The sequence below is a fragment of the Ictalurus furcatus genome, chromosome 22, assembly GCF_023375685.1.
Source record: "Ictalurus furcatus strain D&B chromosome 22, Billie_1.0, whole genome shotgun sequence".
NCBI lineage: Eukaryota > Metazoa > Chordata > Actinopteri > Siluriformes > Ictaluridae > Ictalurus > Ictalurus furcatus.
This window is the reverse complement of record NC_071276.1, coordinates 4,184,135-4,317,735: the sequence shown is the minus strand read 5'-3', so window position 1 is coordinate 4,317,735 and position 133,601 is coordinate 4,184,135. Positions and strand designations below refer to the sequence as shown.

The window sequence follows — 133,601 nt, the reverse complement described above, 5'->3', positions numbered from 1 at the left end:
GGACTGATAGATTTTCTAATAACTACATTACAGAAGACAAGAAGAAGATCAAACAAACAATGGTGCTGGTTAGGTTTCATGGAATGCGGTTGGACTTGAAGCTGTCATGGAAACATCACGTTGACAAAAAAAAAAAAAAAGGTTGACAAATGCTTCCTTGACTGTTTAACTGAATTTCATTGCAAGGCAAATGAATCGTTTCTTTTAACCATATATTGTACAGTGGCAAGAAAAAGTATGTGAACCTTTTGGAATTTCATGGTTTTCTGCATAAATTTGTCATAAAATGTGATCTGATCTTCATCTAAGTCAAGGGTATTGACAAATATAATGTGTCTAAAATAATAACACAAAAAAAATTCTGATCTCTCCTGTCTTTATTGAACACACTCATTCAACATTCAAAATGGCAGTGGAAAAATTGAGTGAACCCTGAGAATTAATAACTGGTTGACCCCCACAGGCAGCAATAACCTTAACCAGGCGCTTCCTGTAGCTTGTGGATCAGACCTGCACATCATTCAGGAGGAATTTTAGCCCATTCTTCCTGGCAGAATTGCTTTAGCTCTGTCGTATTCTTTGGACGTGTCATGTGTATGGCTCTCTTTAAGTCATTCCATAGCATCTCTATTGGGTTGAGGTCTGGGCTCTGACTTGGCCACTCCAAAAGGCGAATTTTGTTTTTCTGAAGCCATCCTGTTGTGGACTTGCGCCAGTGTTTTGGGTCGTTGTCCTGTTGCATCACCCAACTTCTACACAGTTTCAGCTGATGTACAGATATTCTCACATTATCATTCAGAAACAGGTTTGTCACAGACAAATACAACTTACGTTTCAGGACTTTAATAGTAGTATGCACTCAGAACAGACTGTACAGCAAAATTCTTCTTCACATAACTGTACAAGCATTACATAAATACTAGAAATATTTTAAAATATACTTACTTTATGAAATAAGTATCATTTAAAGAAAATTATTAAGGTAGATTGCAGAGTGTTCAGTTCAATAACTCAATAATTCAATAACATGGTATTAGCTGCCTCTGCCACTGGCTAATGGCAAAACAATTATACGGACAGAATTTAAGAAACGTTGTGGAATTATTTATGAGGTGCAATATGTCACTATGCAATAGACAATATTCCTACTACAACTTCTGCACTTCAGTATTGGTGCTTGTAACATTATAGATTACCTTCTATGTTGCACAAGGAAAACACTTGGGGGTGGGGGGGTGTGCCATTATAAGAAAAGTATCAATGATTGAGTGATGTGACCTGTTCAGATTTAAGACTTCAACAGCACTATGATATAAATGTTTGTAATAGTGTGTGTGTGTGTGTGTGTGTTGGGTCATATACCCATGTAGTATGAAAGGAGTTCCTGAGGTGTATTTCTCAGTACCTTGTATGCTGTACTTGCCAAATATTTTAGCCACAATGTTACCTTATTGCCTAACTCAGTCTTTCTTCAGCTGTTCCATTACTCCACACACAAAGGGACTGAACAGACTTGATCAGTAGGGTCAGACAGGAGGGGGCGGGGGGGTGGGACAAACAAAAAAAACAAACAAAAAGAGAGCTTTGTTTCCAAGGCCACATCTCTGTTCACAATCTTTCATGGCGTGCCAAGAACAGTCGAACATCAGGGTGGTGCCTGCATTCTGATGTTCACACTAAGTGTAGCCAAGCATCAAAAGCACCACACCCATTCACACCACATACCACTACGCCCACTGTTTTCCCATTTAAATAGCTATTTGTGGGTTACTGAAGCCATTTCCCCCCAAATCATAGGATCGGCAGTTTGATTCCTGGCCCACATGACTCCACATGCCGAAGTGTCCTTGGGCAAGACACTAAACCCCCGAGTTTCCCCCCAATGGCAAGCTAGCACCTTGCATGGCAGCTCTGCTACCATTGTGTGCGTGTGTGAGAATGGGTGAATGAAAGCCAGTGAAACAGCGGTTTGGAACCACCAAGGTTAAAAAAGCACTATGTAAGTAGAGAACATTTACCATTACCAAGCAAACTCACCAGACACACAGCAATGGCACTTAAAGAAATTTCGTTCTTTAATCACAAATGCACTTCATGACATCACAATTCATCCCATTTTACTTGGCAGTATAAAAAAAAAAAATATATATATCTTCATGATGAACAGAAATGCACTGCAGATTACTGATCACTTCCACACAACCCCAGCAGGATCTTCTCGTAGTCGCCCTTGGTGTCGTCCTAAAAAAAGGACAGAACGCATAATCAGAACAACGAAAAAATCTCAGCATAGTGTACAACTTGGATGCAACTGCTTCTAATGTTAAGTGAATTTTACCCAAAAAATGATGAAAATGGAAAATTACTGTATTATGAAGAGGTTAAGATAGTTATTGGCCTTGTCCTCATACCACAATATTAAATACACCATATTAGAGGTGTGCATCAAGAATGGGATTCCATAGGGTCAAACCAAAAAGTTGTGGGTGGTTTTTTACTATTATGCTGGGTGGGAGTAGGTGGCCAGATATGAAAGCCACAGGACAAAGAAAAACCACATTCTTTAACATGGTTGTGTATGTATTGCTACTAGTAGTAGTAGCACTTATTCATGGTCCATTTTAACTGGTACCCTCCCCACTTTCTTGCACAATATCCAATTGCCTTGTTTACAAGTTTGTTCACAAATTTATTGTACAGAGCCTTTTGGAGAAACAGCTGTGCTCTATTTTTCTGGCATACTATAACCATGTTCCATTCCAAAGCTACCCGTCTTTCTAGTCGCAGCCTCCAGAGGTACCAGTCTCATTAAGCTGCATTTTAACATAAAGGGACCCTTGGCAGGCATCACAGGCACATTCCAGGCACTTTTCAGTTATAACGTTTGGCACTGCTCACCAAATAACAGCCAAAACACAACTACAGCACTGTTTGCTAGTTCCTTTTAACTTCTGGGAAATTGAGGAACACAAATATGACTTAACCAAAACACTAGAGTACTGCTGCTAGCTAAAAGATAAGCAACAGTAAAGTTGGTCAGATTTATTTGTTTCAAAATGGATGTTCGTGGTTGGACTGGAGAACAAAAGTTCATAAAAAGCTGGCCAAGATTTGTTGTGGAGCATGCAAATACAAAAGCATCAGACCTGGCTTTTATTTTAAACACAGGGACTATTTAGTATGCAGGCTTCTTTAAACAGTAATGACAAACCTATTATTTATCAGCACTTCTATTTATTTGCCTTATAGCAATTCGAGTGATTTAGACAGACATTACTTTATCAGAACCTACCAGAATGTCCTTGTAGAGAGTCTTGCCGTATTTCTTCTTGTATTCATTCTTGATCTGCACCAGGTCGATCTCCGAGCGGCTCACCATGATGCGGGTCAGGATCTTCCCTCTGTAGCCGGAGCCCTATAAGCAAGTCATACAAGATACATTTAGCTCTGCAATTGTTCATTAGCGTATAGACTACACACCCCATGCTCAGGGGAGTGGAGTAGATATAAAAACCCAAAACGTATTTACCTTCATTGCCAGGTTGAGTTTTTCAGCGAAGTAAGCAGGTTTGCTTCCAGCACATTTGACTAGCAGAGACAAAAAAGGAAAAATGATTCCCTCATAAAGGTGGGGTGCTATTTACAAAGCATCGGCATGTTGATCTGGGAACAGATTTTCCTCAATAAATACGAGCTTAGGACATTATAATCAATGGCCAACAAAGTAATCAACAATTCGTATCTACACGAATATTCTAGACTCTATAAATCAATATCCAATTTGCAGAATATTTCTTTATTTCTTCTTCATTATTGATATATGGAAAAAAAAACCTGTTGATCTTGAATCTTCATTGGTGTGAAATTGACAAGATCTGTTTTGGGGATTTTTTTTTTTTGTCCTGATGCACAACAAACACTTTATGGCCGGTTGTACGTTCCAACACATCATTCTTGCCATATTTTTGCAACTGAGAGCTAACAGGCGTGTCAGGGAGTGGCAATCAAGGGACGGAAATGGGAAACAAAACCTCAAATAAACTTTAAAACACAGCAGAAAGGTGTAATTGTGTTCCATTAATGCTTTTGAACAAAGTTTTATCCAAACTTGTGACTAACTTGCTCAGCCAGCTGAGACGGAACCTCATCCTTCAGAGTTGTTGTATTATTTTTCCACAATCCAACCCTAAATATTTCCCAGAAATCAGTACAGAATGAAAGCACAAGTGTGAATATCTTACCAACAGCAACCAAAAGGTTTTCAACGTCTCCATTCAGCTCCAGGTCGATTGCTTTGGCCAAATCCACTTTGCTGTACTTGGAATAGCATTCAAACACTGGAAGGCAAAGCAATGAGACACAAACTGAGACAAGCTTTTATGTAAAAATAAATAAAAACATTTAAACAAAAAAAAAAAAAGAGGAAAAGACAAAGCTTAGTCCTGGACTGCAGGACTCCAATCTGGAGGACCGGTGTAGCTCAGCAGTTCCAAGCCTACGAGCTACTGTTGTATAAATTAAGCAGTCACATTGCAATCAAGTTTCAAGATGCCACTGAAACACCACAATCACTAGATTCATTCGAATAAGAAATAGGTACGACATGGTAAAGAAACAAACCCAAACAACAATTATTCCTCAGACCAATACCATGGCTTGGATGGTCCGACATTTCTTCAGTTCCTCACATCACAACTTTAGCTCCTACCTGCAATTAGTCCCCATTTCCTGTTTGACTCATCTTATCCTGTCATATACAGTATCTCACAAAAGTGAGTACACCCCTCACATTTTTGTAATTATTTGATTATATCTTTTCATGTGACAACACTGAAGAAATGACACTTTGCTACAATGTAAAGTAGTGAGTGTACAGCTTGTGTAACAGTGTAAATTTGCTGTCCCCTCAAAATAACTCACACAGCCATTAATGTCTAAACCACTGGCAACAAAAGTGAGTACACCCCTAAGTGAAAATGTCCAAATTGGGCCCAATTAGCCATTTTCCCTCCCCAGTGTCATGTGACTTGTTAGTGTTACAAGGTCTCAGGTGTGAATGGGGAGCAGGTGTGTTAAATTTGGTGTCATCGCTCTCACACTCCCTCATACTGGTCACTGGAAGTTCAACATGGCACCTCATGGCAAAGAACTCTCTGAGGATCTGGAAAAAAGAATTGTTGCTCTACATAAAGATGGCCTAGGCTATAAGAAGATTGCCAAGACCCTGACACTGAGCTGCAGGATGGTGGCCAAGACCATACAGCGGTTTAACAGGACAGGTTCCACTCAGAACAGGCCTCGCCATGGTCGACCAAAGAAGTTGAGTGCACGCGCTCAGCATCATATCCAGAGGTTGTCTTTGGGAAATAGACGCATGAGTGCTGCCAGCATTGCTACAGAGGTTGAAGGGGGGGGGGGGTCAGCCTGTCAGTGCTCAGACCATATGCCGCACACTGCATCAAATTGGTCTGCATGGCTGTCGTCCCAGAAGGAAGCCTCTTCTGATGATGCACAAGAAAGCCCGCAAACAGTTTGCTGAAGACAAGCAGACTAAGGACATGGATTACTGGAACCATGTCCTGTGGTCTGATGAGACCAAGATAAACTTATTTGGTTCAGATGGTGTCAAGCGTGTGTGATGGCAACCAGGTGAGGAGTACAAAGACAAGTGTGTCTTGCCTACAGTCAAGCATGGTGGTGGGAGTGTCATGGTCTGGGGCTGCATGAGTGCTGCCAGCACTGGGGAGCTACAGTTCATTGAGGGAACCATGAATGCCAACATGTACTGTGACATACTGAAGCACAGCATGATCCCCTCCCTTCGGAGACTGGGCCGCAGGGCAGTATTCCAGCATGATAACGACCCCAAACACACCTCCAAGACGACCACTGCCTTGCTAAAGTAGCTGAGGGTGAAGGAGATGGACTAAACCCTATTGAGCATCTGTGGGGCATCCTCAAACGGAAGGTGGAGGAGCACAAGGTCTCTAACATCCACCAGCTCCGTGATGTCATGGAGGAGTGGAAGAGGACTCCAGTGGCAACCTGTGAAGCTCTGGTGAACTCCATGCCCAAGAGGGTTAAGGCAGTGCAGGAAAATTAATGGTGTCCACACAAAATAGACCCTTTGGGCCCAATTTGGACATTTTCACTTAGGGGTGTACTCACTTTTGTTGCCAGCGGTTTAGACATCGATGGCTGTGTGTTGAGTTATTTTGACGGGACAGCAAATTTACACTGTTACACAAGCTGTACACTCACTACTTTACATTGTAGCAAGGTGTCATTTCTTCAGTGTTGTCACATGAAAAGATATAATCAAATATTTACAAAAATGTGAGTGGTGTACTCACTTTTGTGAGATACTGTACATGTACATAGACATTACAAAGAAAAACTAAGCATGGAATGAAGTAGCAGAGATCCTTGGTGCCTTTGGTGAATTTCACTCTGGTTTTGCAATTCTGCCATGGAGGCTAGCATGTTACATGTACATTATTTAAATTATGTTTACCTAGTTGGCTTAAAAAGCTACATACAGCTACAGCCATTTTTCATCAGAATGCTGGCAGACAATATTCATGTACATGTACAATTACATGCGTTTAGTGTTCACAGCATTTTCCCCATGACATCAGTTATTCCACCAAGGATGGTACCTTTTCTGAGTTGAGGAGCGCTCCTGCTGGTCAGGATGTTGATGAACACAGAGCAGTCGGTGCCTTTCCTCTTCTCTCCGGCCTCATAGAGATCCTAGAGAATTGCACACATTGTACATAAGCAAGCCAATATAAAAGCATAAACACAAAGTGCCTGCACACACATCTCCTTACCCTGGCATCTTTGTCTGCCAGATCTGCTTGCACAGTACCGTCCTCACTTCTGGTAGCCTGTAGGATGAGCAAAATGATGTAGAGGTTCAGATGTTTACACAAATCCCCCCACTATTCCCTTCACCCAAACATTGTGTTTAGTTATAAACCTACCTTGCAGAGAGCCAGAAGGCAATCCCTGAAGTGTCCGCTCGTGTCAGACTTAATGTCGGCCTCCAGCTCCTTCTTGAATTCTATAGAAGAGAACATTTTGCTCATAGGTTGCTCATTCATATTATAAGTCAGATAGTCCATGCCCGAGTAAGCCACTGTAGAAAGCACTGTTAGCTAGCTAGCTAACATTTAGCAAATAAATAAATTAAATTTGAAAAAAAAATATCAGACACAGTGGTGGAATGCAGAGTCAGATGACTTTGGGTCAGTCCTTTCCAGGTTATTAACTGACGCAATAAACTAGATTCAGCAGCTTTGCTTAACATCAACATGTTTACTAGTGCATTATGGTAGACACTTTAACCATCAGGAATAGGTCGATGTGGTGCTCGCACTGTAACCCATCAAAACCACATGAAATCCTATCATTTAAGAACCTCAACACAGAGGAGAAGCTTAAACTACCATACAACAATGTTATATCAATGTTCCATAAATAAAAAGTCAAGCTTACCCTCCTTGTAGGCATGTTTGATGTCTCTGATCTCCTTATTGGTTCTGGAGGCCAAAATCTCAATCAAGGTGTCCTCCTCTGTACCCAAGCCCTAGAATGTGAGCAAGCACTAGAGATCAAGACATCCTCATAACTGCATCAGGTGTACTGGAGTAGAGAACTGGGAAACTACAGAACAGAGTAAAAACACCTCAAAACACTCACACCAAGGATTCAGTGTATTACCTTCATGGCCAGTTTGAGCTGCTGGGCATCATACTGAGCAGGAGTCCTGAGCAAAGCCAGAACGACATCCTCCAGCTCACCTTTCAGTGCTGCCTTCAGAGCAACATCGAGGGGCTGCGCACAAAAGGGGCAACGTTTTTCACCAGTTTTAGTCAATTCCAAAAAAATAGGCATATACATATACGTTATCTCGATCAGTATACAAACATTCACTCTTTAGTGATATTTATGCCTCGTGGTTGGGTCAATGCATACGTTTTTTTGTTATAATATATATATATATATATATATATATATATATTTTGTTATAGTGGTGGGAATCACAACCCACATTATGATTATAATATTGAGGGGTCAAAGCACCAAAATCAACTCAAACCTAATGTGGTCGATCAGTGGAAAGTTCAGTAGTAAAGCTTTATAGCTCCACAAAATACTATTTGAAAAATCAAAATAATGTTCATTAAAATAAATCCGTACTGAGGTGGTCAGTGGAATTTATTTTACAGTTAAATGGGTCTCTGGCAACAGAAAGCTTTAGATCCGTTTAGGTGTGGTTTGACGGTGAATAAAAGTTAGCCTGGGCGTGGGTGTGGGAGAGCTTACTGCCTTTATTAAGTCAACATTTATTAAGCGCTTTGGATGAAATAATAAGCAAGTGAATGTTATTTCTTTTCTTGTGCGAGTTAGACTCTCACTTTATCAGCTCTCAGGGAAGAGAGTTGTACAGCTCTAGTGAGAAGTGTCAGCCTGGCAAAACCCTTCAAAATGTCGATAGTTTCTATTATGTAGTACTGAGAACTACAGGATTTGCCCCCCATGCCCAATGTAGCTTAACCACAAGTGAAGTTCTAGCATTTTTAAAGTCTGTTTATCCTTAAATGTTTCGAAGATTTCATTCCAGTTCAACTGAAACATACCAACATCTTAATATAAAACTACCATCTGATTTTTTTTTTTTTTTTGTACCTGCTTTGGTGATTGAGTGCACAAGTGTTTTCCTGAAAAGTTTTAGAGATTTCACCTTGCCAGTGGCCTTCTGATACGCAGCTTTGATCTGCTGCCTCTGATCGTTGGTCCTCTTCACAAGAACATTGATGATGGTGTCCTCGTCTACACCTGAGAGCAACAAACTACAGGTCAGAACACTTACAGTATAATTCAACAACCCACACAGAAAAATAATAGCATCAACAGTGTAGCCTGCATGATTAATACAATACCTACATCCTACAGCATGGGTTGTGCAGTCTATAAACTATCTACAGTTTATTTATTTATTTCATGAGTCAGAGTATTTGGGTCATGATTCAGTGCAGATGAAAGTGTTTGTTGTTACACATGTCAATTTGATCTGTTTGATCATGAGTTTGTGTGAAAAGGGTGTGTTACCCTTCGTCTTGATGGCTTGGTCCAGAAAGGCTGCATCTCCGGCTGGGTTAAACTGAGGGAAAGGGGTTACAGTCCCCTGACAACCCTATACACAAACACAACAATTTGTTAAAATTTCTACACACAATAACCTACCTTACAAAACATCCATAATCTTAAAGTGATAGTGACAAGCGTTTAATTTAAAGTTTGACACTAGGCTTGCTGCGATAGCCGGTGTTACAGTGTTCGGGCTGCACACCGATTACGTCACTTACCCACCGTGGCACCGCCCCCAGTGTTTTGCTTTTTTATAGTAATAAAAATAATTTTGTTCATTTCGAGAACGGACACTACAATTAAAAACTGAATGCATCTCCTCAATTCAGCATGAGCCGAGTCGCAGCACAGACCAGCAGGAGTCAGATATCCTTCATCACGTGAGGAAAGTGAGGAGAGCTGACTGACGAGACGATGGCGGAAGATTTGGTTTCAAAAGTTCTATGTTTAATATAAGCGAGTTTGTCATTGTAGCCTACTGTTTTGTAGTTGTGCATTTACATTAAGAATAATAATGAACGCACCATTCAAGCAATTGCCACACCCGAATTGCCACTAATTTGAAAGCTAAAGTGAAATGTGCACACAGGGGCATTCATAAGCTAAAATAAAGTAAATCTACAGCTTCAGATTAGCAGTTAAACAGTTAAAACCATTTCCTTTTCTTCCAAAAGAGGTGATTTAATCCAGAGGGCAGAGAAGACATGGCCACATCTGACTCATACACTCCTTCCTTCCCCTCCCTCCCTCCCTTTTCCTTCCCTTTTTCCCCTCCCCTTCTCTCTCTTGATCATTTTGACTCATATACTCCTCCCCCCTCCCCTCCATCCCTTTCTCTCTCACTTGTTCATTTTGACTCATATACTCCTCCCCCCTCCCCTCCATCCCTTTCTCTCTCACTTGTTCATTTTGACTCATACACTCCTTCCTCCTCCCCCCCCCCTTTGTTGTTCATTTTCTCTCTCTCTCTCTCTCTCTCTCTTCCCCTCCTTTCTCTGATGAAGAAAAAAAGGAGTTGGTTTTTCACTCATTCCTTCAGAAACTCTTATGGAAACTTACAACATCATCAGTCACACCCACATACACAGTCTGCTTAAGAAACTCGCTGAGGAAAGCCATGTTGGATGGATCTGCAAGAAATAAAATTCTGATTAAGTGCCAAGTCTTTAAATCACAGAATAATAATAATAATAATAATAATAATAATAATAATACTTTTTTTTTAAATCAGCTGTTAAACAGCATTATTAACTTTTTAAAAAAGTTCACTTGGACAAAAGTGATTGAAACCACGGTCATGCAGTTAAGCACGATACAGATGACTCACTTCTCATGCATGTGCACACAAAGTTTAAAAAAAAAGAAAAGAAAAACAAAACTTTATTTTTACTAACTATGATAGATATATATATCATACATATGTAACCTAGTTTTGAATATATTATGCCGCAAGGTATAAGCTATATTACAGTAGTATATATGTAGACCTTTTAAAAAATTTTATTTATTTATTTTAATCATTGAGCAGCATGCACTGGGGGAAATTTTGCAGTTAGTTTTCCAACATCACTCCATAGATTAAGAAGTACAAAAAAGTACAGTCTTTAAAAATAAAGAAATAAAATAAAACCACTGGAACCGTTTCAACTCTACACTTACCGAGACCCTCGCTCTAACAGACGGTGAAGACGCGGAAAGCGCTCTGAACACGCCCAAGGTTTATTATATCCAGAGTCTGACGTAACAGGTGTGGCGAGTTTTTAGGTTGCTTGGATTTCTGTGTCCTTGTGGGCGTGGCTATCTATCAGCAAGCCAGAGCCGTTGAGAGAGAGAGAGTTGCGACACTCCCATAGACATAGGAATTGGAGAAAGCGGAAGTGACGCGTGTCATGGGGCAACCGATTGTATTCAAATACTGAATACAAGCGGAATTAGCATATAAAACTTTGGATTGACTATCCATAGTGATATTTTAGATGGCAGTTGTATTTTGACGTGTCATAATTATAATTTGACTAGTCAGAATGATAATTAGAGATATCTTTAATTATAATTTGACTAGTAAGAAATCTGATTGGAGATATCTATAAATACATTTTGACTAGTCAAAATTCCATTTGATATATTTAATGACATCATAAATGTCAGTCACACATGCACAAAGGTAATTAGAGATATCTCTAATGAGAGATGACTTCTTTTCCTGGGTTCAGTTGAGCAGTTGCTTGCATTCACTGATATTCAGTTGTTGTGCATGCTTATGTGGATGTCTTAACATTAGGATGTGAGTAATTATGACCATAGAAGCATGAAAAAAAAAATATGAATGCATACATACTGTAAATGTATTCTGCGTTATGGGAGCAATCCCCTTTTCCTCCAATGGCCAAGGTGCCAAACTTCTGCCAACGGTGCCCCCAGTGCCAGTGTACGTAAGTGCAGCCTGGTAAACACTTCAGATCCTTCCACATTTCTACTGGATTAAGGTCAGCACTTTGGCTTGGCCATTCCAAAACATTAACTTCATTCTTCTTTAACCATTCTTTGGCTTGTGTGCTTAGGGTCCTTGTCTTCCTGCTTTACCCACTTTCTCTTCAAATTCAGATCATGGACAGATGTCCTGACATTTTCCTTTAGAATTTAGTTGGTATAATTCTGAATTCATTGTTCCATCAATGATGGCAAGTTGTCCTGGCCCAGATACAGCAAAACAGGCCCAAGGCATGATACTACCACCAGCATATTTTACAGATGGTATAAGGTTCTTATACTGCAATGCAGTGTTTTCCTTTTTCCAAACATAACATCCGGGTTATGCATGTAACCCTGTTCCTTGAAAAGGGAACGAGATATTGCGTGAGCTTAACACTGTTGGAGCATCTTTGCGCGCACCCGGTATCTGAAGTCACGCCAAGGTATAGGCTTGCGTCAGTCAGCTGATGTGGCATTTCGTGCATTGTGTGACTATAAACTGCACCTGTAAACCACGTCATCAGCTTCTCCTTGTCTGAAGCGAAGACACAATTTACAAACATACCCCAGTATGACAAAGCTATGCAATGTCTCATTCCCTTCTCAGGGAACAGGGTTATATGCATAACCCAGACGTTCCCTTTCAAAGGGAACTCAACGTTGCGTGAGCTTAACGCTATGGGAACGAGTATACCCACGCTGTCATACTAAGGATATGGTCTGTCCAAAAAGGTCTGTGCCTGAGGGTCACTGAAGGACCATCAAGCCTGGGGTGGAATCCATGTCCAAACTGTAATACCTAATGAATGTGTGCAGCATAGACCATCCTGCCAAAGCACACACATCGTGTAAGGGTACCTCTTTGGATAAAGCCTTCGAGGAGGCGGCCCCCCAAGTGAAATGAGCCCTTATGCCCATAGGCGTAGTGAGACCACGTGCCTCATAAGCTATAGAGATTGCTTCCACTATCCAATTAGAGATGCGTTGCTTTGACACATCACCTCTACTGTCACTGCCAAAGCAGACCAGCAACTGCTCCAACTTATGCCACTGGCCAGAGCAATGGATGTACGTACAAAGAGCCCTTGCTGAACACAGTAGGTGCAATGTTTCTTGTTCTGGTGTAAGGAACAGAGGAGGGCAGAAAGCCTGCAACACTACCGGCTGGGCAGCAGACATAGGCACTTTAAGAATATAATCTGGCCTTGGATTTAGGAAGGCCTTGGCTAAACCAGGGGCAAAGTCGAGGCAGGAAGGGGCAACAGAGAGAGCTTGCAGATCTCCTACTTGCTTGAGAGATGTCAGGTCCAGCAAAAGAGCTCCCTTTAGAGTCATAAGCTTCTCAGGGGCTAACTCTAAGGGCTCAAATGGGGTGCCTGACAGACCTTCCAGAACCACAGAAAGTTCCCAGGAAGGTATGTGTGGTCTGCAGATAGGCCTCAGCCATCAGACACTATGCATAAACCTCAATGTTAGAGGATGTTGTCCCACAGAGGCTCCATCAATGGGGTGTGGCTGGCCAAAATGGCAGCCATGTAGACCCTATTTGTAGAAGGAGCCAACCCTGCTGAGAAAAGTTCCTGTAAGAACTCCAGCACTGTAGCTACTGTGCAGTTTACTGGGTCTAACTGATGTTCCTCCCACCATGACACAAAAAGTTGCCACTTGAGTGCATACAATTTTCTCGTGGATGGTGCTCTAGCATTTAACATGGTCTCCACAACCTCACTTGAGAGACCGGAATCTATGAACTGGTGCTCCTCAGGGTCCAGACCCACAGTTCCATAGTTCCACCCGAGGATGCTAACTCAACACTCTGGCTTGAGACAATATATCCTTGCAAACAGGAATTTCCCAGGGAGTGCCGTCCAGCAGAGATATTATCTCCGAGAACCATATTCCAGCTGGCCAATAAGGTACTACTAGCAGCCGATGTAGATGGACTTGGTGAACATGTGGGAGCAGGGCGATCAGAGGAAAGGCATACAGCCATGACCTTGGCCACGTGTGTACCATGGCGTCCAGTACTAATTCTACAGGAGGAGTGAGGGTGAACCACAGCAGGCAGCGTATTGTCTCCTTGGAGGCGAACACATCCACTTCTGCTCAGCCAAACCTTCACCATACGGCTCCACCACTTGTGGATGGATCCCCCAATCCCCGGTTGATCAGAATGTACATTGCACTCACTGACAAAAACTTTCCCTCTACCCAGAGAAGACTTAGTTAAGCCTGCCTGAATAGGGGGCATGAACATAACTCTCCCTGGTGGTTGCTATATGAGACCACCGCTGTATTGTCTGTCATAAATAACACTTGGTGACCTCTCACTGAGGAAGAAAGAATTTCAGTGCTAGGAATATGGCCCACATTTCTAGTTTATTTATTTGCCTCTCTAGATGAGTGCCGCTCCAGAGACCGTGAGCTGGACGGCCGTCTAAGACCGTGCCCTAGTTCGTGAGGGAGGCCTCTGTCATTACTGTCTTGTGATAAGGAGATGCCCCACGAAGCTAGAAACCGGGGACACCTCCAAGTTTTCAGAGCACATAGGCATCGCTGTGAGACGCTGATTACTCTCATGGGTTTCATCCTTGGATGAAACCCCTGACTTTTCAGCCACCACTGAAACGGTCTCATGTGCAATAGGCCCAATGGTATGGGCTTTGGCTGCTGCTGTCCAGGGTTAGGTTTAGGGTAAGCCACAACAGTCTCTCGTAGAGACTAAAGGGGATGCTTTTATCTTGCTCAACGTTGATAGGATTGATCCTACGCGTGTTGGAGATAGACATGCCCTCATTGTATTTGGATCCCATATAACCCTTAGAAAAGTCATCATCTGAAATGGAGAAAGCATACTTTTCTTGAGATTCAACCTGAGCCCCAAGCTCCTTACAACATCTCCATGTTGAATCACCAACTCCTTGGAACATACAAGAATTAACCAGTTGTCCAGATAGTTTAGTGCACGGATGCCCTGGAGTCGCAATGGAGCCAGGGCAGTATCCATGCACTTCCTGAAGGTGCAAGGGGATAAAGCTAGACCAAAGGGAAGAACTCGATATTGATATGCGTCACCTCCAATCGAGGCCCTCAGTTAATTCTTTATTTCTATGTGGAAATATGCGTCTTTTATCAATCGTCACAAACCAATCCTCAAACTGAATCTGTGGAACAATAAGTTTGAGTGGCAACATCTTGAACCTGTATGTCCGAAGAGTACAGTTCGCTTACTCCCTTCTTTTTTGCAGACCAGGAAATAACGGCTGTGCTGACTACTGTGGCGAGTACGCCTCTGAACAGGCTCTGAATTGGGACAACATTGACCGGGAGGGGGGTTGCGGGGTACACAGTAACACTGGGGGCTAACTGCCCTAACAACCTCTTGACCCCAATACCTCCCTCCGCAGCACATTAGGAACACTTCTTCTTTGGCAGGCCGCCACACTCGCCTTCTGTACCTTCCTCACATTTGTACTGGCCTGGGTTCTGACATGACGAGGAAGGAACTGTCTGAACGCCGCCGTTTGCTGTTTTGCCTACAAAACCTGTCGACGATGGCATTTACCACGCTGCCGACTAGGCCAGAAGGTGTAACAGGCATGTTATGGCCCAGTCTAGGTTAGGCCCCACAGAGTAACCAGCTCGGGATTCAATGGAATTGACCTTTAAAAATGAGGGAGCCAGGAATAACACAACCAGGTTTGTGTTAAAAAGTTGTGGTATATTGTAACACACAGTTATAGATATAAAACTATAGAAAGAGCCAACCACCAGACATACCTTCAGTGTGGGCCAAGGCCAAAATAATAAACAAAAGGATTCTCTTGTTAGGTAGCTAGCTTACTGTTAGAGACAAGGAATCTCAGATTATGTCCTTCAGTCCTCCATCAGCCTTACAGCCTTTTTATTTCTCTTAACTCTTAGTTCTTTGCTATGAGCGAGAAAGTGTGATTGACCACAGAGTGTTCAGGCAGCTGGAGAGTCTAAATGAACACACACACGTTCACAGAGACTTCATTTATTTTGTCTAGAACAGGAGTATTTATACACATAGTTAAGCATAAGCAGCAATGTGTGGGCGGGTTCCTACTTGTGCAGGTGCTAGGCAGATTCATACAAAGCACACAAAAATAAGTCTTTTCATGGTATAGAAAATACATGTGTCAGCTACAATAAAGGATGGCAGTTGATCAGCTTATCAGAAGAGGTAATTAAGTGAATACATTCATTATAGGTATTTGATAGCAGTTCATAATATGAGAGTACATGATATAAGAGAATTCCCTTCACTTACCTAAAAGGAAAGTAACAAAGAAAATACAAATACTTCCCTAACTACCTAAGCCAAAAACAGAGACAAAAGGACCCTCTCCTAAAAGAAATGGCAGCTACACCCCTACTGCCAGTGAACCAAGTGAACATATATACAGTGGTGAATAGAATGCACATAAACAGGTACAGGGACAACCAAACTCAAAGTCAAAAACCAGGCAAAAGTCAAAAACCAGAAGAGCAGTCAGAATATACCATGAAGCAGCACAGACAAACACACTCTCTAAACCACCTCCAACATCCCACCCCATTCTCACTCCTCTTCCTCTTTATATATGGTCCTCAATCAGCGACGTCATCCTGGGAGACCGGAGCAAGGTAGGCTAGGGCATGCTGGAAACTCTGGGAGGGAGTTCGGACCTGCACACAAAATATGGCACAGCACACACACACACACAAAAACTTCCCATCACAAAGATAGCGGGTTGCAAAAGGGTCATCCAGAAGGGAGACTTTATTTTTATCCCCCATTCCAAAGAGGTTGAGCCACAGGTGCCTCTCTGTCATGAAGAGACAAATCCGTGGCCTGGTGAAGCTCTGCCACTGCCTTGGGCCCAATTCCCTCCATACTGTTGAGCTCATTCAGCAGGTCTGCTGGTAGGCCTGCAATACTGCCATTGTATGCTGCATAGGCTTTGCCATCCAAGCCGTGTAAGACCACCTCAGCGTTGGATGGCAAACTGACCCCCCTAATTACACTGCCGTCGATGGAGAGAGCTAGCTCGCAAGCGCCTCCTCCACATTTGGCATAACAAAATAACCATACTGTTTATTCCCCCACGATAGCTGAATAATCTGAGGCCACAGGTTATAAACACAGTGGTGTACGGCTTTCCCCAGAAGTGTGATATTTCATGGTGCACATCTGGAAAAAAGGGGAGTTTTCTGTGGTGTGAGGGAGTTTTTGTTTCACTGTGAAGGAAGCACTCGTCCAGTCTGCCTCTTCCTCTTCCCTGAGCCAGACTAGTTTTAATTTCTCAACTGGCCTAGTGATCACTTTGAGCAGCTCTTTATAGGACTGAGAGCTGCTCTCTGATGACACACTGGCTTCCCCCTCTGGCTGACTCTCCATACTGTAAAGAGAAGTCAACTTGGTACCAGAGAGTGGGATCCGGAGGAAAGAGCAAGAAATAGAGCAGCACTCGTGTCCGGTTTCTCCTCCAGGTCCATACTGGACCCCCAAGACCTGAGCCGGCTAGCTGCCTCATCAGCAGCTGCCCCAGAGCCTTGAATCTCCCTTCGGCCGAGAAGAGAGAGCCAAGATGCTTCATTGTGAAGCATTCACAATGAATGCAGTCAGCCCCCTTAAGGGCTGCTGCAACATGCTCTACTCCCAGATACTTCACACAAAAATCTGTCCATCCCCCTCTGTAATATAACAAGAGCAGGGAGTAACACACTTTCTGAATTCTCTCTGGCTGATATATTTTTTTTTATATACATGTAGCAAAATGCCACATCAGCAGAACATGGCAAGCCTATAAATTGGTGTAATTTTACACAAACTTCAGACACCAGTTGCACGCAAAGGCACTCTCACAGCGTTAAGCTCACGACACATTGAGTTCCCTTTGAAAGAGAACTCTTCTCATTTGAACCAAAAATTCTATTTTGGTCTCATCAATCCACAAAATATACCAATAGTCTTCTGGCTTGTCCATTTTTAGCAAACTTCAGAGGGGCGGCAATGTTCTTTTTGGAGAGCAGTGGATTTTTCCTTCCTGCCATGCACACAATTGTTGTTCAGTGTTCTCCTGATGGTGGGCTCATGCACATTAACCAGTGTGAGAAAGGCATTTAGTTGCTTAGGTGATACCCTCAGACTATTACACAGCTTGCTCTTGGAGTGAGCCTTGTTGGTTGACTACCCCTGGGAAGGGTAACAAGAGTCTTGAATTTGGAAAACAACCAAATCTAATTTCACCTTCAAATTAAACTGCTAATCCTAGAGGTTCATACACTTTTGCCACTCACAGATATGTAATTTTGGATCATTTTCCTCAATAAGTGACCAAATATAATATGTCACATTTGTTAAATATGGTTCTCTGTTTACTTTTAGGACTTGTGTGAAAACCTGATGTTTTAAATAATTTATTTAGATATATAGACATTTCTATTTCAGTTAATTCAAACAACTTTTCCAGCACCACTGTATTTCTCAGTACCTTGTATACTTGCCAATTATTCAGCTAGAGTGTTACTTTGTCAAATTCTGTCGGTCCTCTGCTGTTCAATTACTCCAGACACACAGGAACAGTGAATGCAGTGGTACCTGCATTCTGATGTTCATTGTAAGTCTATCCAAGCATCACACCCGCTCAAACCACATAGTGATACCCCCACTGAAATATACTGTAGTTGTGTTACTGAAGCCATTTCCCCAAAGCAAACTCGGACACACAACAATGGCACTCAAAGAAATTTAATTCTTTAATCACAAATGTGCTTGATGATCACTTAATTCATTATGAGTTTTTCTTTTTATGTGGAAAATAAGTATCTTCACAATGAACAGAAACAGGTGCTGCAGTTTACTGATCACTTCCACACAATGCCAGCAGGATCTTCTCATAGTCACCCTGGGTGTCGTCCTGAAAATGACAGAAAGCATGATCAGGCCACTGAAAGAAAATCTCACAGTGTACAACTAACTACATTGCTTCTAATGTTAAGTGAATTTTTAAGTTATGCAAAATGGAAAATTACTTATTTGAGTATTATGAAGAGGTTAAGATATAGTTATGGTCTTGTATTAAACCACAGAACACTGTATTTTATATATACACACACCATACTAGAGGTGTGTATTGAGACTGGGATCCCGTAGGGTCAAACCAAAAAGTTGTAGGTGATTTTACTCTTAGCTGGCAGGAGCATGTGAGCAGATACAAAGCCCACGGGACAAAAGAAAGAGCACTTTCATTAACATCTGTGTTTATTGCTGCTGTCTTTATTATTAGTGGTAGTTGTAGTAGCAGTAGTAGAACTACCTTACTGGAAACATAATTTTCTTGCACAATATCCAAGTGTCTTGTTTTACAAGTTTGTTTACATCGAGTCAATTTGAGAAACAGAATCAGAAGTTGTGCTCTCTTTCTGGCATATTATAACTGTTCCATTCCAAAGCTAGCTGTTTTTGTAGCTACACCCTCCAGAGGTACCAGGCTCATGAAGCTGCGTTTTAACGTAAAAGGAAGGCATCACAGTCACATTCCAGGCACTTTTCAGCTATAAAGTTTGGCATTACTCACTAAACACAACTAGAGTACCATCCACTGAATGACAAAGCTAGCTAACTAGGAAGTCATAGCTATGCAGCTATGACTTCCTAGTTAACTAGCTTGGTCATTCATGCTAGCTAGCTACATCAGTGGTTGCTAGTTCCTTTTAACGTCTGCCAATCTACGAACACAAGTCTGCCTTAACTAAAACACTAAAAAGTACTGCTGGTAGCTTCAACTACAATGAAATACAAGTGTAAACTTGGTCAGGTTTATTCAGCTATGTTTGTGAAAATGGAAGTTCATGGTTGACCTGGAGAATTGAATTGGAGAATAGCCCACACAAATAAATATGCCTTCAAATTAGGCAAAGTAATGTACCCAAGAGGGCATCTGCCTTCCAAATGTAGCTCAAAGATTCACAAAAATCTGTCCAAGATCTGTTGTGGAGCATGCAAAAAGAAAAGCATCAGACCTAATTAGTTGAAGAACGGGGACTACTTAGTATGCCAGTGGCAGTCTTTTTTGTATAATAATAATAATAATAATAATAATAATAATAATAATAATAATAATGTTTGGCATTGTCATTTGTTAGCTATTATTTGCCTTATAGCAATTTGAGAGATTTGGAAGTAACCATTAGCAGCACCCTGAATTTTCTACAATTACTTTATCAGAACCTACCAGAATTTCCTTGTAGAGAGTCTTGCCATATTTCTTCTTGTATTCATTCTTGATCTGCACCAGGTCGATCTCCGAGCGGCTCACCATGATGCGGGTCAGGATCTTCCCTCTGTAGCCAGAGCCCTATATGCAAGTAATACAAAATACATTTAGCTCTGCAATTGTTCATTAGCGTATAGACTACACAGCCCATGCTCAGGGGAGTGGAGTAGATATAAAAACCCAAAACGCATTTACCTTCATTGCCAGGTTGAGTTTTTCAGCGAAGTAAGCAGGTTTGCTTCCAGCACATTTGACTAGCAGAGACACAAAAGCAGAAATGATTCTCTCATAAACATGGGCTGCTAAATATGAACTTAAATACAATATAACACTAAAATAAATTATATATATATATATATATATATATATACACACATACACACACACACACACACACACATACATACATATACACACACACACATACACACTTATTTTAGTTTATATTGTATATAAGTATTTCTGCATTATTTTTTATTGATACACAAAAAGCACCGACTTAAACTACAGTCCTAAATTAATAATAAAAACTCCCTTTCACTGCACCTTGTGGTTTGTTGCTCACTGCCTTTAGACATTATTTTACTTGTTTAATTTTGATCATAATGTTTTAGACATTACAGATCGTACTCGCACTACACTCTGCATCACTGCATCTACACTGCGTGTGATCAGCAACGTGTCCTCATCACCAAAACTTCATTTACGTTATAATAAACTACAAAATTTACACTGCAAGCGCGCAAATCCAACATATGACAAACTTAAATCAAACTAAACCTTTTAAGCAGCTTGCACCAGTTTCCCTTGCCCCTTACACACAGTGGAGCATTTTGAATATAAACGCAACTGTGCTCATGCATCACTGCTTGAGCTCTGAGGTATTTAATATAAAATGCTCCCTTGCTTTAGAGGACTTTCTTCCTCAGTCACGTGATGATTTCGCCTCCATCTGATGGTAACTGAGGTCATGTTGGGAATAAAAGGTAACGCTGACAAAGTAAACTGAAGGTGGTCAGTGTCGGTGAATCTGGGTGTTTGCTAATGCTAGCGTGCCTATGACGTCATGCGCTGTCACCTAGGAAGCGGCTTATAGTTCTGGTTAGTAAAAACCAAAAAAACAAAACAAAAAACACCGCTAGTGATATAATTGAGATATTACCCTTCTAAAATCCACACACTAGACAGTAAAGTAGTGTGTAGTGTACAGTACTTCATTTGGGACACAACTTTAGTATTTACTCTCCGAAGCGTGTTTTCAGAACCGAAGTAATGTAATGAGTAAATCTCCCCCGTACCGCGCGCAGGCCAATTTAATCTGTAATGAGATTCATTTACAACGATTTTCAAAATCAATTATCGATTAGTTGTTGCAGCTCAACCTCATTGGTGTGTAATTGACAAGATCTTTTTTTTTGTCCTGATACACAACAAACACTTTGGCTGGTTGTACATTCCAACATATCATTCTTGCCATATTTTTGCTACTGAGATCTAAAAGGCGTGTCAGGGAGTCACAATCAAGGGGCAGAAATGGGAAACAAAACCTCAATGTTTAAAACACAAGAGAAAGGTGCAATTGTGTTCCATTAATGCTTTTGTCCAAACTTGCTCATCCCAGCGGGTTTGAGCCCTTGGATTCATCCCTGAGAGTTGCCATCTATTCATCCATCCATCCATTTATTTTATCCCCCATAATCCAACCTCAAATATTACTCAGAAATCAATACAGAATCAGAGAACAAGCATGAATATCTTACCAACAGCAACCAAAAGGCTCTCAATGTCTCCCTTCAGCTCCAGGTCAACTGCTTTGGCCAAATCCACTTTGCTGAACTTGGAATAACATTCGAACACTGGAAGACAAAAATGAGACAAACTGAAACAAGCTTTTATAGAATAATGCTTAGTTGTGGACTGCAGGACTCAGATCTGGAGGGCCAGTGTAGCTCAGCAGTTCAGGTGAACACTGTATTTTTGAAGTGGAGTTCAAATGCCAAGCCTGTTGTATAAATTAAGCACTTGCATGGCAAACAAATTTCAACATTCCTAATGCTACCATGCTTTTAGATTCCACTGAAATGCTACGAGCACTCAATACATTTGAATTAGGATTAGGTATGAAGGAGTTCCTCACTCACAACTTCAGCTCAAAACGGTTTGATAAAAATGGAAGAAAAACTCAACCATGGTTTCATCTTATCCTGTCATATGCATATCAGAGACATTACAAAGAGCAATTTAGCATGGAATAAAGTAGCAGAGACCCTTGTTGCCTCTGGGGAGTGTACATAGCTAGTACAGTTAGCTGGTTTTGTTAATCTGCCAATGAGGCTAGTCCAGAATGTAACGTTCAAACAAATTATTTTATTATTATTATTATTATTATTATTATTATTATTATTACACTGATTGGTGCATTATTTTATTTATGTTTAACTATTGGCAGATCGCACTATCTATTCATCCATCTATATATGGCTGCTTCCTTTTCTCATCAGAATGCTGGGCAGCGCCCACAAGAGACAAAATGTCAGTGACTTTTACAATTGTTCGTGTGAATGTAGGGTTAAAATCAGTGATATTTAAAATATTCTACATGTACCATTAAATATGTTTAGTGTTCACAGCTTTTTTCCATGACATCGGTTATTCCACCAAGGATGGTACCTTTTCTGAGTTGAGGAGCGCTCCTGCTGGTCAGGATGTTGATGAACACAGAGCAGTCTGTGCCTTTCCTCTTCTCTCCGGCCTCATAAAGCTCCTAGAGAATTGCACACATTGTACATAAGCAAGCAAAGATAAAAGCACAAACACAAAGTGCCTGCACAGACAGCTCCTTACCCTGGCGTCTTTTTCTGCCAGATCCGCTTGCACTGTCTTGTCCTCACTTCTGGTAGCCTGTAGGATGAGCAAAACAATGTTGAGATTCAGTTGTTTACACACAAACCCTCACACTATTCCCCCTTCACCCAAACATCGTGTTTACTTACGAACCTACCTTGCAGAGAGCCAGAAGGCAATCCCTGAAGTGTCCGCTCGTGTCAGACTTAATGTCGGCCTCCAGCTCCTTCTTGAATTCTATAGAAGAGAACATTTTGCTCATAGGTTGCTCATTCATATTATAAGTCAGATAGTCCATGCCTGGAGTAAGCCACTGTAGAAAGCACTGTTAGCTAGCTAACTTTTAGCAAATAAATGAATTAAATTTGAAAAAAAAAAAAAAAAAAAAAAAAAAACAAAACACAAAACAAAACAAAAAAAAAACACACAGCAACACCATGGTGGAATGCAGAGTCATCGATGACTTTGGGTCAGTCCTTTCTAAGTTATTAACTGACTCAATAAATTAGATTCCTCAGCTTTGCTTAAGATTTCATGTTTTCCTAGTGCATTATGGTAGAAACTTCATCCATTATGAAAGGGTCCATATGGTGCTCGCACTGTAGCCTATCAAACCCACATGAATTCCTCTCTTGATTTTGAATTTGAGCCTGGTTAATATCTATACATCATATACGAGCCTCAACACCATCAGAGGAGAAGCTTCAACTACCATACACCAATATTTTATTATAAATTTTCCCATAAATAAGAAGTCAAGCTTACCCTCCTTGTAGGCATTTTTGAGGTCTCTGATCTCCTTATTGCTTCTGGAGGCCAAAATCTCAATCAAGGTGTCCTCCTCTGTACCCAAGCCCTAGAACGTGAGCAAGCGCTAGAGATCAAGACATCCTCATAACTGCATCAGGTGTACTGGAGTGGAGAACTGGGAAACTACAAAATAGAGTAAAAACACCTCTCAAATATTCATGGTAAGGATTCAGTGTATTACCTTCATGGCCAGTTTGAGCTGGTGGGCATCATATTGAGCAGGAGTCCTGAGCAAAGCCAGAACGACATCCTCCAGCTCACCTTTCAGTGCTGCCTTCAGGGCAACATCAAGGGGCTGCGCACAAAAGGGGCAACGTTTTTCACCAGTTTTAGTCATTTTCAAAAAGTAGGCATAAACAATGGTGTACCAAAAGATGTATATTTAAAAAACCTGCTTCCATGACCATTTATCATGTTATCTCTATCAGTATACTAACTTTACTCTTTAGTCATATTTATGCCACATGGGGTTTTTATATAGGCTTCCTACACCCACGCTATACTATATGATCCTCTAGGACACTAGATCTCAAAGTGGGGTCTAGGGACCCACAGGGGTCCATGAAGGAAAGTCCATGATTTTTTTTGTTTAAATTGTTATAGTGGTAGGAATCACAACCCACATCAACATTATTATATTGAGGGGTCAAAACACCAAAATCAACTCAAACCTAATGTGGTCTATCAGTGGAAAGTTCAGAAACAAAGCTTTATAGCTCCACAAAATACTATTTCAAAAAATCAAAATAATGTTCATTAAAATAAATCCGTACTGAGGTGGTCAGTGAGATTTTACAGTTAAATGGGTCTCTGGCTACAGAAAGCTTTAGATCCGATTAGGTGTGGTTTGACAGTGAGTAAAAGTAAGCCACAGCTTGGGTGTGGAAGAGCTTACTGGCTTTACTGAATCAACAAATGAGCACCCTGGATTAAATAATAAGCAAGTGAGTCTTCTGTATTTACTTGTGCAAATGCGAGGGCCTAGCAAAACCCTGCAGAATAATTTATATTATGTAGTATTGAGAACTACAGGATTGTACCCGATTTGGTGATTGAGTGCACAAGTGTTTTCCTGAAAAGTTTTAGAGATTTCACCTTGCCAGTGGCCTTCTGATACGCAGCTTTGATCTGCTGCCTCTGATCGTTGGTCCGCTTCACAAGAACGTTGATGATGGTGTCCTCGTCTACACCTGAGAGCAACGAAATACAGGTCAGAACACTTACAGTGCAATTCAACAACCCACACAGAAAAATAATAGCATTAACAGTGTAGCCTGCATGATTAATACAATACCTACAGTATCTACAGCCTACAGCATGGGTCATGCAGTCCATAAACTGTCTACAAGTTATTTAAGTTATTTCATGAGTCATAATGAGTATTTGGGTCATGATTCAGTGCAGATGAAAGTGTTTGTTGTTACACATGTCAGTTTGATCTGTTTGATCATGAGTTTGTGTGAAAAGGGTGTTACCCTTCGTCTTGATGGCTTGGTCCAGAAAGGCCGCATCTCCAGCTGGGTTAAACTGAGGGAAAGGGGTTACAGTCCCCTGACAACCCTACACACACACACACACACACACACACACACACACACACAGTTAAAACTTCTACACACAATATCTACCTCACAAAACAGCCATACTCAGTGTTTGACAAGCATTTAATTTAAAAGTTTGACACCCTTTAATCTGCCAAGATATGATTTGCAACAGACCTACATGTTTAATGTAGACCTTTCACACTGTGCAGGCTTCATGACTAAATCACACACTCGCATGAACACAACATGTATAAAGTCAGAGATATTGGTACATGAACATTTCATCATAAAAGTGAAATGTCTGAAAATTATTATCTGGATCACTAGTAATATCCAAGTGATTCAACTTCAAGGTGCCACTTTTGCCACCTTATAGATAAAGGTGTCATACAAGGTCAGAAACCACAACAAGCATGCGATGCTTTAGTCATGCTAGACTGGTAGCCATAAGCGTCCCTCACTTGTTAACAACATTAGCTTTGGAACACCAGTGCTAAAGTAAGGATGCAAACCAAACATGTCTTGGCTGTTCAGTTACGTTTTAAGTAAGGAGGAAATTGAATAGAGGTCACTTTTGGTCAAACTATACCTTTAACAAATCTGCAAACACCAAAGTTATTGAAGTAACTGCTTCAGAAACATGAAAAGACACTCGGGTAAACCAACACGCCTGTTGCTAAAATAAATCTAAAATAAAATAAATCTACAGCTTCAGATTAGGATTCATGCTCCAGAAAGTGTGACCAAAGCACAGAAACAGTTTAACTCTTTTCCTTTTCTTGCAAAAGAGGTGATTTCATCCAGTGGGCAGAGAAGACATGCCCACATCTGACTCATATACTCCTCTCTCTCACTCGCTCGCTCACACACATTCATTCTTGCTCTCTCTGCAAGTTTTTCTATCTGATGAGTGAAAAACCAACTCCTTTTTTTCTTCATTCCTTCAAAAACTGTAATGGGAACTTACAATATCATCAGGCACACCCAGATATGTAGTCTGCTTAAGAAACTCGCCGAGGAAAGCCATGTTGGATGGATCTGAAAGAAATAACATTCTGATTAAGTGCCAAGGCTTTAAATCTCATAATAACAACAACAACAACAACAACAACAACAATAATAATAATAATAATAATAATAATAATAATAATTTTAACAATAATTTTTAATCAGCTTTTAAACAGGCAGACTACTGAAACATTAAAAGTTCACTGGGACAAAAGTGACTGTGATTTTCAATCATGCAGTGAAGTGTGAGACAGATGACTCACTTCTCATGCATGTGCATGCAAATGCTTTAGGTTTTTTTTTTGTTTGTTTTTTTTTTTAACTAATTGGGAATTGTATACAAAACATATCTGCACATAAATATCATACATATGTAACCTAGTTTTGAATATATTATACCTCAAGGTATAAGCTATATTGCAGTGTGAGATATATATATATATATATATATATATATATTAAAAGGTGTGTGTGTATATATGCACACACACACACATACACCTTTTAATATTTCTTTAACTTTATTTTTTAATCATTGAGCAGCATGCACTCTGGGACGTTTTCCAAACAGTTCTGCAGCATCACTCCATAGGTTAAGAAGTACACAAAATAAATAAATAAATTAAGACCACTAAGAAATTCTCAACTGTTCACTTACCGAGATCTTCGCTCTAACAGACGGTGAAGACGCGGAAAGCGCTGCGCAAACGCCCAAGATTTATTATATTCACACGCTGACGTAACAGGTGTGGCAAGTTTTTAGGATGCCTGGATTTATGAGTCCTTGTGGGCGTGGCTATCTGCCGCGTGCTACAGGAAACCAGGAAGTGAAAGAAATAAAATAAAAAATGTACCGCCACACCCTTTACTGCATTCATTCAAAGCCGATATGAGCACTTTTCAAGATTTTGAAGCATATAAACACCCCAGCAAACATTTAAAACCCGGATTTATTTCCTATTAGACATTTTTAGCCAGTTTAACACATTTGCTAACCACTAACATTGAACCCAGAGGAACACAAGCTGAGTTTATATGTAATGCTCAGTGCGTCAGGTTTAAAAGCAAAAAACTCATTCACATGGCAGAGATGTAGCTGGTATTGACAGATAATTTTTGGCAAGGTGGAAGAGATGAGGGAAGAAAGTTTGATGTTTTGCCCAAAACTCCAGTGGATCTCTTGTTCTGTTAACGAAAGTTGCATTTTAGTATCGCTGGACTTCAACTGTTGCATCCTCAGTGACACTGTGGACCTTTTTGTGTCTCACTTAACTTATTGTCCAAGAGGTCCCATAAGCTCTCCTCTCCATCTCCCTGTCCTCCTGCTGAAGTTGATGGATGGGGTGACTCAGGTGGTAGAAGCAGTTTTGATGTTTCACGTATCACTGCACTGCATTCAGCAATCAGCAGTCCTTGATTGCAGCATCAGCATTGACCGCACTGCCAAAAGCAACGGTCTTAAATTTGGGATCCAAAAGGGTGGCCTCGGCTAACATCCTTAAGGATTCTAGATCTCCAAAGTGTTGTTTTAGGTTTGTGATCAAGTTGTTTGTGAGATCAATCACTGTTGTTGTAGTCAGTTTGTGTGCCTTTTCATTGAATTTATGAAACAACATACTGACATGTATGATTTTTGAAGCTGTGACCACCTTCTCTGCAGAGAGTTCAACTCTGACATGATTGAAAGGTGAAATTGCTTGAAGACACTGTGAGATGGCTTCAAACTGTCCACTGTTCAAGGGTGTTAAAGCAGCACCAACTGCTTCACGTTCTTCATATACGAAGCATGAAAAATGTGCTGTTCCACCTCCTGAATCAGCTTCTTTTTCACCTGAATCAGTCCTGCCCATCTGCAGCTGGATAGCGGACCCGCAACACTATGGAGAAACTGAGGAACTCCCAGTCCGGGAAACCACCTCCTGGAACATCACCAGAGTACTCATGCTCCTCTTCATTCGAGTGTGGGTCCTGAAAGATCTTCTGACGGACCAAGGTATTCCTTTTATGTCTCGACTAATGGTTGATCTCTGTCAGCTGTTGCAGATGAAGCTCTTTGGCCTTGAACATCTGTGTACCACCCCCAAACCGATAGCCTGGTCGAGCACTTTAATCAGATGTTCAAAAAGAGGGAAGAAATTGGGACCTACTCCTCCCCAATGTCCTGTTTGTCGTCTGGGAAACACCCCAGGCTTCCACGGGCTTCACCCCATTCAAGCTCCTGTTCAGCCAGAGACCTTGAGGACTGCTGGACGTGGTTCACGAAGCATGGGAGGAGAAACTGTTGCCATTTCATGCAGTCATTGAATATGTCCAGGAGATGCAGGAATGGATCGACGCCAAGCCCAAGAGCACCTTCAGTGTGTGTAGTGGCCACTGGCACCCTCCCTCACCTGAATCTCCTCACCTCCTAACATCTCCCTTGCAACCAAATAAAAAGCATGCGTGTATGTTACACCAAACTTCCCTGTTTTATGTCTGTTTCTTGCCTGCCACAGCAGGGAGTCACTACAGTGTTAGATGTGCAATCTGGATTTATTTTTTAAATGCTGTGCAGCACTATGCAATAGGCAATATTCCTTCTACCACTTCTGCACTTCAGTATTGGTGCTTGTAACAACATGGATTATTTTGTATGTTATGCAAGGAATACAACACTTTTCTTATAAAGTATCAATTATGGGGTGGAGTGACGTCTTCATATTGAAAAAGTCAACAGTATTGTGATTTAAATATTTATAATATGATGTGAGTGTTGTGTCGTGTACCCATGTTGTAACATCAAAGATTTTCCAAGGTGTACAGTGGTGCTTAAAAGTTTGTGATATAATGTTCTATATTTCTGCATAAATATGACCTAAAACATCATCCAATTTTAAAACAAGTCCTAAAAGTAGATAAGGAGAACCAAGTTAAACAAATGAGACAAAAATATTATACTTGGTCATTTATTTATTGAAGAAAATGGTCCAATATTGAATATCTGTGAGTGGCAAAAGTATATGAACCTTTGCTTTCAGTATCTGGTGTGATCCCCTTGTGCAGAAACAACTGCAGCTAAACATTTCCGGTAATCGTTGATCAGTCCTGCACATAGGCTTGTAGGAATTTCAGTCCATTCCTCAGTACAGAACAGCTTCAACTCTGGCATGTTGGTGGGTTTCCTCACATGAACTACTTGCTTCAGGTTCTTCCACAACATTTGTATTGGATTAAGGTCAGGGCCATTCCAAAACATTAACTTTATTCTTCTTTAACCATTCTCTGGCTTGTGTTCTTAGGGTCGTTGTGTTGCTGCATGACCCACTTTCTCTTGAGATTCAGTTCATGGACAGATGTCCTGACATTTTCCTTTAGATTTCGCTGGTATAATTCAGAATTCATAGTTCCATCAATGATGGCGAGTCGTCCTGCCCAGATGCAGCAAAACAGGCCCAAACAATGACACTACCACCACCATGTTTCACAGATGGGATAACTTTTCTCATTTAAACCAAAAATTCTATTTTGGTCTCATCTATTTACAAAATATTCCAATAGCCTGTTGGCTTGTCCATCTTTAGCAAACTGCAGAGGGGCAGCAATGTTCTTTTGGAGAGCAGTGGCTTTCTCCTTGCAACCTGCCATGCACACCATTGTTGTTCAGTGTTCTCCTGATGGTGGACTCATGAACATTAACATTAGCCAATGTAAGAAAGGTATTTAGTTGCTTAAGTTTTACCCTGGGCTCCTTTGTGAACTCACAGACTATTACACGTCTTGCACTTGGAGTGATCTTTATTGGTTGACCACTCCTGGGAAGGATAATAATGGTCTTGAATTTGGAAAACAACTGACTCTAATTTCACCTTCAAATTAAACTGCTAATCTTAGAGGTTCACATACTTTTGCCACTCATAGATATGTAATATTGGATAATTTTCCTCAGTAAATATATGACCAAGAATAATATTTTGTCACATTTGTTCAATATGAATCTCTCTTTTTTTTAATTACTTGTGTGAAAATCTGATGTTTTAGGTCATATTTATGCAGCTATATAGAACATTCTATTTCAATTAATTCTTACAAACTTTCAGGCACTACGGTATTTCTCAGTACCTTGTATTACTTGCCAAATATTGTATACTTGCCACAGTGTTATTTTATTGTCTGATTCTGTCTGTCCTCTGCTGTTCCATTACTCCAGACACAGGAACAGTGAATGCATTGGTGCCTGCATTCTGATGTTCACAGTAAGTCTAGCCAAGCATCACAATCATCACACCCACACCACGTGTCACTACCCCCACTGCTTTCCCACGGAAATATACTGCAGTTGTGTGTTACTGAAGCCATTTCCCCCAAGCAAACTCAGATACACAGCAATGGCACTCAAAGAAATTTCATTCTTTAATCACAAATGTGCTTGATGATCACTTAATTCATTATGAGTTTTTCTTTTTATGTGGAAAATAAGTATCTTCACAATGAACAGAAACAGGTGCTGCAGTTTACTGATCACTTCCACACAATGCCAGCAGGATCTTTTCATAGTCACCCTGGGTGTCGTCCTGAAAATGACAGAAAGCATGATCAGACCACTGAAAGAAAATCTCAGCACAGTGTACAACTTGATGCAATGGTGCAGTGTTGCAACTACACTGCTCCTAATGTTAAGTGAATTGATATTTTTTTTAATTATGCAAAATGGAAAATGACTATTTGTGTATTATGAAGAGGTTAAGATATAGTTATTGATCTTGTCCTAAACCACAGACCACGATATTAAATACACTGTACTAGAGGTGTATTGAGACTGGGATGCTATAGGGTCAAACCAAAAAGTTGTAGGTGGTTTTACTCTTAGCTAGCAGGAGCAGGTGGGCAGATACAAAGCCCACGGGACAAAGAAAGACCACACTGGTGTTTATTGCTGCTGCCATTATTATTGATATTATTATTATTATTATTATTAGTAGTAGTAGTAGTAGTAGTAGTATAACTACAGAATGGCACATTTTAATTGGCATCTCCCCATTTGGTTGCATAATATCTAAGTTCCTTGTTTACACTTTCGTTTACATAGAGCCAATTTGAGAAACAGAATCAACACGAAAAACACTGCTGGTAGCTACAACTACAACGACATACAACTATAAACTTGGTCAGGTTTATTCAGCTATGTTTGTCAAAATGGATGTTCATGGTTGACCTGGAGAATGGAATCGTAGGACAGCCCACACTGAGAAGGAAACATGCCTTCAAATTAGGCAAAATAATGTACCCAAGAGGGGATCTGCCTTCCAAGATTTGTTGTGGAGCATGCAAATACAAACGCAATTTAAAAAATAGGTTTGCCATTATCATTTGTTAGCTCTTTTATTCATTTGCCTTATAGCAATTTGAGAGATTAGGCAGACAAGCAGATGGAAACACCAATTAGCAGCACTTTTTAATTTTCATCTATTACTTTATCAGAACCTACCAGAATGTCCTTGTAGAGAGTCTTGCCGTATTTCTTCTTGTATTCATTCTTGATCTGCACCAGGTCAATCTCCGAGCGGCTCACCATGATGCGGGTCAGGATCTTCCCTCTGTAGCCAGAGCCCTATATGCAAGTAATACAAAATACATTTAGCGCTGCAATTGTTCATTAGCGTATAGACTGCAGACCCCATGCTCAGGGGAGTGGAGTAGATATAAAAACCTAAAACGAATTTACCTTCATTGCCAGGTTGAGTTTTTCAGCGAAGTAAGCAGGTTTGCTTCCAGCACATTTGACTAGCAGAGACAAAAAAGGAGAAATGATTCCCTCATAAAGGTGGGGTGCTATTTACAAAGCATCGGCATGTTGATCTGGGAACAGATTTTCCTCAATAAATACGAACTTAGGACATTATAATCAATGGCCAACAAAGTAATCAACAATTCATATCTACAAGAATATTCTAGACTCTATAAATCAATATCCAATTTGCAGAATATTTCTTATTTCTTCTTCATTATTGATATATGAAAAAAAAAAAAAACCTGTTGATCTTGAATCTTCATTGGTGTGAAACTGACAAGATCTGTTTTGGGGATTTTTTTTTTTTTGTCCTGATGCACAACAAACACTTTATGGCCGGTTGTACGTTCTAACTCATCATTCTTGCCATATTTTTGCAACTGAGAGCTAACAGGCGTGTCAGGGAGTGGCAATCAAGGGACGGAAAAGGGAAACAAAACCTCAAATAAACTTTAAAACACAGGAGAAAGGTGTAATTGGGTTCCATTAATGCTTTTGTCCAAACTTGCAGCTAACTTGCTCAACCAGCTGGGATTGAACCCTTGATCTCATCCCTGAGAGTTGCTATATTATTTTTCCTCAAACCAACCCTAAATATTACCCATCAGTATAGAATGACAGAACAAGCATGAATATCTTACCAATGGCAACCAAAAGGTTCTCAATGTCTCCCTTTAGCTCCAGGTCAACTGCTTTGGCCATATCCACTTTGCTGAACTTGGAATAGCATTCAAAAACTGGAAGACAAAGAAATAAGACAAACTGAGACAAGCTTTTATATAATAACAATGCTTAGTCTGAGCTGGAGGACTGGTGTAGCTCAGCAGTTCAAGTTAACATTGTTTTTGTAAGTGGAGTTCAAATTCCAAGCCTGTTGTGTAGATTAAACACTCACATTGCAAACAAGTTTGAAAATTCCTAATGCTACCATGCTTTTAGATTCCACTGAAATGCCACAAGCACTCAATACTTTTGAATTAGGATTAGGTATGACACAGTAAAGATACAAACCCAAACAATTAGAATCATTCCTTGGACCAACACTGTGGCGCATATGGTCCAACGTTTCTTCAGTTCCTCACTCAACTTCAACTCAGAACTTTAGTTCAAAACGGTTTGACTTGCAAAAATGCTAGAAAAACTCATAACCATGGTTTTATATTATCATGCCATATGCATATCAGAGACATTACAAAGAACAGTTAAGCATGGAATAAAGTAGCAGAGACCCTTATTGCCTCTGGGGAATGTACGTACCAAGTACAGTTAGCTGGTTTTGCTAATCTGCCAATGAGGCTAGTACAAAGTCCAGAACGTAACGTTCAAACAACTGATTTTTTACGCTGATTAGTGCATTATTTAATTTATGTTTAACTAGTTGGCAGATCGCGCTATCTATCCATCCATCCATCTATATATACAGTATCTCACAAAAGTGAGAACACCCCTCACATTTTTGTAAATATTTGATTATATCTTTTCATGTGACAACACTGAAGAAATGACACTGTGCTACAATGTAAAGTAGTGAGTGTACAGCTTGTGTAACAGTGTAAATTTGCTGTCCCCTCAAAATAACTCAACACACAGCCATTAATGTCTAAACCGCTGGCAACAAAAGTGAGTACACCCCTAAGTGAAAATGTCCAAATTGGGCCCAATTAGCCATTTTCCCTCCCCGGTGTCATGTGACTTGTTAGTGTTACAAGGTCTCAGGTGTGAATGCGGAGCAGGTGTGTTAAATTTGATGTCATCGCTCTCACACTCCCTCATACTGGTCACTGGAAGTTCAACATGGCACCTCATGGCAAAGAACTCTCTGAGGATCTGAAAAAAAGAATTGGTGCTCTACATAAAGATGGCCTAGGCTATAAGAAGATTGCCAAGACCCTGACACTGAGCTGCAGCACGGTGGCCAAGACCATACAGCGGTTTAACAGGACAGGTTCCACTCAGAGCAGGCCTTGCCATGGTCGACCAAAGAAGTTGAGTGCACGTGCTCAGCGTCATATCCAGAGGTTGTCTTTGGGAAATAGACGTATGAGTGCTGCCAGCATTGCTGCAGAGGTTGAAGGGGTGAGGGGTCAGCCTGTCAGTGCTCAGACCATATGCCACACACTGCATCAAATTGGTCTGCATGGCTGTCGTCCCAGAAGGAAGCCTCTTCTAAAGATGATGCACAAGAAAGCCCGCAAACAGTTTACTGAAGACAAGCAGACTAAGGACATGGATTACTGGAACCATGTCCTGTGGTCTGATGAGACCAAGGTAAACTTATTTGGTTCAGATGGTGTCAAGCGTGTGTGGCGACAACCAGGTGAGGAGTACAAAGACAAGTGTGTCTTGCCTACAGTCAAGCATGGTGGTGGGAGTGTCATGGTCTGGGGCTGCATGAGTGCTGCCGGCACTGGGCAGCTACAGTTCATTGAGGGAACCATGAATGTCAACATGTACTGTGACATACTGAAGCAGAGCATGATCCCCTCCCTTCGGAGACTGGGCCGCAGGGCAGTATTCCAGCATGATAACGACCCCAAACACACCTCCAAGACGGCCACTACCTTGCTAAAGTAGCTGAGGGTGAAGGTGATGGACTGGCCAAGCATGTCTCCAGACCTAAACCCTATTGAGCATCTGTCAGGCATCCTCAAACGGAAGGTGGAGGAGCACAAGGTCTCTAACATCCACCAGCTCCGTGATGTCGTCATGGAGGAGTAGAAGAGGACTCCAGTGGCAACCTGTGAAGCTCTGGTGAACTCCATGCCCAAGGGGGTTAAGGCAGTGCTGGAAAATAATGTTGGCCACACAAAATATTGACACTTTGGGCCCAATTTGGACATTTCCACTTAGGGGTGTATTCACTTTTGTTGCCAGCGGTTGAGACATTAATGGCTGTGTGTTGAGTTATTTTGAGGGGACAGCAAATTTACACTGTTACACAAGCTGTACACTCACTACTTTACATTGTAGCAAAGTGTCATTTCTTCAGTGTTGTCACATGAAAAGATATAATCAAATATACATTATATCATTTACAAAAATGTGAGGGGTGGACTCACTTTTGTGAGACACTGTAGCTGCTTCCATTTCTCATCAGAATGCTGGGCAGTGCACATAAGAGACAAAATATCAGCAACTTTTCACTTGTTCGTGTGAATGCAGGGTTAAAATCAGTGATATTTAAAATATTCTACACAACTCTGTACAATTAAATATGGTTAAATATGTACCTTTTCTGAGTTGAGGAGCGCTCCTGCTGGTCAGGATGTTGATGAACACAGAGCAGTCGGTGCCTTTCCTCTTCTCTCCGGCCTCATAGAGATCCTAGAGAATTGCACACATCGTTTATAAGCAAGTTAAGATAAAAGCATAAATACAAAGTGCCTGCACACACACACACACACACACACACACACACACACACATCTCCTTACCTTGGCGTCTTTTTCTGCCAGATCCACATGCACAGTCTTGTCCTCACTTCTGGTAGCCTGTAGGACAAGCAAAATGTAGAAATTCAGTTGTTTACACACAAACCCTCACTATTCCCTTCATCCAAACATTGTGTTCAGTTATGAACCTACCTTGCAGAGAGCCAGAAGGCAATCCCTGAAGTATCCGCTCGTGTCAGACTTAATGTCGGCCTCCAGCTCCTTCTTGAATTCTATAGAAAATAATATTAATTTTGGTTGCTTATTCCTATTATAAGTCAGATACTCCATGCATTGAGTTAGTCACTGTTAGCTAGTTAGCTTAACATTTACAGAATAAATAAATAAAATTGTAAAAAATAATCAGTGACACCATGGTGGGATGCGGAGTCATAGATGACTTTGGGTCAGTCCTTTCCAGGTTATTAACTGACTCAATAAATTAGCTTTCTCAGCTATGCATTATGGTAGAAACTGTATTCATCAGGAATGGGTCCATGTGGTGCTCGCACTGTAACCCATCAAACCCACATGAAATCCTCTTCTGATTATGAATTTGAGCCTGGTTAATATCTATACATCATTTACAAGCCTCAACACCATCAGAGGAGAAGCTACAACTACCATACACCAATATTTTCATCCATTTTCCCATAAATAAAAAGTCAAGCTTACCCTCCTTGTAGGCATGTTTGATGTCTCTGATCTCCTTATTGGATCTGGAGGCCAAAATCTCAATCAAGGTGTCCTCCTCTGTACCCAAGCCCTAGAACGTGAGCAAGCGCTAGAGATTAAGACATCCTCATAATTGCATCATAGATTCAGAAAATGGATGAATACAGGTTCGTTATATTTAATGCAATTCAGGTGAAACAAATCCAGTTCTGCTGTACCCTGACACAACACAATTTACACTATGTTCTTATAGAATTTTCAACACATCCTTCCCCCTCATGACTTGATAAAATTGATCACTTGCATCAAATGAATGGTCACTTGCTCCACAAGCGTATATGTACTCAGGGAGTGGGCATCCCTGTTTTCATGCAGTCAGTGATTTATCAGTTCACATTGCTCAAATCACTTCACACTGGTTGCTAGATGGTGTTCCTGTCCTGATTTACTATTGGTTGCCATGCATCTGGCTAGAGCAGCATCTGGCTAGAGCAATATGGCCATACAAAGTACATAATCAGCTACAGAATGTAGGTAAAACCACCATTTGGCCCTCAATCAGATGTCAGAGGTCCTCCTCTTTAAAAAGAAATGAGATGTTTGACCATTGTGGCTACAAATTAAATGTATTCTACATCACATGTCTTCATTTCTATGCAATCCTGCACAATTTTATTAAATATAATCTGCAAACATCTGCACAGCAAACATCACTGTCAAGAAAACACTGTCCTGAGTGAAATGCCCAAGGAACGCAATCAAGGATGAATTGACTAGGCTAGAACAACACACATCAAATGTCTTCCTGCTTTACACGAGATGTAACGGAGTGGAGAACTGGGAAGCTACAGAGCTGTGACTTAGAAGATGACCTCCAAAACATTCATGGTAAGGATTCAGTGTATTACCTTAATGGCCAGTTTGAGCTGCTGGGCATCATACTGAGCAGGAGTCTTGAGCAAAGCCAGAACCACATCCTCCAGCTCACCTTTCAGTGCTGCCTGCAGAGCGACATCGAGGGGCTGCGCACAAAAGGGGCAACGTTTTTCACCAGTTTTAGTCATTTCCAAAAAGTGGGCATACACACCCTTAGTACATATCATTGTTTATTTGAAAAATCTGCTTCTATAACCATTTATCATGTTATCTCTATCAGTATACTAACATTTACTCTTTAGTGATATTTATGCCTCATGGTTGAGTCAATGTGTGTCTTCTTTATAGACTTCCTACACTTGAGCTATACCTGATCCTCTAAGACACTGGATCTCAAATTGGAGTCCATGATTTTATTTTTTATTTTATGTTGTTACAGTGTTGGGAATCACAGCCCTCATTATCAACATGATTATATTCAGGGGTCCAAGCACAAAAGTCAGCTCAGACCTAATGCTTTATGGTGCCAAAAAAAAAAAAAATACTCTTTGAAAAATCTAGATAATGTTCATGAAATAACTCTGTACTGAGGTGGTCAGTGGAATTTATTTTATAGTCAAATGGGTCTTTGACTACAGAAATCTTTATTAGGTGAGGTTTGGTGATGAGTAAAAGTGAGCCACAGCATGGGTGTGGGAGAGCTTACTGGCTTTATTGAGTCAACAACTGAGTATCTTGGATTAAACAATAAGCAATCGAGTCTTGTGGATTTACTAGTGCAATTTAGTAGACTTACTTTATCAGCTCTCAGGTATGCGTTCAAGTGTTGGCCAGGCAAAACCCTTCAAATGTTGATATTTTCTATTATGTAGTAATAAAGACTAGAGAATTTTTTCTCTTTTTTTTTTTTCCATGTAGCTCAACCACAAGTAAAGTTCAACCATTTTAAAGTCTGTTTATCCTTACTCTGTTTATACTTCTATCCTTTATACTTAAAAGTGAAAAAGGATTTCATTCCAATTTAACTGAAACACACCAAAACATTAATTGTTCAAAATAAACTACTATCCTGTACATTGATTTAATGACTATTCAAAGTTTTTAAATTTTTTGCCAGAATCCAGCTTCAGCGACATCTGATACGTGTTTTCCTGAAAAGTTTTAGAGACTTCACCTTGCCAGTGGCCTTCTGATACGCAGCTTTGATCTGCTGCCTCTGATTGTTGGTCCGCTTCACGAGAATGTTGATGATGGTGTCCTCATCTACACCTGAGAGCAACGAACTACAGGTCAGAACACTTACACACAGTGCAATTCAACAATACAAAGAAAAATAATAGCATCAGCAGTGTAGCCTGTATGATTAATACAGGTCACATTATCCATCTAGATCATTCTAACAGAGACATATGCAAAAGGAAAACATATTTCAGAGCTAGAAGCAAACGTTAGAATTGCACCATATGAAGGGTTTTCCCAGGCTACCACACACACACACACACACACACACACACACACACACACACACAAACATACATACATGTAGAGTATCTACAGTTCATTTATTTCATGAGTCAGAGTATTTGGCTCATGATTTAGTGCAGATGAAACCGTGTTTGTTGTTACACAGGTCAGTTTGATCTGTTTGATCATGTTACCTTTTGTCTTGATGGCTTGGTCCAGAAAGGCCGCATCTCCGGCTGCGTTAAACTGAGGGAATAGTATCACAGTCCCCTGACAACCCTACAAACACACACACACACACATACACACACACACACAGTTAAAACACACACACAAAATCTACCTCGCAAAACATCCATACTCTTAAAGGGATAGTTTGACAAGAGTTTAAATTGACACATTTTTATCTGCCATTTTATCTGCCCAGATATTCTTTGCAGTGGATCTATATGTTTCCTTTTCACACACACTGTGCAGGCTTCATGTCTAAATAATCACACACTCACAACATGTATAGATGAAAACAACATGTATAAGCTCAGAGATATTTGTACATGAACAGTTCATCAAAAGAGAAACGTCTCCGTTAAAATCATCATCTGGATCACTTCTAATATCCAAACTAGCCTTTATAAATTCAGCTATGTGCTAAGGAAAATTGTGCATAAGAAAGTGATACAAAAGCAGAAATAGTTCAGATGATTGAAAAAGCGATTCATAAGCTGAAGTGATTCATCTTCAGGGTGGAGCTTTTGTCCATTTTTATAGACAACAGTGTCAGAAACCACAACAAGCATGCCATGTTTTAGTCATGCTAAACCAGTAACCATAAGCTTCGCCCACTTGATAACAAGATTAGCTTTGGAACGTCCGTGCAAAAGTAAGCATGAGAACCAAACGTGTCTTGGCTGATCAATTACATTTTTAGTAAGGAGGAAATTTTGGCCAAACGATACCTTTAATAAATCTGCAAACACCAAAGTTATTGCCTACAACTGCTTCAGAAACATGAAACACACTCAGGTAAACTAATACACACTTGTTGCTATTCTTGAAAAAAAGCTGATTTAATCCAGAGAGGACATGCTTACATCAGACTCATACACTCCCCTCGCTCCCTCTCTCTCTCTCTCTCTCTCTCTCTCTCTCATGGTAAATTTTTCTGTCTGATGAAGAGAAAAAGGAGTTGGTTTTTCACTCATTCCTTCAAAATCTGTTATGGAAACTTACAACATCATCAGGAACACCCAGATATATAATCTGCTTAAGAAACTCGCCACGAAAAGCCATGTTGGATGAATCTGCAAGAAATAATATTCTGATTAAGTGCCAAGGCTTTAAATCTCATAATAAAACATTCAATTGGACAAAAGTGACTGAAATCACAGTCATGCAGTGAAGTGTGATACAGATGATTCACTTCTCATGCATGTGCATGCAAAGCTTTTTTTTTTTTTAAAAAACTTCATAATTAGGAAATATAAAAAATATCTGCACTTAAATATCATACATATGTAACCTAGGTTGAATATATTATGCCTCAAGACATAAGCTATATTGCATTATTATATATGTAGACCTTTTAAAATCATTGTAATTAGTTTGGAAGTTTTCCAAACAGTTTTCCAGCATCACTATAGTACTCCATATATTAAGAAGTCCAAAAAGGAATCATCTTTAAAAATTAATTAATTAATAAACACATAAATGAATGAAAGAAATCAAATCACTGAGGACATCTCAACTCTTCACTTACCAAGATCTTCGCTCTGACAGACGGTGGAGATGCTGCACAAACACCGCAGGTTTATTATATCCACACTCTGACGTAACAAGTGTGGCAAAATTTTAGGTTGGCTTGATTTCTGTGTCCTTGTGGGTGTGGCTAATTGCTGCACATTACAGGAACCCAGGGAGTGAAAGAAATATATCAAAAATGTACCACCACACCCTTTACTGAAGGGACATCAGCCCCTGCCCTTTTTCTAAATTATTTAAAAGTGTCCCTCTCAACATTAATTAATAAACAATTATATTATGTAAAAATCATTTGAATTCAAATTAACATGAGAGCATGCACACAACAGTAGCAAATTAATCAGAAAAAGTCTCAGAAGTTTTATTATTAGTCTCAGAAGTAACATTTTTGTTATGTCTTTCTACTTACACATTGTTTTATGATTTAAATGATGTTTATAGATGTTGTGGACATCTGCGAGACATCCCTTCCTGTTATCACTTACATTATAGCAGCTGTAAACTGTAGTCCCCTCATCAGCCTGTGTTTTCTCTCTCTCTCTCTCTCTCTCTCTCTCTCTCTCTCTCTCGCTTAATGGTAATAAGACAACAAAAAAAAAGCATGTCATGTTGTCATATTATTGAGAAAAGCACAAACTCATCTGTCCTGAAAATTTACTGACTGTTACAAAGCGTTGACACTGGAGACTCCTTCCATAAATGTTAAACAATCGTCTCCTTACAGGAAACTTCACCATGTCAACAATTTTTCAGTAAAGGACAACACATTAAATATGTTTATTATTAGGCTGAGATTATGTCGATTGTCTGCTGTACAAACACGTTAATATAAAGACAGCTGACACTGTCATCAGAGCTGCTATTATGGAAAATTAACTGACACTTTCAGAGTATTCGTATTCGAGGCCTGACCAAGTGCATTTATATACAAGTTAGGTGTAGCTGATAACCTGAAAACTACATATTTGGCCAAGATCTAAAACATTTTTAAACCTTTTAAAAGACCAGCTAATATTATGCATATGTTGTTTTATCTTCAGTACAGAACAATGTAGATCATTTAATACTTTGTAACTATTAAAGCACACATTCATGAAATCTACGAACATGCCCAGCTCTTCACATATGTACACAGGTTACTACAGCATCCTGTTTTTCTCTTTGAATATCTGTGTACATTATTTTTTTAAACAGTTTTCTCTGCAACACATACAGATGAGGCTTTGAATTCCGGTCACCAGTACATGTACATGCACGTCAAAGTCTGCTAAAGAAAATAGAAGGTGGCAACATGGAATTATTATCAATTATTACAACATTATGTTATCAAATAATCACTCTATATAATCACTCCTGTCTTGATGATCTTAAACATGTCCGTGCAAAACTTTTAACAGGTTTTAACCATGTTTAGGTGTGTTTCTGTGTGAGAATCAACAGTTACCGTACCTGTTTCAGAAAGGTACTAGGCCCTTAGTTGCACATATACATTAGTCATAGATCACACTCTCATTTACTTAAGAAGGCTCTGATCAGATTTCTCCTAATCGCTCAGACTTAATAATTAGTTTATGAGTTACTCTCCCCTCTGAAACTATTGGAACGGCAAGGCCAATTAATTTGTTTGTGCTATACACTAAATACATTTGGGTTTGAGATCAAAGGATGGATATGAGATGAGAGTTTAGGATTTCAGTTTTTATTTCCTGGTATTTACATGTAGACATGTTAAACAACATAAAACACAGAACCTTTTGTATCAGACCACCCAATTTTCAGCTGAGCAAAAGTATAGGAACAGATACGTCTTGAAATAAATTAAACACTACCTGATATTTGTTTGCATATCCCTTGCTTGCAATTATTGCATCAAGCCTGTGACTCACTGACATAACCAAATAGTTTTTTGCTTTTGTGATGCTTTTCCTGGCTTTTACCGTAGTCTCTTTCACATGGTGATTGTTTTGGGGGATTTCTCTCTCCAGTCTCCTCTTCAGGAGGTGAAATGCTGCTCAACTGAGTTTAGGTCTGGTGATTGACTTTGCCAGTCTAAAACCTTCCACTTTTTGCCCTGATAAAGTCCTTGGCAGTGTGTTTGGATAATTGTCTTGATGCATAATAAAGTTTCTCCCGATTAATTTGGATGCATTTCTCTGTAAATTGACCAATAAAATGCTCCTGTAAACTTCTGAATTCATTCTACTGCTACCATCACGATTTACATTATCAATAAAGATTAGTGAGCTTGGTCCAGAAGCAGTCATTCAAGCCCAAGCCATGACACTACCTCCACCATGCTTGACTGATGAGATTCTATATTGTGGATTATGAGCAGATCATTTCTTTCTCCACACTTTGGCCTTTCCATCATTTTGGTAGAGGTTAATCTATGTTCCAGAACTTTTGTGGATCATCTTTGTATTTCTTTGCAAATTTCACTGGCTTTCTGATTCTTACTGCTAATGAGGGGTTTTCATCTTGTGGTATGGTTTTTCTCGAAGGGTGAATTGTGATACTGTCACCCCTGCCCTGTGAAGGTTGTTGGTGATGTCACAGACTGTGGTTTTGGGGATTTACACATTTTTTTTTTTAATGTTTTCTTTCTTTTTCAGTACATTCCAACTTTTTGTATTGGCTATGCCCAATGTTTGTGTAATGACTGATAGATTCTCCCTCTTTTCTCCCATAGACAGCTCTCTCGTCTTCATGTTGGTTTATGCAGTCTACACAGGCAAAACTTAGGGCTCAAACCATGCATAGACATTCATAGATATTAATTATTTAAAGAATCACTTTAACAGAGCACACCTGGGCAGCAAGAAACATTTATCAGCCACAGGCACCATCTATGTCTGTGATTGCTTTGATGGTTAATATCTATGGTGTTGTTGTGTTTGTTTTCTACACACCCATGGTGGAAAAAAATTCCCTCTTTGAGGACAAATAAATCATCTATGTATGTATGTATGTATGTTTGTTTGTTTGTTTGTTTGTTCCAGTATTTTTTATCACTTGAAAAAATGGGTGAGCCCAGATAAAAGGTGCCATGTTTTATGTTGTTTAACACATCTAGATGTAAATATGAGGAAATTAATTCTGTTGTCTCATTCATCTTTTGATCTCAAACCCTTTTGATCAAAATCTTTTGATCTCAGATCTCAATTTTTTCAATGTATAGTGAAAAAAATAGAGATGGCCTTGCTGTTCCAGTACTTTTAGAGGGGACTGTATGCAAAATGTCAGATATTAATAGTGTAGAAATGTCAGTTTGTCAATAGTTTGTATATCAATATTCTCAAATAATGTCCACCCCATAATTTTGCCTTATGTTGACTTCATGTTATAGGAGAGTCCCATGATTTTTTAAAATCTTCTTGGAATTCAGATTTTTCCTGGGCTCAGAGAAACTCTGTGTGTCATTTCTCATGTTGTCTATGTGTCTGCATGGGTTTTATCCAGGTTCTCTGATTTTCTCCCACCACCCAAAAACTTGCAGCTTGGTGAACTGGCTACACTAAATTACCCCTAGATGTGAATGAGTGTGTGAAAGTGTGTGCTCATGGTGCCCTTCGACAGACTGGAGTCTGTCCAATGTGTGTATGTGCCTCACGCCCAGTGTTCCTGGGCCTGGCTCTGGTTTCACATAAATAACGAATGGTACAGGAATACTGTTCTGGTTCCAAGCTACTTTTCACATCAGCACTGTCAGGTACACTGTCCGACTCGCGGTGGTGGTCTGTGGGTTCGCATAAATAACGAATAGTGCTGGAATACCGTTGTGGTTCCAAGCTACTTTCCGGTGCTAGTGGAGTTTGTTACTGTGAAATGCCAGCCATACTACCTCCCCAGAAAGTTTATCACCATGATCATTGTTGCGGTGTACATTCCCCTTGGCACTAACACAAGGGAAGTGTTAAGTGAACTCTATGGGGTTTCATTGTCGCTGGAGACTTTAACCACTCGAATATGAAATCAGTGCTGCCAGAATCCCCCCAGCATGTTGATTTGGTTGCTCGGAACACATGTCTGTTGTGCTAATCCCAGCATACAGACCACTCTTGAAGAGTGCCAAACTGGTCCTGAAACAGGTGAGAACCACCCAAAAACATGCAGATTGGTGAATTGGCTACACTACCCCTAGGTTTGAATCCGTGTTTGAAAATGTGTGTTCATGGTGACCTGCGACAGACTGGAGTCTCATCCAAGGTGTGTATGTGCCTCACGCCCAGTGTTCCTGGGCCTGGCTACACCCCTGCCCAGGATAATGCAGCTACTTAAACGGAGTGATTGAGCTAAATTTTCATTTTGTGAAAAAGTTTAACAGTTGAAGGATAAGTGCCTTCCTCATGCCCCAACAAGCTCAGGTAGCAGAAGATTTATGGACAAATATGTTTGTGTTTATTTATTCTTCTACATTAGGAATAAGATTTGGCGATGACAAAGTCAGGGGTTAAAGTGAGTGAGGATGAACAAAAATGATGATCCGCACCCTCAGTAAATTGAAGAACATCACAGACTTGGAGGAATACACAGCATGAGTGACTGGCTACATCAGCAAATGCATAGATGATGTGACTTTCTTCAAGTCCATCACTACATGCACAAACTAGAAGCCGTGGATGACTGCAAAAGTTATCTCACTGCTGAAAACCTGAGACACTGCCTTCAGGTCTGACAACAAGGCAGCCCTATGAAGCAAAGCGCAACTATGCAGAAAGGCATATGTGGCAAGGCATTCAGGCCATCACAGACCACAAAGTTACACCACTTGTCTGTGATGATGATGCCTCGCTCCCAGTTGCACTGAGCGATTTATACACACGGTTCAAAGCACAGAACAATATGCCAGCGTGGAAGACCACCCCAATTCCCACTGACCAAGTAAATTGTCTGTCTGCAGTAGATGTCAAAAAAACTCTGTACAGAGTTAACCCACGGAACGCTACAGGTCCTGACAGCATACCTGGCTGGGTGCTCAGGGAATGAGCTGATCAGCTGCAGATGCCCTCATAGACATCTTTAACATTTCCCTGCACTAATCAGTCATCCCTCTGTGCTTCAAGGTGACCACCGTCATCCCTGTGCCGAAGAAATCGTCTGTGTCTTGCCTGAGTGACTACACGTCCGTTGCACTCACATCTATCATCATGAAGTGCTTCGAGCAGCTAGTCATGAAACACATAAACAGCAGTATTCCTATCACACTGAACCCATTTCTGTATGCCTACCGTCCCAACCGTTCAACAGAAGAAGCCATATGTACTACCATCCATCTTTCTCTGACCCATCTAGACAAAAGGACAACTATGTAAGTATGCTCTTCATAGACTTCAGTTCAGCATTCAACAAAATCAACCCACAACAACTGATAACAAAGCTGAGCCTGCTGGGTCTGACCACCTCCCTTTGCAACTGGATCCTGGACTTTTTGACTGGGAGACCCCAGTCTGTCAGGATCGGCATCTCCACCTCCAGTACCACCACACTGAACACCGGTGCCCCCCAGGACTATGTGCTCAGTCCACTGCTGTTTACCTTGCTGATTTAGGACTGTGCTGCAAATTTCAGTTCTAATCACATCATCAAGTTTGCTGATGACATTGCAGCCGTGGGCCTTATCAGCAACAATGATGAGTCAGCGTACAGGGGTGAGTTGAACCAGCTCGCAGAATGGTGTAGAGAGATCTATCTCTTAATGTTGATAAGACTAAATAGATGATTGTTGACTTCAGGAGAACCTGAGCGGACCACGCACCACTGCACGTCAATGGAACAATTGTGGAGAGAGTCAAAAGCTCAAAATTTCTTGCACATGACAGAGGACCTCTCTTGGACTCTCAACACCACCTGCCTAGCCAAGAAGGCCCAGCAGCACCTATACTTCCTGAAGAGAACCAAACTTCCCCTTCCCATCCTCACAGCCTTCTACAGAGGGATGATAGAAAGTGTCCTGACAAGCTGTCTCACCATGTGGCACGGGAACTGCACAGCTTCTGACTGCAAGACCCTTCAGCAAATTGTGAGAACAGATGAAAAGATCATCAGAGTCTCTCTATCCACCATGGACACCTCATTCTACAACCACTGCATCTACAAACCCATCAGTATTGCAGATGACCCCTCTCACCCTTCATGGACTCTTCACCCTTCTTCCATCTGGCAGAAGGTGTAGGAGTATCCGTGCTACTGCCAGCAGACACCGCAACGGTTTCTTCCCTGAGGCAGTCAGATTACTCAACACCCTGCTGTCTCCCAATGCTCAACTTGGGTAGTCAAACAACTAACCCACTATGACTCAATACCACTGCACACGACACTTTCTTGTATGTTAAGTCATGACAACTTAAAATGCAAGACGATACAGTAAAATAAGTCATATATACTGAGAGATTTAATTATTTCATGAGTAGGCCTCTGTTTATCCAAAGAGACTTACAGTTGAGAGTTGAGGTCACAGCAGACTACACATAAGAAGCACAAACACATTTTGCACGATAAATATATTAGAATACATCATATAACCAAGTATTGACATAGAAACAGTGATATTGCCTTGTATAATTATCACAACATGAATTCATTACCTCATTCCTGTGGATGTAAAGTGACGTTGCTTTTGTTGCACAACATGTGCTGCAATCTCTTCATAGCTGTGTCACAAACTGAATACTAAATACTGTACTAAATTATGTGCCACACCTGTGACAAACCTCCGTTGTTAAGCAGAGTTAGGGTTTAGCAGCGTGGTTAGTATGACTGGTCGTATGAACTAAGGGATAAGACAAAGAAGATAAATTAACACTGCAAGTGAAAAATGCCACAGAAAAATGGTCTGGATCCATATCATCATCTCTGGGGGCTTGAGCCCCTGCCCTTTTTCTAAATTATTTAAAAGTGTCCCTCTCAACATTAATTAATAAACAATTATATTATGTAAAAATCATTTGAATTCAAATTAACATGAGAGCATGCACACAACAGTGGCAAATTAATCAGAAAAAAGTCTCAGAAGTTTTATTATTAGTCTCAGAAGTAACATTTTTGTTATGTCTTTCTACTTACACATTGTTTTATGATTTAAATGATGTTTATAGCTACATTTAATGTTGTGGACATCTGCGAGACATTACTTCCTGTTATCACTTACATTATAGCAGCTGTAAACTGTAGTCCCCTCATCAGCCTGTGTTTTCTCACTCTCTCTCTCTCTCGCTTAATGGTAATAAGACAACAAAAAAAAAAGCATGTCATGTTGTCATATTATTGAGAAAAGCACAAACTCATCTGTCCTGAAAATTTACTGAATGTTACAAAGCGTCGACACTGGAGACTCCTTCCATAAATGTTAAACAATCGTCTCCTTACAGGAAACTTCACCATGTCAACAATTTTTCAGTAAATGACAACACATTAAATATGTTTATTATTAGGCTGAGATTATGTCGATTGTCTGCCGTACAAACACGTTAATATAAAGACAGCTGACACTGTCATCAGAGCTGCTATTATGGAAAATTAATTGACACTTTCAGAGTAGTCGTATTCGAGGCCTGACCAAGTGCATTTATATACAAGTTAGGTGTAGCTGATAACCTGAAAACTACATATTTGGCCAAGATCTAAAACATTTTTAAACCTTTTAAAAGACTAGCTAATATTATGCATATGTTGTTTTATCTTCAGTACAGAACAATGCAGATCATTTAATACTTTGTAACTATTAAAGCACACATTCATGAAATCTATGAACATGCACAGCTCTTCACATATGTACACAGGTTACTTCAGCATCCTGTTTTTCTCTTTGAATATCTGTGTACATTATTTTTTTAAACAGTTTTCTCTGCAACACATACAGATGAGGCTTTGAATTCCGGTCACCAGTACATGTACATGCACGTCAAAGTCTGCTAAAGAAAATAGAAGGCAGCAACATGGAATTATTATCAATTATTACAACATTATGCTATCAAATAATCACTCTATATAATCACTCCTGTCTTGATGATCTTAAACATGTCCGTGCAAAACTTGGTTTTAACCATGTTTAGGTGTGTTTCTGTGTGAGAATCAACAGTTACCATACCTGTTTCAGAAAGGTACTAGGCCCTTAGTTGCACATATACATTAGTCATAGATCACACTCTCATTTACTTAAGAAGGCTCTGATCAGATTTCTCCTAATCGCTCAGACTTAATAATTAGTTTATGAGTTACTCTCCCCTCTGAAACTATTAGGAACGGCAAGGCCAATTAATTTGTTTGTGCTATACACTAAATACATTTGGGTTTGAGATCAAAGGATGGATATGAGATGAGAGTTTAGGATTTCAGTTTTTATTTCCTGGTATTTACATGTAGACGTGTTAAACAACATAAAACATAGAACCTTTTGTATCAGACCACCCAATTTTCAGCTGAGCAAAAGTATAGGAACAGATACGTCTTGAAATAAATTAAACACTACCTGATATTTGTTTGCATATCCCTTGCTTGCAATTATTGCATCAAGCCTGTGACTCACTGACATAACCAAATAGTTTTTTGCTTTTGTGATGCTTTTCCTGGCTTTTACCACAGCCTCTTTCACATGGTGATTGTTTTGGGGGATTTCTCTCTCCAGTCTCCTCTTCAGGAGGTGAAATGCTGCTCAACTGAGTTTAGGTCTGGTGATTGACTTTGCCAGTCTAAAACCTTCCACTTTTCCCCCTGATAAAGTCCTTGGCAGTGTGTTTGGATAATTATCTTGATGCATAATAAAGTTTCTCCCGATTAATTTGGATGCATTTCTCTGTAAATTGACCAATAAAATGCTCCTGTAAACTTCTGAATTCATTCTACTGCTACCATCACGAGTTACATTATCAATAAAGATTAGTGAGCTTGGTCCAGAAGCAGTCATACAAGCCCAAGCCATGACACTACCTCCACCATGCTTGACTGATGAGATTCTATGTTTTGGATTATGAGCAGATCATTTCTTTCTCCACACTTTGGCCTTTCCATCATTTTGGTAGAGGTTAATCTATGTTCCAGAACTTTTGTGGATCATCTTTGTATTTCTTTGCAAATTTCACTGGCTTTCTGATTCTTACTGCAAATGAGGGGTTTTCATCTTGTGGTATGGTTTTTCTTGAAGGGTGAATTGTGATACTGTCACCCCTGCCCTGTGAAGGTTGTTGGTGATGTCACAGACTGTGGTTTTGGGGATTTACACATTTTTTTTTTTTAATGTTTTCTTTCTTTTTCAGTACATTCCAACTTTTTGTATTGGCTATGCCCAATGTTTGTGTAATGACTGATAGATTCTCCCTCTTTTCTCCCATAGACAGCTCTCTCATCTTCATGTTGGTTTATGCAGTCTTCACAGGCAAAACTTATGGCTCAAACCATGCATAGACATTCATAGATATTAATTATTTAAAGAATCACTTTAACAGAGCACACCTGGGCAGCAAGAAACATTTATCAGCCACAGGCACCATCTATGTCTGTGATTGCTTTGATGGTTAATATCTATGGTGTTGTTGTGTTTGTTTTCTACACACCCATGGTGGAAAAAAATTCCCTCTTTGAGGACAAATAAATCATCTATGTATGTATGTATGTTTGTTTGTTTGTTTGTTCCAGTATTTTTTATCACTTGAAAAAATGGGTGAGCCATTGGGTGAACCAAAATGGGTGAACCATAAAAGGTGCCATGTTTTATGTTGTTTAACACATCTAGATGTAAATATGAGGAAATTAATTCTGTTGTCTCATTCATCTTTTGATCTCAAACCCTTTTGATCAAAATCTTTTGATCTCAGATCTCAATTTTTTCAATGTATAGTGAAAAAAATAGAAATGGCCTTGCTGTTCCAGTACTTTTATAGGGGACTGTATGCAAAATGTCAGATATTAATAGTGTAGAAATGTCAGTTTGTCAATCGTTTATATATCAATATTCTCAAATAATGTCCACCCCATAATTTTGCCTTATGTTGACTTCATGTTATAGGAGAGTCCCATGATTTTTTAAAATCTTGGAATTCAGATTTTTCCTGGGCTCACAGAAACTCTGTGTGTCATTTCTCATGTTGTCTATGTGTCTGCATGGGTTTTATCCAGGTTCTCTGATTTTCTCCCACCACCCAAAAACTTGCAGCTTGGTGAACTGGCTACACTAAATTACCCCTAGATGTGAATGAGTGTGTGAAAGTGTGTGCTCATGGTGCCCTTCGACAGACTGGAGTCTGTCCAATGTGTGTATGTGCCTCACGCCCAGTGTTCCTGGGCCTGGCTCTGGTTTCACATAAATAACGAATGGTACAGGAATACTGTTCTGGTTCCAAGCTACTTTTCACATCAGCACTGTCAGGTACACTGTCCGACTCGCGGTGGTGGTCTGTGGGTTCGCATAAATAACGAATAGTGCTGGAATACCGTTGTGGTTCCAAGCTACTTTCCGGTGCTAGTGGAGTTTGTTACTGTGAAATGCCAGCCATACTACCTCCCCAGAGAGTTTATCACCATGATCATTGTTGCGGTGTACATTCCCCTTGGCACTAACACAAGGGAAGTGTTAAGTGAACTCTATGGGGTTTCATTGTCGCTGGAGACTTTAACCACTCGAATATGAAATCAGTGCTGCCAGAATCCCCCCAGCATGTTGATTTGGTTGCTCGGAACACATGTCTGTTGTGCTAATCCCAGCATACAGACCACTCTTGAAGAGTGCCAAACTGGTCCTGAAACAGGTGAGAACCACCCAAAAACATGCAGATTGGTGAATGGCTACACTACCCCTAGGTTTGAATCCGTGTTTGAAAATGTGTGTTCATGGTGACCTGCGACAGACTGGAGTCTCATCCAAGGTGTGTATGTGCCTCACGCCCAGTGTTCCTGGGCCTGGCTCCACCCCTGCCCAGGATAATGCAGCTACTTAAATGGAGTGATTGAGCTAAATTTTCATTTTGTGAAAAAGTTTAACAGTTGAAGGATAAGTGCCTTCCTCATGCCCCAACAAGCTCAGGTAGCAGAAGATTTATGGACAAATATGTTTGTGTTTATTTATTCTTCTACATTAGGAATAAGATTTGGCGATGACAAAGTCAGGGGTTAAAGTGAGTGAGGATGAACAAAAATGATGATCCGCACCCTCAGTAAATTGAAGAACATCACAGACTTGGAGGAATACACAGCATGAGTGACTAGCTACATCAGTAAATGCATAGATGATGTGACTTTCTTCAAGTCCATCACTACATGCACAAACTAGAAGCCGTGGATGACTGCAAAAGTTATCTCACTGCTGAAAACCCAAGACACTGCCTTCAGGTCTGACAACAAGGCAGCCCTATGAAGCAAAGCGCAACTATGCAGAAAGGCATATGTGGCAAGGCATTCAGGCCATCACAGACCACGAAGTTACACCACTTGTCTGTGATGATGATGCCTCGCTCCCAGTTGCACTGAGCGATTTATACACACGGTTCAAAGCACAGAACAATATGCCAGCATGGAAGACCACCCCAATTCCCACTGACCAAGTAAATTGTCTGTCTGCAGTAGATGTCAAGAAAACTCTGTACAGAGTTAACCCACGGAACGCTACAGGTCCTGACAGCATACCTGGCTGGGTGCTCAGGGAATGAGCTGATCAGCTGCAGATGCCCTCATAGACATCTTTAACATTTCCCTGCACTAATCAGTCATCCCTCTGTGCTTCAAGGTGACCACCGTCATTCCTGTGCCGAAGAAATCGTCTGTGTCTTGCCTGAGTGACTACACGTCCGTTGCACTCACACCTATCATCATGAAGTGCTTCAAGCAACTAGTCATGAAACACATAACCACTCAACTGCTCAACAGAAGAAGCCATATGTACTACCATCCATCTTTCTCTGACCCATCTAGACAAAAGGGCAACTATGTAAGTATGTTCTTCATAGACTTCAGTTCAGCATTCAACAAAATCAACCCACAACAACTGATAACAAAGCTGAGCCTGCTGGGTCTGACCACCTCCCTTTGCAACTGGATCCTGGACTTTCTGACTGGGAGACCCCAGTCAGAAAGTCCGACTCGCTGTCTCAACTGGGCTTATGTAACCCAGAGTGATTACAAATAGAAATTAAGAAAAAAAAAGAAGAGAAAAGTAAATTAATATCTGAATTCAGAGGTGCAAAATTTCTTTTGTTATTTTTCTCCGGTTATGAATGTAAGAAATAGTTGAATGTTATGTTGCCTGTAAGAGAATGTGAGGTAGCGTTCACTGCAGATCTATCAGTGTCACGTAATGGAGGCTGAGATGGAAGCAATGCAGGTATGGCAGTTTAATAAAACAATACGAAATACAAAGGATCAGGCAGAAAACAAAGTCCAAGTCTGGCTAGGGTCAAACGATCAGTGAAACAGGCAAAACTAGGCAGAACAGAGAATTGAGGTCAACAGGGTAAACAAAGTCCATAACCAGAAAAGCAACCATGAGATAAGGCTTGGAAATACGACAGACTAAGCAACTGTACATAATACTTCACGAAGTCATAGTGTTCAAAATGTCTCTTTTATAACGTGGTTGTGAGTGCTGTAAATTGGATGCAGCTGTGCGTGATTAGAATGAGTGTACTGTTCTGTGTGTGTATGTCTGTGAGTGTTCTGGGAATTGCAGTCCATGGTGGCCATGTTTGTAGGCTGCTGTGCAGTATGGGAAATGTAGTCACTGGTTTGCTGTGATATGACCATCAGGTGAAAGGGAACAGAAAGCAAGGGGATGACGTCAGCAGAACGGGGAAGAGAGAGGAAAATGTGAGCAGAGATAAATTGGCAGATATTATTCTTAGAGGAAAATAATAACAGTTGTGATTTAAAACTATACAGAACGTTTAGAAAGATATTGCTCTTGTTTAAACTGAACTATCTTTTGTTTTACAAGTAATTTTGAGTTATTTTTGAATGTTTTCATCATGAACCCGGCAATGACACGGACTGAGTTCATCACCGTGTGGAACAAGATGGCACCAAATCTTGATTAAACTGAATACAGCAAAATATTTCAGAGTATTCATAGTTTTCCCTGGATGAAAAAAACTGTGCTGGACGACAGAGTGAACTGACATCGAACTCTCTGCTCATCTCAATCGACGTTCAGGTCAACACGACAATAGGCCTGAACTGTTACATCCAATGTCTCACTGATATTTGAAAGATACACTATTGAATCTATTGACTAAACTGTTTACCTATACTGACAATTGAATTGTGTGTCTTTATCACTTGTTTCATCGTTTATTGCCTTGTATTGTTTTAATTTAAAGATAAGGGGTTTATTGTGTGAAACATTTGAATTGTAAGTTTTATTTTTTGGGTTTGTGAGTTGAACTTCTGATTTGAATATCATATTGAAGTTTAAAGTTACTGGGTATGTAAAAAGTGTAACTAAACCAGTGTAGATTTCAATTAAGTACCCTAAAAACTAAAATTAGTTCAAATACATAATTAGAACACTAAAAGACAAATAAGGGTGGGACTAGGAGTTAAACTAGAGGCACTATACTATAAATCTAGGTTTCAAAAAGAAAAAGATTAAAGAGGGAAAAATAGAAGAAAAAATAGAAAGCCCAGAACCTAGTTTATTTGGTTTTTTTTTCTGCATTTATTGACAATCAGTGATTTCATTGTTATTCCATTGATCTTCTTTTCTACTGTTTTTGTTTCCCTAAAGAGAAACAATTCATTAATTCATTTCATTCATCATTTTTCTTAATATAAACTTTTAAACATAATTTCAACTTGCCTTTGTTGCCTGTCTGTTCATTCCATTCAATCTCTTACTGCTGAACCTAGAGTACTGGTCTATGTTTTCCTTTGTATGACTCATCTGGGCATCCATTAAGTCGCGGTGTCTTGGCGACCTAATGGAGGCGCTACACTTATATCAGGGTTTTTTTTTTTTATGCCATTTTTTATGGTCAGAGGTCCGATGTTTACTTGTTCAATTTTTAAATCGCATTTAAGGCTCATCTTCTGACTGCAGCATAGGTGCAGCCTGTATCTGATTACAAACTAAACTGGTTAAGCTTTTGATTTTTTTTTCTTTTCTTTTTTTGCCACGACACATAACTATCTAACAAGTGGATCAAAGTGTGACTGTGTTCACTGTCTGAGGAAATCACACGTAGCTAGCAAGGTTTTTGACAACGTTCGGCAGCCTGCCTACATTTACTGATACATTTGCTATGCGGAAACTGCCCCGTATCACGTGCGAGATACAATTTTATCAAGGTTTCATCTCAGTTCTTGCATGAAGGTATGTGGGTGAGAAGAATGGCTAGGTGTAGGCCAACATTGTGCCACTGCTCCTTTGTTATCAGGGCTTGTTCTGTAGCAGACCTGGGACTTGAACTCATGACATTTTGTTAGCACAAAACCTTAACTGCCACCACTGCCCCAATGGGTACTATTCCTAGTCCTTAGATTTTACTGTACAGTACCTTTTTTGTAACTTATCTGCTGTAGTATACCTGTATCAAGCCCTTGAGCCTTACCAGTTCAAAAACATCTAATGAGCAATTATGTTGTGTTTATTAATGAAGTTTCAAAAAAGCTACAATCACCCCAGTCCTCTTAACCTTAACTAGATCTTTTCATCTTCCAAATTTCAAACTGTGGAATGTATTGCTGAGCCGTGAACCAAAACAAATAACATGTGCCACCAACTGGTCCAAAGTCAACATATGGTGTCCTTTTTTTTTTTGCAATAAAAAAAAATGCAAACACTGTAAATGATCTGATCCCTTCAGTTCCTGGCGTCAAACAGGCATTTAATAGGTACATGTGATGACATCAGGATGTGAAGTTGTTTATCAATTCCTAAGGGCATCTTCTAATATTAGTCACTAGACACAGCTGATGTTCATGTAATCATGAAGGGTTTTTGACCTGTTGTTCCCTTTCTAAGGGAACGCCATGTTGCGTTTAGCATAACACTATGGGAGCGCCCTCGTGCGCAATAGGTATCTGAAGCTTGTGTAAAATCATGCCTGTTTATAGGCCTGCCATGATCAAGTGACGTGGCATTTAAGCGCGTCGCGTGATTTATATATGGCACCTGTGAACCGCGCCGTCAGCCTTATTATCTTCAGCGAGACTGCATGTCGGTTGTTTGTGTAAAGAAACAAAAAGACGCTTCATTTCCTCTCTATCTTTTCTCAAAATCTCTTGACTTTTCTATCCCTTTAAAAAAAGAGAAGCAAAAAAAGGAATGAACGTGAGAGAAAAATATGAGTGAGATAATTCAGGAAGTGTATTACGCCTTGCTCCTGTTTCATCACAGGGAGTAGTGCACACTTTCTGTGTGAAGTGTCTAAGGGTGGAGCATGCAAGGGCAGCCCTCGAGAGGTCTGACTGCGCATTGTAAAGCCTAAATTAGGCAGTTCCGCTCGCTCTCTTCTCAGAAGCCGAAGCGAGTTGGGTTTCAGAGCCTCACGGATCTGGGCTGGCCACTGCTGAGGCAGCTAGCCATCTCAGGTCTGGGGGATCTCTTATGTATCCGGAAAAGGAGCTGGAGACGAGCGCTGCTCTATTTCATGCTCTGTCTTCTGGGTCCGGCTCTCCGCTGCATTTTGGGGCATGCATCATGACTCCTCCTTCCGCTATGGAAAGGCAAAAAACAACAACACACACACACACACAAATAATAGTAATAATACCTTTCAGAATGGTGTGCTAAAAACTGAGAGCAGCATATAAAGAGCTGCTTGAAATGATTACTAAGGCTGGATGAACTTTTTTCTCCCTAGTGAAAGTAAATCCATCACACTGCAGAAAACTCCCCTTTCTTCCAGAAGTGCATGACAAAATATCAGGCTTCTGGGGGAAAACCATGCATAAGCCGTATTTATAACCCCACGATGTTGGATTATTCGGCCATTGTGGGGATGAACGGCATGGTTATTTAGCTATGCTGAAGGTGGAGGGGGCGCTTGTGAGCTACCTCTCCCCATTGATGGCAGGTAATTTAGGGGGGAAGCTTTGCCATCCAATCCACCATGTAAGGCCACCATGGCATTGGTGGGCAAGGCCTATGCAATAGTAGTCTTGCTTGTGGGTCACTGCAGACAGTGACAGTGTTGCAGGCCTACCAAGCAGACCTGCTGAGTGAGCTCAACATATGGTGGCATTTAGCCAGTTCCTTCCCTGTTGTGTCGAGTTCACCCAGGCAACCACGAGTGGAGCCAGCGCTAGTGTGTGGGAGACACAGAAGGTGAGTATGGCAGCCCGTCAACCCCCGCAGACTGCCAGGGGAACCGGGCGGCTACTGTCACGGCCTGCTATTGGCCTGATCTGAGAATGCTCATAAAGGCCAAGCAGACAAAGAAGAGCGGTCCTGAGGGGCTATGAAGGGACGTATCGGGGACATAAGGTTGTTAGGGCAGTTAGCCCCCAGTGCTACTATAGGACTGCCCATAGCCAAAGCTGTCCGAAGTTTTCAGTATTCTCTTTTCAGTGAGCTGTCACAGGGCAACGAACATCTGATGCTTTCCCTCCAATAGAATGTGGAATAGTTAACATCACTAAAAGACCATCTGGCAGCATGGAAACCACTGCCAAATGTGTCTCCATGGGTTCTGTCTACCATAGAAAAGGGTTACCGGGTCTATTTCACAGGAGACAGTGGTGGCTGAGAAGTTGGGGATTTGGTCTGAGGACGAAACCTCTGAGAGTATTCAGTATCATGCGGCGATGTCTATGTGCTCTGAGAATTGAAGTGTCCCCGGTTTCTAGCCTTGGGTCACTCTCTAGGGGTGTCTCCTTAGCGCAAGACAGTAATGACAGACACCTCCCTCACGGGCTGGAGCACGGTCTTAGACAGCTGTCCAACTCACTGTCTCTGGAGTGGCCCTCATCTGGAGCGGCATATAAATTGCCTAGAAATGTGGACCATATTTCTAGCACTGAAATTCCCTCTTCTTCAATTGAGAGGTCACCATGTGTTTACAGACAAATCAAGTCTCATATATTGACCACCAAGGAGGATTATGTCCACGCCCCCTGTTCAGGCAGGCACAACTAATTCTGCTCTGGGCAGAAGGAAAGTTTTGGCAGTGAGTGCAATGTACATTCTGGGCAACTGGAATGTGGGGGCAGACATCCTGTTGAGGCAGGGGCTGAGGACCAGGGATTGGTGGCTCCATCCACAAGTGGTGGCGTCCATAAGGCGGAGGTTTGGCCAAGCGGGACTGCATGTGTTCACCTCCAAGGAGACAACACACTGCCCGCAGTGGTTCATCCTCACTCCTCCCGCACAATTAGGGCTGGACGCTATGGTGCACATGTGGCCGAGGTCACATTTGTACGCTTTTCCCCAATCGCTCTGCATCCAGAAGTTCTAGCGACAGTTCACCAAGACAGTCTAAGTCTGTTGCTAGTAGCACCTTATTGTCCAGCTCGAATATGGTTCTCAAAGATAATATCCCTGCTAGATGGCACTCCTTGGGAGATTCCCATCTGCAGGGATCTACCGTCTCAAGCTGGAGGGCTGATTTTCACCCTTGGCCTGAACTATGGAAACTGTGGGTCTGGCCCCTGAGGGGCACCAGCTCATAGATTCTGGTCTCACAACTGAGGTTGTAGGAGGCTGAGGCCCATCTGCAGGCCGCGCATACCTTCCAGGGACGTTCTGTGATCCCGGAAGGTCTGTCAGGGGCCCCATTTGAGCCCTTAGAGTTTATATTAAAACGCTTGTTTCTTTAGTAACCACTTACACAGGAACCTACGTATATCACGGATGCTTCATGTTATCTAATCATACAGTATGTCTAATAATAAAGGGGCGGCTATGGCTCAGGTGGTAGAGCGGGTTGTCCACTAATTGTAGGGTTGGCGGTTCGATTCCTGGCCCACATGACTCCACATGCCGAAGTGTCCTTGGGCAAAACACTGATCCCCAAGTTGTTCCCGATGGCAAGCTAGTGCCTTGCATGGCAGCTCTGCTACCATTGGTGTGTGTGTGTGTGTGTGAATGGGTGAATGAGAACCAGTGTAAAGCGCTTTGGATAAAAGCACTATATAAGTGCAGACCATTCAAAGGGCTGTGTTATTATGTGTTTTTTTTTTTTAACAAAAACATATGATTGTTGAGTTCTGTGAGGAGATAGGTCTCCAGTTTTGGGGCTTAAATCAGGGGTAAAGCTGTAACTTTAAGTAACTGTAAGTTTTCCAACACAGGAATGCGTTATGTTTTCTTGGTAACAGTGGGCTTTCAAATGAAGTGAGGGAGTGAATGTTTATAAGTAACTTGTTTTGTGACTTTCCAAAACATTAAAAGTAATAAAATGTATAATGTGGCATTCTTTTTAATAATAATAATAATAATAATAATAATAATAATAATAATAATAATAATATATAATTGGACAAATGCTGTAATATAAAAGGAATAAAACACTTCAGGTTGTGCCTTTATTTGGTCATATCACACCACCTCATTGTTGATAATAGATCTATAACTGCACAACCCCTCAGTGTTTTATTCCTTAATCACTATCATTATTAATATTATCATTTTCTCACACCTTGAGTTTTTCTCTCCTTGTTATTAAAGGTCGTATACAATACTTATTTTTTTAATGACCCATTTAAAGCAAAAATCTGCATTAAATATTTATTAAAGCTCCTTCATAAAATTGACTGATGACCTGAGTGTATGTGTGTGTGACAGGAGAGAGAAAAATATCTATGCATCAGGTTACAATCTGTATCACACACATTGGAAACCTGATGACAGTCAGTAGTCTGCGTTGGCCAAGCAGGCAAACTAACACCAATTGAAACCTCATCCTCCTGCTTTAATATTTAGCGTCCCAATGAAACAAGCAGCTTTTCCACTTCTTCTCTTGCGGTTTTGCTGACCAGACCTGAAGAATATCTACATTTTGCAAACAGGTAATTCATCTTTGAATTTTTTCTTTTATTTCATATTACACAGAATCCATGTTTCCATACAGACAGCCTGCTGTTGATGAACTGATTTGTGCAGTAGCAATTAAAGACTAATCTGTCTATCTACCTATCTATCTATCTATCTATCTATCTCTGGTCAGTGATTCTTTTTCTCTACTATTCACTCCCTACTTTCTCACACTTTACTCTAACACATTTTCACTATTACCATTATTAAACATTTTACTTGTGCACAAGAACTCTGGGATGATTGTCTAAGTATACAGTACACTGTGTGCAACATGTAATCATCCTTCATCTTCAATGCACGTAGCTTGTGATGAGTTTACACCTTGTGAGTCAGCTCCATCATAGACATCCATCATAGGTACAGGAGAATATTATTTTAAATGTAACACTTGTGGTTTCTGTGTTTCTGTCTGCAGAACAGTATACACACATACACACACACACACACACACACAACATGCATTTAAACTCCAGAGCAGAGAATGTCACACTGTCTTTGAACTTCATGGGGAGGAAGTTACGAAATCACACAGTGGCTCCAGCTGCTAAGCAACGTAAGTTTTGCATACATACACGCTCCTCAGTATGTCCTCAGACAAATACAAAGGGATTTAAGTAGGAGGTGTTGCATCAGAATTTCAGGTATTGGGTAACTGTTAACTGGAATGTGACTTTCTACAGGATACTACTGCTCCTATGTGCAGTAAAAGACAGTTAACTCATTTATTCAGATCAGGGTGTGTCTGTATAGGTGTTAGGCAGTATCATTTCTCAACCACTCAACCAACATGACTAAAATTCTTAGTTTTTTGCATCTAGATTAAAAGTCAAGGCAGGGCAAGTAGGGGACATGAACCACTGGGTGGTGTTGTCATTTCAGGGGTCAAGAATAAGATAGGAGCAGTATCAAGGCCTGAATCAGAGCAGTAGTAGAGCATGAATCTGTGACAGGGGCTATAGCAGGGTCTGAATCTAAGATGGGCAATAGCAGGGCTTGGATCTCAAATAGAAGCAATAACAGGTCCTAGATTGGAGACAGGGGCATTAGTACAGCTTGAATCTGAGACATTGGCAGGGGCAAATCCTGGATCTGAAATAGGACCAGTAACAGAGCCTAACAGAGCAGGGCAGGGGTTGGGGCAGGACCTGAATGTTAGATAGAGAAAGTAGCTGGGCCTGAATCTGAAGTCGGATCAGTAACAGAGCCTGAATCTGAGTTAGTGGCAGTGGCAGGGGTGGGTATCAAACTGGGTAGGTTCAGGGCCTGTATCTGACACAGGGGCTTTAGCAGGGCATGAATTTGAAATAGGAGCAGTTACAATTGGAAGTCTTAGAGAAAGGCATTTCTCTAAGACAAGGGCAGTAGCCATATCTGAATCTGAGACAGGAGATGGGGCAGGAAAAGGCCCAATTATTGAGATAGTGGTATGAGCAGGATTCAGTTTTGATACAGAGGCAAAAACAGGACCAATGCTTCAGACATGGTCAGAAACAGGGATTGTATTTGAAACAGGGGCAGGAGAAAGGCTAATGATTGACAGAAGCAGGAACAAGGTTAGTGGTTGAGCCAGGGACAGAATCAGGATGTAAGACATGGATGTAAGGCTTAAGGAGGCATGCCTAGATACCTGAGACAAGATGACCGAGATCGTCCATTTTTCAGTGGGACAATGTTTTACACTGGGGTAGGATTATTGATGGACTGAAACTTCAGTATATGTTTACATTCTAACATCTCTGTTTGCAAAGTGTCACAGAAATAATCCATGGGCACGAAGCAGGAGTGCGGAAAACAGAAAGCCACACAGGACAGTTTTGCGAAAGTTTATTAAAAATCAGCTTTTATATGGAAAGTGTGTTCAGTTCATTTGGACTTAAGATGAGCAAGGTTAAAAAAAGTAAGTAAAAAGGATTCATTTTGCAAAATCTAAATAAAACTGTGCACTTTTAATATTGTATGTCTAATATTGGATTACTACCCATGGTATGGATTTTGTGTGTCTACTTCTATAATCTTTGTGAATACCTCTAATAATTAACTTGAGGATTAGATATACTGGGTATTTTAAAATAATCGTGACTGTATTTAATTGTAAGTGTAACAAAAAGGATTATTTAGGCCTAGTAGGGCCTGCTACATTATTTTAAAGAAAGAGTCATTGTGATTCAAGGTAATTTGGAAGAATGTATTATATTTCAGGAGCATGGGAGAGAACCAGTCCATCCAAGTGTGCTGAAGAGAATAGAGGAGGTCTGTCCAGAGCGGTGAGAGCACAGCCACTGGTATGTGTGCAAAACGAGTTGCCAGGAAGCATACAGGACCTGAGGGAGGACGTGCAACATCAGCCCTGCAATGTTCATAATACACACCTTGACCAGGAGAACAATGCAGGTGAGCCAGCTGCACACTCTACACTTCTAGCATGTATTAAGAAGTGAATAACTTAATGTCTAAACATATGTATATATGAAAATGTGTCTATGTACTGTATATCTCTGATGGATTTCAGTGGTACAGGTAATTTGGGATATTTAGTTCATGAAACCACACAACATACTGTAATAAGTTTTGTCCAAATGATATACCATAGTGGGCAGCATAGTGTCCATATTGATATGTATTTGTGCCATTGTTGAAGTAGTTGAAGTAACATTAGCTAACTAACATTCACATATATAGCTAGCCACAGTTGTGGCTTTTGACTTCTCTTTCCTTTTGTCTTTTATGTCAAACACTCTGGGATGAAAGTAACGAGGTGACTTGCCTCCCATCTGAAAAGAGCAAAAGGGAAAAGAGAGGGAGGATGGGAAAATGAAAGAGCGCTACTGGACCAATCCAAGTAACTAGTGTATTTTGAGTTTCCTATAAACTTAACTTCTGTTAAATTAGCAAATACATATAAAAGCCACATAACAAGATATCTTGCGATATGGAATGCATTGCCCCAAAATACATTGTGTCTTGAATTGAATGTCTCAAAATGAATATTGAAAAATGATCTTTTAAAAGGAACCGCGACTATGAAGACTTGTAGGCCTTAACATGCAGTAATTGCCCTCTCCAACTAAAATACGTTGTTAGAAACACATGAAATATGTTCATAACTTTAAAAACCCTTAATATTTAATACATATTTTAACCGACGGAGGACGCCATTACATGACATGCGCAGTGCACTATGAGTAGATGACGTAAAATGGTTGCACTTGAGCACTCAAAAGAATTATATGCTAGTATCCACCGCAGCAGGAAAATAATGCCACACTGTGCTGCTTTTGGCTGTAATTTTCTAGTTCTTGTGTGCTGTAATACAGGGGATATCTGTAAATATAATCAAACCCTTGTTCTTGTTAGTGTTTTTTCTGTATATTCTCATAGCATAGAGTTCCTGTAAAATTAGTCTAAAACGCCTAGCCAAGGCAGACCCAAATAAAATTCAATCTGTTCTTGAATCATTTGGAGTACATGCATGGTTTTGGTCTCTTTTGAAAGCTGGACTATTTTTTACATAATTGGATTATTTGGACCTTTGCCAGTGTAACAAGACTGTTTTTGTCAGGATGTTATGGATCAGTGGATTACTATGAGGCTTCATATGAGGTGAGTTGTCTACATTTTGTAAGTGTTTGTTTGTATGTTGGTTGTCTGACAGAGACGTTGATTGTAGCTGCTGTTGTGATTGTATCTCAAAACAGTTTATATCAATCAAATTGCAAGAATCTTAGCTTTCCAAAGATAGGAGTACCTTCTGTGTAGATAGCATACATTTGTTCATAACATGGCGACAGCAGGCTGGTGGGCTGGCGAAATTTAAATAGGATTAAATATACGACGGTGAGGTAAAAGCTGATAATCTCTAAAATGATTGATATTAGAATACGTTTCATTATAAAACGATAGTTTAATTCATATGCTTACCTTGAATAATAAACGCTCTTGGTTGGCATAGACGTGCAGTTGCAACACAGACACCATGGATTTTGCCCCACTCTCGCCTCCTCACCTGTCTGATCGTCTTCATTTCGATGTACATTTTGAGTAATGTTTTCTATATTAGCCTCCTCGCTTATGTTATGCTCAGGTTCAAACTGAAAAGGCTGAAGAGATGTTTATATTGCTGTAGGGTCGCTGGAGAACGAAGACCGTTGCAACCATTTGACGTCACTACCCAGAATGCAATGGGGGGCCTACGAGTGCAAGGATTCTTATTTATTTATTTATTTATTTATTTATTTTAACAGACATCTCGAGTGTTTTTGTATAGCGGATTTATATTGCGGATGTCAGTGTTACTCTAATAAGCCATACAAGTCTTCATAGTTGGGGTTCCCTTTAAAATTATATTTAATTAGGAACTCTTATGTTGATAAACTCTTGTAAATTTTGCATAGTCAGCTTCCACCATACTTGCACTAACACATTTGTGTAACACAAACCTCTAAACTGTTGATAATTGTAGATCCGGATAATTTTTTTGATTAAAATAAAGTACATACATGTATAAAATATATTTTTTTTCATTCATTCTTAACTTTCTTAACTATCCTAAATAGACTAACAAGTAAATCATGACATAAAACTGTGATGTTATTTGCAGATATATCGGGCCTCCGTTATCAGGCTGGATTCAAACAAATTTATTCGGAAATTCGGATGATAGCCGATGCGCTGCGGTGTCTGAGCTACATTATTCGAATATTTAGCCCACAGCGCACTTAGAAAGCACCCTCACATCATTATTATTAATTTCAGCTCGGTAAGGTTTGCCCTTTGTCGTTTTGTGGGTGTCACTTGATGTGAATTAGTGGTGCCTTGATTGTGCTTGGTGTTACCAAACTTAATCCTGGTGGGAATTATTCATTTTTGGTCTATGAAAACATTTACATACTTTACTAAATGGTTGAGAAATCAGGCTCAGAGATTCAGATAACTCATAAATCTTCAAAATTCACAGCAGATTTATGGGAATATGCAGCAAGCCCCTACATATATCCATGCCTAACTGTGACACTCAAATGGCCTTCAGGTGAAAAACATATATAGAAACCCTTTTAATGTAAGTTGCAAAAAACAAACTGCGATTTTGTTGTCAAGGAGAACAAAACACACAAATAAATGAGTTAGCGTGGTGCAGTGACTCAGTGACGGTGACACAGTTTTATGTCAGTGACTCAGGTAAGGGTTTATTTGAAACTAATCGAGTACTTAACTCCTGTGTAAGTTGGGGTAACCCGAGACACTACAGACTTCAGAACTGATTTGATACTTTAATGACAATGTAGGGAAAAACCTGCATAGTTACAGCAGCCAAAGTCACCATGGTGCAAGTACATACCCCTTGCAGAATCTGCAAAATGTTAATAATTGAAAAAAGAGGAATAATTAAAATTGCATATTAACCACTTTCAAACATATGAATTTGAGATCAATCTTTTCACACTTATGACAACTGAGGGATTCATACAAAACTATTACAAAAGGTACAAACATTCACTGGTGCTCAAGAAGGCAACATGATACATCAAGAGCCAGGGGGGTGTAAACTTTTGAACAGGATGATCGGTGTAAATTGTTCATTTGTTTAAAGATCTTCTTTTTTTTTTTTAAATTTAGTACTGTTCATCAGAAGCTATATACGATATTTATTTACATGTTTCCCAGAAGACAAAATAATAACAATTTACCCCGATCATTCTGTTAAAAAGTTTATACCCCCAATGATTCCTCTTTTTTGTTTTTTTCCAATTATTAACATTTTGCAGATTCTGCAAGAGGTATGTAAATTTATGAGGACATAGTAGCTGCGTTTACATGGACAACAATAATCCACTCTTAACTCGATTAAGACCATACTTTGATTAAGAAACTACCATGTAAACAGCAATTTTTAATTACCTTAATCTAATTAAGGCCATACTCGAATTAAGCTCTAATGGAATTAAGACATGTGGAGTACTCCTGTTTTACTCACATTATGGACGTGTATTACAGACATGTAAACACCTTAATCACATTATGAACGTTGTGTGAGAGTTTTCACCGCATTTTGCGACAGGACATGATCACACACGGCAGTTTTCAACATTTTACGGTGAACAAGAGAGTTTGACTGCGTCCCAAACCGCATACTTGCCTACTATAGGCCTATAGTGGGGAAAAATACATATATCTCGGCTACTATAGACAGTAAGTACGCGGTTTGAGACGCAGACCACGGCTTCAAGCAGTTGTCTATTAGCACGTATAGCATGACAAATAATTAACTGCACTAAAAGCATCCGTAAAAATTTTTTAAATAAAAACACCCAAAACTGTATACGGTACCATAACGAAGACCAACTGTATGTTGCTACGTGAAATTCTAGAGGGACGTCGGACAGCGTGGCGTGGTGACGTAATGACATGGGCTGTTAATCTAATTATGTTTTATAACATGTAAAACGGGAACATGACAGGAGTATTCTAAAAGCAACTCAAGTAAACACCTTAATCACAATAATATCTTAATCAGAGTAAAGTCAATAATTAGATTACTGCTGTCCATGCAATCACTGTAAGTGCTAGATTATGAGAATGAGACAACTTGGACAACTTTTGTCGACTGTCTAGTCTTGAAAACCAGCTAGACCTGATTGACGTGATTTCTGCCTTTCCTGTTAAGATATAATTTAGTTCCTACTGTAGCTCCACACCCTACGGTGTTCACATTCTTTCACTGTTCACTCCATGTTCCGACAGTGCTGTCTCAAAAGTCTCAAAGCCATACGTCAAACTGTGGCATCTTTTGACAAGAAAGCTATTGTTGCAACATAGTTAAATAGTAAAACAACAGATGCACATACATCTATGAATGGGACAGATGTCCTCATCAGGAACTTTCATTGAATAGCAAGATTTGGACGGCAACCAGAAGAAACCAGCCAAAACACCAACCCAGTACTAAAGCTCAAAAATCCCAAATCCCACACTGAGCTCCATAATCATGACTACCACTGCCAGTTATAGAGTAATATTTACAATGTAATATCATACAAGTTGTAATAGGACACTTTCACTGAAGTCCTGAAATGGATTTGTATGATCTTATACAGTATTTTCTCACATATATAAAGTATCTATGAGAATAAGCAAACTACAATTTTTAATTTTATGATTTATATTAATGATTTATATGGAATTATCATGGTAACCAGCAGATGAACTGATTACATTTTGCAGTTCAGGAAAATGGGGCAAAGTGACGACAGGGTCAAATGTCTTAAATAATTTTATAAATAGTTCTTCAATAGTATTTAAGGCACACACATTAGAAATGTAAAAGACTAGACTTGTTGGTTGCAGAGGCATCCCTGTCGATGTTATTACCCAGTTCTACTTCATTATACAATGCAACCGGAAAGTATTCACAGTGCTTCACTTTTTCCACATTTTGTTATGTTACAGCCTTATTCCAAAATGGATTAAATTCATTATTTTCCTCAAAATTCTACAAACAATACCCCATAATGACAATGTGAAAGAGGTTTGTTTGAAATCTTTGCAAATTTATTAAAAATAAAAAACAATAAAAAAAAGCACATGTACATAAGTATTCACAGCCTTTGCCATGACACTCAAAATTGAGCTCAGGTGCATCCTGTTTCCACTGATCGTCCTTGAGATGTTTCTACAACTTGATTGGAGTCCACCTGTGGTAAATTCAGTTGATTGGACATGATTTGGAAAGGCACACACCTGTCTATATAAGATCCCACAGTTAACAATGCATGTCAGAGCACAAACCAAGCCATGAAGTCCAAGGAATTGTCTGTAGACCTCCAAGACAGGATTGTATCGAGGCACAGATCTGGGGAAGGGTACAGAAACATTTCTGCAGCATGAGGGTCCCAATGAGCACACTGGCCTCCGTCATCCGTAAATGGAAGTAGTTTGGAACCAGCGGGACTCTTCCTAGAGCTGGCCGCCCAGCCAAACTGAGCGATCGGGGGAGAAGGGCCTTAGTCGGGGAGGTGACCAAAAACCCAATGGTCACTCTGACAGAGCTCCAGCATGTCTCTGTGGAGAGAGGAGAACCTTCCAGAAGAACAACCATCTCTGCAGCACTCCACCAATCAGGCCTGTATGGTAGAGTGGCCAGACGGAAGCCACAGCCCGCCTGGAGTTTGCCAAAAGGCACCTGAAGGACTCTCAGACCATGAGAAACAAAATTCTCTGGTCTAATGAAACAAAGATTGAGCTCTTTGGCCTGAATGGCAAGCGTCATGTCTGGAGGAAACCAGGCAGCACTCATCACCTGGCCAATACCATCCCTACAGTGAAGCATGGTGGTGCCAGCATCATGCTGTGGGGGTTTTTTCAGCGGCAGGAACTGGGAGACTAGTCAGGATTGAGGGAAAGATGAATGTAGCAATGTACAGAGACATCCTCGATGAAAGCCTGCTCCAGAGCACTCTGGACCTCAGACTGGGGCGAAGGTTCATCTTCCAACAGGACAGTGACCCTAAGCACACAGCCAAGATAACAAAGGAGTGGCTACAGGATAACTCTGTGAATGTCCTTGAGTGGCCCAGCCAGAGCCCAGACTTGAACCCAATTGAACATCTCTGGAGAGATCTGAAAATGGCTGTGCACCGACGCTCCCCATCCAACCTGATGGAGCTTGAGAGGTCCTGCAAAGAAGAATGGGAGAAACTGCCCAAAAATAGGTGTGCCAAGCTTGTGGCATCATACTCAAAAAGACTTGAGGCTGTAATTGGTGCCAAAGGTGCTTCAACAAAGTATTGAGCAAAGGCTGTGAATACTTATATACATGTGCTTTTTTGTTTTTTATTTTTAATAAATTTGCAAAGATTTCAAACAAACTTCTTTCACGTTGTCATTATGGGGTATTGTTTGTATAATTTTGAGGAAAATAATGAATTTAATCCATTTTGGAATAAGGCTATAACATAACAAAATGTGGAAAAAGTGAAGCGCTGTGAATACTTTCCGGATGCACTGTAGTTACAATAACATTACTATAGTGACAATACCTTATTACTATTGATAATTCACTACATCCAAGCACAACCACAGCTCACATACATACATACAGTACATGCAATGCATATTTAAACAAATAAACAAACCCCTGCTGCAGGAAAGAATTGGTTAACTAATCTCGTCTTTGCCCCGTCACTCAATTTTAGTGGACAGCATCCTTTAGGCATTGTATATATATTTATTTCAAATTTCCCAGGCTTGTTTTGATAACTCCTTGGTTGTCCTGACAATGTTTGTTTACCTATGCTCTCTAACAAACACTAGGGCCTTCCAGGAACAGGTATATTTATACAGAGATCATGTGACATTTTATATGATCTCATACCCCCCCCAACCCCCAATCAATACTATGGACTATTTTGTTCAGATCCATGACATCTGAATAATCTCCATTTTCCACACATTTTTGTAACAATCAAATGTTCAAGGCACTGTAACTGTACCTTATTCACAGACAACAAATAGAGCAGGAGATTGTAAATAAAAAAAAAGTAAAAGCCTGTTTGATATGTGGAGGTGTCTGGAAACGTGGAGGTGCTTCATGGCTGAGGAAAAGCAGAATCAAGTGGAAAACCTTCAAGCGCTGGATGAGTTCAGACCACAGTGTTGACCCCAGCAATAGTCCAGCCAAAGGTATCAGAGTCACTTTCTCAGGTGTGATCTACTGAGTAGAAGTTACGTGTTTATTTGTAATAGTTTTATGATTTCATTCCCAGACCCCAATTTAGCCCCAGTTAGCACTAGAGTGAGAGATCGAGAGGACAGTGCACCAGCGGACATGAAGATTTTCATCCCTTATGATTCTGCCAAACTGTGCATAACCCAAGTACGAAGATTTATTACATTCACTGTCTCATATAATGTGTTTTAAACTAAAATGGAATCTTTTTTGCAGTGCAGACTTTACCAGATATATCTCAAAAAGGTCAATGTTCTGAAGGGGAACACACACTTTATTGTTTGAGGGCTTGAGATTCCCTTAAGCTCTGTTTTTCTGTTTTCACATGATAGTCATGATGCTACATGGTTTCTAGATGCAGAATTTTTTCTTTTGTAAAATTAAAAATAAACAGAGATGGTGAATGTACTCAAATATTATTCTCAATAGCAGACTTTTTATAGTGCTGGTTAATAATTTTTAATAAAAAAAAAAACCAAAACTATATCCCTTTCATGCATAGTGGTCACAAGTGGACAGCCATTTTCTGGCTACTGCAAGGATTTCAATAGAATAACTGCATAGCCGCCACTAGAGTGGACACTAATTCTTCATTTGAATGCATGCAGTCCACTAGAGTGGACGCTCCTATAACTTTTTGAAAAATGTATGTAAAAGTAAAGTGAAGGTATTTTTTTTTATGCCTAAGGAAGAGTAAAAACACAGAGGAAAAAATCCTTGATCAGAATTTCATAATTCATGCATGAAAGGGAGACATTTTTTCTTATATATATATATATATATATATATATATATATATATATATATATATAGTAGGGATTTTAGCCAGCGGTGGGCGGAGCACAGACAAACAGGAGGCTGTTTCAAGGTTATGGGAGATTTACTGAAGACAATCAGTGAGCGGGGGTGCGCGTGTGGGTGCGTGTGTGGGTGTGGGTTGAAGGGCGATCGGGCGGTGAGGGTCTCAGCCATCGGCGGTTACAGCCAAGGAGGCGGGGCGGAGCCGTCACTCACGTCGGAGTCACCTGAAACCCGAAAAAACACACAACAGCGAGTAGCAAACAGGTACGCGTCGGCAAAACTGCATAAAACAGGCCAGAGATTTGCGCACATGCTCGGAGATACTTCTCTCTTTCTGCGAGTGGAATATCGCCCTTTTATACTCTCCCCTCACTTGCTTGATGGTGGAATTCTTCCGTACGGTGCACCATTCACGAGCCGTGGGTGTGTCGGCGGCCCCGCCCCGCCACCACGTGCTCTCTGGATGTCCAAAACATTTGGTGGCGCTGAAGCAGAACTGTCTCTTCTGCGCCACTGCGGCAGTCGCGTGAGGAGCGATTTTTGTTTCCTGTGCGCCGGCTACCGGCCTGGTGCCACAGTACCCCCCCCGCCCCCAGCTCCGAGCCTACTGCTGCCACGTGTCGGGCCCACAGGGCGTCCCGTCTTGAGAGGCCATCTGCATTTCCGTGTTGGGTCCCTGCCCGGTGCTGGACCTGGAATGAGAAATCTTGTAGGGAGAGGAGAGGCGTTAGTGTCCTTGGCCTTGGCCATCCACTGGAGTGGGGCATGGTCTGTCACAAGGACAAAGTTCCACCCAGCCAGGTAGTACCGTAGTTCCTCGATGGCCCACTTTATTGCTAGGGCCTCCCTCTCTACGGCCGCATACTTCCTCTCCGCTGGGGACAACTTTCGGCTAATGTAGAGGACCAGGTGCTCCTCCCCCGTTGAAGGTCTGTGAGAGGACCGTGCCCAGCCCGGTTTCTGACACATCTGTATGCACAGTGAACGGGAGGGCGAAGTCCGGGTTATATAGTATGGGGGCACTGGTGAGGGCTTCCTTCTGGTCCTGGAATGCTCGCTCTGCATCTGCAGACCATTTCACCCGGTCCGGCTGGCCCTTCTTTGTGAGATCTGAGAGGGGGGAGGCTAGAGAGGAGAAGTTAGGTACAAACCTACGGTAGTACCCCGCCAACCCCAGAAAGGCACATACCTGTTTTTTTGTCGAAGGTCAAGGATAACCCTTTATGGCCTCAATTTTCTTCGCTTGTAGCTTGAGTAAGCCCCGGCCAATACAGTACCCGAGGCACTGTGCCTCGGTCAGCCCCAGGTGGCACTTTTTGGGGTTGGCTGTCAGCCCAGCCTTCCGGAGCTCCTTCAGGACTTCCCCCAGGTGGAACAGGTGGTCCGACCAGGTGGAGGAGTGAATGACCACATCGTCCAGGTAGGTGGCTGCAAAGGCACGATGGGGTCACAGGACAATGTCCATCAGCCTCTGGAACGTTGCGGGAGCTCCATGTAGCCCAAAGGGGAGGACCCGGTATTACCAGTGGCCATTCGCCATGCTGAAGGCCGTCTTCGGTCTCGCTTCTGGGGCCAGCGCCACTTGCCAGTACCCCTTTGTTAGGTCCAGGGTGGAGATGAAACGAGCCCTCCCCAATCGCTCCACTAGGTCGTCCACCCGGGGGAGAGGATAACTGTCAAACTCCGAGACCTGGTTTAGCTTCCGAAAGTCATTGCAGAGGCGCATACTTCCATCAGGCTTTGGTATGATTACGATAGGGCTGGACCAGGGGCTGTTGGATTCCTCTATGATGTTGTCCCGCAGCATCCGGCTGACCTCCTCCTCGATAGCCCTACGGCGGGCCTCCGGGACCCGATAGGGCCGCTGCCACACCACCACTCCCGGCTGAGTCTTGATTTCATGCTGCACCAGCTGTGTCATGCCTGGGGAGGTAGAAAAAATATCGGTAAATTGCCCCATTAACTCTGTCAGCTTCTGCTTCTGGGGGGGGTGAGTTCTTCGCCCAGTTGGACTAAGGTGCCCTGGTCATGATCTGTGTGTAGGGCCGCAAATGCAGACAGTACCGGTTCTGGCTCTATCCACCTTTTCAGCAGGTTTATGTGGTACGTTTGTGTGTCTGCTCGCTTACCGGGCTGCTGCAGGTGATAATTCATGGGACCTCTCCTCTCGAGGACCGTATATGGGCCCTGCCACCGAGCTAGGAATTTGCAGGAGCTGCTGGGCACTAGCAGGAGTACCCAGTCACCAGGTTGGAACTCACGGGCTTGTGTTGGGCGGTTGTACACTCGTTTCTGTTCCTCCTGGGCGGCTTTCATATGTTCCAGGACGATCAGTAGATCTTCTCCTGCATCTCCTGTACATACTCAATGACCGAGCAGAAAGGGGAAGGCTGTTCTTCCCAGGCTTCCCGTGCCATGTCCAGTAGTCCACGGGGCCGCCGTCCAAAGAGGAGCTCGAAGGGTGTGAAGCCTGTGGATGCCTGGGGGCACTCTCGGACGGCGAAGAGGACGTACGGCAGGAGAAGGTCCCAGTTCCTCCCTTCCTCGTCTACCACCCAGCGCAACATCTGCTTTAAGGTCCGGTTGAACCGTTCAACCCGCCCATCTGTTTGTGGGTGGTAGACTGATGCCTTTAGGTGTTTCACCTGCAACAGCCAACACAGATCAGACATAAGCTTTGACACAAACGGGGTACCTTGGTCAGTTAGGATGTCTTTTGGGATCCCCACACGGCTGAACAGGAGCACCAGTTCTTTGGCGATATTCCGGGAGGTGGCTTTACGCAGTGCTACCGCCTCGGGGTATCTGGTGGCATAGTCCACGATTACCAATATGTACTCGTGCCCTCGGGCGGATCTGGGGAGCGGCCCGACGAGGTCCATGCCAATCCTCTCAAATGGGATGCCTATGATGGGAAGCGGGATGAGTGGTGCCGGTGGGGGGCTTCCTTGGGGCTGTGCGTTGGCACTGGGGGCATTGTTGGCAGAAGCGCCGGACCTCTGCGTCCATGCCTGGCCAGACAAAACGGTCCTTCAGCTTCTCCAGGGTGTTTCTCGCCCCCAGGTGGCCCCCGAGTGGATGGGCATGGGCCAGGTGCATCAGGGCCCGCGTTCTGACTTTGGGCACGACCAAGAGGTCCACGGTCTCCCATCGGCGGTTGGTCCGGTGGTACAGTAAGCCTCCTTTGACCAGAAAGTAAGAGGATCGGGTTCGGGTTCTGGTCAATCCCTTCGATCTGGCGCACCTGGGCCCAGCAATACTTCAGGCGGCTGTCCTCTTTCTGCTCTTGGCCAAAGTTCCCCTGCCACTTTACTTGCTGGAACACAGATGAGAGAGGGTTAGAAGGTGTGTGCAGCTTACCTTCTGTCCCGGCGTCCACCTCGCCTCGGGCCAGATAGACCTGTTGCACTCGTGCTTCCTTCGCTTGCTGCAGCAATTTTGGCCGATCCAGCGCGGGGAGGACGCGTCCTGCCGGCCAGGTTTTCTGGGTCTTCTTCAGTGGCCCATGGTCTGACTCAGTCGGGCTGGGCTCGTACTGGGGCGCCCCGTAGTCCGGGTGGCCTTGCTGGTGCTGTCCCTCTTTGCCGAGTGCCAGGGTGGTCAGGGTGTGTTCCAGGGCAATCAATAGTTCCCTGGATGTCCCGGGGGCTCACATCTCCACGGCCTGGCGTTCTGTGGGTGGCAAGGTCCTCAGGAACCGGTCCACGGCTACCCTCTCTACAACCTCGGTGGCAGGGTGCATGTCAGGCTGGAGCCACCTCTTGGTGAGGCACAGGAGGGTGTCCATCTGTCCACCTGGCTTGGCTTCCGGCCTGTAGCGCCACCGGTGGAACTCCGCCGTTGCCTGGAGCGGGTTTCGCCCACACCATGCCAGAATCTCTCTCTTTACCTCTCCATAGTCGGCTGCTTCCTCTGGAGAGAGGGAGTAATAGGCCATGCGTGCCTCCCCGGAAAGCAGCGGGCCAAGGATGCGTGGCCACTCATTGCGGTCCCACTCTTCATGGCGGGCAACGCCCTCAAAAGTCTCGAGGTAGGCCTTGATGTTGTCTTCGGGGTTTAGAGGGGGAAGTAGGCGTCGGACCTCACGGCCAGGATCAGGGAGGTGCATAGCAGCTGGGGGAGTCGCTGTCCTCAGGGCCACTAGCTCTTGTGTCACAGCTTGTAGGCTGTGGGCGAGCTGTTGTGCCACCGTTTGCTGCTGAATACTGGCCTCCAGAAGGTGCTGCAGCATGGGATCCATGTTTATGAACAATCCCCAAGGAGGAGAGGGAAAATGGGGAAAAGAGAGGGAGGAAAAAAAAAAACACGTTTTTTTTTTTTTTTTTTTTAGATGGATGGGTCTGTGCTCATGCCTGCATCCTCCACCAGTGTAGGGATTTTAGCCAGCGGTGGGCAGAGCACAGACACACAGGAAGCTGTTTCAAGGTTATGGGAGATTTATTGAAGACAATTGGTGAGCGGGGGTGTGAGTGTGTGGGTGTGGGTTGAAGGGCGATCGGGCGGTGAGGGTCTCAGCCGTCGGCAGTTACAGCCAAGGGGGCGGGCCGGAGCCCTCACTCACGTCGGAGTCACCTGAAACCCGAAAAAACACACAACAGCGATTAGCAAACAGGCGCGTCTGCAAAACTGCATAAAACAGGCCAGAGATTTGCGCAAATGCTCGGAGATACTTCTGTCTTTCTGCGAGTGGAATATCGCCCTTTTATACTCTCCCCTCACTTGCTGGATGGTGGAATTCTTCCGTACGGTGCACCATTCACAAGTTGTGGGTGTGTCGGCGGCCCCGCCCCGCCGCCACGTGCTCTCTGGGTGTCCAAAACATTTGGTGGCGCTGAAACTGAACTGTCTCTTCTGCGCCACTGCGGCAGTCGTGCGAGGAGCGATCTTTGTTTCCTGTGCGCCGGCTACCGGCCTGGTATATATTATATATATATATATATATATATATATATATATATATATATATATATATATATATATATAATTTTTTTGTTACTAGTTCACATAATTCTTTGCTAAAACTATTGTATGATGTTTCAACTGGATTTTCCCCATTAAGCCACAAATCACTGAAAAGATACAGTGTAATGTAAGTCTCTAAGCCATAATAATCCTAAATTATTAAGAAGTATGTCATGGGTGTCATCACAGACTTGTAACAAATAAGATATTCAGGAATTTTCAACAACTGAATACATTCATAATTAAAAGTCCTTACCAAACAGTTTGATAAGGAAAAACGTTAGTCAGTGTAGTTCAGAAAGAAACCCGGGCCAACCACTATTCTCTACTACTCTACCAGATAGCTGATGACATGGTGGCTATGAAGAGCAGGCATCTTGAGATGGTTCAGGAGCTGGAGGAAAACTTCCTTATTGCATCGCGAGAGAACCAGGTAACAAGGTGACCCTTTAAATAGCTTGGAATGTTTTAATGCAGAGGTTCTCAAACTTTTAAAATACAGGGGCCACTTTAATTGTAAAAATCATGGATCCTCACAGTACAGATTTATTTTGAGATGGAAATATGAAGAAAAAAAAGACGTAGATTTATATATTTTTATATATATATATTTATATATATTTACATAATGTTTTTTTTTTAAGTTTTTTATTTTTATTTCTACCCATTAAAATTAAAATTGTTTATATAACAATAATATTATATAATAATAATGAAAGATTTTGTGTTTTTATGTCCACCACTGTAATAAAATAAAAATAATAAAGTCACAGACCCCATAACAAGGCTTTATGAATCCCTGGGGGTCTCCAGACCCCACTTTACAAACCATGGATCTAATGATTGTAAATTCTCATTTGTGTTGGCGACTGTGACTCAGGTGGTAGAGCGGGTTGTCCACTAATCACAGAGTTGGTGGTTCAATTCCCGGCCCACATGCCTCCACATACCAAATTGTCCATGGGCAAGACACTGAACCCCAGGTTGCTCCCGATGGCCAGCCAGCACCTTGCATGGTAGCTCTGCTGCCACTGGTGTGTGAATGGGTGAATGAGAAACAGTGTAAAGCACTTTGTGGAATTGCTAAGCATTTAAAAGGAGCTATATAAATGCAGACCATTTACCATATTAAAAAAATTCAAAGCAAGTACTGGCAGTGGAAAATCAAGGCTTTTTTTTTTTTTTTAACAATTATGCTTTAAAAAAAAGTATTTCACTGCATAGTCATACACAATTCTACATTTTCATTTCTTCTGAATGTCAAAACTCTGTAACAGACCATTTATCAAAACTTTCTGTAGCTTAAATAGGAATAATCTGAGATACAAATCCAGGGTATTAAATGTCAGAGAAAATGTATCCATGAGAAATTAAATGCTATTGTTTCATTATTAAATCCAAAATATGAAACCTTCGTGTAATTTCAGTTACTATTTTAAATAATATTTGCTAAGGTTGTTTTCCATCATTTAAGAAACAGTGCTAAGGTTAGGCTTTTTGTGTCCCAGGGTGATGCAGAAAACCTGTGAATTAGCCTTAGTGAATCTAGTGAAGCCAAGTTATCTCATTGATAAGGCTGGCACCATCTTAGCCTGGACATGTAGTGCATGTGAACATGTTTAAGCACAGTGGTATGCTTTGCGGTTGTAGCAAACATGTCTGTTCCTGAGTAGGAAAGAACAGTGCAGAAAATCAGAACCTATTACCAGAACAAGCTGAATGCTCTGAAGAGGGTCTTGGATATCTACCAGGAGAAGGTGGAGAGGAGAAGTGCACTTTGGGAGGAGAAGATCAAGGTGGGTTTAAACATAGCTCCTTCAGAATTACCTGAAACTAGTACATTGGATAGATATTTCAGTTCATTGCAATAGTCTGTCTCTCAGGCAATATGACTGTATTCATCTACTGTATATAGTTTTTTGTTTAATTATTATTATTTTGTCTCTGTCTATTTCTCCTGCTGTGTTTAATCTCAGAGTCTGCAGAGTGTGAACGAGAGACTGCAGGATGAGCAGAAGGCTTTGCAGGACAGAAACAGACATGACTCGGCAACCTGGGAGAGAGAGAAAGTAACACCATGTTAAACAGCACACACCAGTGACCTTTAACCTCTGACCCTGCTTCTGGAGAGCTCTTCCTGAAAAATTTCTGTAACCATCCTAATCTAACCTAGATTGAGTTTAGAAGTTTCTGAAGATATTGTGAGGGTTCAAACTAAACAGTTGCATGCACAAATTAATACTACTGAAGTGCAGATATTACATTTGCATATAAGGGCATTTGTTACACCACGGCGAACTTGCGGCCACCGAGACGGCGTGGACTACATTTCCCAGCCACGCCTGCGCTCAAGTTTGCCGGAATATTGAGTGCCAACACCTGTGCGAAGTAACGCTTAGCTTTCCCTAGACGCTAGCTAGTTACCAAGCTCCCTACTACGCTTCGGACTTACATGGTTAAGGACTCTAGCCTCGTTTTCTACTTACGATTCTCAGATCTTGTCTTGGATTATCCCTTTCGCTTCGGACTTAGTGCTTGGCACTTCACGCCTCCCTTGCCTTCCTGCCACTGCTCGGCCCGTGCTTGCCTCCCATCTGGTAACATAACACCATTTCTGCCATTAAAGATGAACTAAAACCATTGTAAATATAGATATATTTTTTTAAACAATTAAGCATATTTTAATATTTAATCGAATAAAACAGAGATTTGTCGAGTTACAAGTGGTGGGGAAAATAGAAAATTTTTTGGAAAAAAAACATGAATGTCAAAGATTTCTTCCTCCCTCTTTCAGAACAAGATGATGGAGCTCTTCTCTTCGCGTTTAGATCAGCTCCACAACCACCAGGCATCTAGTAAGTTGCATTTATTGATCTAAAGAAATCATAATTTTAGTTCATTTTAGTTATAGTGCTACTGATTCTTTATATATACTCATTTGCTACTGATTTATATATATATATATATATATATATATATATATATATATATATATATATATATATATGCTTGTTTAATTGATATATCACATGAATTTTAGCACTCCAGGAGCTGCAGATGGCCAGGATGGAGATGGGACGTGTGCAGGAGATGCTGCAGACCTCAACGGAAACCAATGAGCCTGAAGCAAAGGAAACAGTAAAAACCACCTACTGACTGTGTTTCAGCTCTCTCTTATTGCCTGTCTGGTTTTAAATATTTAATTAAGAGTAATACAATGCTCAGTTTTTCAGATGACGTTTGTGATTTGCATTTAATTCAATTTCAATTCAATTCAATTTTATTTGTATAGTGCTTTTTACAATAGACATTGTCTCAAAGCAGCTTTACAGAAATATTAACACGGTATACAGATATTAAAGGTGCGAATTTATCCCAACTGAGCAAGCCACTGAGTGATGACAGTGGCAAGGAAAAACTCCCTAAGATGTTAAGAGGAAGAAACCTTGAGAGGAACCAGACTCAGAAGGGAACCCATCCTCATCTGGGTAACAACAGATAGTGTGGAAAAGTTCATTATTGATTTATATGAAGTCTGTTTGGCCTTAGAAGCAGCCGTACTCCCAGTAATCTGGAATTGGAGTAGATGAGAGCTCCATCCAGAGGTAGGACATCTGAAACGGATCAGGCAGGTCCAGAGAGCAGAAAGGATCAGGATCTCTAGTATCTCCATAAAATCGTGTGTGGCTCGGCAGAAGGAGAGAGGGAGAGAAAAGATTATTAGGATTGTGCTTAGCATAATAGAAAGTCTAGTCAGGGTAGGCTTGAGTAAACAAATACGTTTTAAGCCTAGACTTAAACACTGAGACTGTGTCTGAGTTCCAAACACTAATTGGAAGACTGTTCCATAACTGTGGGGCTCTATAAAAGAAAGCTCACCCTCTGCTGTAGCCTTCACTATTCGAGTTACCATCAAATAGCTCGCATCTTTTGATCTAAGTAGGCATGGCAGATCATAGAAAACCAAAAGGTCGCTTATATAGTGTGGTGCGAGACCGTTTAGTGCTTTATAAGTTAATAATAGTATTTTATAATCAGTGCGAGATTTCACTGGGAGCCAATGCAGTGTTGATAAGATCGGGGTGATATGTTCATATCTTCTGGTTCTAGTTAGGACTCTAGCAGCTGCATTCTGGACTAACTGGAGTTTGTTTGTGTTCCTACTGGAACATCCAGACAGTAAGGCATTACAGTAATCTAATCTAGAGGTGACGAATGCATGAACTAATATTTCTGCTTCATGTAGTGACAATATATTTCTTATCTTAGAAATATTTCTGAGATGAAAGAAGGCTATCACAGTAATATAATCTACATGAGCATCAAATGATAGACTGGAGTCAATAATCACACCAAGGTCTTTTACTGCTGCACATGATGAAACAGAAAGTCCATCCAGAGTAACTGTGAGATCAGAAAGATTACTTCTAGCTACATGTGATCCTAATAAAAGTATTTCTGTCTTATCAGAATTAAGTAAAAGGAAGTTAGTTAACATCCAACGTCTAATGTCCTTTACACAATCCTCAACTTTATTAAGCTTCTGTCTGTCCTCTGGCTTCGCTGAGACATACAATTGTGTATCATCAGCATAACAGTGGAAGCTAATTCCATGTTTATGAATATTTGACCTAGAGGTAGCATATATAAAGTAAAAGGCAGTGGGCCTAAAACAGAACCTTGTGGTACTCCAAAGTTAACTTCGGTATGCGTTGAGAAGTCTCTATTTACATCTACGAACTGATAACGATCGGTTAGATAAGACCTGAGCCAGGAGAGGATTGTTCCCTTAATGCCAACAACATTTTCTAATCTGTCAAGGAGAATAGTATGATCTATAGTATCAAAAGCTGCACTAAGGTCGAGTAACACAAGCAGCGAGACACAACCCTGATCAGAGGCCAGTAGTAGGTCATTTACTACTTTAACCAGCGCTGTCTCTGTGCTGTGATGAGGTCTAAATCCTGACTGATACATTTCATGAATGTTATTCCTATGTAAGTACGAGCATAACTGCTTTGCTACAACCTTTTCTAAGATCTTAGAGATGAAGGGGAGATTTGATATTGGTCTATAGCTGGACAGTTGAGAGGGGTCAAGGTCAGGTTTTTTAATCAAGGGTTTAATAACTGCTAATTTAAGTGATTTAGGTACATAGCCAGTGCTAAGGGAAGAATTGATTATATTTAAAAGTGGTTCAATTACTCCAGGACAAATCTGTTTAAAGAAATATGTAGGTACAGGATTTAGTATGCAAGTTTGAATTTGCTGAAGAGATTAATGAAGCTAGTTCGGTCTCTCTAAGGGGAGCAAAACACTCTAAACATTGATCTGATATTGCTATATTATCATCTAATGGGTTAGTTATAATACTGTCTGGTTTTAATTTAATAGCCTGAATTTCAAATCTAATATTTTCAATCTTACCAATGAAAAATTTCATGAAATCTTCACCGCTATGTAATGATTGGGTGTTTCTTTCTGTAGTGGTTTTACTCCTAGTTTATTTTGCTACTGTGTTGAATAGAAATCTAGAATTGTTTTTGTTATCTCCTATTAAGGTGGAGAGATTTTCTATAGTTCAGGAGGCTCTCCTTCCATGCGGTTTGAAATATTACCAATTTGGTTTGACGCCATTTACGTTCTAATTGTCGAGTGGTCTGTTTTAAGGTACACATTTTATCGTTATACCAGGGTGCTAGTTTTTTCTCTCTAATTAATTTTCTTTTGAGTGGAGCCACTCTATCTAGCGTGTAGCGAAGCGTTGACTCTAGGCTTTCAGTCACCTGATCGAGTTCTATCGGACCAGACGGTGATCCAAATCTAATTGATGTCTCTGCGAGGTTATTTATGAAGCTCGGTGCAGTGGCTGATGTGAAAGTACGTTTTATGCAGTAGCGAGGCGAGGTGGAAATATTATGATCAATACATATTATGAATGAAATAAGATAATGGTCTGAGACAACTTCAGAAAAATTACAATATTCTCTATATTTAATGGCATCATTTGAATTTCCCCTTTTATTTTCAATTATATTTTGATGAGGTCACTTTGAAAGTACAAAACACCTTGAAAGTACCCTGTTACCCAAATAACAGTATAGATTGAAAGTAAATATAATTCTTCCTTTTCTTCTTCTTATTCTTCTTCTTGTTATTATTATTATTATTATTATTATTATTATTATTATTATTATTATTATACAGTCAGTAAATCATTAGAACATCCTTAATGTCCTCAGACTGGATGCTAGTTAACCACATTTTGCGTATTTACTAAAATCTGTGCTAAAAATCTCAAAACTGTTAACAGACAATGAAATTGGGCATCAGAAGTATCTGTGCATCTTCTGTACTTTTGTTATCTTACAGGAAAGTACTGACTCAGATGCACCTTTAGATGGAGCCAAAGCCCGTCTGGAGGTGCTGAGAGAGAGTTTGTATAAACGAGAGCGTGAGATCTCAATGCTGATCGATGGAGGAGGATTTCAGAATGGTGTGGCACCATCAGCATACACTCGTCTGCTTGCTGCTGTAGTCCGCCAGGTGGGGTGGTAGTAAACAACAGAAACATGAGTCAGCCTTTGATTATGTTCATTTATTTGTCAGTTAATTTACTTATTGCAGCATACTGTAAGAGGCTGCATTTTATTTTAAAGCTCCTACCATGCACATTATTAAAATACATTTGAAATTGAATGAAGTTGGCATTGCTTTTCTAGATTTAAAACAACATAATAACTACAATAAGGAAGCAGACTAGCATGCTGCCATATGGTCAAGGTAGTTACAACTGTCATTATTGTTAATGGATTACTCATTATTAATATTTACAAGTTTTGAATTCATTTCACTATGTGTAAATTATCCAGTTATCCTAGCAAGCTGGGTGATGTTTCCTAGCATAGCAGCTAGCTAAATAATTTCTGGAAAGTTCTATGCCAATTTAACTCAGTTAAGCAGCTAGTTAATGTTAATATAAAATACTGCTTACATGACAGGCAAACTCATATTATTATCATTAGAGATATGCACAGGTATTCAAACACCCAGTTAATCATTTGAAATACTGAAATCACTGTTTGGAAATTTGCTATGCCCCACACTCTTAGGGCAAATCTAGAACCCTGTGACATAGTGGCATCATTTTGACTATTTTTGAAAAGTGGTACCTACCTAATATTAAGGTGCATTTTATGATTAAACCTCTTCCTCAGGCTCATCTCATCTATGCAGAGGTAACAGAGGCAAAGCAGCAGTTTGACCAGATGGCAGAGGACAACCGCAAAGCTGTTGCTGAGGCTAGAAATAGACTGACATCCTTCCAGGACAACCAACCAGATATGGAAAGCATAGATCTGAGACCTCTGAAGTAAAAACATACATAAATCAGAAGAATGAATGACATATCTCACAGAACAATACATAACTTTGCGTTATGAAATCAAGCTTGAATAGAATGTGTCATGTCCCATAATAGGAAGGACCAATCAGAAATCAGTCTGGGTGATCAGGTAACTCAAGCTGAGGTTAACCTGCAGAAGCATGAAGTCTTACTAGTAGCCCTGGAGTGCATCAAAGCAGGGGTTACACCCACCACCACTGGTAAACAAACCACCACCAACAAGAACAACAACAAATAAATTCACCAATTTATCAAAATTTCTTTGCAAATGACTTGTGTTTCCATTTTTTTCTTAAATATCTGTTATTACATTATCAGACTCTGTCAGTGAGGATGAACTGACAGCGTTGGATGAGAGTGTGAAAGTATGCATGCACAAACCCACTACACAAAGAAATATTTCAAAGAATGACACCTGTACACCGAGCAGCATTGTCACATCAGGTGTTCTTAACTCCAGGCCTGGGGATCCACTGACATGCACAAGTTTAAAGTTTCCTCTACTTCTGACACACCTGATCTAACTGACCAGCTAATTACAGTATAAAGTTTTTAAAAAGGAGAAAAAAGCACCTTTCAGCTATAGATGTTCTGCTTATGCTCCATGAGACTCAAAATGTCTTTCTTTGCCTAGTTTATTATCAGTTATACAGTATAATGAGATTGAGATTGGTTTATAAGAAATGGCCAGACAGTACCTTGTAGAACCAACAGTTTTTGATTTTACATAATAATGCTGTGTAAAATTTATTTTCTAATTGTCTCAGAATTTTGATAATGGAAATTTGAAGTAACCTTAACATGTAGACCTTGTTGGCACTAATGCAAACCCTTGTTCTAAAATGTCAGTGAATCATGTCATATCAAGTTAATATGGAAATAATGTAGGTTGACGCAATCTTGATATAACCCATGGTCCATTTATACATTTTCTTGTGATCATTCATCCCATTTGATTCCACAGAGCTTTGAGGAAAGGTTCAAAAACAGTGATGTCCTAAACTTAGAGGTTGGGAAGAGTGTGGGCCAGCAGCTGCTATTCCTGCAAGCTGAGGTGAGAATGGCTAGTTAATGTAATATTCAGAATAGTGTTTTCCAAAATCCCCAAACTGATTTATCCCTTACAATATTATTAGTTTCATCCCAACTTAAACACTGCACATGTTAATTTAATGCTGTAATATTTAATTAGCCACTGTAGGTGTTAAGTGACCATTAGTGTCATATCACAGCAAACCAGTGACTACATTTCCCATCCTTCACTGTGACCTACAAAAATGGCCGCTATGGACTACACTTCCCACACACACACCCGTTCACCTTCTCCGGAATTCTAATCACACACAGGTGTTGCCAATCTCACACTCACTCACTCACTCCATGCTAAATAAGAGACTTTTTGAACACCATGACTTTGCCTAGTATTGAGTGTATTCTCGTTACCAATCGGTTGTTCCTTGTTTCTCGGTTTGATTCACGGTTTTTGACTTTGTTTGTCGTTTCTCATTTTGGATTCTAGCCTTGCCCAGTTTATGCCTGTTTTTAGATGGCTTGACCCATTGCCTGTTTTGACCACGCTCTAGTATCATGATTTGGATGTGTTTGCCTGTCTCTCTCTATTAAACGTCTTTTACTGCTTTTGCATCCGTCCTATCTTCCCTTACATTCCGGAACGTGACAGAATACTAGGCCTCAACATGGATGCAGCAGGAGGATGGAGGAGACATCACACTAGGAAGACCAAGCCAACTGTCCCAGCCTTGGATTTGATCCAGTTTCCGCAATGGACTTTCATGGAGCTGCCCGATCCTTATGATTAATTTATTTTGCTACCCTGAATATTTCCTTGTGGACTGCCAGTTCTATTTTGCAAGCTTAGCAGACCCCAAGCCAGAAGAGAAGCAATGGCTCAAGTTCATGTGGTCCCGGTTCTTTGGACCAGCCCGCCAGTGGGTGCAGCTCCTAATGGCCAAGGAACACAGGGACCTTGAGAGTGTAACCCAGTTTGTGAGAGGATTTATGATGACGTTCGGGAGTCCAGAATCTAAGGCCAACCTGGTACATCTTTGGGGGGGGGGATCATTGTAGCTGCCTCGGCTCCAGAGCTCCAGTTCCAGATCCACGAGGTGGTCTCACCTGCCAAGGTCCAGCCGAAGGTCAACATGGCGACCTCTTCTACGGAGCTCCAACCTGAGACCCACGAGGTGGTCTCACCTGTAGAGCTCCAGCCAGAGGTCAAGGTGGTGACCTCAGCTCCAGAGCTTGAACCTGAGACTCATGAGGTGGTCTCACCTGCCGAGCTCCAGCCGGAGGTCAACGTGGTGACCTCGGTTCCAGAGCTCCAGCTTGAGATCCATGAGGTGGTCTCACCTGAAGAGCTCCAGCAGGAGACGCACGAGGCGGTCTCATCCCCAGAGCTTCAGCATGAGACCCATGAGGTGGTCTCATTCCCAGAGTTTCAGCCTGAGACTCACAAGGTTGTCTCATCTCCAGAGCTCCAGCATAAAGTCAAGGTCGAAGAGACAACCTCTCAAGCCAAGTTCCTGTCCCAGGTTAAAGAGAAGGCCTCCCACTCCATGTTCATGGCTGAGGTAGACGGGGCGACCTTCCACGCTACGTTCCAGGCTGAAATTGACGTTATGACCAACCAGGCTCTGCTCACGCCTGAAATCAATGTCACGACCAACCAAGTTATGCTCATGCCATAAGTCGACATCACGATCAACCAGGTTCTGCTCACACCTGAAGCCGGTGTCACAACGAACTAAATTATTCTCACGCCAGAGTATGTTTATACCACCAACCAAGATCTCCTCATGCCTGAAGCCAACATCACAACCAACCAGGTTCTGCTCACACCTGAAGTCAACATCACAACCAACCAAGTTATGCTCACGCCAGAGTCTGTTTATACCACCAACCAAGCTCTCCTCATGCCTGAAAGCGACATCACGACCAACCATGTTCTGCTCACGCCTGAAGCCGACGTCACGATCAACCAGGTTCTGCTCACGCCTGAAGCCATCGTCACGGCCAACCACGTTCTGATCACACCCGAGTCTGCTGACACGGACGACCAAGTTCTGCTCACGCCCGTGTCTGCTGACACAACCGACCAAGTTCTGCTCACGCCCGAGTCTGCTGACAAGGCCGACCAAGATCTGCTCACGCCCAGGTCTGCTGACAAGGACAACCAATTTCTGATCACGTCCAAGTCTGCTGACAAGGATGACCAAGTTCTGTTCACGCCCGAGTCTGCTGACACAGACAACCAAGTTCTGTTCATGTTCGGGTCTGCTGACACAACCAACCAAGTTCTGCTCATGCCCGGGTCTGCTGACAAGGCCGACAAAGATCTGCTCACGCCCGAGTCTGCTGACACTGACGACCAAGTTATGCTCACGCCCGGGTCTGCTGACGCGGATGACCAAATTCTGCTCACGCCCAGGTCTGCTGATGCGGATGACCAAGTTCTGCTCATGCCCGGGTCTGCTGACGTGGATGACCAAGTTCTGCTCACGCCCGAGCCTGCTGACACGGATGACCAAGTTCTGTTCAGGCCCGAGCCTGCTGACACGGACAACCAAGTTCTGTTCACTCCCGGGTGTGTTGACACGAACAACCAAGTTCTCCTCATGCCTGAAACCAATGTCACGTCCAACCCGGTTATGCTCATGCTCGAGTCTGATGACCCCGGTGAACCAGCCCCAGTCTCATGTCTGCTCCTCAGCTCCTCAAGGAACCAGCTACTGCTCGGACAATGGGGGTTCTGTCATGTCACAGCAAACCAGTGACTACATTTCCCATCCTGCACTGCGTCCTACAAACATGGCCGCTATGGACTACACTTCCCACAGACACACAATCACACACACACGTTCACCGTCTCCGGAATTCTAATCACACACACCTGTTGCCAATCTCACGCTCACTCCATGCTATATAAGCGACTTTTTGAAAACCATGACTTTGCCTAGTATTGAGTGTATTCTCGTTATCAAGCGGTTGTTCCTTGTTTCTCGGTTTGATTAATGTTTTTTGACTTTGTTTCTCGTTTCTCGTTTTGGATTCTAGCCTTGCCCAGTTTATGCCTGTTTTTAGATCGCTTGACCCATTGCCTGTTTTGACCATGCTCTTGTATCATGATTTGGATTTGTCTGCCTGTCTCTCTCTATTAAACATCTTTTACTGCACTTGCATCCGTCCTATCCTCCCTTACATTCCGGAACATGACAGAATACTAGGCCTCAACATGGATGCAGCAGGAGGATAGAGGAGACGTCATGCTAGGAAGACCAAGCCAACTGTCCCAGCCTTGGATTTGGTCCAGTTTCCGCAATGGACTTTTACTGCACTTGCATCCGTCCTATCCTCCCTTACGTTCCGGAACATGACAATTAGGGATATTTTGTGACAATGTTATTGTTCTTTTCTGAATGTATTTTCATGAAGGAGTTGTTAATTAGCTTATGTGTTGTGTAAGGTGTGTTACAAAACAACACCCTGATTGTAGTGTAATGTAGTCAAAGTCAATGGTTAATCTGTCCTCAGGCCACCAGTCCATCATGTTCAACTCAAAGTAAATGCATAAATGCCTTGATGCCTAATGTTAATTGTGACCGATGATGCACAGGCACTTTAAAATAGCATAGCAAACTTGGTTAAGAGAAGAATGACCAAGTCTGATTAATTCTGCTTATTTGCTGCTGTATTTTTCTCCAGCTGAAACAGGCCAAAGAAGAGAACAAGAAAATGATTGAGCACTACACGGCAGAGCGGACCCTAAGAAAGAAGTACTACAACATGGTGGAGGACATGAAAGGCATAGTTTTTGATACACATATCACATAAACATCAGAATATTGTGAGGAGAACCTTGGTTTTCGTTGTTTAACTGTATAAAAATGTTAAAGTTTCTTTTCTAATGTCAGTGCATGGGGATGTTTTAGAAAATTCTCGTGCATTAACTGTTCTTTTAAATCAATGAAATTATTCTGATTACTTATGATTATTCTGTAAAACGTCATTATAGACAGTAATTCACAGGTAATTATGCACCCATTACACCTGCATGTATTCACAAATATGCAAAAGTATAAACCAGCCCTAAGTCATGAATGCAGCAGTTATTTGGCAACAGTAATAGTTTATTACAGATTTGGTGTTCTCATATTTTTACCAGAACAAACCCATGCAGTTAAGTTATATACATGCATTCTAAACAGGTAAGGTCCGGGTGTTCTGCCGTATAAGGCCTCAGACACGGGCAGAGCTGGTGAGGGGCAGCAGCACCATTGTGTCATGTTTGGATGATTACTCAGTGATTCTGGAAACTCCACGAGGACCTCGAGAGTTTCAATTTGACAAGATCTTCACCACAGAGCACACACAGAGTGATGTGTTTGAGGAGTCCAGCAGGTAACCAACTGCAGTCCTGTTTCAGGAATGTAGGAAAGTGATGATTTAAAAGGATATTCTGTATTCTAAGGTTGTATGCCCTCTCCAAAGGCTAATTCAATCTGCAATCGATGGCTTCAATGTATGCATCTTTGCATATGGACAGACTGGCTCAGGAAAAACATTTACTATGTTGGGGGATAGAGAGCAGAAAAATCCTGGAATCATCCCTAGGACTTTCACTAGGATCTTTGAAATCATCCAAGAGAACGAGACAAAATTTGAGTTCAAGGTGACCTGTAGTCTGACTTGCAAAAATTGTTCCACAACATCTTCAAATTCATTTTTACAAATCTTTTTTTCTATACTTAACCAGATAAATTTTATTTTACTCCTTTTCATGTCTTATAACAAAAAAGGCACTGGGATAAAAACAGTTTAAATAAGACAAACAGACAAACCAAGAGCAAGAGCAAAATGTTGAGTAGAAAGAAACAGAAACATAGAACACCATAATCAAGTGACTGAACCTAAATAAGACAATTACCAGAAAGTGTGAGAGACAAATAATGATCTAAGCACTAAGAAATACTAATAAGACTATAATTGATATAGACACATATCATATAGAATCCCATTAACACAGACTAGCAATCAATCTAGGACAAAACTGGTGCAGGTTGACCAGGGTGCAGGTGAAGACACTAATAAGGGAATAATATAAGCTGCCTGTCCTGGCATCCCCAGCCTCATCTCCAAGAGGAAATGAGCAACCAAGCAGGCAAGCTTGAGGTTGGGTGGTGGCAGTGGGTCAACTTGTGGTTGATTGTGAACTTGTGACATCTGCTTTGACATTCTTGGATCCATGTCAGTAGGAAATATTGAAAGAAAAGCAGGTGTATCCACCTGGTTTGGTGAGGAGACAAGTGTTGATGTTCTTCATGTTTTAATGGTCAGTGCAGATGACCAAGGGATGCAGGGACCAATCCACAATATTAAAAAATTTAAATAGTTTTCCAAAACAATTATTGTCTCCGAACAGGGTTTTAAGACTAATCATACATTTAATCTCTGACCTTGTGAACTAGCATAAGGGTGGGTTTTCAATAGGGCCTACAAACTGTAGTCTATTTCTGTAACTCACTCTGGATAAGGACATCTGCAAAATAACAAATATAAATGGGTTGAGAACAGAGGACCATTAAGGAGGGAGGTGAGATATGTGGCTGCAGTGCTGAGGTTCCTGATGAACTGCCAGTAGTAATTAATGAAGCTAAGGGACCTCTGAAGTTTATGGATGGTCTTGGGATTTTCTCTTCTCTTCTCTTCTCTTGTCTTCTCTTGTGATGTATCTAAGACATACTTCTTTCTGTTTACTTGCATGTATTGAGAGCTCTAAACTGGAAACAATGTGAATTGGGGTTTTAGAGCATGACCTTGGGAATCTCTGTTGTGTTAAGCTTTAGTGCATTTGAAGTATGATAACACTTAGACAATCATGTGTCATCCTCATCTATCTACTCTTTCTATGCCTTGTCCAGGTGTCGGCTTCTATGTTGGAGTTGTATAACGATCGGCTACAGGACCTCTTTGTGAGCCCAGCTGAGGCACTGTCAAAACGCATTGAGATTAAAAAGGACAAAAAGGGGCTTGTATTTGCCCAAGGAGCAGAGGCAAAGGAAGCGACTAGTGCTGGCGAGCTCTTTGCTCTCTTTGAACTGGGCTCTGCCAACCGACATATTGCAGCTACCAGTATGTTTTAGTTAAAGTTGCTACAAATGTGTAGGACCCTATAGTTTTTCAAACACCATTGGTTAATTTCTTTTTTGGCTCATTGGCCACTACATAACATGCTAAAATCATTTGTGGGTCAATCATAGAAAGATGCTCTAGTGTATGGCATTTTTTCCCCATTTTGTTCCCATTGAGTTCGTGACAAAACCTAACAGCTGCAAGTTTTTGCTGTTTTTTGTAATACAGTATTGTCTGCTTCACATCTTAAATATTGTTTTGGTTTTTGTGCATAGCTGAGCTCTGGTACTATGATTTAATGGAAATGTGTACACACTGCTACAAAATAGCTGCACTACCATCCCTAACCACTCTCTGCTAGGGTGTGATCCTGTTGACTATATGGATTCTAGTATGTTGTGAATTTTTAATGGTGACTTGGTGCTGTGGTTGACCTTACAGAGATGAATATAGAAAGCTCTCGCTCTCACCTGATTATAAGCATCATGTTGGAAAGTCGCAACCTGGCCAATGGCAGCATGACATTTGGCAAACTGAACCTTGTTGACCTGGCAGGAAGCGAGAGAGCGGCGAAGACGGGAGCTAAAGATGACCAGCTGAAGGTGATTATGTTTAGTAAATTAATAGAATTTAAATGATATACTATATAGTAGCATTGCTCTTAAGGTTAAAATAACTGTTAACAGCTCAAGTGAAGACTAGAGGAATTTAATCAAGAACTGAACCTGCAATGATCTGTAAATGGAAAAAAAAAAAACTACCTACCTTAAACTGCTCAATTTAACTGTTAACGCCCTTGAGTTACGTCCTGGATAGTGTAGGAGCCTATACACCACCCATCCGGTTTGGGTGGTTTGCACTGGAATGGTGCCTTCCTCTTGTTCTTACTCAGCTGTAAAACTGTAGAGCTGCCACAGATCCTGAGGCAGGTGGGTGCCATAGGTTTACTGCTCCTTAGCCCTCTGACTTGATATAGGACTGGGCCCAAGTGCTTAGTAAAAAGGCAGGCAGGCATGTTTTCACTGTGTTTGGAATTTGGTGCTCAGGACTTTTTTTCTTCATGCTATCCCTTACATGGACAAGATCTCTCACCCTTTAGGCATGTTCCTCCTGTGGAAATTGTGTAATTTCTTTTGCCATACTTGCACTGTCCATAGATGTGTTCTGGCAAGAAGTTTTTTAACCAAGAGTTCAACAACCTCAATAAGAGACACCCTTGAAACCCCAACGTCAATGGCACAAAGGGAAGGGTGGTCTCTGAGAAGAATCTGAAATCTCCCATACAAAATACTAATCCAGGTGGAGCCAAGTGGGAGTTCCAACATCATTCTCAATTTAATAATACAGCACACCATGGTGTGGCTCTTTCTGAGGCCAGTACAGACAGTATTTTCTGACAGCTGGGGTTTCCAATGTGTCAAACAGGGATCCTGTCACTATCTGTCTCCAGTTCTTTATATTTGTATTGCTTCATCCAGTTAACATGGAATTCATCTTGTTCACGTTCTGTCTCAGGGCCAAGGTGAGAGTGCAATACACGTCCTGTTGAGGCTGCATTTGTAACTGTTCAGATCTCCCCACATGTCTGAGAGCTAAAGGGACAATGTCATCTGTGTAAGTCTCTAATATTACCCACTGCTAATGTAGCAAGAATATCCACCACAGGCCAGGGTGTTTAGAGTTCTACCAGCTTGATACCATTCACATGTGGATTCTAGACCCTTTCCTGCCAGGACTCTGGCTATACTCTGGTGCACGCCAGGCTAATGCTCAACTTGAAAGTCATATTGTCCCAATTTTCCAGCCACCTGTCAGGCTGCCCCTCTGGATGTCTGAAGTGAAACCACCAAGACAGGCTGTTGTGAGCTGAGAAAAGAAGTGGTGGCTAAGTAAATAGAGTCTGAAGCCACAGCCCAATGTGACCACAGCCATATGAGTCCAAGAGAGCAAAATTTGACTTGCTCTCTTGGTTGGAGGGATGGCTTGTGCTCTCTCTCCTCATTCAGTAACAACACTCCTCATTCAGTAACAACAAATATTGACTGTCCAGGAGTAAACAAATGAGTTTTTCTTCTTGCTGCTTACTTGCAGATGTAAATAACTCTTGAAGTAAAGGCAGCTTCAGGGCACTAAAGGACTTTAGGCACTGACTATAGGGGGAGTGTACATATTTCTGTTTGTAATAAATGTGGTCAATGTGCCCTGCAATGGACTGGCACCCTGTCCAGGGTGTACCCCGCCTAGTGCCCGATGCTCCCTGGGATAGGCTCCAGGTTCCCCGTGACCCTGAAAAGGAGTAAGCGGTAGAAGATGGATGGATGGATGGATAAATGTGGTCAAGACTTAACTGGTTGCCAGGAATCACAGGTGGTTTCCATGGATTCATCTCTTTGGTGCTGGACTTCACATAGCTTTTCAGAATATACATTAGAGTGAGGTAGAGATCAGTATTCCCAGGCGGGTGTCTTAATATAGACTGATACCTGCAGGAGATTATCTGCATACTTGAATGGGCAGCTTTTTATCCATTTCCTCAAGGACACTTCCAGAGGTCATGGCATCCACACGGCCAGCAATCACAAGGACTTCTATTATTCCAGGCCTTGGATCTTCTACAAGTCCCAAGACATCACATTCGCTTTGTGGTGGAAGGGCTAAAGGTTTCAATAGAAGCAGTCTGGATGCTGTGTAAATTTTTATAAATCCTTCTGTGACATAGCTGGGAAAAGTCTTATCATTAATCATAATTTTAGGTTCCTTTTGTATGGTTACAACAAAAATTTCCAACATGAAATCTAGCCCCGGGGGGGAAGGGGGGTTACAGATGGAAGCAACATACACAATCCAATCCACATTTTACTACCCAACTGGAATGTTACATCATACACCACAGAAATGCCACAGAAATTACATCATTTGGCCTTTAACTGGCAGTTTTGTTTACTGTCTTCTGCAGGTTAAGTTACATGGCCTCGTTGACTATCTGCCTTGGCCCTAAGGCCTGGCTGATTCTTGTTTCCCTGCCTCATTTTGGGGCTCAGACAGTGTAGGAGGATCTTTTTTCATCAGTTCACATGCAATTCATTGATTGCAGAGACCTCTTAAGAATGCAGTGCCTGCCAACTGGTCCTTTAATTGCAGATCTACTCTTGGGTATATTAGGGACAGTAATTTACCCAATATTGTTTGTGTGTGTGTTTTGTGCAGGAGGCTAATTCCATTAATAAGTCTCTGAGTGCTCTTGGTGACGTGATCTCGGCTCTGGCTATGGAGCAAGCTCATGTTCCCTACCGCAACAACAAGCTGACACAACTCATGCAGGACTCACTGGGGGGCAATGCCAAAACCCTCATGTTCCTCAATATCTCTCCTTCTGACTGCAACCTTGACGAGACCCTTACCTCACTCATGTAAGACACAAACACAAATATGCACATATTTCCAATTACATTTCCTCAATGCTTCTTTGGATGGTTCTAGCTTTCTAAACGGGCTCTATTTGGAACTGCCTTGCATTTTGTAGTGTTACAACCTAGAAATGAGCTTAATTGAGAATATACATCATGAATCTACACACAATAGCCCATAATATTGAAGAGGGGAATTACAGATTGCATAAGTATTCACCCCATTGGTGTGAAACCTGTACTGTAATTTAGTTCCACCAGGAAATGGAGTCCAACCGTATGTAACCAAAGTGTCACACGATCTTGTTACAAGTACACCTTTCCTGAAAGGTCCCAGAGTTTGTTAGAGAACACACCTAAATAAATTGCATAATGATGCCAAAGAAGCTATTCAAATGTAGAAAAGGTTAAAGGGGTAAATGCATCGAGGCAATGTTTTTGTAAAAGGGAACCCTCTGTTGTAAGGTTCTGCTTAAGTGTTTTAAGTGTTCTATCTGAAGGAATAGCCAAATTCTTTAGCGGGAAGAGTCTAACTTTTTATAGGTGGCAATTGTGCATCCTTGATCTATAAGCTTTCCATCTCCTTCCTTTATTCCTTTCTACTGTATTTAAACAAATTATGCAATTGTAAATTTTCAAGGCTATAAAAAGTTTCTAAACAAGTAAAAGCATTATGAATCAAGCATGAATGTGATATTAATGTAAACAACAACAACAACAAAATTAATTCCGGACTCAGATATGCCTCCCGGGTGAAGGCCATCACCAACCATGCACAGAGAAATATGGAGAGCAAAGAGATCGCTCAACTCAAAGAGGTCTTTTCTACTACATTTCATTACACTTCTATTGTTCTACTATGTTTAATTAAGATTTTAAGTATCACTGAAAACTGTTATCTTTCTCTCTCTCTCTCTCTCTCTCTCTCTCTCTCTCTCTCTCTCTCTCACACACACACATTCTATTCCTAGGTGATTTTGAGACTAAAATCAGGTCAAGCTGTGGAAGAGGAAGATGTGTGAGTGAAGCTCACTCAAATCCGGCACTGTTTCGATCAAGTTTTTGGAGATTTATTGTTTGTTTATTATTAGACTGTGCTTGCACTGCTGAATTAAGGCCCCAAATAAAATAAATTATGGGTGTTTTGCCTACAGTACACTAAATTGCCCCTAAGTGTCAACAAGTGTGTGAATGTTTGTTTGTGTGCATGGTGCCCTGTGATGGAGTGGAGTGGTCCTACCAGAATAAAACACTTAATGAAGATAAATTAATGAACAAATGAAAAATTGCTTTTTGCACATTCTCAGTCACTGTGGTGACTTCTGGTTTTAAAAATCCCCAAAACAAAATGAAGTTAAGAAAAGATTTCAGGACACAAGTTGAAATTAGCATATAATAAAATAAAGTAAATGAGTTTTGTTTTTCCTTCAAGTGGCAGAAACAGGATTATGTAAATGTAATACTTGTCCTTTGATTGTATTAATTTTTACACGTACTTGAAGTTCTGAAGTATCTTTCAAGCTTACAATAGAATATCAGAGAGCTGGTGCTAAATTAATCTATTTTCCATGTATTTTGAATCTATACATACAACAGCTCCAAAATGAATATTCATTCATTCAGGCAAGCAAAAACCTTCAGTGTGTAATAAGCAAACAAATGATCTAATAATGACCTTTTTAAACAATGCTAGGTTCTGCTATAAAGTATATAGCATGATGTTGTTGAAAGTGATGTCCTTGTGTAAACTGAACTCCATTTGGGTTGTCTGGCTAATCTGCACCATGGCCTTGCTGGATGACGTTATGCCGTTTGGGTGGATGGTGGCTACACAAGTATGTCACATAAAACTCAGGGCAGGAATGTTACAGCAAGCATGTAAATTCTCAAGACCAACTTTATTTTGTGCTTATCTTTGTAAAGCATGCTCAATCTAATAATAATAATAATAATAATAATAATAATAATAATAATAATAATAATAAATAAACCTAATAAATTAAACCTTCATATACAAATAGCGCTCAAGTGTCTCAAGTACCAAAACTAATTCATTATTCACCATTGGTTCCTAATAAAGTTCTCATTATCTACTTCCCCGATCTTAATCCCATCTAATCTTGTGCAATCTAAACCAGTCGATTGTAACAACCTGTCAGTCATCTCCAAGTTCATTACTGGTGCACACACAAACATGTCTAAAAGTCTGTCAAGTACCAAGAACTGTATTTATTTCATTAGTTGCCATAACAATACATTTAACTCACTTGATATGTATTGATCAGGAATACAGTATTGTAAAAGCAGACAAACCAATTTGTAGCTGTTTAGATTTGGTGTTGTACATTATACTTTAAAACTAAGATCAGAACTTAATAACTAAGGGCCATATCCAGAGTCCGCGACAAAAATTCAGAATCATTGTTTACGCAGGGATAAGTCAGGTTACAAAGTTGATTTTCTCATGCAAATAAAATTTAACTGAATTGAATAACAATAACGTATGTGCAGTTTTTTTTTATTATTATGTAGGTTATTTTATCACACTTCTGAGTTGTCATATTAATAAAATAATACATTTTGGCCTTGAATTGCATTCCATAGTTTTCTGAGAGGTTTTATAGCCCAAACCATGAATTTCAGTACATGTCAGAAGTACTGGACTTAATACTGCTCCTCACTTGAGCCAATATCAAGGAAGAAACAATAGCTTAAGTCTAAAATAATAATTGCAACATAACAGAGACAGGCCAATAACTCAGTAGCACACAGCTCCCATGCAACTGTCTGGGTTGAGCTAAGTCTGCAGTTGTGTCTGAGGTCTGAATAATGATGTGTGCAATTTTAGTATTAACTCCTTACTCAACTCTGAATATGGCCCTTAATCTTCATACCAAAGTGACCTGTATCCAAAGGCATGTTCAAATATAGGACACACATTCTGGCGACAAAATAACATTTTATTTTGTAAAATGAAGTATAAAAATTTCCAATAATAAACAGCTGTGCAGTTGTCTCGTATATCATCCAGGGTGTGTTCCTGCCCCTGGACAGAATAGGCTCTGATTCACTGATTGTGTTTCAAAAATACAGGAAACAAAGGGCTTTTTCAACTACCCTTAGGCAATATATAATGAATTGCCAATTTGTCCAGATTATTGAATATCATGGAAAATACAATTTGGATTATGCATTATAAATAGATGCTACTTGGTTTGGAGTCTGTACACTAACATAAAATGGCTCCTAAACTTGACCTTTCCTTGTCACTATTGTGGTAACCTCAAGGATATTTACTATATCTTGTACTTTTAGTATCTTTCACCTTGTATTAAAAACGGTATAGTGCACCTTTAATCCTTTATACTTAAAAAACCAGTAGCAATTAAAGATCCATTTTAGTGTGTAAAACTCTTTATGTGTGTATGTCTTTATGTTTTCATACTGTATATGGTGTTGCAATTTACCTATGGTTAGAACTGTTTTACATTCTGATTTAGTTTTATAAGTTATTTTTTATTAATTAGGCTTTTTTTATATATATGTTTTTTTTTAATTTGAGTAATTTATCATTCTTAAGCAATGGAGGTGTTAGAATTAGGGTTATTACAAAAAAATATGAAGGAGCAAAAAAAAAGGGGGGGGGGAATATGTAGAGATTGAAGGAAAGGGTACATTTAGAACACTTTAAAATCTACTTTAAATCATACTTACATAAATGTTTACCTTAAAATTTAAAAAATGTCATCTCAGTTTAGGTTCCAGGACCCTCTGATGATAAAACTGCCAAACTGTAAATTTCTCAACCAGAAGGGCTGATGAAATGATCACAACAGAAAAAATCTCCTAGCCTACTTTGGTTATTTTATTTCTTCCTACTGTTACATAAGGTTGAAGAATATTGCTGTGCTGTTGCCAGTTCTTTGAGACAGGTAAGCTCGTTGGAATACCATCAAAACTCAAAGATCTCTCTGACGTCTCTAAAGTTCAATTCATTATTTTGAATAAACTAACAAACCTATACGGACTTGGGAAAAGAAGAGATGATGTAATGTTAATAAAGATGTTTAGAGTGAAAGACCAGTACTGACTCCCTTCCACTGTTTTACTGAAGTGGAATCAATTTATGAACTTTTAAGTTAATAAAACTTGCCTCTGAGCTGAAACAGACAAATAAACCAACAAGAAGTATCCAAAAGCTGATTAACACTATGTATTGAGGTATGCACCATCACTGAGGTATTTCTTGACTTTGCAACACCACCATTTTCACTATAGTGAGTGGAACAGTGAAAGATAAAACAAGGCAAGGGTGTCCAACCTTATCTGTAAAGGGCCGGTGCTGCTGTAGGTTTCTGTTCAAATATACACTATGAAGAAAAACTCAAAAAGAATGGACATGACTGTGTGTTCCATTCATAAGGTAAGTATAAAACGTTTTCATCAGCTCTGTGGGAATGCTGGTGGCATCAGAGGGGTGAACAATATACACCAACTTTAATGTGGCAAAAATAAGTCATGACTTCAAGAAACTTTTTGTTATTACTTAAATTGCTTTGTTTTTTCTTTAAATGGCAGTAACAGGCTTACGCAAATATAATACATGCCCCTTGGTCGTATTAATGTATGTATACAATTGCAGTTTTGAAGAGACTTTAACTTAGTAAATCATACCACAGGTGGTATATTAATCTATTCACTCTAGTTTGGCTGCATCTGTTTATATCAATGTACATATGTAAAGCTGCTGTGTAATAATGTCTATTGTTAAAGACTTTATACAAATTAGATTGAATTGAAATAATTTAATCAGTTCATCTTGGCCTTCGGTTGAGGCTCAGTTGTGGCTCCTTCTTTCCACCTCCCTATACCTGGCCCTTTGAGGATAAGACTGAACATCTGAAATAAGTAGTTTTATTCTTCATTCTGCACCAGGAGACACTCTCACCTGTTCCCCCTCACTTAACTTCCTACTCAATAAACTCCACCAGGGCTTTACTAGCCATATTTGTCCTCATGTTTAGACACATAAGACATGTACACATAAGACTTGACTGGCTGATATCACTTTTCAAAGTATGTGCTGTGTCTTATCACACTGGCGGAGGTCCTCTTCCACGGGCTGGTGAGCGGGTCACAGGTGCACGGGGATTCACAGCAGCCAATGAAACGTCCTTCTGCATTTTTACTCCTTTACCATTGGTGGCTGTTCCAGCTTTTTCAGTGATCTTCGGAGATTTACCAGCAGGGGGTTGACGGGCAGAATTCTCTGGGGTTCAAGAGGAAAAGAGACAGACAAAGGTGAACACTGAATGCTATCACTTATCACTCCTGATCACCCTCTTAAGTTTAAAGTTTCTAATCTGACCTACCAGATAAATTTTAAATCTCTGCTCTAAATTAAAATTGTCTTTTGGACCGTAATTGAATTGAGCAATTCATTATTCCTTTATAACTCCACTAAGGGGCAAAAATAGAGCAATGAACCTCATTTCATTATCAAGCTGAAGATTTTACAGTGTAACTATGGATGTATCCGAACATCCGTACTACTCTACTATACAGTAGGTGAAAAGCAGTACTGTATGCCAAAGGAGTAGTATGTCTGAATTCTGAGTATTCATAAAACAGTAGGAGAGAAATACTATGTTATCATTGCAGCCTGATGTTAACTTAATCTGTAGTGCCATTATGTGTTGTGTGGAATTGTACTTGTACTCCATCATAATTATATATATATATATATATATATATATATGTGTGTGTGTGTGTGTGTGTATAAAAGTGCTCTAAGTTTTGATAGATAGTGAAGTGAAAACAGATCTAAACAACACCAGCCAATGGAAGAATTAAATTGAGTAAACGAATATGAGTCTACTAACCTGCTTCCTCTTTAGCAGGTGCTGGTGGTATCGAGGATTTGTTGGGCAGAAGATCCTCCAAGTCTTTCATCACCTGATTAGTGCTGTCTTTATTGTTCCTTCGGTTCTTCTCCTCATCTCTTTGCTAGAGCCAAATCAGATACAAGCTCGGCTTTCAGACTTGGATAGTTCACTATAGGATACTATATTTTTGGATTCATTGACTATTAATTGAGATTATGTGTTAAGTAAAAGCAGAATCCTGTGTTGGAAAGCACTAGAATGTAACATTAGATATAGTCATAAATGGCACACACCATTTGTATCTTCCTCTTCAGATCCATGTTGGCTTTCTGGTAGGCCTTTGAGACTGTATTCAGGTAGTAAATAGCTAGCCTGTTTAACAACAGACGGTTGTTACACATACACATAATAACACTCAAAGTACAGAGGCTGTCTGTATATGTTCAGGAATGCCGTTATCTATAAAGTAAGATATATAGGAGGTAAGATTATGGAATTTAATTCATAGCTAATATGCATTGTTTCCTTGAAACATTTTGACAATAATTATAGCCCCATACCATGCTATCCCAAACCCCCCCAACCCCCCACTGAGCACTCACACCATGAGAAGTACGACAGATATGATGAGTCCGGGGTTGGACGCGTAGGTGAAGATATTGGCCATAAATGCTGGAAGGTTCTGGATCGTCTCAATTACCACATCGAACATCTTTTCTCTCCCACTGTTCAGAAGAACAAACACAACCATCAGTAAACCATAAAGCTACTGGTATTTATTGTTTGCTTGTTTATTTGTTTTATCATCTACAACAATGGTTCTGAAAGTAGGGTCCGTGGACACCCAGGGAACCATGAAACATTGCCAGGAGGTCCATGATTTTATTTATTTATATTTAGTTTTTATAGTTATTATCCCGTTTTACTACTGAAATGAATGGATTTTATTCAAACTCTATTAACTATAATAAGTAGACTTATAAATACAGTGCCCTCCACTAATATCGGCACCCTTGTTAAATATGAGAAAAGAAGGCTGTGAAAAATTGTCTTGAGAAAATGCCAAGAATACATTTCTGGAAATTCTGGAACTATACACTACCAATCAAAATTTAGACACACTCATTCTTTATTTATTGTTTTCCCCCACATTTTAAAATAATAATAAAGTCATCAAAACTCTGAAATAACACAAATGGAACTATGGGAATTATGTTGCTATAAATACCCCCCAAAATAAATCAAAATAATTTAACATTTTAGCATCTTCAAAGTAGACCCCCTTTTTGTCTAGAATTTCCAGAAATGTATTCTTGGTATTTTCTCATCCGATTTCTTGAGGAATTTCCCTGAGATGCTTTTTAAACAGTATTAAAGGAGTTCACACCTACGCTGGACAATTATCAGCTGCTTTTTGGAATATTTCGCTCCAAGTCATCCGTTTAAAAAAAATATTTTTTTGCAAATAAAATGTTAGGTATCTAATGAAAGAAATAAATATGTTGGCATGATTATATTTTTGTCATCGTTTTCAAACATTTAATCATACACTTTCAGATCAAAAGGTTTTTAAGATCATGAGAAACATTTCAGTCGAGTGTCTATGACTGAAATACACCATGAATTTCATGTAAGTCACCCTGAACACCATGGCCCATGTCCCAGGGGGAGACCTAGAAAAAGCAGTGCTCCTAGAGCGAACCCTTCTGCGGGTTCTGTTGGTTTTGAGGTTGGGGTGGGGTGACTCTGTCAGGTTAACCCATACAACAAACTCCAGTTCCCAACATGTTCTACATGCATGGCTGCCTCGGACTCCACGTCCCAGAATACACAAACACTGCCTCGTTCTCCATCACCAGACTTTTGCTCACACACACATTTTCTCAATCACACATACTCACAGTCACCTTTTAAAAGAGACTCTCACACATGCCATTTGCGAAGTATATGCTCGCAATGTATATAAGCTTACATGTGTTTTCTGACATTATCAAGACTGTTTTTCATAGCCATAGATATCCTGCTTTGACTTTATTCCTATTCCTCATTCTCTGTGTTTTGCCTGGCCCAGTTTGTCCTGTTAACTGATCAATAACCAATGCTTCTGTGGCATTTTACATTTTGGACAAAAGTGGTCCATCAGTCAGCTAAATGGCAATAATTTAAAATGTATACACACTAAAAATGCATCCTATACATTGCGAATGCATAATTACCAGCTCAAGATTATCAAGATGATCTGATAGTGTGTGTGTAGGTGTATGTGTGTGACCTGAAGGGTCCACAATCGAATGAAGGAGACATGGTCATCATGGTGTAGACCACAGGCATGAGGCTGAGGAAGAGCACGACAAGCAGGATGCCCATGTAGAAGTTGTTAGAGCGTGACGCTTTGAACACTCTCTCATGAGGGACATTACTGCTCATTACAGCCCAGCACTGGAAATACATGGAGGTCACCAGGCGCAGAATGTTTATACCCACCAGTCCTGGGGCATAAAATGCACCCATCCTAAAGAAAATGCACAAACACACATGTAAGTTCCTCAGTTCACTATAATGTATTATTTTATTTTATTTAGTCCTTTTTGAGCAAGTATTATATAATCACCAGATCATTCCCTGGTTGAAAATGAGCCCAAGTACATTTCCACTGATATCGAACTCTGCATATGAAGGCTGCAAAACATGAATATACAAACACACAGTTTAATGAAGAGCACAATACATTAATGTAAACGTTGCTTTGTATATTGCTCCCTCTCTCTCTCTCTCTCTCTCTCTCTCTCTCTCTCTCTCTCTCTCGCTCTGTAATTAAGTGCTCTGAGTAGAGTCAGGTGTCACTGTGTTTGTCTTGTTGGTAGGTATCACCTATCATGCTAGCTTCTTGCTTTCAGTGTCATGTTTTCAATGAATAAATGAGTTTTGTAACTGTATTTTTGTGAATACTCAAGTAAACAGAGCAGAATCCAGAACATTCTGGTGAAATAATTCAACAGAAATTAGTGTCTTTCTACATTCTTCATGCAAACAAAAAATACAAATGAGTATGAATGTTATAATTATTTTGTGTTGATTGTTTTCATTAAATATGATTATGTATTCATCACATTTATTACTAAAAAGTACAGCCTACTTAAAAAAAAAAATCTTACTTTACTAAACAAAACATCAAGGTAAGTGCTGAAAAAATTAAGTAAACCTCTATGATAGTGACCACATGAAAAGCAAATAAATAGTGATTCATAAAGTGATTCATAAAGTATATCAAATGTCTCTGCACTCTCCCATCTCCAGCTATGTCTTTTGCCCTGCAAAAGTTAAAGGGCCAGTACAAGGACTTGTTACCAGTATCCCTGGTTGGACCCACCTCATCCAGTACAGAATCAAGATACCGCCAAGGGTAGTAGCACAGCAGTAGCTGTACTGCATATCTAAGACCCCATCTGAGAGGAGACAGGTAGGAAAATGCCTATGCTCAAGCTCCATAGTAATGGTACAAAATCAGGATGGCACACTTTAGTTCTGTAATGATTACCAGAGTCTAAGCAAGGTGTTACTTTGACACTGAACCCATGCCCTGGCTAGACAAACTGATCAAGTGCCTGGGGAGGTCACAGTTTGTCTCCCTGTTAGACCTGATACAGGATTCTAATTTGGTGGCCTTTGCACCAGAGGATGCCTCGAGCTATACCTTTTCAGGTATTGTGTTTAAGGCTCCACTTGACTCCAGCAACCTTGCACTTTAAGTGGCTGGACTAACTTCCAACCCCCCCAAATTCTAAATTCAGGAGAGTGCTTTCTAAAATGGTTCGCAGACTTTGCCCCACAGTATGAATACATTCCCTGACAAATCTACATCTGCCTCTCCTCCAAAGAAAAACATAACCATCTTAGCTGAAAGAGTCTGGAATGCAGGATGTTAAAAATAGTGGTCAGGTGAGTTCCCCCAGTCATCGCTCAAGTGTTTGATCATGAAGGCAGGTAATTATATAAAGAAGTAAGTAAGCAGCAGCAGCAGCAAATTACCGATTCATGGCATAATCAAAAAACTGCTTCAATGCTACGGTGGCCCCAAAAAGTATTTGGGCACTTAAGTCACAATTATAAATATATAATTTTATATATATTTTATATAAATATTATTAATTTCAATGCGTTAGAAAATAACATGCCGAACCAAGTGGTGTTTATTTTAAAGAAAGATACCACAAGTACATTTCTTAAGCAAAGTATTTCCCAGAAATAGATTCTTATGTTTAAAAATAGATTTTAAAAAATGATATACTGTTCAAAATTAGACAAAAAAAGCATTCATTCAGGCTCTGGAGAAGTATACTTTCAAAATGCAGCTAGTATGCTTTGAATCAATTTCCTGCTGAAAAATCAATTTCTGTCACTTGAATTATTTCATTGTTGATTTCTGCAAGTTTGCATCCAAAAGGCCTCTGTATAATTCTGAGTTCATGATGCCATCAATGAACACAAGTTCACTAACACCACAGTAGGAAAAAAACAGCCCCAGCCAACTTTGTGCTTTATAGTACCTTTAGTGAAGTTTGGTTGGAATTCTTCTCCTGGATTTCTACACACAAACACATTACCATCAGATCCATCAAAGTTGTACCCATGATCACTGATCTTGTTTTGAATAGTTTGTAAAATAAGCTGTATCTGGTCATTCTTGCCACTGTTTCTTGCCTGTTTTTTCTTGATTTTACTCAAAATTATGCCTGTACTTTGTTTTCATTCACAAGTCCTTCATCTTTGATTTTTTTCAATTATATATCCAACTGTGGAGGAAGGAAGATTTTGTTTTCTGCCGATCTGGTGAATAGAGTAGCCTACTTTATAACAGATGATGCTAGACCTTTTCCTCAAAACTTACTTTCCTCATCTTAGTCATTTTTACAATTACTCTTAACCAGCTAGTTTAAGCTAATTTATAGTGGATGTGTGTGTGTGTGTGTGTGTATATATATATATATATATATATATATATATATATATATATATATATATATATATATATATATATATATAACATTAATTATGGATTAACTGTAACAACCAGAATAGGCTTAAGTGTTGAAATACCTTTTTGCCTAATTTTGAATATTCATAGTAAATAACAATCTATTTTGGGGGAAATGTTTTGCTTGAAAAAACACATGGTTTGGCAAGTTGTTCTCTTATGCAGTGAAATTCATACTTTTGTAAGTGTCAGTTAAGTGTCCAGACACTTTTTGGGGGGGCCATTGTATGTATCTTTCTTCCCCAGCTGCAATTTCCTGTTGTCAGTTGCAGACTCATTCCTGTTATTCCAGTTCAACTGGATAGTAGAAAAGTGATATATATGCTCCCCAGGATCTTTTGTTGGTGGACCAAGTGGGTTGCATCTTTCAAAGAGAGAATGCACAAAGTTCACACCACCTCATACAGTGCTGTGATAAAGTATTTGCCCCATGCTGATTTCTTCTGGTTTTGTGTATATCTCATGCTAAATTTTTTCAGAAATTAAAATAAAATCTAAGATAAAACAACGACAACCTGAGTAAACACAAAATACAGTTTTTAAATGATAATGTTATTTATCGAAGCAAAAAATATATCCAATACCAACTGGGCCTGTGTGAAAAGGTATTTGAACCTGTAGTTATTAATTCCCCAAATCTATGAAACTGCATTCAAAATGGGGTTCAGCTGGACTAGGGAAGGGTTACAAAGCTATTTCAAGGCTCTGGGACTCCAAAGAACCAAAGTAAGAGCCATTATCTCCAAATGGAAAAAGTCGGCACAATAGTGAATCACAAGAGCAACTACACATCCAGGAAGTCCCAAAAGAGCCAAGGACAACATCAAAGTAACTACAGGCCTCTCTTGCATCAATAAAGGTCACTGTTCATGACTCCACTATCAGAAAGACACTGGACAAACATGGCATCCATGGAATAGTGGTGAGGTGAAAACCATTGCTAACCCAGAAGAACATTAAGGCTCATCTGAATTTTGCCAAAAAACACACCTTGATGATCCTCAAACCTTTTGGGACAACGTTCTGTGGACTGATGAGAAAATGGAACTGTTTGGAAGAAAGGAGTCCCATTACATCTGGCGTAAACCAAACACAGAATTCCATAGAAAGAATATCATACCTACGGTCAAGCATGGTGGTGGTTGCAGTGTGATGGTGTGGGGATGCTTTGCTGCTTCAGGGCCTGGGCAACTGGAAATAATTGAGGGAAACATGAATTCTGCTGCCACTCCAAAATTTGAACCAATTTAGTGTCATGTAAATACCATTAAAAGACTAGAGACCGCGATTCCCATCAGCCACTGCGCCTCACCTGATCACTGCACACATTGTCTTTCATTTGTCTCGTTGTGCCGTTGTTGTCTGTTGCAGCGTTATGTTCACAGTTTTATGTTTGTTTCCTAGTGTTTTTGTTACGAGTTCCATAGATACTGTTTCGTTTTGATTTGCATTAAACCTTAGCTACACTTGCATCCGCCTTTGCCTCCTGACATGACATTGAGATGCTGTGGCAGAACATTAAACAGGCAGTTCATGCTTGACAACCCTCCGATGTGGCTGAACTAAAGCAGTTCGGCAAAGATGAATTGGCCAAAATTCCTCCACAGCACTGTGAAAGACTGTTCTCCAAGATCTCCAGTTATCGTAAACATTTGGTTGCAGTTATTGCTGCTAAAGTTGGCACAACCAGATTATAAATTAAAGGGGGCAATTAGTTTTTCACATGGGTGATAGGTGTTGGATAACTTTTTTTTTGCTTCAATAAAAAAAAGTAAAATGAAAACTGTATTGTGTGTTTACTCAGGTTGCCTTTGTTTTATATTGTGTTTTGTTTGAAGATCTAAAACTATTTAGTATGAGATCTGTGTATATCAAAACCAGAAGAAATCAGGATGGGGCAAATACTTTTTTACAGCATTGTACATAACACTTTCTTCATTATAATAATAATAATAATTATAGTAATGAACACATTACAGAGTGAACAAGAAACATAGCACAGTTTTACATTTTAAACTCATAAACAGTAGTCAGTAATGTGAAGTGTGATGTTATCAAACATCCATGGACTGCTCAATATTGCTATCTGAAAGGACATTTACTATAAATTTTAATAGATGGCTAGCAGCATTAAATAGCTCTTTATATGGTTGGAATGAGAAGTTACTTAAATACTTAATTCACCAAATTTTACTTTCAGGTTAAATTTTTATCCTAGGCTGTTGAATGATGTTGTATGAGTGTGCTTTGAAGTAAGAACCATTCTAACAATAGTTAATGTATGAAGTATATATTGAATTTGAACACACATGGCCTTGAATCACAAAGCACCCAAATAAAACATTTAAAACATTAAATTCTTATAATCATGAATAATGTCTCACAAAGCCAGCCTCAAGGTCCCAGCACCAGCAGTAGTTGAGGAAACGCACAGTTAAAGCTCTCATGAAGTCTCCGACTAGGATGGTCAGATACGTCACCTGAATATCTGACACCGTTAGCTTTACAAACTCCTATAGCAGGTAAGAGAAATAAATCATTTCAAAATTAGAACTGCTTATTTACAGCAGTAATTGCAATAATATGTAGTAATATGTGAATAAATATGCTGGTCTTAATGGATCACATTTGTTCAATAATAAGAAAATGGGCTGGTACGCACAATTCCCACTTCGGTCTCCCAGCAAGGACCCCTGATAACATCAGCAGGTGAGATGTCTGGTGGGGGAATATTCTCTGTCACGTTGTGATACAGTGTGTAGTTAGCATAGTACTGGTTTAGAGCCCAGTCGGTTTCATTCTTTATCAGTTTCTCCTTCTCCAGCTTTTGATGAAGCATTAAAAAGGCATTTAATGTTAAAAATTGTTTTATTAAACATACACTTAGTATGGCTTAAAACATCATGGCATATTTGCCTCCAATATCTGTTGTACCTTCTCATTGACATCATCAATAAGGGCAAACAGGAAGGTATAGAGGTTTCCCAGGAACAGGGCAAAGATGCGGCCCAGCTGCCACTTCAGGGCGATCCGAGGATGATAATCCTCCAGTTCAGCGATGGTCTCAAACAAAGGTGGACACACCAAACCCAACAGAGACATTACAATCTCCACCTGTAGGACACATCATTATTAAGAAAAAAAATCTTGCAAATTACAGAAAGAAGGGGAAAAATAAATTAAAATCGCATTAATATAATTAAATATTAATAATATATAAATAAACAGCAGTAAATACTGCTGTTTATTTCAAATCAGCCATTGATTCAAAGGTCAGATAAAATACAGTGGGGAGTGTTTAAAAAAAAAAAAAGAAGTGCAGTTAGTATTATACATAGTCTAAAAAGCAACATTACAGACAAAACCAACTAAAAGAAACACATTTTTGACGTTACCTCATTTTTCTGATACCAGGATAACTGATTGCGTTCCAGTTTAGCAAAATCTTGTGATCTTTTCACCACAAAGTAGATAAGATATCCACTCCCTCCCAGGCTGCACAGGATCAGTAAATTAGCAAGAACACGCAGAAATCTCGTCAAGTGAATGTTTTCGTCCTTCAAATTCTCCTGCTCATCCACTATAGATTCCTATGGGAACATGGGTACAGTCAGAGAAGTTATGCAGGGCTCTAAAGTACATTATACTGTATGGCCCAAAGTATGTGGGCACCTGACCATCGCAGCCATATGTGCGTGTTGAACATCCCATTCCAGATTTATTCCCCTTTTACTGTTATAATACCCTCCATTTTCTGGAAAGGCTTTCCACTGGATTTTAGAGCATGGCTGTGGGGATTTGTGTCCATTCAGACACATGGGCATTAGTGAGGTCAGGCACTGATTTTGGGTGAGGAGGTCTGGGGTGCAGTTGGCATTCAAGTTCATCCTAAAGGTGTTCAGTGGGGTTGAGCTCTGTGCTGTAGTTCTCCTACTCCAAACTTGGCAAACCTTGTCTTTACAGAGCTCACTTTGTGCACTGTCATGTTTGGGCATTGTCATGCTGGAACAGGTTTGGGCCTTTTAGTTCCAGTCAAGGGAAACTGTAAAGCAACAGCATACAAAGCCATCCTATACCATTGTGTGCTTCCAACTTTGTGGCAACAGTTTGGGGAAGAAACATATATGGGTGTGATGGTCACACATCCACATACTTTTGGCCATATAGTGTACTAAACTCCTAGATGTGTTAACAGGTTAATTTTCAGCTCCAATTTCATAGATACATGATTTCATAGATCTAAACCTGAGTCAATGGAACTTACAGATGAGTTTTTAGAAGTGGAACAAAGGCTTCAACAATGTACTTTAAATTCATCCAAAATATTTATGTTCTGTGTCACTAAGTTTAAGTCTCGGCCTGAAACTGAGAATCTTCAACCACTGATCATAATCTTTAAACTGAGTTTATGAAAAACATCAAGATTATTTTTCAAATTAGGCTCAGGAATTACACCAATGTATTAAACCAGAAAGCAGGTTCCCTGTTCTTACACACTTAATTCAACTAATAAAGCTTCTTTAAAAAACAAAAAAACAGACTAAAGTGTGTTAAAGCAGAGTACACAGTTCACATGAGGCACTCCCTGTGTTTATTATTGTGTGAGAGATCTTGAAATAGTTGTTTGATTATGGTATACAGCTTTATCTGACCTTGAAGCTAGTTGTGATGGAAGCATACTTGTTGTCCGCTGTCTCTGGGTTTCCGATGAGGTAATCCCAACTAGTGAACAGTTTCCAGCAAAAGATAAAGTCACTCTCCTCTGCTCCGTCACCTCCTTCCTTGGCATTTCTTGCCATCCTATAAAAGAATGACATATTAGCCAGTGACTATCAGCAAATTTCTCCAAGCAATTTAGTGTGATTTAGAATTGCTGCATTACATTAAAAATATTCCATCTGCCCCTTCAACACAGGAAGGTGAATACAGCATAGGAAAGAAAGACTCACGTCCTTATCACCACCAACAGGCTGTAGCCGAATATTCCTATTCCAACTAGGAAATAGGACAAGGGTAGACGGAATTTAAGTAATCCAATAGTATTCTGGTTATTATAGTAGCCATAAAAGAGAACAGAGTACTTGCAGTAGCCCTTTGGAAAAGAAAAAGAGAAAATGTTAAATCAGTATATGAATTTTCAACCGTTATTTCGTAGTATTTCATTTTATTTTCCTTAACAATATATTCCTTACTCCAAATTCAAAAAGGACTGAGAAGTCCATAGCGGTGGGCTGCTCCTCTCTAGGGACTGTTTTCCTGGCGATGGAGCCATACGGCAAACCCATCAGGACCTCCAGAAAGAGAGCGAGATATGACTTTACAGATAACTTCAATCACCAAATTTGTCTGAAAGAGTAGGAATAGATTCAACAGAATAGTAATATCTGTTCAAATTGCTCATCGTGAATGTCCGAGTTGTCGACAGTATGTATATACCATTTGTTATGTCTGAACTGACGTTTAACCATTTAAACTCTCAGGACCCTAAAGCAGGTCCAATCCTACATCCCACACTCTTGTGAATAAATTAATTTTCTACTGGCTGTACTGTTGTTACGAAATAATTCATAGTAGTACTCAGTAATATATGCTTTAGGATGAACAGCTGAAAAAAATTGTGGGAGGTTAAGTACACAAATTTGGCAACAGTGTTGCACATATTACTAAATTTGTGATGAAAATCTTTCCCATTCAATATTGGTAGCAATGCTATTTGGATAAATCAAACCCCACTCCATCATACTGTTCTGATATCATTATTAAAACCAGTCTTTTTTTTTTTTTTTAAAAAAAAAAAAAACAGCATATGAATGGCTTAGTCACAAAATATCACAAATTGCAAGTTTACCTCAGGAATGACAACAAGCCCAAACATGAGGCCAAAGAGGACGAGGTTGAGACCATACATCCACCTGAGGAAGATGAAGTAGGAGGCTACAGATGACCCAAAGTGACCTTAGAAAAAGCAGACCAAGTCAGGAAATCTGAAACAAGCAGGAAATCTAAAACAAGCCTGGAAATCAGATCTGTTTCACTTGGGTATAAATGTAGAGACTCAGCCCAAACCAACTTTCTACTTCTTTGATTTTCCTCTCCCATGGAATGCATGCTGTCTTAAAGTTGTCAAAGTCACGATTGAACTTGATCAATTTCTGAGAAATATAAAACAGAAAAAAAAAAATTACAATGCATTTAGACTCCGTATGTGTTCCATGGTTTCTTACAGACCACAATGCTCTTTTAAAGAAGACGGCATACCTTGGCCATCATGACTTTGAAGGCGTAGAGCTTCCGCCCTTTCCCTTTGCCCAAAGCACCTTCAAACTTCTCTACGAATCCTTGTGCCTCTCTAAAACCATTTACAAAGACAGACAAACAAGATATTCTTCATATGGTGTAGTTACAAAAAAAAAAATAAAAAACAAAAAAAATATATTGTATCAAAATGTAGAGCTTGGCAAAAAAAAAAAGGCCCTCAGAAATCCCCTTTTTTTTTTCCATTTTATTATGGATTCTTAGGTTCTGCAATAAAAAAATGTCACTGATTCGACAAGGTTGGTTGACTGGGAGGTGTATTTAAATCAGCATGCAGAGTTTGTACACTTGAATCTGACAAACAAGGCATGTTTTAATAGAACTAGTTTTACACTCCCCTGATGCTGTGTTAAACAGTCTACTTATATGCAAATACATTACAAAACTAGTTTATTTAATTATGTGCTGTGACTGAACTGATGTTTGTACTTTTCTTGGCCAACAGTGCTTTTAGTAAGTACAGCAACAGCCACCCAGTTAACATCTCAGAGTTAAAACTAAAGTTGTGTAACACACAGGTGGGACAAGGTTTCTTCTGCTGAAGAAACCAATATAAATATAATATATTGCTTTTCTGTATATTCATCATTACATGCAGTTAGTGGCCCAATACATCATCTCTGTGGAGTAAACACACACTTTGACACCTGTTCATGGAGATCACATTCCACCTGCTACTAGTTTCCAATGTAACCCAAGACACTGGCCAATTAATTACCTCCTGGACTGATGATATGTGGGGATCATGACAATACACATTAAATACAAAACAAAAGAAAGACAATATCTTTAGCAATAAAGTGCAACGATCAAACAGAGACAGTTAAAAACCTTGACTAACAATTATACAAATTAAAAAGAATATCATAGTGCACATTTGGTTTTGGTAGTTTTGTATGATTTTTCACAATTTTTTAATTTCAATTTCAAAAACTCTATGCTATCTATGCTATACACCAGAGGAGGCATGCTAGTAGAATAAAGCAAATATGTACAATGTCCGCGAAAAGAGCAGAGCGTATTAACTAGCATTCACAAAAATGTAACTACCAACTCTAACTAGCAGCTATTCAATAATACACAGAAATTTCTGCCACATACAATATGACTAAGTCCAGACAGCTAATATTCTTATCAAGTAATCAATGAGTTAACTTGTGGCATGTTCTGAAATAATCATCTGAAAAGAATTACTAAAAAAACCCCCAATATATCCCGTCATCTAGCCAGGCTGGTAGATCTCCAGGAATTCCTTCCAGGTACCAGGTCAATTAAAAGACTCCCTTGCTACATTGCCACCCTTTTTGTCTAGGGATCTATTTCTCTACCACTGAGGTACTCTGCGAAATACAAACCCCTGAAGCCCAGCTGCCAGCACAGGCTATCAGTGTTCTCTTGGACAGTGTTTGATTCTACTACCTCTGAACTTGTCTAAACTATCACCACCTATTCTGCCTCAAGATTGCCTGGGGCAGTCTGAGGTAAAGGTTCGACATAAGGCCATAGTATTCAAGAGCACTTAAACAAACTTGTTCAGATAGTTTCAGTTTCTACTACTTAATATTAGAATTGGGTGATTTCTGCAAGATATATCTGAGCTAGACTCATTAGACAAAACTAGTTCCTGCTGAAAATCACACCAATACAGCCACACTGATGCAATGTGGTGTCAATCCTGTTAAACTTCTAAGAAGGCATCCAAGAGACAGCCATTTAGTGATACAAGAAAAGGCTGTGTTACCTCAAAATCCCCAGTCTTTTTTTCATCCTCCATGGTTTGTTTCGGAGTGTGGCAATAAGTTTCTTCTTTTCTTCGACCTCCTCTTTTAGCCGAGCCATTTCGCCCTCTGATAGGGACTCGGCGTCTGACTCGGCAGATGAGCTGCCAGAGAGGGACATCAGATATCACAATATGTGGCAATAAGTCTTGAAGTGACTACCAGTGAAATGAGGAAGGCTAATTTCCACTTATTTTTAATCTCTTAAACAGTGCAGTTTGTAAATTGACCATGATAAATGGTCACCCTAACCCTAACCTTAGTATTCTAGCTCAATGGTGTTGAAATATAGAGGAAGGAGAACAAAAGAAACTGATTAAACCTTGGATAGAATTGTCACACTAAAGACTGATTTGCAAGTCACAATGAGGTTCTGAGAAAGCATTTGATGGCATCTAAAAGATGCTTCTGTACACTTCAGAATTTATTCTACTGCACTTGTTTCTAATTAATCAGTATAGTAATACAGTATAGTAAACTGCCAGCCGTGACTCTACCACCACCATGTTTCACACATCAGGAGGTATGCTTTAGGTCCTGTCTTTTCTCTGTTGTCTTCTAAATGATGCAGTTCTTTATAAAGAGTCCATACATGGTCTATATAAGCCTCAGCCAATATATATGTAAATACCCTGGATTTAAAAATGAGTTTCAAGCTGACAAATGTAAGATTTAGGAATTTCACATCTCTGGCAGAAAATCCTACAGATAAGTTTCTGAGACCATGGCTGTGAGCTAGCCAGTTGAAGCACAACCTCTCAGGAAAAGGCTGTGTTGTCATGGAGCACTGTTTGCATAGAAATGCAAAATGAGCTTCAACACTTTGCCAGTATTGTGCTAGCTGTAGTTTTTCCAGTTTTAACCTCATTCTCATTGTTTCATTTCAAATCCAAGATGTTGGAATATATATATATATATATATATATATATATATATATATATATATATATATATGTATATATATATATATATATATATATATATATATATATATATATATACACATATATATATATATATATATATATATATATATATATATGTGTATATATATATATATATATATATATATATATATATATATATATATATATATATGGTCATGTCAATTTCCAGTTAAGGACTTTATGATGTTGGGTTGAAAGTGTGTCAGCCTGATATATTGGAACTGATTGATTTGAATCCAGGCAGTGTAAAGAGAGGTACACTAAAAATCATTCACTTCTCATTGAACCCATCTTATGTGCACTTGAAACAAATTACCCAACCCAAACGTTCCCCAATGTTAGTGTAATATTCCTTGTAATGTTTGGAAGACTTGACCACTTATTGGGTCATTAAATTAAATTATGAAATAATTAAAGCTAGAAAGAAGGCCTATAGAATACTCTACCCGCTACCATCTCCTTTTTTCTTTTTGTCATCTCCCTTTTCTTTCCCATCTTTACTTGCTCCTTTTCCAGTATTCTCTGTATTGTTCTCTTCCTCTTTTTCTTTCTTGGTCGCTCCTTTTCCTTTCTTCTTGCTCCATTTGTCCTCTTCACTGTTCACATCAGAGTCCTGAGCCATGGCATTGGTCTTCTTTCTGTTGGCTGCTTTCCTCCGACCACGGGGTCTCCCGCTCTGGTTATCCTCGGAATTGTCATCTTTCTTCCTTCTTCCTCTTCTTTGGCGAGGGGCTTCATCTTCCTCATCATCGTCACTGTCTGCTGGTTTTGCTTGCGTTCTGCGAGCAGCAGGTCTGGGTCTTCTTGCACTTCTTGGTCTCCTGTTGATGTCCTCTGAAGAACAGGTGACACATTGCACTGTACCGTTTTAAATTGCATGCTGTATACTGTATACAAACAAAAATGCATTTATTTACTCATGTAAAATGTGTAAATGTTAAAAAAAGGTTTTTAATATTATTATTATTTCTTTAGTTATTAAGATAAAACTTGCATTAAAATTTATATCAAACTACATCAAACAAGATTCTATGCTTCATGAATATGTCAAAAAAGTTTCCTTTACTGAATGTGGTGGGGGTTAATGAAATTAAATTCATTAATTTTATATATTTAATCTAAATCCAAATTTATTTAAGCTAAATATGCTTTTTTTTTTTTTTTTACTTGGAGTGTCCCCTATAATTATTGTCACCTTTCATAAATAAGAAAAAATGACTGCGTAAAATAGACATTAAACACAATCTAGGAACAGATATAGGAACAGGAAAAAGTCTATTTTGTGGAGGACGCTGCTATATGTATGTTTAAATTATAATTGTTAACCTTTTATAAATAATGTTTTTATAAATAAACTGTAAAATTGAACATAAGTAGTAAAGTAGAAAGTAAAGTTCTATGTGTTTCGTCAAAGACTTGTGCTTTTATACACAGGGCTTAGCTCAAATGTACTCATGTGCATTAACTCGGCAACTGTGTAAACGTGAATAAAAACCTTATTTAAATGACACCACTCTCTCTCTCTCTCTCTCTCTCTCTCTCTCTCTCTCTCTCACACACACACACACACAGAGATCTAAATACTGAAAGTCATTTTAAAATTTCAATCTATCGCTTTACATGACTTACCATCACTGTCTAACTCGGCATCTATCTCGATCCCAACTATAACACACAAACACAAACAAGCAAAATGCTGCATGTATTAACATCCTGTTCAGTTCTAAAGAATGCATATATTGTTAAATAAACAACTGAGTAAAACATATATGCATATGTGTATAAAAAAGTAATTACAAAACAATAAATTTTCCAATAAAATAGAAAAACCCTCAACACAACAAACAAAACACTCAACAAATACAACCGAATGTACAAGCAAAATGTACATTAACCCTGCTGTTACTCTCACCATCATCCAGACTTGCAGCGATGCCAGTTTTTGGGCGCGGCATTTCCACTGTCTGTGCGTGTGATTTTAGCGTTCGGTCATTCTTGTAACCCGCAGCGTTCTGCTAGTGAAGGCATGTGACGCAGAGGATACAGTTGAGTGGCACTTGGCTCTCAGTGTGTGGCAGGTGCGTAGTTCCAAAGCCCGAGCATCAGATGTCCCCTTGGATACGGCAAACGATATCACTCTGGAAATTGGCATCAAAAAGCCTAGCGTCCAGAGGAGAAATCTCAAGAGGAGAATGGACAAAAGGCGATGTAAAATGACCTGGTCCTAACCTGCATGGAACCACATGTTCAATTGATGAGCACATGGACCTCAGAGATATTGACTGTAGACAACACTGAAAATATTGTCTACTTCAGGAAAAGTAAGATTCGCAGACCATGCAAAAAATTTTTTACATAATAATAATATTTCAGTCACTATATATATATATATATATATATATATATATATATATATATATATATATATATATATATATAAAGGCTTTTATTTTTAGGATTTGATGAGAGCTGAGGTAAGATAACTAATAAGGTAACTAATAAAATATAGATTAAATACACACCACCACTAAGGACAGAATAGTCATTCCATGTCCCAAAAAAAAAAAAAAAAAATGTTTTAACAGTACATGGGTTCATTTTCATTCAGATATTGAAAAAGAATCACACTTTTTGTATGTCTACTGTTTGTTTATGACCTGTAAAGGATTAGCAGATTTTTAAAAATTATTTTTTTATGTCTCTTTAATTAGTCAAACACATGTCTGGTTATGTGGACATAGCTCGGCCTGATGAATAATTCAGGTGGGAATCGGACACCAAGGCACAACCTGTGCAGCCATTAAAACCTTTTCCTTCCTAGAATTATTGCTCTGTTAAGCTGACCTTCACATGTTGGTTATGTCCAGTCTCTTTTTTTTTCTTTTTTCTTTCTTTTAAGTGTTAGTGACTTCTGCGTCTTTTCTAATGCAGATAAGACAATGATGTACTGTAATTCTGATAAGTTTATAATGTAAAGCACTTTTAAGAGATGATCCTGGAAACAGACAGATATGGGGAATTAATTCTCTGCCACAAAATCACTTTTATGACAAAGCCAAATAACGCCTTGCTGCACTTTGTCCACAAAGCCATTGGTCATTATATATTTGTGCAGACTGCCTATGTTTGTGTGTATGTGTATATATGTGTATACAGTGCTGTAAAAAAGTTTGCTGATTTCTTCTGTTTTTGTGTATATCTCATACGGAATAGTTTTAGATCTTCAAACAAAATACAACATAAATCAAAAGCAACCGGAGTAAACACACAATACAGTTTTTATGTGTTTATTTATTTATTATTGAAGTTATCCAACACCTATCACCCATGTGAAAAACTAACTGCCCCCTTAAACTTAAAATTTGGTTGGCCACCTTTAACAGCAATAACTGTAACCAAACACTTCCGATAACTGGAGATCAGTCTTTCACTTACTTCTAGGACTAGGACTTACTCCTATGATTTGGATCATTCTCCCAAAAGGTTTGAGGATCATTAAGGTTTTGTCGTTGGCTCTTTTGTGACTTCCTGGATGAGTCATTGGTGTGCTCTTGGAGGAATTTTGGAAGGTCGTCCACTTCTGGGAAGGTTCACTATTGTGCCGAGTTTTTTCCATTTGGAGATAATGGGATAATTATTTGGAGTCCCAGAGCCTTTGAAATAGCTTTGTAACCCTTCCCAGAATGATGTATTCAATCACCTTCTTCCTCATCATTTCTAGAATTTCTTTCAAATTTGCCATAGTGTGTTACTGAGTAAGACCTTTAAACCAACTTCATGCTGTTGAAAAAGTTCTACTTAAGTGTTGATTTGATTGAACAGGGTTTGCAGTAATCAGGCCTGGTCACGTCTAGTCCAGCTGAACCCCACTTTGAATGCAGTTTCATATATTTGGGGAATTAGTAACTACGGGGCAAATACATTTTCACAGAGGCCCATTTGGAATTGGATAACTTTTTTTGCTTCAATAAATAACATTATCATTTAAAAAACTGCATTTTGTGTTTACTCAGGCTGCCTTTGTTTTATCTTAGATTTTGTTTTAATTTCTGAAGCTATTTAGCAGGAGATATACACAAAAACAGGAAATACTTTTTCACAGCACTGTATCTGCTTATTTGTACATATGCACTCACTCTCCAATATACTGGGTGACTAGTCTGTCTGTAGGAATGTTTGCCAGGTTCAGCATCCCTAGGGAAGTGTGACCTACAGCCAGATGAGAGAGACTAGGATTTGAACCACTCCCACTGGAATGGCCAATCCTCTATGCTGGCCAGCACACGAATGGTCCCCCTCTGGTGATGGGAAAGCTGTTATATGTGACGTATTATACAAACACTGAGGCCCTGGGACAAGCGGTCTTACATCAGAACTGCATTTCATCATGCAGTTCCCTAAGAGCGCCTCCAAGCTTCCCAGGATGATCAAGGTGTCCACGGCATTTTTTTCAGACTTAAATTTGAAGGCAGAATTTAATGTGTCCTTCTTGGCAAATGCAATCCCACAATGCAACAAGAATGAGTTTCTTCAGTGGAAAATAGGCTGGAAGATTGTGCTACGACCATGACCAGACAAATGGTCAGATTTTTCTGCCCACCAAATTGAGCTTTACTGGATATTTATTATGGAGTCAATACATGGCAAATAACATAATTAAGAAGATAAGTGGCATCACCTTTATCAAGAATTAATTAAAGGCTTTTATTCACGTGTAATGGTTTGTGAATTAAAACAATTCATTGTTCAATTGATTGCTTATTGTTTTAGTCGGGCTTTTAGATGGTAAATGGATTCAGTCTAAGTCAGATCCTTGTCAACAACTGCTTTCGAAAGTGAATGAATAAAGAAAAAAAATCTCACTTGTCTTAGATTAATAGTTAATGATATATGCCAGTGCATTTTGCATGAGTGCCTGCAATGTTAATCAAATGTATGCACAAAGTCCCTGATGAATAAATGGCAATATTGCATAAATTTAACACATAGCTGTTGACAGTCATCGTTGCTCATATTTTAGAGCTCATGAACCATTTTAAATATGTGGAAATCATGTAATTACCAAAGGATGGATACAAAAAAAAATCAGTACACACACAGGGTAATCAGTACTGTAAATGGTACACAAGGGCAGGCCAAATGACGTAGTCAAGGCCATCAGACAATTCATGGGCAACATATATCAGTCCTGCCAAATCTCTAGCAGTGGGGAAAAGGATCTATCTATGGGACACAGTACACCATCAGAGATAACAGTAGATTTGGAAACTCCAGCAGTGTATATTTGAAAAGCATGGAAACAATGAGCACAATGTACCTCAGGTTCATTCTGTTTCAAGCATTCAGATACCGCTCTCTATACACCTCGAATTAACTTTATCAGAGCTGGAAACGGGATGTACTTATTACATTGGACCATTTTAAATATTTTTACATGAATCCAGGTGTATTTACTTGTAAATGTGTGTCTTATTAGAACATTTGATGTTTCCACTGAATTTGTATTTGTGTTATTTTTGTTTTTCTGTGGTGCACTGTTGAAAATCCACTCTGGATATTTTTAAGATTTTTCTGCCATAAAGCAATTACTTAAATACTTTTTAACTGGGGTTATTTGTTTATTTATTTATTTATATATTACAGATATATCAGGAAATGGAATACACCTCTAAAAGTGTTATTGTAGATTGTTTAGTCTGTTTAGAGTTTGGTCATTACAGATTAGATCATTTTCAAAGAAACATTTATGTACTGAAACCTATTTGATGAGGTTGAAATTTAATGAAAAAAAGAAAAAAAGAAAATAATTAAATGAATAAAATAACAGAATATATAATAAATTATATTTTAAAAATATATATTATTAGGTCATTTAATTTTTATACCAATTGCATCCATACCATGAAGTCATAGGTAGTCCCAGACAGAGTAAATCCTGAAAATAAGCTAAATACAGTATTTCTTTTTCTTTTTTAAAATCCAACAGAACTGAATCATTTTAAAAGTTAAGGGCAGTGTTTTAGGGACTTTTTACTTGTTTTTAACTCATTTTTAAAAACTCATTTAGGGATCTAGATAGCGATCCAGATTTCTGCTTTATGACAATGTCTATTATTAACGGTGATAATCATCATCATCATGATCATCATCATCATTATCATCTTATAGAAAAACTTTCACATACAAACCAAGACCTCAATATATTGTTGCCATATTTTAACTTATTTGATCACAGAGCTTCATAACTGTCAAAGAAAAATATAATGCAGCTACTGGGTCTGTAGAGAGAGAGACATGTTCTGGTGTAGTCATCTCTGAGATCAGACAGGTGAAACTTGACTAAAGATGTGGCAACAATGAGGCATAGAGTGCACAGGGTAAGCCAAGACCTCAATCTGTCACTCACATGAAGGCTTGATAAAGTATTGTTAGTCTGAGATCAAACACAGCTGAGATACTCTATCCATAACGACAAATAAATATCAGGTTCGACTGAAGAAGTAGCAGGTCAGTTTGTTCAACAGGTAAAATTAATATACAATATTATAATATAATGTTGGACACAATAAATATACGTTTGAAAAGTGCTTTAAGATTCCAGGAAGCCTGTGTGGCAATTTATTCGAAATGACTTTATTCAGAACAATGAAACTCTCTCCCTGAAGAAAAAACAACCTATCACTGTCACTAAAGCTTCCTTAGCTCCTGTTTGTCTGTTTATCTCCTGCTCTTGCTCTGCCCTCGTCACACTCCTGGATCATTGTTGCCCCATGTCTTTAGTTTATTTGACTTATGTCATGCTGTTTAATGCCCTTTAAATTAGGGGTGCTGGAAATTTAAGCAGAACACGTGTGCTATGAGGTTATACGCTGTCTTTGGTCATCTTTTGTGACATTCTTGCGATTTGCTTAGGCAATTACTTTGTACTGTACCTAGTTGAAATAAATTTCGCATGACTGCACATCAACCACAACGTCAAATATGAAAAAATAATGACAATTAAAAAAAAAATTTTTTTTACAGAAAATAAAAATACTATTGCTGACACTCAAACTTAAAAATGTTACTTTTTTTTAATCTAAGTATTATTAACATGTATTTGTTTAAGTAGGTTTTATTATTATTATTATTATTATTATTATTATTATTTTAGCAGTTACCTGAAAGTTAGCACGCTCGTTTCCTGTATACTTGAAGAAGCACATATTCCAGAGTTCTTACACTAATCTGCTATAAAGGTCACTTTGTACGTGTATAATGTCTGATGGTCCTTCATCTGTTGATCTAAACAGTTTATCATCCTCCCTCTACTTTAGCCATTAGTGAAAAGAGACCACTACAAATACTATCACATGATATCTTTCATGCCATTATCCCTGCTGGGTTGAGAATGGACCAACACCCAAATAATAGTTAGTTACTCAGCTTTGTGGTATCTTTTGGCCAATGACTGTATAATAATATTCATTTAATTCTATTTTATTTACTCTTTGTACATATTTTTTTTTTCAACTACGTACACAAAAATAAAGCTACATATAAGCTATTAAAGTGAATTATTAAACAGGATAATGCATATATGTTGTCCAAACTAATGTTCAGTTATGTTGCAATTTAACTTATTTATTAATTTAACATATTTATTAAAGCTATTTATAATAAAGCTTGTCAAATAATGTCTATGAATGGGTATTAGTTTATTTGATAAAGCATTAAGTTACAGCAAAGTAATTTGTCATCTTAATTAAAATTAGTAATATCAATGACATTTATGTTCCCCTACAGTAATGACCTGTCTACCACCCAACAATGGGTACAGGGGTAAGGGAGAGTGCAAACAAAAATACACATGAGTATGTATGTATGTATTTGTATTTGAAAAGTTCAAGCTCAAAGTTCGAAGGTGATAATGCAAGTCTTTGTCATGCCTGGCCAGAAAGGAATAGTTTGACATCATTATCCATATTTATGGACTCCTTGTTTTCATTCACCTTGTGCCCCCTAAATGAAAGCTCTTGTTTACCCAGACAGATAACACAATCAATCAGTCTAGTCAGTATTTCCCTATTTTTCTAAACTGTTTTGTTGTGGAGCTCCATTTCCCTTTGGATTTGTTCACTGAGTTGTAGATCCGCTCGTGTGTCTCAGAACATTTTCAAAAACACCATTGCTTGCAAGTGTCTGTATACTGTAAGAGTATGTATGTATGTATCTGTATACACTGAAAAAAATAACTTGTGGAATTTACTTGATAAAATCCTTGTAACAATTTGCATGAGTACTTTTTTAAAGTAAATTTTATTGCTATAATATACAACTCACTTGCCAGTATCAAGTAAAATCTACTTATTACTAAACTTAACATTCATGAAGATATAAAGTAAATAGTAATTAAATATATCTTCTAAATTAAATATAATTATTTAAAGTAATTAAGTAAAGTCAATTTAATTTTTTCAGAGACAGGAATGTTGCTGTCAACAAAATATTAAGTAAATGTTACTACTTACTCTTATGAAGTAAATACTAACTACGTTTTTTTCTGTTTGACATTTTCATTTACTTAGTTGTATGAAGTTATATTGCTCCCTATAATTAAGTAAACATTACTCATTTTCCTTTGATAAATATTACCAATTAATACCAATCATTTCTTTGTGTATTTATCACAGATCATACAGCTAAAATACAATTAAACATTAATTAAACAATGTTTAATGTCAACATTAAACAACAATGAATCATTCACATATCCTGGTAAAGTCTGGAAACATGTTTTTAATGGTGCATTCAGTAAAACCTCAGAACGTTTGGAACGACAACTGTGTCCCAGAGGACTGGAGACAAGGGAAACAAGGGAAATCTCCAGAAGCAAAAATAAATAAATTTAAAAAAATATCCAACCGTGGCATGACTGGCATTGATCAATAAAACATGCATACCTCCACAGGTATAGAATGACTATTTTTGTTTTATTGAAAAAGCATGATTGAATGTTAATTCAAGTTCTGCTGTTCTGTAAAACAATTCAATCTCCATTCACCAACATGAACTGAATTTGCTGCAGTACATTTGTTTTGAATCCAGAAGGCTTAAAATATAGAAGGGCATATCACATAACAAGAACAGGAGGTGAGGTTTTAGCCTGACAGAGCTAGGTAGAATTGACATAACCAATATTCTGAATAGAAATATTTTTTAGAATTAGCCACATTAACAATCAATGCCTCTTACCTGCTTGGTCAAATCCATATCAGTGCCTCATCCACCCACTTCCACCCCCACTCACTTCCACTTCCACTCCCACCCAACGTTCCTGTCTCCAAATATACTGTATCAAAGTTAAGATAAAGAATAAAATGTTAACTTTTTCTTTTCCCTTTATCTGAAATAAACACCTATGACAATAAGACCAGGTGCCTTAGTTGACAAAACATTTCAGACAGACAACTTCCCACATCTTTATTAGCCAGGATGAAGAACTTTAAGGCAAGGTGCTAATTCTGAGCAGAACAACATCACTAAAGCCCCACATTACTATTTTTGTCCAGTGCTTTACATACTATTAGGGCCATGTGTTTATAATGAAAGGGATACTGATATTCACACTGGCACACAATACATTATCATTCCACTGTGATTATGTTTGCATCTGTACATTATTTTTGCATTAAACCATCTTACAAACAGCAAAAAAAAAAAAAAAAAAATTTTTAGTCAAGTCAAGTCCTGGCCATATTTGACCCCATTAACAGTCTTTTGGAGAGTCAAAACTGAAGAAGGCCACTGCAAGTCTGTGTGTCTTGACAGTGAAGGTACATATAAGACCAGCTGCTGCATGTGAGAGAAGGGACCAATTGTGCCGACAATGTCAAGTTGTTGTTATTGTTATATGCAAGATGGAAAACTGAGTTGGGGTGTGCCAGCAGCCAAGATTGTACAGTACTTGCCATGGTGATAGCATTTAAGACAGCAACTTCCATTTTACAGCTTGTACTCTTGGGGACAGCTTAATCCAATCCAATTCTAGGAAACATTTCTGAAACATGAGGTTGAGGGAATAAATCAGCCCCATAAGCAGCGCGCAAGCTTTATCAGTACTGCCGCATCCTGGCAAGCTCTCCTTGCCTTCAGGAACGATGGATACATCCACTGGATCTCCTCTCCATGAACACCATGGATGACCAGGATCTTGAGGATGTGTTGAGTGGCATCACTGTGGCTGTCCTCCTGTATACCATATACAAGAAAAATTAAGACAATTCTACTGAGAAACAAATAAAAATAGAATTGCTTGAATCATTTGAAGTGAATTCTTTATCAGGGCAGAATGAACACTTTCATTAAACACGACCATAATTTAATATAGTTGAGATTACGTTAAACTGAGTGAAACCTATTTTACAGTGAGCCAGAATTAGTAAAACATTTTTAGAACATGGCATAAGATGGCTGCACTCCACAGATTGTAGCTCCCAAATGAATGTTGTGTGAATATTGCATTGTGCGCCTCTCTTACTTTAGGGTTAATTTGTGCTTTAAATGGTAACACAAAATTTTAAAACGTGTCATTTAGCAGACAATCTTAAAAATTTTCTTGCCGAGGTACAATATGAGGCTGTGGATAATAGTTTCACATCTCATCTCTATGAACAGATTAATATTGTGTCAATACTTAACCATTATTCATACACAATGAACTGTCAAGAGAAAATACAAAAACATACATGTGCAAGGAGCAGTGATTAGAGTGAACAAAGCAAGAGCCACGTCTGGAAAGATGGATTATGATGGGGCATAGACGGACACTGCTTCCTGTTCCTGTCTGCCTCGCTGCTAAGCAGTTTGCATTTGTAGCTGTCGAGCTGTATTTTGAATCTGTACTCCGTTACCATTCTGTGCTGTTTAAACTGCTAAATATAATTCCAATATTATCATATATTAAACATGTAGCATCTCAAATAATCAGAATTTTTAACATTAACATTACATTAGTCCTTTTACTTGTCTGTCGTGTGTACCGTCTCTTTTCTCTTTTTCGCTTCATCTTCTACAAGTCCAACAAACAACTAAGGAAGGTGGAAACCAACTAATAACCACAGAGAGTCATGGCTTCCTCCCTTGTTGTTACTTGTACTACATGCTACATGTTTAGTATAGCTTCATCCATCATTGGGGAGGATTTCATCCAGCAGTTCAGTGACCATAACCTGCTTTAAGCTACATGACCACGCCGCATTGGGAAGTGACCAGAGCATACTGCATCAGACATTGTCTTCACTAATTTACACACCTCTACAACGTTACTCTTATTAACCTCTGACTGATGAATGCGTACATCATTAGCTTCTACATGAATAACTATCTCTGAAACTTGTGCTTGCCTAAGGCCCTAAGATTACCTGCTACGTCCAGTGCCCTGGCTCTCAGTATAGACCTAACTAAAGCTGCTGGAGCCCTAAAGGCCTAGCTAATTTCTCCTGCCTTAAGATAGAGTCTCCTATAACCAGAGCTCTTTCAGGTTTTTCAGCGGTTTCTTCACTGAGGAGAACAAACCTGTTGGACACGTGAAGTGGAGAGGAGTGGTGCTCCAGTGGGTGAGCCTTAGCGTTAGCTTTGCAGTTATGTCACCGAGTCGTCACCCATTCGCACCCACTGTGAGGGCTCTAATGCCGGAGTTGGGGGATTGCTGTCTCCGTCTGAGTCATCCAGACGACTTTCACCTATAGAAACTACACTGCTCTCATTCTCACGCTCACTAACCCCCTCTAGAGTCTGGATGTGCACCTCTAATGCTGCAATCTTCTCTGTTAGAGTTAATATACATTTAGTACATTAAGCTATTACTAACAACATCCTGCACTCAACACACTGAACATCTGCCAAATTTAGTGTTTAACATACCTTAGTCAAAGATTAGTTGCAAGGGCGTAACCATGGTATGGACACTGGGGGGGTCCAAGCCCCCCCCAAATCCAAAGTTTGATGCTGAAAATTCGCATATTTAGAACATAGTTGTAGGATTACAGTTACCATTTGAATTCACGTGATTTCTGAGTGATAGAAGCTCCCACAGCATGGGGAAATTGTAGGGTACTGTGGACGTTTTGTGGGCAGATGTATTCTCTGCTCCATAACCTACCATGGAACCTACCACACCAAGTAGAGGCGAGCTAAGATGTGTGCAGGCAAACCACAAACGCTAAAACACGCAATCACGACTTTTAAACAAACTCAGAAAGGATGGCTACCTATGAAACTAAATTCAACACTAAATATGTTGTAAATACAATTTCCCCACGGATAAAGATTCCAAGCAATGCTGTGCTGCCTGCATTGTGACCAGGTACCATTATTTTCCCAGAAGAGCAATGACTGACTTAGATGATCATTTTAATTTGATAAACTGAATATTCTGTTTGTGTAACTGGTGTCATTTATTATGTTAATGTCATCATGCTGTTTAGCTTGCTATGTAATAAGTGTACAACATGTACAACAATATATAGTGGTAACCTGAAATGTTAGCTATGTAAAGGGTACTGGAGTTTTCTTTTCTTAATTTTAAAAGACAAACTGCCATAACTAGTTCTGAATGTTTAACTACAATATGGCCACAACTCAGACATTAGTTCCATATCTCTCGTTGCCAAGCTAGCACATCTCAGTATTATGCTGAGCCTTATATTTGTAAGATCATTTAGTTGTCCTTAGGCCAAATGTAGTGTAAAGGAACGAAATGCTCTGCAACTTTCCTCACTTTCACTTGCATTTATAACAGTCTGTCACGACATGAGGGTTCACAACAAACTCGGCGGGAGGATATGCAAGCGAGTGTAACGTTAATGGTCAAAAACTGGAACTGACGTTAGCCTAGCCTACTTCGAGGGTGTGCAGATATTAAAAGTTAATTGACGTTCTTAAGAACAAACCAAGCCTTCTATACTAAGCTAAGGTTACCTACTATTTAGGTATCTAGTTACTTACTGTCTGAAAAAAAAGCTTGCATGCTCTGCGGCACTTTTCTACGCTTGGCTGCCGTCTCCCTTTCTTACAGACTGAGCTGCTAAAATATATCAACGAACTTGCGTTGAGTATGGGTGCAACCAAGTGTACAACTGGAGGGGGTGCACACACCTATTTTCCTTAACAAACGGAAATATATTAAAAAGGAATAGACATAAATAAATAGAACAGATGAAGAAAAGACAGATCCATTGGCAGGGTTCATTAAAGGGGGACATCCATCCATCTTCTATACCGCTTATCCTTCACTTCAGGGTAAGGGGGAAACCTGGAGCCTATCCCAGGGAGCATCGGTCACAAGGCGGGGTACACCCTGGACAGGGTGCCAATCCATCGCAGGGAACACTCACATACACATTCACATTCATACACTACGGACACTTTGGACATGCCAATCAGCCTACCATGCATGTCTTTGGACTGGGGGAGGAAACCGGAGTACCTGGAGGAAACTCCCGCAGCACAGGGAGAACATGCAAACTCTGCGCACACAGAGCCACGGTGGGAATCGAACCCCCAACCCTGGAGTTGTCAGGCGAACATGCTAACCACTAAGCCACCGTGCACCCTTAAGGGGGACATTAGTATTTCCTCAACATTGGGGGTAGTACACGATCCCCCTAAACAATGCGTGGTCACGCCCATGATTAGTTGACTTTTTTTGACAGATCCGATGTGGACGGATCCTGCTTGCTGTCTTTAGTCAAAAAACAAAAGCGTTCTTCAAAAAAATTAAAATACGGTAGAAGCGAAAGTGAAATTACAACAAATGAGAATGATGGCACAAAATGAATAATGAAAAAGAAAGGAACAGTATAATTTAAATGCCGACGCAAACAACAAGATCCAGGCAAACAAATCGAAAAAGTCGGAGTGACAACCTCAGCCGAGTAAGGAGGTGGACCGCCATCCCCAGATGGTCAAGGGGGCAGCATGATGTCAGCGGTGGTTGCGGGGGGTGAATTCACCAGCTAGGGAGGGTGGGGTGATGGATGACGCCCTCAGCGGTACAGGGAGGCCGCGCGATGCCCTCAGCAGGAAAGGTTGAGTGGAATATTAATGAATAATAAAAACAGAGCCTGATTTTTCAAAAAACCCACATCCAAACCAAAATGGCTGACTTCCTGTTGGTCTGAGCTAACGACTGTCATTTTGAAAGTTGTCCCGCATCATGAGAGCAATATATGTAGTGAGTTTGGTGACTGTAAGTAAAACTAACCCCCCCCCCCCACACACTTTTGTCAAAAGGTGGCGCTACAGAGCTCCCTCTCCACGCCCGTTTCTAAGGCTTTGCCAGTGTCTAACGACTGACAATTCTGATGCGTGTCATTTGAGCCTCAAAAACAAGAGCCCCAAAAACAACCAAGAAGATTATTAAAGTTTGATGCATTGTCATGGCAACAGTATTTAAGATATCAAGAATACTTTCACAGGTCTTCATCTGCTGTATTTTGACATTGTTCTGATGAAATTTGAAGCAAATCGGGTAAAAATAAGAGGGTGATTTCAAATCATTTTGAAAAGTTACACACTTCCTGCTGCCAGTTGGTGGCGCTATGATTCACAATAGTTGCATCCATGTGATCGGCATCTTTCAACAAATATACAGCTGAAGTTTCATACAAATCAGTCAATGTATGCAAAAGTTATAATACACTTCCTTTTTAAATTCTCACACCATAAATTCGTTTCAATGCCACAGGCAAACCGCTCGAGATATCAAAAATCTGCTTGCACTTTAGCATCTATAATGTCTTTTGTTTATGATGACCGAGTTTGGTGGTGATTGGATGAATTCCCTAGGAGGAATATATCAAAATCCGGAGCATGCACTTTTCAAACAACCCTAAATAGCCGACTTCCTGATGGGCGGAGCTAATGACATACAGTTGTTCAGCCCGATGAGATCTATATGTTTACCGAGTTTCAAATATATAGGTGCTAGTTGTATCCAAGATTTCAGTTTGCTTTAAAGGGGGCGCTGTAGAGCCCCCCGCCATGCCTGTGTACCAGCTTTTGCCCGGCCCTAATGGCCACGGATTCCAACCGGTGTCTCAATTATGAATAGTTTTTGACGAGCTTAAGGGCCCCCAAAGCCCCTGAAAACTTGAAGAAAAATAATAAATATACCTGCAAGCGGCAATGGTGGATTCCTGCTCCACTAATGACTTTGTACTGATAACACTACTTTACCATTTTTTGAATTTATTCCTACTGTTATAACATTAATTTGATTTAATCTGTGCTGCTATAACCGTATGTTGCAACACACGGTCTCCCAGCAAGGAGAGTGTCACGCCAGAGTACATGGAACTGACTGGCCACCCTTCCTGTCATTCCAATTTCCCCAGTGGACTGACATAGACCTCCCGGATCCGAATTATGGATTGTGTGACTACCCGAGACAGTTCATGTTCCACTGCCAAATGTACTTTTCAAGTCTGGCGAACCCCAAGCCGGACAAAGGGCAGTGGCTTGGGTTCCTTGTGCAACGGCTTTATGGCCCGGCCTACCAATGGGCACAGCATCTGGCCAGTACAGGGGCCAGTGCCCTCACCCAAGTAACTCAGTTTGCGGAACTATTTTTAAAGGAGTTTGGGAATCCAGGGCAGAACTGCAACCTGGATGAACTCTTGAGGGGAGTAAGTGCAGCGGGCCAGCATGATCTGCCTTTCCATACTTACTATGAGTGGATCGACAGGGCGGCCTCCACAGCTCAGCTTCAGCCCCCTGCCGACAGGGCAGTGGTGGAGGTGACACAGACCTGCAAGACCGAGGGCTGCTGTAAAGAAGTCTCAGTGTTTAAGTCTCAGACATAGTCTCAGGGTGGGTTGCACCAATAATGATTAAGCTTAAATCTAGATTAAATCAAGGTTTATCTAATAATCCTGTTGCACCAAACTTTAAACCTTGTTTAAAAATAAGCAGGCTTACATTTAAACCATCACTTTAATCCTGGATTTAATTTCACAATAAACCTGGATTAAATATGATCTTGTTGCTCCATCATTTTAAACTCAGATTTAAATTTCAGTTAGGGATTAAATTTAAACTTGTTATTGAGGAGGTTAAATTGTCAAAATGGAAGCACTTATTTGGTGGATTGGAGAAAATGAAAAAGAGTTCAGAAAAATAAGTGACTGTCTCAACCCTGTTGAGTTTTAGGATGGTGCTGAACATGTACCGATTCAGCAAGTAAACTGTGATTAGATTAAATACAAAAATTGAACCTGCAATTAGACATAGCAGTGACCGAATGCAGCCATACTGCCCATGCTCCAGCTTTTAATAGCCTTGCGCTTTTACACTACTGGTTGTTTCCAAATGGTGGATGGGTTTGAGTACATAAATCAACTTTGAGCAGAATTGTTGGAAGAGTATCAGCAGCAGTTGCAGCTTGGAAAAATCAGTTTATAAGATTTGCCCCAACAGGAGAAACATCTGCTGGATTTTATAGAAGAGCTGTTTTTCCTGGACTTATATTAGCAATTAACTGTGCTCACATTCCCATTCAAATCCCAGGTGGAGAAAATGGAGAGCTGTTTCTCTCCTGTGCTGCATCTCCTGTGCTGCATCTTTTTTCACTTTCAATTTGAGGTTTTCCCAGCAGGCTTTCACATTATTAAGATCTCACTTGTCTTTAATCCCCACAGAAGCATTGAAATCAGCAGTTAGCTGGGCCCAGGCATCTTCATTCAATTTAATTCTCATGTTATCTGTCCTTTTGTCTTCGATTTTTGCTCCATATTGCTCCATTAATTGATATAATAAATGTTTCATGGCTTGTAAAATTTGACCTTTTAATACACTGCACCATTTTCTCGGCCTGTATCAGTTATGTGAATGAGCAGTTAATAACAGCAGTTATTTTTGTTTAATTCAAATTATAAAGAGCAGTTCCAGGGAGTGTCCATTGGTCCTAATGACTTGTCCAGCTTCTCTGATCAGTTTATTCAGCCTGCTGGCATCTCCTGCCTTAATGCCAGTCCCCTAACACAGGGGTTCCCAAACCTTTCCAGTGCAAGGCCCCCAAAATGGCATTAAACACATTAAAAATACTGACCTCTGAATATATCCCCCCCCCCCCTTTTTTAATTAATAATTACATGTTATATCTTTACATTATGTAGCACTTGTATGCCCTGATACAACTTTATTGAGCTACTGGACCAGTTCTAGGTTCAGATGGAGTGGGGTAACGGTGAAAAAATTAGACCAGAGACCAGGTACTTTAAATACAAAAGCCGGCAGTGACTGAAGGTCAACAAAGACAATACATTAAACAGACATCAGAACCAATGAATAGTCCTGCAAATAGCAAAAGGTAGGTAGAACCCACTTTAATCCTTTTTTTTCCTCTTTCCCTTTCCTTCACCTAGGTCACAAATAATTTGGTTTACCTAGCTTATTTTATTAGATTAGACTGGTCTAAGTATCTTATTTTAGATTAATAGGGTGTGCCTATTTTCTCTTTTTTATCCCTTGAGTTAACTCTTTTTTCCTTTCCTTACAGGTGAGAAAACATTTATGTCATTTCCAAATTCAAGTAAAACACTCTTGAACCTTGAATCATAACATTCACAATGATGAAACAGAACACAATGTTTAGTAACACACATTGTATCCAGTTCAAGTTCAGTTTCACATATACCTTCAAGTTCAGTTCAGCTCAGTTCAGCTCAGCTCAGCTCAGTTCAGTTCAGTTCAGTTCAGCTCAGTTCAGTTCAGTTCAGTTCAGTTCAGTTCCAAGGAAAAAAATTAGTCCCAACACTCCTACCGCTCTGGCAGCGAGTTTACCGGCGTCCCATCATACACAGCAGATCCTCTCTGGCACGAAGAAGCCGAGTTGTCTCTAGAAAGTTTGTCCATGGGTTTGGCTCGCCATCTTGTATCCCGTGTCTGTGTATGTGTGCTTAGTCCCCACACGCGGCAGACCAAAGTCCAATTTCAAACAGGTACAAAAACAAAAACAACAACGAAAAAACCTGACCAAAAACGTTGTGGTTTTCTTGTATTTAAGCTTCATAAATGCCCAAGCAGGTAAGTATTGTTTTTGAGCTTCTAAATCAACTCTTCACAAAAGGTTTTAACTTCTTAGCTTGTTAGTCTGTCTGCTTCTCCTCTCCGCTCTCTGCTCAGTGCTGCTTCAAAATGGGCCAATGAGTCTCTTAAAGGGGAAGCGTCACCACAATTCCTTACAGCCATACTTCTATTTGTTTCCATTAAATCACTGTCAAACTGTTTTTGACCATTCGTAATTGTTTCTTACATGTATGTGTTTTAACTGATTAGCTTATTTATGCATTTTATGAATTATTTATTGGTGATAATTCAATGTGGGTTACATCTACATTACATTAGGAATTGATTGTGTGTGTGGGTTGTCTGAGAGTGAGAAAGAAAAAACATACTAGTGGGAGGGATGGGCACACCTAATTGTTGAGGCCCCTCGGGCAGCCCCTGGCGGCCCCCACTTTGAAAACCACTGCCCTAACACACTGTGGCACAAGGTTCTTTGTCCTTGTCCTTTGTCCTTGTTCTTTGAAGTCGTAATAAATGAAGAGCCGTTTGGGAGCCGAAAGCCAGCTCCTGTTGCTGATCCAAATTAACTGGCTCTATAAAAAGATCTGGAATTCCCATCACTAATTTGTGTACAATATCATTGATTTCTATACTCATCTATAAGTCCTTATTTTTATTATAAATTTTTTTTTTTAAATTTTTAACATTTACAATTGTACAGTACAGTCATATTCAGAAAAAAATACCGTCACGGTACTGTCACATACCGTAGGGAGCACGGAAGCAGAAGCGGGCGGCAGGATCAATACGTAGGTAAAGGGGTGATCAAAGTTCGTGGTTGCAAGGCAGGCAGAGGTCAGGCAATCGGCAAACAAAACAATAGGGGGCAAAGCAGAATTCGTAGTAGGAAACGGAAGCTAAGGTCAAGGAAACTAAGCGAACAAACACTAGAAAACAACGGCTTGGAAAACGACAGAGAACAAGTCTACTGAATGTATACTTCGCAAAATCATTGTGATGAAAGAGTCTCTATATGCTGTGGTGTGAGTGTGTGTGAGATTGGTGACAGGTGTGTGTGAATAGAACTCCGGGGAAGGTGAGTGCATGCGTGTGTGGGAGGTGTGTGTTGCTTCTTGTGAAACTGAGTCGTGGCTGGAATGGGATATGACAGAACCCCCCCCCAAAGGGCTCACTCCGGGAGCAAAGTTCTTTCTGGGTCTCCCCCGGGGTCGTGGACCTGGAAGATCAGGATGAGTTGCATGGAAGTCCTTAATGAGTTGTGGATCCAATATGTCTTGTTTTGGAATCCAGCACTGTTCTTCTGGTCCGTAGCCCTCCCACTCGACTAAATATTCAAGCCTGTACCTCCTGTGCCTAGAGTTGATGATATTCTTGATTAAGTAAGCTGGTTGTCCATCGATCTCCAGTGGAATCGGAGGGGTTTCAGAGGGCACTTCCGTGGCTAGTGGTCCGGTGACAACTGGCTTAAGACGTGATACGTGGAAGGAGGGGGCGATGCGGCTCTGTCGTGGTAGATGCAGACAATAGGTAACCTCATTGATTTGTTTGAGGATCTTGAAGGACCGAGTGTATCTCGGTTTGAGTTTCTTACAGCTATGTGGTTGTCTTAAGTCCTTGGTGGATAATCATACTCTATCGCCGAGTTGGTAACATGGATGCTTACTGCGGTGGCGATCAGCTTTGCGCTTGTATGTGTGTGTGATCCGTCTCAGGCGCTGGTGTGTGTCGGCCCAGACTTGCTCAATACATCGGAACCAATGGTCTACTGCAGGTGATTCTGTGGGAGTCGCATTCCAGGGAAATAGTGGAGGTTGGTATCCAAGTACGCACTGGAATGGGGTGAGATTTGTGGCAGAGTGTTGGAGAGAGTTTTGGGCATACTCGGCCCATGGCAGAAATTTGCTCCAATCTTCGCGGTTAGAGGCACAGAAAGTTCGGAGGAATCTGCCTAATTCTTGGTTGACCCGTTCCACTTGGCCATTAGCTTGTGGATGATAACCTGATATGAGATTTATGGTGATTCCCATGTTTTCCATAAAGCTGGACCATACCCTGGAGGTGAATTGAGGGCCCCATCGCAGACTACCTCCTCCGGAATGCCGAAGTACCTGAAAACATGTTGAAATAGTAGCTCAGCTGTCATAAAGGCGGTGGGCAGGGCATGTAGTGGAATGAAGCATACTGACTTTGAGAATCGGCCCACACTGACAAGAATGGTTGTGTTTCCCTGGGACTTGGGTAGATCGGTTACAAAATCCACAGATATATGTGACCAGGGGCGTTCTGGTAAGGGTAAGGGCTTGAGCTTGCCAGCAGGAAGTGTCCGTGGTACCTTACTTTGTGCACACGAGGAACAGGATGCCACCACTCTGTGTACTTCCCTTTCCATATTAGGCCACCAGTACTTTCCCCGTAGCAGATGGTATGTGCATTGTGCCCCTGGGTGACCTGTACCGACTACCGTGTGGGCCCAGATAATGAGTTCCTGTCGGTAATGCTCGGGCACAAATAGTTTTCCTGATGGACATGTTTCGGGAACTTGTGACTGGGGAACGTTCTCTAATTCTTGATCAAGTTCCCACTCAAGGGCACTGATGATACATGAGGGGGGAATGATGCACTCTTCGTGGTTATTCACAACTTCTGTGTGGTCCAGATGAGACAGGGCGTCGGCTTTCGTGTTCTTGGATCCTGGTCGGTATGACAGGGTGTACTGGAACCTGTTAAAAAATAGTGACCATCGGGCTTGACGGGGTGACAGCCTCTTTGCAGTGCGTAAATATTCCAAGTTCTTGTGATCTGTGAATATGACGAAGGGGTGTGTAGCTCCTTCCAACCAGTGCCGCCATTCCTCCGGGGCTAACTTAACGGCCAAGAGTTCTCGATTGCCCACGTCATAGTTTCTTTCGGCGGGTGAGAGCTTACGTGAAAAGAAAGCCACAGGATGGAGTTTTGGCCTTTCTCCGAAATGTTGTGAGAGAACCGCTCCTACACCTGTCTCCGATGCGTCGACCTCCACTAAGAATGGTCTAGATGGGTCTGGGTGTTTGATAATGGGGACAGTTGTAAAGGCCTTCTTGAG

General features: G+C 40.1%; 6 protein-coding genes across 6 annotated transcripts; 2 read left to right on the top strand and 4 right to left on the bottom strand.

Moving 5' to 3' along the window:
• Positions 1-2,051: 2,051 nt before the first annotated feature.
• Positions 2,052-10,931, bottom strand: LOC128599035 (annexin A1). Its single transcript, XM_053610365.1, has 13 exons — positions 10,816-10,931; positions 10,216-10,286; positions 9,118-9,202; positions 8,750-8,844; positions 7,726-7,839; positions 7,501-7,591; positions 6,987-7,066; positions 6,834-6,890; positions 6,660-6,753; positions 4,242-4,337; positions 3,530-3,588; positions 3,293-3,415; positions 2,052-2,241 (listed from the first exon to the last, which is right to left on the bottom strand). Exons 2-13 carry the CDS (start codon positions 10,273-10,275, stop codon positions 2,182-2,184), a joined length of 1,014 nt encoding a protein of 337 aa, XP_053466340.1. The 5' UTR covers positions 10,276-10,286; positions 10,816-10,931; the 3' UTR covers positions 2,052-2,181.
• Positions 10,932-18,369: 7,438 nt separating this feature from the next.
• LOC128599148 (annexin A1) lies at positions 18,370-26,868 on the bottom strand. Its single transcript, XM_053610572.1, has 13 exons — positions 26,778-26,868; positions 26,079-26,149; positions 25,043-25,127; positions 24,663-24,757; positions 23,749-23,862; positions 23,523-23,613; positions 22,915-22,994; positions 22,758-22,814; positions 22,584-22,677; positions 21,674-21,769; positions 20,109-20,167; positions 19,872-19,994; positions 18,370-18,554 (listed from the first exon to the last, which is right to left on the bottom strand). Exons 2-13 carry the CDS (start codon positions 26,136-26,138, stop codon positions 18,495-18,497), a joined length of 1,014 nt encoding a protein of 337 aa, XP_053466547.1. The 5' UTR covers positions 26,139-26,149; positions 26,778-26,868; the 3' UTR covers positions 18,370-18,494.
• A 3,616-nt stretch (positions 26,869-30,484) lies between these two features.
• LOC128599203 (annexin A1) lies at positions 30,485-40,422 on the bottom strand. Its single transcript, XM_053610683.1, has 13 exons — positions 40,089-40,422; positions 39,563-39,633; positions 38,527-38,611; positions 38,043-38,137; positions 36,901-37,014; positions 35,993-36,083; positions 35,471-35,550; positions 35,321-35,377; positions 35,117-35,210; positions 32,528-32,623; positions 31,821-31,879; positions 31,584-31,706; positions 30,485-30,669 (listed from the first exon to the last, which is right to left on the bottom strand). Exons 2-13 carry the CDS (start codon positions 39,620-39,622, stop codon positions 30,610-30,612), a joined length of 1,014 nt encoding a protein of 337 aa, XP_053466658.1. The 5' UTR covers positions 39,623-39,633; positions 40,089-40,422; the 3' UTR covers positions 30,485-30,609.
• A 35,469-nt stretch (positions 40,423-75,891) lies between these two features.
• On the top strand, positions 75,892-88,144 carry LOC128625633 (uncharacterized). Its single transcript, XM_053654117.1, has 11 exons — positions 75,892-76,325; positions 76,506-77,126; positions 77,324-77,384; positions 77,570-77,667; positions 80,902-81,075; positions 81,747-81,901; positions 82,010-82,134; positions 82,253-82,299; positions 82,899-82,988; positions 86,657-86,798; positions 87,160-88,144. Exons 3-10 carry the CDS (start codon positions 77,330-77,332, stop codon positions 86,783-86,785), a joined length of 873 nt encoding a protein of 290 aa, XP_053510092.1. The 5' UTR covers positions 75,892-76,325; positions 76,506-77,126; positions 77,324-77,329; the 3' UTR covers positions 86,786-86,798; positions 87,160-88,144.
• si:dkey-96l17.6 (uncharacterized) lies at positions 87,522-93,948 on the top strand. Its single transcript, XM_053610800.1, has 6 exons — positions 87,522-87,623; positions 88,873-89,083; positions 89,525-89,685; positions 92,291-92,493; positions 93,230-93,308; positions 93,462-93,948. The coding sequence occupies exons 1-6, from the start codon at positions 87,522-87,524 to the stop codon at positions 93,510-93,512; spliced, it is 807 nt and encodes a 268-aa protein (XP_053466775.1). The 3' UTR covers positions 93,513-93,948.
• A 498-nt stretch (positions 93,949-94,446) lies between these two features.
• On the bottom strand, positions 94,447-131,157 carry LOC128625631 (transmembrane channel-like protein 2-B). Its single transcript, XM_053654116.1, has 21 exons — positions 130,128-131,157; positions 114,363-114,610; positions 114,080-114,115; positions 112,897-113,284; positions 111,467-111,607; positions 109,669-109,759; positions 109,481-109,562; positions 109,259-109,365; positions 108,603-108,701; positions 108,360-108,502; positions 108,063-108,210; positions 106,806-107,000; positions 106,345-106,524; positions 106,073-106,234; positions 105,795-105,923; positions 100,987-101,054; positions 100,648-100,887; positions 98,978-99,100; positions 98,669-98,747; positions 98,373-98,496; positions 94,447-97,759 (listed from the first exon to the last, which is right to left on the bottom strand). Exons 2-21 carry the CDS (start codon positions 114,403-114,405, stop codon positions 97,584-97,586), a joined length of 2,754 nt encoding a protein of 917 aa, XP_053510091.1. The 5' UTR covers positions 114,406-114,610; positions 130,128-131,157; the 3' UTR covers positions 94,447-97,583.
• Positions 131,158-133,601: the final 2,444 nt, after the last annotated feature.

What these genes read in the sequence shown, in the direction of transcription:
- LOC128599035 (XM_053610365.1), bottom strand. Translation starts at nt 10,275, where the DNA reads ATGGCTTTCCTCAGCGAGTTTCTTAAGCAGACTGTGTATGTGGGTGTG. An exon ending in ATCAGAAGGCCACTGGCAAG is followed by an intron (nt 7,840 to 8,749) that starts GTGAAATCTCTA and finishes TTTTGTGCGCAG; the next exon opens with CCCCTCGATGTTGCTCTGAA. An exon ending in CAAACATGCCTACAAGGAGG is followed by an intron (nt 7,067 to 7,500) that starts GTAAGCTTGACT and finishes TCTCTTCTATAG; the next exon opens with AATTCAAGAAGGAGCTGGAG.
- LOC128599148 (XM_053610572.1), bottom strand. Translation starts at nt 26,138, where the DNA reads ATGGCTTTCCTCGGCGAGTTTCTTAAGCAGACTACATATCTGGGTGTG. An exon ending in ATCAGAAGGCCACTGGCAAG is followed by an intron (nt 23,863 to 24,662) that starts GTGAAATCTCTA and finishes TTTTGTGCGCAG; the next exon opens with CCCCTTGATGTTGCCCTGAA. An exon ending in CTCTCTACAAGGAAATTCTG is followed by an intron (nt 18,555 to 19,871) that starts GTAGGTTCTGAT and finishes TGTCATTTTCAG; the next exon opens with GACGACACCCAGGGTGACTA.
- LOC128599203 (XM_053610683.1), bottom strand. Translation starts at nt 39,622, where the DNA reads ATGGCTTTTCGTGGCGAGTTTCTTAAGCAGATTATATATCTGGGTGTT. An exon ending in CGCTCCTCAACTCAGAAAAG is followed by an intron (nt 32,624 to 35,116) that starts GTACATATTTAA and finishes TTTGTCTTCCAG; the next exon opens with TTTTTGAATGCTATTCCAAG. An exon ending in GAACCTTTTGGTTGCCATTG is followed by an intron (nt 31,880 to 32,527) that starts GTAAGATATTCA and finishes TGTCTCTGCTAG; the next exon opens with TCAAATGTGCTGGAAGCAAA.
- LOC128625633 (XM_053654117.1), top strand. Translation starts at nt 77,330, where the DNA reads ATGATGGAGCTCTTCTCTTCGCGTTTAGATCAGCTCCACAACCACCAG. An exon ending in AGCCTGAAGCAAAGGAAACA is followed by an intron (nt 77,668 to 80,901) that starts GTAAAAACCACC and finishes GTTATCTTACAG; the next exon opens with GAAAGTACTGACTCAGATGC. An exon ending in CGTTGGATGAGAGTGTGAAA is followed by an intron (nt 82,300 to 82,898) that starts GTATGCATGCAC and finishes TTGATTCCACAG; the next exon opens with AGCTTTGAGGAAAGGTTCAA.
- si:dkey-96l17.6 (XM_053610800.1), top strand. Translation starts at nt 87,522, where the DNA reads ATGTTGGGGGATAGAGAGCAGAAAAATCCTGGAATCATCCCTAGGACT. An exon ending in CTAAAGATGACCAGCTGAAG is followed by an intron (nt 89,686 to 92,290) that starts GTGATTATGTTT and finishes TGTTTTGTGCAG; the next exon opens with GAGGCTAATTCCATTAATAA. An exon ending in AGATCGCTCAACTCAAAGAG is followed by an intron (nt 93,309 to 93,461) that starts GTCTTTTCTACT and finishes TTCTATTCCTAG; the next exon opens with GTGATTTTGAGACTAAAATC.
- LOC128625631 (XM_053654116.1), bottom strand. Translation starts at nt 114,405, where the DNA reads ATGCCGCGCCCAAAAACTGGCATCGCTGCAAGTCTGGATGATG. An exon ending in CAGTCCTTTTTGAATTTGGA is followed by an intron (nt 108,503 to 108,602) that starts GTAAGGAATATA and finishes TCTTTTCCAAAG; the next exon opens with GGCTACTGCAAGTACTCTGT. An exon ending in GGGAGACCGAAGTGGGAATT is followed by an intron (nt 105,924 to 106,072) that starts GTGCGTACCAGC and finishes TACCTGCTATAG; the next exon opens with GAGTTTGTAAAGCTAACGGT.